The following is a 144179-nucleotide window of genomic DNA, read 5'->3' as shown; positions in this document are numbered from 1 at the left end:
AACTTGGATTTGTACTAGTTTGTTTGTGCTTAGAAATATATGGACCCAATATGTAGTTTAAAATCTAACAAATACGTTATTTGTTCTAGTAAATTTTATTGGTCTTTAATTGTGGCTCAATTGTGAACATAAATGGTTGGTAATTTTAGGAAAATTCATATAAAATACTAATATAATCATCATAAATACATTATGTCAAATTATGATGAAAATTTTTAGAAATATTTTAATCCATAATAATTGTTTAAACAACATAATGTATCTGAATTCGTAAATGATATCTAATCTAAGCATTTTTCTTAAGATTTTTTCCAGAATGTTAATATTAAGAAAATTTTTCAAATAGAAATATGAAAGAGTATAAGTATGCAAGTTATTGATCGCTTTTTTATACATAATGAATTAGATAAATGGGATAAAAAAGAAATCTTATTATTTCTACTTGTTAGTAACATTCATTTACTCAAAACTTTTGAGGATGTTTCCTGATGTGTTGTTTATGCTTAATATTTTTCGATTTTATTAAAAATCATATAAAAAACTTTTTAGATGTTCTAATAGAAAGGATTATTTTTTTTCCTCGGTGGTGTTAGCCTTGAATCCTTTTTTTTCTACTCTCTAACCGTAATTCCGTTATTATTATAGTCTTTTTAGTAAATAATACAAGAGAAAATAATAGAAGAAACTTTTTTGAATAATAATTAAAAAAATTCTTCATATTTTTAGAGATAGGAGACAAGATTTACATGGATATAGGTGATTTCATTATTCTTTTTCAATCGGGAGCTTTTTTATTTCTTAATAGGATTTTTATAACTCTCCACATGGATAGAAAAGACTATTTGAATGACGATTCGGTATATTAAAAACTTTAGTTTTCTTATAATGTGTTAATCTTATATAATTTGAACAACAACTCAATTTTATAAAATTAAAGTTTTTTTTTCTTACTTAAAAGATAATTATTTTTTTCATCCATACAAAAATAATTATCTTAAAATATATAAGTTTTCAAGAAACAAACTCAAACAAAAACTTATTCGATTATAATGTATTATACCAATAATTGTTATTAATATAATCAAATATTAAAATAACCTAATTTTTTCAGTTGATCCAAATACACCGTAATGAATAATAAATAAAAAAACAATTAAAGTTGGATTGGTAATAAATGTCCAAAGTGCTTCTACCTAAAAAACTCATACGATCTTATTTTTTTAAGGAATATTAGCAAAAAAATTTGACACTCTTTTTCTAATACTCTATTATCATTGCTTGAAATTTATAAAATATCATCAATTTGGATGGATTTCATTTCTAAATCGATATAGATAGATAGAGAGACCTCATTAAAAGAAACAAAATCTCACCAAAATTGTTAATTTTTTCAGCTAATGGTATAAGAGAAAATATTAAAAAGAGAGTGCGACTAACATTTATTTTAAAAGCAAAGTTTTATTTATTTATTTTAAGAAAAAGAGTACAATGGGTATTCCAATCCTGATACATATGTATTACAATTAATGCAAGACCAAAGGAACAAATAAAGATAAATTACATTATCAATACACTAATTAAAAAAGAACGGAGAGTATTGCTCATCTTAGTCTCATACCATGTCTACAAAACAACTTTTTTTATCAAGTCCAAAACACCATTAAAGTCAAAAGAAAACGCCTTGAAACACAATTTTGTTATGCATAATCAAAGTAGACCATACCACAACATGTCAAACAAAGCATAGCTTTTTACCTTCTTAGAAGAGAGATGAACTACATATAATGATGAGCAAAAATATTATCATTAGCAAAAATACCACAATTTCATTTATCAATATCCATTCAGAATTCATAAAACAAAGTTAATGTGTTCATGATCAATTTAATAAATGCATTAATTATCATTTTTATGGACGAATATCCAATTAATCCATTACAGTATTTTAAAAAATAAATATTTTTTAATTATTTCAAAATACCCCGTCTCATTTATCCACAAAAATCTTTTAAAATTATTTTTTATAACTTTTGTTTTTGTTTTATTCACTTAAATTATTATTTGTTTAATTATTTTAAAGATATTTCTAAAAGATAAACAGTTTTTTATATTTAAACTATTTTAGTCATAATTAAAATTAATATATATGGAACTATGCTAGAACTTTTAAGAAATTTTTAAAAAATACATGCTTGAATTATTTTGTGGAGCATTTTTTCTCATTTTTGTTTGCACCAACTAATCAATCGATCATAAGAAAATGCATAAGGGACATTTTCTTATGCATCATGAGAAAACCATTTTTTAATTATTTTTTTTACTATGCTAGAACTTTCTCTTATGCCACCCCTAATTTTTTATACATTTTTATTAAAAACAAATAGTTATTTTTTAAATTTAAAACTATTTTGAGTAAGTCATAAAATTAATATATTTGGAACTATGCTAGAACTTTTTAATAAATAAAAAAAATACACATGAAAAAATAAATATAGAAACCGAGTCTAATTTTATTCGAACTAATATATAAGTTATTGTTAGAACAAAGGAGAATGTGGATGGAAGTTTGAAAAAAAAAGAGAAAAAAAAAGGCTTCAAGTCCCACATCGCTCAGGATAAACACTTGAATAGCGTTTCACTTCCTATATATAGAAAGCTCCTTTCTTCTTTTTTCCTTGCCCCAGTTCAGAAGCATTTCCTCAACTTTTCTTTCTCCCTCCCATATTTCAGCCGATGCATTTCCGGCAAACTTCTCCCTCTTTCTTTTTGTCTCTCTAAAATTTTGGTTGGCTTTAAGAGTGATTTTTTAAACCATATTTTTTGGTTGGCTATAAGAGTGACTTTTTAAGTTATATTTTCAATTGGCTATAATAGTGACTTTTCAAGTCATATTTTTTAATTGGTTATTAGAGTGACTTTTCAAGTCATATTTTAGGTTGGCTGTTATAATGACTTTTCAAATCATTTTTTCGGGTGGCTTTAGAGTGACTTTTCAAGTCATACAAGAGGGTGTAATTCTAGAAAAGGTTCCCTCAGTGCAGTGGAAATCTTATACAGTGATCTCGGCTGTTTTATCCTGGGGATGTCGTGGTTGATAGTCTGCTGCTTGCACAATTTTTTGGCAGTGCCACGAAACGTCTTAAAGAAAGTGGCATTGTTCGTGACTTAGCCAGTAATTTTTTCGGTTTGCCATAAACTATTGTTACAACAATTTTAAGACGATTTTGGTTCTGCTATGGATACCGTAGATATTACTGGCTCGAACAACAATGACCTCAACAAACCTTTTAGGTTTGAAGGGTATCATTTCAAACGTTGGAAACAAAAGATGATGTTTTCTATGAAAAAAAGTTGCCTATGTTTTGAACATTAATATTCCAGTGATGCCTAAAGATGTTGAGAAGGAAGTGAAGGATAAAATGACTATGGAATTAGCTCTCTGTAATGAAAATGATTACCTATGCAAGAATTTCATTCTGAATGGGTTAGTTGATGATCTTTATGATTGTTATAGCCCATATAAGTCTGCCAAATTAGTTTGGCTGGCTTTGGAAAAGAAGTATGATAATGAGGAAGCTGAGACTAAAAAGTATGTTGTTAGTCGCTATCTCAAGTATCAAATGACTGATGATAAATTAGTAGAGTCTCAATCCCATGAGATATAGAAAATTGCTCATGATATCATATTAGAGGGTATGACATTGGATGAGCAATTTCAGGTTGCTGTCATCATAGACAAATTGCCTCCTGGCTGGAAGGATTTCAAAAACCTTCTCACACACAAGACCAAAGAATTCTCTTTGGAGTCTCTGATCACACGTCTACGCATTGAGGAAGAGGCACGCAGACAAGATCAGAAAGATGAAGTGTTGGTTGTGTCTCACAACAACACTAAAAGGAAGAACACAGGTGCAGTTCTGAAGCCTATTGGCAAAAACTTTAAGAATCAGAACCGCAATGTGAGCAATACCTCCAACCGCAACAAGAACCCCCCAAGGGTCCAACATGCTAGACAACATCCACCTGTCAAGAATAATCCTGGTGAGCCATTACTCTGCTACAATTGTGGCAAACCGGGACATATGGCACGTAAATGCAGAAATCCTTCAATGACAGGTGCTCCCCAGGCTAACATGACTTAAGAGCCATACATAACTGTGATAATAGAAATCAATATGATTGGAGGATCAGATGGATGGTGGGTAGACACTGGCGCCTCCCGCCATGTCTGCTATGATCGTGCTATGATTAAAACATACATGAATGTTGAAAATAAGAAAGTGTTGCTGGGTGATTCCCACACCACTATTGTTGCTGGAACTGGAGATGTTGAACTGAAGTTTACCTCTAGAAAGACTTTGATTCTCAAAGATGTGATGCATACTCCAGGGATGAGAAAGAATCTGGTTTCTGATTTTCTTTTAAATTAAGGAATAGTGGGGGTACTTCATCTAGTTATCTTCCTGCTATTAGTAGTGAAAATCTTGCACAACCAGAACCAGATATAGAGCCTCGAAGAGGTAAGAGAGCAAGAATTGCTAAAGAGTATGGGCCCGATTATATGACCTATACATTAGAGGAGGATCCATCAAACCTCTAAGAAGCTTTGTCTTCTTTGGATGCTGACTTGTGGCAAGAAGCCATTAATAATGAGATGGATTCTTTAGAATCTAACAAGACCTGACATTTAGTAGACTTGCCTCCTAGCTGCAAACCTATTAGATGTGAAATCATTGTTGTGTAACAACTTTGATATGAAAGACCTTGGAGAAGCAAGTGTAATCCTTGGTATTAAGATTACTAGGTCAAAAGAGGGAATTTCTCTGGATCAATCTCACTACATTGAGAAGATCTTAAAGAAATATGACTACTTTAATTGTAAACCTGCTAGTACACCATATGATCCAAGTGTAAAACTGTTTAAGAACACTGGTGAAGGTATACGACAAACTGAGTACGCGAGTATCATTGGCAGCCTTAGGTATGCCATTGATTGTACTAGACCCGACATAGCCTATGTTGTGGGATTATTATGCAGGTTTACCAGTAGACCTAGTATGGAGCATTGGCACGCTATTGAAATGGTAATGAGGTACCTTAAAAGAACCATAAACCTTGGATTACATTATAAAAGGTTTCCCGCTATACTTGAAGGGTACAGTGATGCAGATTGGAACACTCTTTCAAATGATTCCAAAGCAACCAGCGGCTATATATCTAGCATAGCTGGTGGGGTTGTTTCTTGGAAGTCAAAGAAACAGACTATCTTAGCTCAGTCCATTATGAAATCTGAGATGATAGCACTAGCAACTGCTAGTGAGGAAGCAAGTTGGCTGAGAAGCTTACTTGCAGAGATTCTGTTATGGGAAAGACCGATACCAGTTGTGTTGATCCATTGCGATAGTACCGCGGCTATTGCAAAAAAATTGAGAACCATTATTACAATGGTAAGAAACGACAGATACGCCGTAAGCACAACACTGTTAGAGAATTACTCTCAATAGGAGCTGTTAGAGTGGATCACGTACGCACTGATGATAATTTAGCAGATCCTTTGACGAAAGGATTAGCTAAAGAGAAAGTCCATAACACTTCTAAAAGAATGGGACTATTGCCCTTACTATGATGATCATTCATGATGGTAACCCGACCTAAATGACTGGAGATCCCAAGAACTAGGTTCAATGGGTAATAACAAGTTATGAAGTGATATGAGATGAATATGTTGTTATAAGTGAAAGCAGCATGATTCCTGAAGTAACAAGAGGATGAGTTATGAAAAAAAAATTCATAATTCTTAATGAGATCTATACTCTACGTTGAGTGGAGCACCTAGGCTACAGGAGTACTCTTGATAGACTCACCTATGTGAATGTTGAAGTGGGGGCCGCTTCATATGAAATTTTGGACAAAAATTTCTAGAACGTTTACTATACCGGGATAGACGTGCATGGCATTTAACGCACGGACTTTATAAAATACACATATGAAAAGGTTATGTGTGATTTGATGTCGGAGATAGAGTTCAAGACTTCGAGTCACTCTAGTAAAATCTGAATCTTACTCACTATGCAAAGGTTCAAGTTGTATGACACCTTTGTTTATGCACAATTTTATGAAATCCTCGAAAATCCTCTTTTCAAATTTCAAGTGAGGGATTGTTAGAACAAAGGAGAATGTGGATGAAAGTTTGAAAAAAAAAAAAAAGAGAAAGAAAAGGCTTCAAGTCTCACATCGCTTAGGATAAATACTTGAATAGTGTTTCACTTCCTATATATAGATAGCTCATTTCTTCTTTTTTCCTTGCCCCAGTTGAGAAGCATTTCCTCAACTTTTCTTTCTCCCTCCCATATTTCAGCCGATGCATTTCCGGCAAACTTCTCCTTCTTTCTTTCTGTCGTTCTAAAATTTTGGTTGGCTTTAAGAGTGACTTTTTAAGTCATATTTTTCGGTTGGCTATAAGAGTGACTTTTTAAGTCATATTTTCAGTTGGCTATAATAATGGCTTTTCAAGTCATATTTTTCGGTTGGCTATTAGAGTGACTTTTCAAGTCATATTTTCGGTTGGCTGTTAGAGTGACTTTTCAAGTCATATTTTCGGGTGGCTTTGGAGTGACTTTTCAAGTCATACAAGAGAGTGTAATTCTAGAAAAGGTTCCCTCAGTGCAGTGGAAATCTTATACAGTGATCTGGACTGTTTTATCCTGGAGACGTCGTGGTTGATAGTCTGCTTGCACAATTTTTTGGTAGTGCCACGAAACGTCTTAAAGAAAGCGACATTGTCCGTGACTCGGCTAGTAATTTTTTCGATTTGACATAAAATATTATTACAACAGTTATTGATTCAAACGTGACTAACGGATTAAATTTAAACACAAGGATCATAAGTGAATCTCAAGCTCATTCTCTTCAAAGAGAAAAAGGATCCAGTACTAAATATGTTGCTTTTGAATACTCCATTATTTTAAATAGTTTTTTAACATTTTTTTTCTTCTTCTTCTCATATCACATCATATATTTAATATACCTATAAAATTCACTCTTTTTTAATAGGTGTATAATAGTATTTTCGACATCTAAATATATTTATCCTTTCGAGCAATCGTACTTTTCTGGATTGATATAGTGGCATTCACCGAAGGCTTGCTTGTATGAACTCACTATTTTTTTCTATCTCCATTTATTAAGGCTCTTTCTTTTTTTTGGCCTTCTTTATTTTCGGGGCTTTTTTTTAACATATGAGAAAACTTCATTGATAAGAACATATGACTTGAAATCAAATGATTCAACATAAAATAAAATGATTAATGTGTTGAAAATAAAATTAAATCATTTGAGTTCGATCGTGAAAGAAAAATAATTTTTAACAAAAATTTGTTTACTTCTTAGCCAAATTCTATATTAGTTAAAATCTATTTTTTTCTAATAAACAGAAGGATGAAGAAAAAAAAATATGACTCAAGGCACAAGAGGCATTTGCTCAAAATGTTATACAATATCATAAGCTACCTTCTAAAAGGGTGTTGCTAGGTGCACCATAAGTATTTCTGGTGCATCCAGTATTTTTCTATTTTTCTAATTTTGCTCTGCCCTTTACTCGTAACTTTTACCGAAGAAATTCTTCCGTTGACTTTCAGGTTATTAGCACAACGTTTTAACCAACTGAGTTAATGAATCAATTATATTATAAAATAAATAATGTTGTTATACATAACACTAAAATTTATAATGTATATTTAATACGCAAGTAAATTTAAATAATAAATTTTATTATGATTAACTTTGATATAAATCATTCGAATTATTTAGTCTATATATTTTTTTTAAAATAAAAAATATTTACCATTACAAAGTTTAATATATATTAAATTTTCTAATAACAAATATTTTTTGTTACGTATAACAACATTATCTATTTTATAATATAATTAACTTATTAACTTAATTGATTAGAACGTTGTGTTAACAATCTAAAAATTACATTTCTTCTACGAGAATGAAGAGTAAAATTGGAAAAATAAGAATGGATGCATCTAGCAACCCCATCTAAATCCCATATGCGAGCCCATTGTGTCCAAAGCACGGTCCCTATGTTTGTGGCCATTTAATATATTTCTTTTGCTATTTTTTTCGTCTTAATTATTTGAACTTCACCGGTTAAAAACTACTAAAAATATAATTAATTGAATGGAACATTAGGGAACGTCTCTATGGATGGTTACTAATTAGTCTATTAATTAACACTTTAAAGTCAATTCCCAAATTCAAAATTAAGTACAATAAGACAAATATACACAACACATTAGAAAAATTCATAATATTCAAGTCACAACATCCCTCATAATATAAGCTTAGATGGTCATGATAAAAAGAAATTCAAACCCCAAACTAAGATCAATAAATACAAGCATAAAAGTATTTTAAGATGGCAGAAATAGAAAAGAAAACCACGTGTTTAGGTGACAATAATCTTGATCTTCAAAAATCCTAGCCCATGCATTTTAAACCTCCAAAAAATCAAGGCATCAAGTGCGCCATGATCAAGAGGTGAATGATGCTCCAAGAATCCCTTAGAATGGCCAAAGAAAGTGAAAAAATGTCAGGGTGAACTGACAGAAAATGAAAAATTGGTAATCATAAGGTGTTAGATACATTGTTTAGTAACAAATTAATTAACATGCTAAATGAAATAACATGTTAAAATTTTAGAGACATTGAGACAAAAAAATTTAAAGAGACTAATTTTAAATTTCCCATATTTCAGATGGAGTAAAAATATTTTTATCCAAAATTAAAAATATAAAAAAGGGTAGTTAATATATAGTAAGATTTAATTTGTTCTGGCTCCCAGAGTATTTTCTTTTAAGGTACGTGTATAACTAATGGTTAATCACATTACTTACAGCCCAGAATCTGTAGTAAATATTCACGCACCCTTTTAATTTCTTATATTAACCAGACTTAAAAGTTATGCCAGCTTAATGGTCTATAATTAAATTCATACAATAGTGGATAATCTTTTGTTAATGCAATAACTGAATAAATCACGGTTGGGGGTAGACAAGGTAACCGGACCGGGCGGGGTTAGGATGGATATTGCCTTCTAAGTCTCTCTAACCTCAATTTTTTAATATATACTGGTATTTGTATTCGATAACTTATAATTAACGAGTTAAAATTTGTTCATTATTTATTGGGTGTCCCGTTCCCAATTTAAATTTAAAAAAAAAATTATATTAAAAATTTGATTTAAAAATAATTAATTATTACATATTTATTTTTAAATATTTGTATTTGTAGAATATCTGCTTACAAAAATTATCAAGAAAATAATTTTAAATTATGTAAAATTTATAAAAAAAAAAAAATAACAAATAATTCATAAAATTTTAATAATTCATTGGAGTGAATACCAGAATGAATATAATATAAGAGGGATAATGATATTTCCTTTCTTGATCCCAATCCCAATTTAAAAAATTAAATAATTTTGGACAATATGACGGATATGGGTTTGATTGTTTGGGGAACACATACATTATACTCAAGTCAACAGTCATGAAATTGTTCCCAAAAGCTCATAAACCCAAATACCAAATACAAAATTAAAGAAGCTCGTAAGCAAATCCAAGAGACAAGATATTGATTAAAAGCACTCCCCAACGCCCACTGTGGCCAGAGATGCCGTTAGTGTAGTGAAGCTGAATGTTTTACATATCAGAAACCGAGAGCTCCACCTTTCGTTGCTGCCATGGCAATACGTTAGGGTACATAACAGAGCCCTCTTTGTTAGAGTGGTCAAGCCCTAGAAGATGCATCGCCGCACTCTCCAAGTCCAAAACTCCGTCCTCCCACGACAGGCTCTCGTTTTCACTCGGCAGCAACCATAACATGGCACCTTTGAGGCGTATGTCCCCTGTCGTGACATTAGAGCCAGGTTGCAGTATGATAAAGCTTAGGCTAAATACCTGGTCCCAAATATTGTTGAATATTCTGAACCCTTCCTTGATGTCGACATTGTCTTAGGTTGTCTCCGTAAGCCTCAAAACCCCTGTGGTGGCCTGCGCCCACCTCTTGAAGGCATCTCTGAAAATCTTTTTCATGTTGGGTTGGATATGGCTTGCCGGATCAAAACCGTAGGTGAGGTGGTTTCTCTCCGGGAACCACCGGTTCCTGGTTTTCGGCCATGACACGTTGCCGGTGAAGCCGTAGTCGAAATTCATGTCAGGGACGCCACATCGCGGCAGCGAGATTTGCTGAAACGTCTCGTCGTTTAGGTAGTCGGTAACTTCCAGATTGAAATATTGCTGGTAGCAGTTATTGTTTCCTCGTCCAAATAATCGTTGAATGGACCAGAGGATTGAAGGAAGCCGAAGTAAGAAAAGGCGGTGGTTCGTTTGTCTGTGTGGGAGAGAACTTATTGTCCATTGTTGAAGGAAGGACACAAGGAGCCGAAAGTGATTAATTTATCGACAAGGAGAATGAATAGGGATGCACAAAGGTATGCTCTCATCTTGATGGAAATGGGTATAATTTCTTGGTCTCCGAGAAAAATAACTGAGTCCAAGTATAAGAGTTGAGAAATAAATATATAGGATGCTTTGGGAGAGGAGGTTAGTTAAAGAATAGTAAAACCAAGTCCTAACTCCTAACCAAAGGTTTTATATAGAGTCAATCTAATTTGATAACAATAAATAAAATATGTTTTTCTATAAGGTCTTACAAACCAGTATTTTATAAGAATATTGGTTAAGGAAAAAAAAATATTTATCTAGAAGAATATAAAAATATGATTATGAATAACAATTTTTTATTTCACGATAAAAATATTTTTACTTTTAAGTTTTTTAATTAACATTCTAAGAATAATTGTTAGCATTATTTGTTTATGTTAGGTATTTTAAATCATATTTTTCTCTAGTTGAAAATATTCTTTCATGAAAAAGTATCTTTTGTTTGCCATTATATCTTTAAATTTTTCATTAATATTTTTTTCATACTGTCGAACATAAATATTTTTAAGAATTTCACATTATGTGTTATTATGCTCGATATTACTGCTAATAAAATAATTATATCTTTATTTAAAATTTATCTTCTTGTTCATATTGGAATTGTATATGACCATATATATCAGTATTTTATGTATCATTTATATGTGATTGTAAATATAAGAAATTTGTTAATTAGTGACAAATTTAGATGGGAGAGAAAGAAGAGAATTGAAGGGGCAAACAAGGAAAGATAAGAAGAAAAGGAATAAAAAATACAAGGAGAAAAGAAAAAAAAATTGAGCCATTAGATTGAAACTAAACTAATATACTAGTTTTAAAAAACTTTCTTACAGTGGAAAAGGTTTTTCTCTTTCCCACCTTAGACTCCTCAAGAAAGTAAAGGAACTTACACAAAACCGAGTTTATAGCTTTACCCACCACAATAATAATTACTGAAATCCCAACTCCCAAGTCGCCAAGGGTGCATTATGCATATAACTAAAGACCTCTCATAACATTATATAAATATATATTATTTTTCTATTTTTAAATAATAATCATCCTAAAAGATTAACTGTATATAATCATTTATTTATTTATATATTTTATTATTTATTATTAATATTAGAAGAGATATAAATAAAAAATAATTAAAATTAGAAAGCTCAAAATGATCTTTTATTTAATATTGGAGGTCGAAAGGCCTATAAGAAACAGCCACGTGAGAATAAACCGAAAAGTCACCACAGGTTGGGGAGCACATACAATAAACATTGAACAATCAGAAATATAAAAAGCTCATAATTCCAAAAGCAAGGTGGGACAGGAACGACTAATACAAAAGGAGCAATACGTAAGCAAATCCAAGAGAGAAAGTGGTAACTAAAAGCACATCCAAACCCCCACCGTGGCTTGCTGAGTCATGCGAGTTTGGCAGCAGAGAACATCCTAATCATGCTTACCAAACTGATGGTGAATGTTGGCCTTGTCAGAATTGGAAAGCTGCACCTTTCGTTGCTGTGATGACAATATGTAAGGATACATAACAGAGTCCTCTTTGTGAGAGTGATCAAGTCCAAGTAGATGCCCTATCTGGTGCATCGCCGCAGTCTCCAAGTCCAAAACTCCATCATCTTTAGACAGTGTGGCGTTTTCACTTGGAAGTAACCAGCCCATGTTACCGTTCAGAAGTACCACCCCTTTCTTACTAGAATCCGGTTGCAAAAATATAAGGCTGCCACCATACACTTCAATCCTCGAGTTAGTGAAGTTGTAGAACCCTACCTGGATGTCGGCGTTGTCGTAGGTTGTCTCCGTGAGACTCAAAGTCCCCGAGGCTTGGGCCCACCTCGCAAAGGAATCTCTGAACACCTTAGTCATGTTGTCTGGGATTTGGTTTTCGGGAAGAAAACCGTATGTGAGGTTTCTGTTTGGGAACCAGCGGTGTCCGGCTTTGGGATAGGAAATGTTGTCGTCGGTGAAGTTGTAGTCGAAGTTAACGTCGGGGACACCGCATCGTATGGACAACATTTGCTGAATAAGCTGTTTGTTCAGGCCGCCGGTAACTTGAAGATTGGAAAAATTCTGGTAGGTCTTAATGGCTGATATTATTTCCTGGTCGAAAGAATCGGTAAATGGCCCAGAGGATTCAATGTAGCCGTAGTCAGATAAGTAATCTTTGACGACGGACAGGCCCTTAATATTGATTTGCTTCGGTGGTGCATTTGGCGCTGGGGGATCGGACTTTAGTTGTACACGGTAGTCTGGCGGTGGGGGATCGGACTTTAGTTGTAAACGGTACATTGGCGGTGGGGGAGATTTAAATAGCGGGATTCTTGGGAGTTTCGGGTTTTTCGGGTTGAGAAACGGGATTTTCGGGATAAATAAATCTTGAGATAAGTCCTTAACTCCCTCATGTATCTTCTTCAAATATTCGACGCTCGGGAGCTTCTTTATATCTTTTGATTTGAGTTCTTCAGACTTAGGATTAAAAGAATTCTTTAATTTTGAAAAGAATTCTATAAACCTACTATTTGAAGCACTCGCCGAAATGGATTGGTGGAGAAGGATAAGGAATAATAGGAATATTGGACGTAGGTACGGTTTCATCTTAATGGGTATAATAATTTTCTTGATTCTCTAGAGCTGTATAATTGTGTGCGTCTAAATGTAAGAGCTGAGGAGTAATATATAGAGGAAGATGACTGAGGGTTGTTGTTGCGAATTCTACCCTAGAAGGGACTGAGTAAAATGTTATTTCATATAACGTTTAAGTTTATAATTTGTTAAATTTTTATTTTCACTATTTTACTAAAATTCTTTCTTTATATCTTTATTATATTAACGTCATTATGTTTGAACTAAAACAAAATAGAACAATTTACAAGGACTAAAACGCTATATTTTTTTATGCAGGATCAAAAAATAGGAATTAAGATAAAATGAGATAAATACATATTTTATCCTAAAATATAAAAAGTAAAATTATTTAAAAAATATATAATGAACATACTTCAAGTAATTATATATGTTTTTATATTATTTTATATTTATTGTTTAAAATTATTAAAAACTTAATATTTAACGTTCTCTATATATCTAATGTTATAATTTTAAAGAACAGTTTCATTTTCTTTTTTCACTTCTTAACCCTTATTTTAAGACCCAGATATCAATAAATTAAACCTGGATTGCGGATTGTCTTTATCAATATGTGGTTTGGAGTTTATATTTTTATGGTATATTTAATTAGATTGGAGGAAAATAAGGAAGGAAAGAAAATTTTAAAATTTAAATAGAAAAAAAACAAAAAAAAATAAATTTTTGTTTTTAGAAGTTAATTTATTCTTATATTTTCTTTTCAATAAAAAAATATTTGATAAGTTATGTTTTCTTTCTTCTTCTTTTTTCTACTTTCTTTTCCGTCAAACAAATCGTTAGGGAAATTAAAAGTAAAAATGAAACAGTTAAAATGGAAAGAGAGTTGATGACGTATAAACTGAGGCAAATAGCTGACGGCATAAGAGTGAGGTCTAAATTACATTATTAACTACGCCTACGGCCGTACAGTCTGAGTGTGGATTGGGTCATGATATCAGTTCATATTTCAACCTATCAGCTTTTTTCTTTAAGATATCCTGTCTTGTTGTTAATGTTAATGTTATTGTTTCCTACATTTAAATGATTTTAAAATTCTGTATATATTTTATTAAATAAAAAGAATCCTATTGGAAGAGAGTGTGTTTTTTTGTTTGGGTAGGCCTTATTTGAAAAAGAGTGACACGACAATGCTTTCATACTAGTAGCCAATTCTTCGTTGTTAATAGCTAAATTTTAAGGGAATAATTGAATAATTATAATGTATGAGTGGATTGTTAACTCATTAAAAAATGGATCAAATTTGATACTCAGAAATTTGAATGTTAAAGATTATGTTTGTATTTAAATAAATATAAATTCAAATTATTAATAAGAGATAAAAAATTTAAAATAACTAACAAAGAAAGATTGGAGATAAGATGAAGATTTAAAAAAAAAAGATAAGAGATTTAGAGATAATTATAAAAGATAGAAAATATAAAAGATTTAAATTAAAAATGATGAAGATAAAAAATAAAAAATAAAATAAGGAAATTAAAAGATAAGAAAGATAAAAGATAAAGATGAAGATAAAAAAGATAAATCTTTATTGAGTGCTAAATATAAATAGGTTGAGTACTTGGGTGCAAACACTTATTGAGTGATTTATTTTTGTAAGAAATTATGGGAAAAATATGTCTACCTCCAACCACGAATGTATTATATACGGATAAAATAATATTTACCATTTTATTAGAAGGCCTAAAGGTATGCTACTGCATGACGAGAACAAAAGTGATTCTGACTAGGTTTATACCATAAATGCTGATTATACTTTATTATATCTTAAATATTATATTAACTCTATAAAACCAGCAAGTTAACACATATTCGGTCCACCCGCAAGTTATACTTTCCAAAATCAATCATTGCTGTCTCAGTTTATTATATCTATAACACATACTCAAAGAAAACGGTTTTATTAGCCCAAACAAAAGGGATTTGGCTTCCCTTTCATGTTTTGGTTCCTTTAAAATCATATAATTTTTATATTTTTTAAAATTAAATATTATCATTAAATATTAACACAAAAATATTATAAAATCAGACATCAGGAAAAGTCAAATAAAAAAATAAAATATTTGTGTCTGAGTTTGGCGTGACTTCCAACATCATCAGTCATCACTCCCTCTTTCTTTGTCACTTTGACGCATCAATTTGGCTGGCATCACCAACGCAAACTAAATCAACTCACAACCCACAACTGCTTATTCTTTACCTTTTCACCAAAATATATCAATATACTATCACAATCATTGCGGGCACAATCCGGCAATTATAGCTTCTTTTTCTTAATTAGTATTGTTAATTCGTAAAACATCATATTCATGGTTTGAGCTTTATTCTTTCTTTTAAATAATCTTTAAAATAATACATTTTTATTTTAGCTTCTTAATACTTTATTAGTTCCATCGGATTAATATATATCATTTTTTTTTACGTGACACCTTTTCAACAATAGAGAGAAATTGAAAACAAAAACTTTAGTATATAATTGATCAAATATAAAAAAAATATTTAAAGACCTAAAAAACAAAAATCAATAGTTTATTAGATACATATAATAAATTTAAGCTCCATATATATATAAAATATTTTATATGAGATGATTCTCTCACGTGAGAAAGATAATTCTCATCGTTGAATTAAAATGAAAATATTTTAAATTCAAATTAAAATTTCTTTGATTATAAAATTTATATACAAAACAAAAAAATTAAATATTTTAAAAATTTAATCTACATTGAAGTTGAGATGATCATTTTTGTAATTAGGATGATAGTTGTGACAAAATCAACCATAAAACAGTGATATATTTGATGTTTGATTATTCTCATTCTCATATTTTTGTATAAGATAAATGATCCATCTCAATTATCAGATTAGAATAAAATATTTTATTAAGGCTTTTGCCGCCTCCCTCTTGGAAGAGAAAAACTGCATTCGACGACGGATAGATGGAGAGGAAGCTCGTGGAATTGAATGCAAGTGATATTGTTTGCAAGTTAACCCTCTTCTTCCTCTATATATTGCTATTTCTCAATTGTTAGAGCCTTAAAAATTAGGTTACTCTAAAACTACCATTAAAGCTAAAAAGAAGATAAAAGATAACAATCATATTTTTCATCGATAATAGTTTATAACAACAATGATCTTTAAATACAAAGATAACACCCAGTAGGACTGGACTGCCAAGGGATGTTCACATAGCTGGGCCAAATTAGGAAATAAGAATCATATTTTCAATTGTAAGAGGGTTAAAAGTTAATTAGGTTATTCTAAAACTGCATAAAACTACCATTAAAGCTAAGAAGATAAAATATAACATTCATATTTTTTATTTTTTATTGATAATTATTCATAATAGCAACAATAAATCATTTAGATTATTTTATGTTTGTTTAGTATTTAATATATTTTTATTATTTTTTAATAATATCAAATTCGAGATAAGAATGATGTATTACTATTATAACATTAGTAAGTTATCATTTTAAAATTTATGATTTATTATTTTAGTATTTTAAAATTTAAAATTTATTATTTTATTTTATTATATTGTTAAAATATTATAATATATATATATATATATATATATTATTTTTATATTAAATGGACTGTTATGAAATTTTATCACAAGTACTCTTGATTTTAATAATCTTGATACAAATTAATTAAAATAACATATCTTTCTTTATGAAAGTTTTAAAATTAATTAATTAATAGAAATATATTTTAATCGTGATTCATAAATATACTATTATACTTTTCATCCATTTGTTGATGATCTGTGGTGTCTCTTTTTGTAAACTTGCATATATAGCTAGTGGGGGACTGGTGGTTTTGTTTTGCTCGCTGCGTTTTGGGCTTGGAGTCATTTGCCACTTGCGGTTGATGGGGTCAGTTAGTAGTGCAGTGCTATACTATTTGTTTCGAATTGGTGATTCTTTTTTGTTTTTTATTCAATTTTTCTTCATCGACTGTTCTTTAATTGTCCTGCTAAACATGTGTTGTCACCCCATCAGTAGGTCCTACCACGATGTGTTGTCCTCGACATGAATTTCTAGTACAACGTCACTTACCTCAACAGTACCCTTATAATAAGCACAACATGCTGCCACATTATACTAATGGCAACTTTGGCCATGGTGGGATTTGGGGAATGCTTTTAGTTATCATTTTGTGTCTTGGATTTGCTTCTTTTGCATTAGACTATTAAGAACATCGATATCAACATGTTTGGATTTTATTTTGGTGTTTCAAACTCGGTTTGGAGCATAAACTCATTTTTATTTCACATGATATATTTAGTTATCTTTAAGAGTATGTTTACACACTTATCTTCGAAATCAAATTTCCAAAAAAGCAAGACCAAAGTCCTTCTTGAACTTATACAATAAAACTACTATAATATTAAAATCGTCAACTTTAATTCAAATATACACCAAGTCTAAGTCTTATGTTTCACTCAAGCTTGGATGTTATGGATTTTATTATTATAAACATACATCCTACTTAGAACTCATACTCTTTCATCTTATATTTTTTTAATATCTATATTTCTTATGATAGCACATCTCTCTTAATTCCCTCGCCCAATCCACACAAAAATGGATTGTACATTTATAAATTTACTCATTTAATTTGGAGCATCATTAGTTGTTGAATGTGTTGCCCCATCCATACGGTGCCTTTTCGTTTTAGTTGTGTGATTGTTTTTGGCATTTAGGCCTCCCGATATATATTACTTTTGGTTCTTTGTATTTTTTATTTTACTTTTAGGAATATTAAGTTTTAAAAAAAATATTTTCATCGTTTATATTTGATAAGTTATGTTTTCTTTTCAATAAAAAAAATATTTGATAAATTGTTTTCTTTTGGTTCTTTGGCATTTAATTTATTCTTATATTTTCTTTTCAATAAAAAAATATTTGATAAGTTATGTTTTCTTTCTTCTTCTTCTTTTTTCTACTTTCTTTTCCGTCCAACAAATCGTTAGGGAAATTAAAAGTAAAAATGAAACACTTAAAATGGAAAGAGAATTGATGACGTATAAGCTGAGGCAAATAGCTGACGACATAAGAGTGAGGTCTAAATTACATTATTAACTACGCGTATGGCGGTACAGTCTGAGTCTGGATTGGGTCATGATATGAGGTGATATTTCAACCTATCAGCTTTTTTCTTTAAGATATCCTATCTTGTTGTTAATGTTATTGTTTCCTACATTTAAATAATTTTAAAATTCTGTATATATTTTATTAAATAAAAAGAATCCTATTAAGAGATTGTGTTTTTTTGTTTGGGTAGGCCTTATTTGAAAAAGAGTGACACGACAATGCTTTCATACTAGTGGTCAATTCTTGGTTGTTAATAGCTAAATTTTAAGGGAATAATTGAATAATTATAGTGTATCATTAGAAAATGGATCAAATTGGGTACTGAGAAGTTTGAATGTTTGTACTTAAATAAATATAAATTCAAATTACAATTAAGAGATAGAAAATTTAAAATAACTAACAAAGAAACATCATAGATAAGATGAAGATTTAAAAGAAAAGATAAAAAATATAAAGATAAAAATAGAAGATAGAAAAGATAAAAGATTTAAATTAAAAATGATAAAGATAAAAAATAAAAGAACAAATAAGAAAATTAAAAGATAAGAAAGATAAAAGATGAAGATAAAGAAAGATAAATCCAGAGTGTGTGATGATATTGAGATCTAACTTGACTTGTTTGTCTAAGATGTGTTATTTTAAATTTTTCTCTATCAATTTGATGAATCTTTTTCCTATTACCACATCTGTTAGAATATTTGTTGTCCCTATCATGATGACAATTTATCTTACTTATCTATTTCTCAAATGTCTTTGTAAAGACTCAATAGATAAAATGCATAAAGTTCTATTTCTAGATATTTTCTTTGATGCATGGACACGATGAAATCATTATGTGTCTAGCAATAATTTTGTTAAGATACTCCATCCTTTTAGTTCGGTTAAAAATTATCCTTTTTCTAATAACTAATCTCTAAAATCAATGCATGTAAGACCTTTTTTATATTTTTTATTAAGGATTATCCTATGTCGAGCACCTAATCCATAAAGATAATGCAAGGATGAAAGATACATGAAATTAAAATAAAAAAGAATAACAAAAAAAAACACTTATTTGCATTGATAAATATGAAGCATATAATACATCTTTTGACTTTTTAGGTTTGTCAAGCCTTAACTAAGGGTTTGGCCACTCATAACAACAATGGACCTTCCTCTAGAAAAGGGGTATAAGAACTGAAGGAAGAGAAAAAATGGAAAAAGAACATAAAAAAAGAAAAGAATTTCCCCTGTTAGAGATAATGAGGCTTAGAATGTATTCATTAAAAAGAACTATAAGCCTTCAGTGTGGTGTTGTGTCTGTGTTCTCTTTAACTTACTATCTTTTTATAGATGCTGGAGTGTATTTAGGCTTATGTCAAAAATCTTAATTCCTTATTCATATTTTTTTTGGGAACTTTTTTTATTTTAATCATTCATTTTCATATCTACTAGTCATAAATAAATAAAAAATATTAATTTTTAATATTTAAGCCAAAAATAAATGTTATATAAATATTTTTATTATAAAAATAACTCATATTTATAAATTATTGTGGACTAAACATAGAAGATTATTTTTGTGAAATGTTTGGCTCTTAAAATGTACTAATGAATAAGATAATCTCAATTTGTAATATAGGACTCCAACTCTAATTAAACTAAGAATGAAACAACTCATAAAGAAACCTACTTTTACTTTTTTATATAAGGCTCTCAAAGTAGAATATGTGATAGTCACCACTCACCTTAGTTCATTAGATAATGAAGAAAATTCTTATTGCATCTTAACTATATCTTTATTCTCAGGATTACTAGCCATATCGATAGTGGCTTGTTCTCAGTATTTACTGTAATAGTCAACTTTTTTCATAAGAGTAAGGTATTATGGGATGTTCAGTGCGGTATTTAAGTGGCTTGGCTTTCCCTACTTAATTGATTGGCAGCTAAGTTTTAAGGGTGGGTTTCCCAAGTGCTTGGATATGACAGATTTTTTCTTTCATAGTTACTGTAATTATAATTATAGGATTTATTACAATTTATGATTTCATTTTTTTACTCACATTTTACTTGTCAAGAATGTACAAACACTTGTGAATATAAACGAGAAAAATAATCATTTCTCCTATCTTGACATGATATCAGACTCATCTAGGCTTTCACCAAGAGTGGGTGATAACTGCTAAGAGTGTGAAAATGGCATAAAGTCATATGCAGATGGCCAATCAAATATGACAAAAAAAAACATAGAAAACAAATGTGAGTCATAATTATTAGAAATGGTAAAGAAAACTCCATCTCCATTGAGTTCAAACGACAACCCAGACAATGTTGTCATCTAAGTTGAGCTATAAGGTGACGATTATGAAGAACGTTTATACAAATATTGCTCAATTTTGGGGATGGCTGCCTTGGCAAAAGATGCAGACAAAGCTAGGCCAAATTCTAGTTGATGCGTTGAACAATATTAAATGAAATAGTGCTAAAAGGATGATATAGCAGCACCCAGATCTATTCCAAAACAAAAACATATAAATTTCTTATTACAACTTAATAAAAAAAATCTCAAACAAAGTATTCCATAAAATTAACCTCCATTTTTTGTGAGATGTCTACTCCCCCCTCCCTCCCAGATTGTTCTTTCAAGAATAAGGGGAAGTCCATTTCACTTTCAATAAATAAAATAGTGACAAAGAAGATAAGGTTTTTACCTGTGTGAGGATGGGCGCACAACGTACGGGCGGGCCACACCACGGAGACAAACTTTCTATTGCCGCTGAGTACACAACCAGAGAGAGGGACGTCTCGAAGGACAGTGGGTGAAGGACAGTGCAAGAGTTAATAATGTACGCAATTGAGAGTGGGTGTGCTATAGAGGGAGACTTCGAGAGAGGGATAGTGGAGAGTTCGAGGGCACAATCGAGACTGGGTGAGCTAAAGAGGGAGAGTTCGAGGGAGGGACAACACTGTGATAGTTAGATGGGAGAATTGAAGCTAGGATTTCAGATTCAGGAATAAAAAATTAAGATGATTTTGTGTTAATGATCGTCGTCATTTTCATACTCTCTAATTATAACAATGTTACCCAATCAGATTCTAAGACGGCTCATGATAATTGTCTTAAAATACATGTCATTAAAAACAATTTTCTTGTCTTAATTACAAAAATATTATCATGTTATATTTAATATTTTAAGACAATTTAGTTTTAACCGTCAATTTAAAATATATATTTTTTCTAGTAGTGGAAGTCTGGAAAAATATTTGGGTACTAGACTGCACTTGGTAAAAGGATTGGGTACGTACTTTGTAATCAATATAAAAATAGAATTTGAAATTTAAATTATGAAAACTTTTTAAATTAATTTATGTGATAGAAAGTTATTTTAATTGTGATTTATACATATATTATTATATATAATATTTATTGAATAAATTTGAATAATAATATAAATATCTTAACTGAGTAACTAATTAAAGAAAATGTTACCAAATCAATTTGATACAAACACTTTAATGACATGAATTACAAAATGAAATAGATACTTTAAAGGAAATGTATAAAAATAATTCAATTTTTAAAAATATGGACAAATTTATTTTATAAATAAAATTATACGATTTATCATTTTATTAGAAAAGTCTGATCTATTACATCCAATGCAATATTAAAGTAAAGAAAAGCTCAAAGATCTTTTTTTTTTTTAAAAAAAAGGGGATACAATACATTTTATAAAATTTTATTTAATTTCATCTTATTTTATGTAACCTTCTCTGTTGTGATGTTGTTGCATGTCTTTTCAAAGAAATTTTCTTTTAGGTAACCTAAATAAATAAAATAAGGTATAGGGGTCTTCTTTGGTGATGAAACGAGTAGATGGGCACAAAATTGATTGCCAAATTGAATGAAGCCAGTGAATTGAAGCATGATATGTTGTGAAACTGTTGCACCTTTATGTGATCATCAAATAACATCTAGATCTTGATTTTGCCGTAAAACATTTAGGATATCCCAGGTGGGCATATTTTTACCTCATAAGCCTACATCTACAAGCACAAGGCTCTATTTTAATGTATTGAATGATTGCCTCACAATTGGCAATCGTAAATACTTATCGTATAACTAAAATTCTAAAATTTTATAACATAATTAATGCATAAATTTTGTACGTACAAACTAGCAACAACCATGCATGTTGGTATCGCTGGAATAGTCGTACAAGAAACACAAGTAGCAGTCATCACACACAGGGCAGGTCGGAGGAAGCATATCTTCGCCAATATTTTCCTACAAACAAGACGAAGAAGTGTAAAAGGGGCACGATGGTGGTCGGAGGAAGCATAAGTTGCCTGTAAAAGGGGCGGTGGCATGACCAGGGCAGGTCTAGGGAAGGGTAAGGGTTTGTGTTTGGCAACTATCAGATTTTTCCGATTAGGTTTAGCCTTAGTTCTCTATTTATCTTTGATTCATTATTTTTGTGTAAGTGTAAAGTGATTTCAGATTAAGTGGCTTATGTGGGTAGTCCGCAAACATGCTGATTAAATATTTTAAATAAAATATAAATAGTATGTTATTGAAAACAAAAATATGCTTATCTTGCGTTAATATAAAATTAAATATTTATATCAAATAGACAATAAACATAAAAAATCGTTAAAAATATTACAATTTAATTTTTTATTATAGTTGATTGACTCAACTAAACTAATCCCTTTTTAATTAATATAAATGATAAAAAAAATCAAAATTTAAATCAAATCAATCTAATCAAATATAACTAATGTAAATTTAATTTTACCTTAAATTTGATTTGATTCTTACCAACTCGTGAATATTCCTACCTGTAATTGTATCAGTTAGGATTAGAACTAGTGGGTCACATGCATGGGAAGCTACAAAGCTATTACGCGAGTAGAGAAGTTGGAATCGTCCTTGTTACTATTGCATCTTCTTGTATGCAGTAAGTGGCTGTGCATATATTAACATTCAACTTGTAATTGGATGTTTCCTTTTAGGCTTATATTAATGGCTATGTATCGTGATTGGTGGGATTCACAAGTACATGGTGCGAGTTTTATTGAGTTCTCGTTTTCCATGAGTAATAATTTATAAATTATTTTTTATTTTAAATATTGCATCCACACTTTTTTATTTTTTTCTTATATCATAAATTTTATCATTTTATGTATTTTTCATTTTTTTCTCAATCTAAATGTTAAATAGGATTTTGGATGTGTATCAAACATTTTTTTATCGGTGACAATTAATTAAGCTGTAAGTGGGTGGTGCATCCCTTGCAAGTTGCAACTTATTTTTTGCTGATAAAGTTGATACTGATGGCAGTACTACTTATAAACAATTGTTACTGATGCATCCCTTGCAAGTTGCAACATATTTTTTGTATTTTCCAATTCATAATTTATCACCCATAGCCATCTATTCGAAGGAATCTAGCATTTGAAACATATATGGATCTTCTTTGTGAAACTTTGTATAATTTTTGAACTTGACTTCTGCTATTATGCTTTTCGTTTCCCTTGACACTTAGTTTAGTTTTCGTCGATCTGATGGTTCAATTTTTTTTTCTTTTCTCCTTTTCTTTTATTCCTTTCTTCCTGTCTTTCCTTGTTTGCCCCACTTCTTTTCTTCCGCACAAAACACTCCTTCTCTCCACCGCAGACAACCAGTGGGCACCCGCCGGAGTTTTTTCTTCTTTCGCAGCACCGCTCAAATGACTCACACAGAAACACGAAAGAAAAAACACAACGCCGCAATCATTCCTCAATGAACCAATTGAATGTGATTAAGTGAATTTCCGTAAAGTAATGGAAACAAGGCTCCACTTGCTTCTTCTGTGGTAGAGTACCACCAAAGCAACTACAAGTGACGGTGCACTATGGTGGCGGATAGAAGGAGAGAGAAAGAAGATGGGAGAGAAAGAAGAGAATTGAAGGGGCAAACAAGGAAAGATAAGAAGAAAAGGAATAAAAAATACAAGGAGAAAAGAAAAAAAAAATGAGCCATTAGATTAAAATCGAAAGGCCTATAAGAAACAGGCACATGAATAAACCGAAAAGTCACCACGGGTTGGGGAACACATACAATAAACATTGAACAATCAGAAATATAAAAAGCTCATAAAAGTCCAAAAGCAAGGTGGGACAGGAGCAGCGACTAATACAAAAGGAGCAGTAAGTAAGCAAATCCAAGAGAGAAAGTAGTAACTAAAAGCACGTCCAAGCACCCACCGTGGCTTGCAGAGTTAGCAAACTGAAGGTGAATGTTGGCCTTGTCAGAATCGGAAAGCTGCACCTTTCGTTGCTGTGACTGTGATGACAATATGTAAGGATACATAACAGAGTCCTCTTTGGGAGAGTGATCAAGTCCAAGTAGATGCCCTATCTGGTGCATCGCCACAGTCTCCAAGTCCAAAACTCTATCATCTTTAGACAGTGAGGCGTTTTCACTTGGAAGTAACCAGCCCATGTTACCGTCCATAAGTACCACCCCTTTCTTACTAGAATCCGGTTGCAAAAATATAAGGCTGCCACCATACACCTGCACTTCAATGCTCAAGGCAGTGAAGTTGTAGAACCCTACCTGGATGTCGGCGTTGTCGTAGGTTGTCTCCGTGAGACTCAAAGTTCCCGAGGCTTGGGCCCACCGGGCAAAGGAATCTCTGAACACCTTAGTCATGTTGTCTGGGATTTGGTTTTTGGGAAGAAAACCGTATGTGAGGTTTCTGTTTGGGAACCAGCGGTGTCCGGCTTTGGGATAGGAAGTGTTGTCGTCGGTGAAGTTGTAGTCGATGTTAACGTCGGGGACACCGCATCGTAGGGACAACATTTGCTGCTTAAGCTGTTTGTTCGGAACGCCGGTAACTGGAAGATTGGAAAATTCCTGGTAGGTCTTAATGGCTGACATTGTTTCCTGGTCGAAAATATTGTTAAATGGCCCAGAGGATTCAATGTAGCCGTAGTCAGATAAGTAATACTTGACGACAGACAGGCCTTCAACTTCAATATTGATTTGCTTCGGTAGTGCGGGAGGGGACTCAAGCTCTTTTTTTAAATAGTCATTGATACTATCTATCGTCTCCTTCCCTACCTTTCCCCACTTCAAACTTTTCTCGCTAAAGGGCCACTTTTCAATGTTTAGCAATCCATTAAAAAAAGCACTCGCCGAAATGGATTGGTCGAGAAGGATAAGGAATAATAGGAATATTGAACGTAGGTACGGTTTCATCTTAAAGGGTATAATAATTTTCTTGATTCCCTAGAGCTGCATGATTGTGTGCGTCTAAATATAAGAGCTGAGGAGTAATATATAGAGGAAGATGAATGAGGGTCGTTGTTGCGAATTCCACGCTAGAAGGGACAGAGTAAGTTCATGAGTTTGATGTCCCTCGTGTGGAAACAATAGGGGTGGGTAAGTGGGCGGACTGCGTAAGGTTTGTCCGCATAAATTTGTATTCGCAGCGAATCGGATTAGTTTATTCGTTTCTTACAAGTCAGTTAGTGGGTTTAATTTTAAAAGAATTTTAATTTTAATAAAAAATAGAATACAATCAAATTAAGTTCAATACAAGTGTAAATAAAATCAATCTCAATAGTTAGTCGATTACATCAATAAAATAAATAATGTTTTAACAAAAGAAAATCCAAGCAATAAATCTAAAATATGAAATTTAAATATCTCCAACAAAATGATTCCACATTTGAAATAACTCTCATCTCCACATTTAAGAGTGCAACAATAATGAATTAACCTCAACAAAAATAGGATAAAAACAAATTCTAGAGAGAAGAGATGTATTTGTGTGGTGACGCAGTGGTGGGTCGAGGCTGTGTCGCTGTGATGTATCACGTGAGTGCGAGAGTGTGAGTCGCGAATGATAACTGTTAAATATGATGTGAGCTATTTTTTATAATAAAAATATATTGAAATATCTTTAAAAATATTTATTTAACAATTATTTTTAGCTTAAATGATAAGAATTGATATTTTTATTATGTATGACTTGCATATATGAAAATGATAAATTGAAAGAAAAAAGATCGAGAAAATATCAAAAACGAAGATTTTTAACATGTTATCGCTTATCTTTTTTATCTTAATCTTTTATTTTTCTTATTTTATCCTTTTTTATCTTTATCATCTTTTAATTTTAATTTTTTATTTTTATCTTTAAATCTTTATCTTATCTAATATATTTCTTTATATTTAATTTAACAGAAAAGTTTGAAGTGAAAAAGAGAATCATAACTAATGCGACTACGGGCAATCCATGGACCCTGCGAACCAGACCTGCATTGTCCGCGGGTTAAACGCAGCGGACCTAAAAATATGACACCATGAACCGTTTAAAAAAATTAGTCCGTAACTCGCGCGGACCCTGGGTCCCACGGGCCAGTAATATATCTTAAAAATTCTTAATTTTTTTTAGTACTAATATATCTTAAAAAATTTATTATAAAATTATATGAATAACTAAAATATTACATTCTTAAATGATAAATAATAACATTAAATTTTATAAATAAATAAAAGATTTCATTTTTAAATTTAATTTAAGGCTCTAAAGTTTTGAGTGTGATAGGGATAGTTAATCTTTAAATAAGAAACATATTCTACTCACTGATTCATGGGTGGCCATCTAGTTTCACTTCACGCATGGAGAGTAGGAGAGTGCTTTGGTGTACTGGAACTAGAGGAATCGGAGTCTTTTCCCGCTGCTGCTGGAGTTTTACATAGATCATTTTGATGTAGAAAATTTACTAGGCTGTGTAGCGTGGTTATCGGGGACAAGTTCATTCTTTTACTCCTTTGAATGAGAGTGAAAACAACAATAAAACAACTAAAATTTAAATTTTAGCTGTATAAAAAAAAAATTATTGGCTATTATAAAATAAAAAGACCATATAATATTGTTGTTCGATTTAACACATCTTTCTTTGTGAGAGTTTTAAAATTAATTAATTAATAGAAATTTATTTTAATCGTGATTCATAAATATATTATTATACTTTTCATCCATTTGTTGATAATCTGTGGATGACCGTAACCTGTGGTGTCTCTTATTGTAAACTGCATATATAGCTAGTGGGGGACTGGTGGTTTTGTTTTGCTCGCTGCGTTTTGGGCTTGGAGTCATTTTCCAGTTGCAGTTCGTGGGGACAACTTGTTGATAAAACTTCATGCACGTGACTGGTATGGGGTCAGTTAGTGGTGCTGTACTATACTATTTGTTTCGAATTGGTGATTCTTTTTCGTTTTTTATTCAATTTTTCCTTCATAGACTATTCTTTAATTGTCCTGTTAAAGATATGGGATTTGCCTTAATTGAATTTTGAGTTTAGAATAAGTTTTAGATAGAGTTTTATCATTGTTACAGATTTCATCTTTTATAGTTTGTTTTAGTAGTTAATTAATTTATATTTCGAATAGATATGATAGAAGATTAGGTTGTTTAGCAGATTCATTCAGATCGGTTGTAACTTATACATAGGCATTCTCATTTCATGAATTTTAATGGTTATTCTCTTCATTGTTAATCTCTCTCTCTCTTTTTTTTTACAAGTTTTTCCTATTTTTATATTTCTTTTTACAGAATATTTCCAACCGTATCTAGAGTTTGATTCTCACGGACTTGTGAGGAAAAACTTTATTGACCGCTAAATATAAAGAGGTTGGGTGCAAACACTTATTGAGTGATTTATTTTTGTAAGAAATTATGGGGAAAATATGTCTACCTCCAACCACGAATGTATTATATACGGATAAAATAATATTTACCATTTTATTAGAAGGCCTAAAGGTATGCTACTGCATGACGAAAACAAAAGTGATTCCGACTAGGTTTATACCATAAATGCTGATTATACTTTATTATATCTTAAATATTATATTAACTCTATAAAACCAGCAAGCTAACACATACTCGGTCCACCCGCAAGTTATAAATTCCAAAATCAAGCATTGCTGTCTCAGTTTATTATATCTATAACACATACTCAAAGAAAACGGTTTTATTAGCCCAAACAAAAGGGATTTGGCTTCCCTTTCATATGTTTGTTACTTTAAAATCATATAATTTTTATATTTTTTAAAATTAAATATTAAAAAAAACATCATAAAATCAGACAATAAAAAAGTCAAATAAAAAAAATAAAATATTTCTGTCTGAGTTTGGCGTGACTTCCAACATCATCACTGCCTCTTTCTTTGTCACTTTGACGCATCAATTTGGCTAGCATCACCAACACAAATTAAATCAACTCACAGCCACAACCCACAACTACTTATTCTTTACCTTTCCACCAAAATATATCAATATACTATCACAATCATTGCGGGCACAATTCGGCAATTATAACTTCTTTTTCTTAATTAGTATTGTTAATTCGTAAAACATCATATTCATGGTTTGAGCTTTATTCTTTCTTTTCAATAATCTTTAAAATAATACATTTTTATTTTAGCTTCTTAATATTTTATTAGTTCCATCGGATTAAGATATATCAATTTTTTTACGTGACACCTTTTCAACAATAGAGACAAATTGAAAATAAAAATTTTAGTATATAATTGATCAAATATAAAAAAAAATATTTAAGGACCTAAAAAACAAAAATCAATAGTTTATTAGATACATATAATAAATTTAAGCCCCATATATATATATAATATTTTACATGAGATGATTCTCTCACGTGAGAAAGATCATTCTCATTGTTGAATTAAAATACAAAATTAAAATTAAAATATTTTAAATTAAAATTAAAATTTCTTTGATTGTAAAATCTATATAAAAACAGAAAAATTAAATATTTTAAAATTTTAATCTACAGAGTTGAGATGATCATTTATGTAATTAGGATGATATTTGTGATAAAATCAACCATAAAACAGTGATAAAATGGAAAGAGAGTTGATGACGTATAAGCTGAGGCAAATAGCTGACGGCATAAGAGTGAGGTGTAAATTTCATTATTAACTACGCGTACGGCGGTACAGTCTGAGTGTGGATTGGGTCATGATATCAGTTCATATTTCAACCTATCAGCTCTTTTCTTTAAGATATCCTATCTTGTTATTAATGTTATTGTTTCCTACATTTAAATAATTTTAAAATTCTGTATATATTTTATTAAATAAAAAGAATCCTATTGGAAGAGAGTGTGTTTTTTTGTTTGGGTAGGCCTTATTTGAAAAAGAGTGACACGACAATGCTTTCATACTGGTGGCCAATTCTTCGTTGTTAATAGCTAAATTTTAAGGGAATAATTGAATAATTATAGTGTAGGAGTGGGTTGTTAACTCATTGGAAAATGGATGAAATTTATTATCAGAAGTTTGAATATTGAAGATTATATTTGTATTTTGATAAATATAAATTCAAATTATAAATAAGAGATAAAAAAATTTAAAATTACTAACAAAGAAAGATTAGAGATAAGATAAAAATTCAAAAGAAAAGATAAAAGATTTAGAGATAAAAATAGAAGATAAAAAAAATTAAAGATTTAAATTAAAAATGATGAAGATAAAAAATAACAGATAAAATAAGAAAATTAAAAGATAAGAAAGATAAACGATAAAGATGAAGATAAAGAAAGATAAATCTAGAGGTTATGATGATATTGAGACCTAACTTGTCTTATTTGTCTAAAATGTGTTATTTTTGATTTTTCTCTATTAATTTGATGAATCTTTTTCCTACTATTACCACATCTGGTAGAATAGTTGTCGTCCCTCGATGTATCATGATGACAAGTTTATATTACTTGTCTATCTCTCAAATATCTTTGTAAGACTCAACAGATAAAAGACATGAAGTTCTAATTCTAGATGTTTGCTTTGATGCATGGATATAATGAAATCACTCCATATCTAACAATAATTTTGTTAAGATACTCCATCCTTTTAGTTCTGCTAAAAATTATTCTTTTTCGAGTAACTAATTCCTAAAAATTATGCATGTAAGACTTTCGTTGTATTTTTATTAAGGACCATCTTCTGTTGAACACCTAATCCATAAAGATAATATAAGAATAAAAGATACATGAAATTGAAATAAGAAAGAATAATAGAAAAGAAAACGCTTATTTACATTGATAAATATGAAATATATAATACATTTTTTGATTTTTTAAGTTTGTTAAATCTTAACTAAAGATTTGACCACTCATAATCAGAATAGACTCTTCCTCATTTGATGCTTCACTGGTAGCATGAGTTTGTAAGATTTAAAATTTAGAAAAATCCATATGTATACTATTATGCACGATACACTCCCCTCATTAAATTTTTTAAAAAACCTATATGTATATTATCATGAACAATACACTCCCCATATGTATACTCTCATGCACGATACACTCCCGTTATTCTATCGTACACGATATTATGATACTTGTGCACATAAATTATCTTAAAAAATATACATTCAAATTTAATTTTAAAAAAATAATTTAGAATAAATATTTTTAAGTTAGTTTTAATATTTCAAAATAAAAAATAACACATTGTAAGAAATTTTCTAAAAAAATATACAAATTGTCATCGTAAATGGTTTAAAACCATCTTGGAAAATAAATATCTTGTAGGATGATAAATTTAAAGATAGTTAAAATAATGATAAAAAGTATTAAAGAATTATCTTTGAAAAACTTTTTTGTACGTAGTAGTATTTATTTTATGTATCTATTTCTTGTCTACTATAATTATATATTTTATTGTACAATTTTTTTTAAAAAGTATCATTTTTCTAGTATTTAAAATTTGATTTCAATTACTTACAAATAAATTTATATAATAATGAAAATCATTTGAACTTCAATCAGATGGATGAAAAACAAATTAAATTCTCTTACAGTCTTAGCCAACATTTAATTCTTTTTTTTACAATCTACTAATTTTATAAAAAGACCTTTTATTTCTTAATAAAAATCATTATTATTCTAAAGCTAGGGTCCATCGTAACTAGACAGAAACAATACATACTAAAGCCCGTCTCCGTGACAAACATAATGGTCTTAATTTATGTTATGCACATCCTAGCTCTTTTTAGTACTTGTTCTGTTTTGGATAAACTCGTTAGTTCTTGTTTAGTTCATATAAACTGTGGGTCTTATATTACATCCTTCACAAATCTACACAAATCAAGCTTCTTTTATCTCTATTTTTCACTTAATTTTTTGTGATATCTCCATTTCTCCACACATCTAATAAATAGATATAACACTCCATAGTAACATCAAAAGATAACTACTCATTCAAAAAAAACAAAAACTAAAGCCATGAAAGCAAATCCACCAGCCAAAGCAACTAGGTTTCACTTTGACTCCAACACACAACAGCCAAGCACGTCATCACTCCTACCATTACGTGAAGTAGTTGACCAAATTTTTATTTATATTATTTCACGTGATATATTTGGTGAATCCTCTGCATGTCATCGTACGACAACTCCGTCTTCTTTTCCGGCAACACGATCGGGTACATAACAGCTTCTTCCACAGAAGAATGCCCTAACCCTAGCAAGTGACCAATCATGTGCATCACCACAGATTCCAAGTCCACGTCACCCTCCTCGTTCTCACCACGCACCACCCACTCCTCCTCCGAGTCCAAATACACGCTCCCAACACCCAAACTATAGTTTCTATCGGCACCCCCCACCGTTCCACCTTTTCCATCCAACTCCAGAAACGTTATCCTAACATCCGATTCATTAAACGACGCCGTCTCCGTGAAGTTAACCAACGTAACCTTCGACCACCGGTCGAAGGCTTCTCGGAACAACACCTTGACGCTGTCAGAGACGTTGTTCTGAGGGTGAACAGCATAGCTCAGTACTTTCTTCCCTGCTTTCCACCACGGCGTAAACGGCGTCGTGTTGGAGTTGCCCATGTTCATCGTGGTGGTGCCGTTGATGATGTCGGGAACACCGCATCGTTGTTGTGATATGATGTTATATGTTTTCCTGTCTATTTGCCCAGTGACTTTGAGATTGAAATTTTTCTGGTACTTGATTATTGCGGATTGGAGATCGAGGGTGAATTCGTCACTGAAATTTGAATGTAACGTAGAGTTTAAGTATCCGAAGAGGTCTAAATATTGTTTCACATTAGACACCCCCTCGGCTATGTTTCCGAGCTTTAGTTCCTTGAACATATTGAAGAATGACTTCAATTTATTCAAGATGCTGGAAAAAAATTTACTTGTTCTGATAAGTCTAAGCCACGACGGGATTTGTCTGGCTATTACTCCAACGGCTGCTGGTACAAAAGATATTGATACAGATACGTCTACAAATAGAAAAGATAATGTTAAAAGGAAGAGAAAGCTTCTGAGTGCTCTTGATGTCATATTTGATTATGTAAGCTTTTTGTCTCTTGGGTGATGATTGTTTGGTCTGAGAGAAGATGTTAGCCAAGCCAGAATTTATAAGAACTCGGTGCTCGATCGGCGATTGGTGATAGTCACATACCCTGTGCTGCTGAGAAAGACATGCCTAGTAAAATATGAATGAACTTGTTTTGACTATATATATATAAATATATGTTGAAAGATTGGAAATGTTTTGAAATGACATATGTTGATAATTTAAGCGTACAACTGTCTAATTTTTATCACAAGTAAAATCGGATACTCAATCGATAACTTGAAAATATTAATAGATATCCATGAGAAGGTGTTCGCAGAAGGTAGTTTCAAAAGCCCAAGAGTTGACTTGTTAATTAAACAGGGTGCAAGAGTTTTTCGTTTTAATGAAGCAGGGTGCAATCACGAGGAAATATCATGATTGGTTTCTTCTTATGTCCTTATCAATTTTCATCAGATTAATTGTAAGTATTACTAAGGGAAAGTCTACGAAATTTTTTATCCATATTTTTTGTGCAAAAACGTCATGGTAACAAATAGTGAAGCTGGTTTAATTACGCATATCCACAGAAACTGTTGGAAATATTGGCTAAATAAAATACTATTTTGGCATAAAACATTGTAGACTTTGTAGTAACGTAATTACTTTTAAATTATTTTAAAAGATTTATGATTAAAATTTTATAGTTTAAATTTATAGCATGTGAATTCATAAGATTTGGAAGAATTTATTTTATAAGATTTAGAAGACTTTTATGAATTTATAAGATTTTAAGTAATTTTATAAACTTTTAAAAAATATTCAAAATTCTAATAGTCAATAAAAGAGATAAAAAATAAATGATAAGTTATGAATAAAAAAAGTAAAATAAATATAATTTTTTAATATTTTATTAATAACTAATTGATTCTAACTCCAAGTTCTCTTATAGCATTTTTTTACATATCATGTATTAACATGTTTCATTCTTGCTTTTGAGTATGAACAATAGGTTCAAAATTATTGAAGATGAAAAGATTTGTCTATCAATTCTATTGGGAATTTATCGAAACAAAATTCTTTGTGAAGAAGACTACAAATGTCTATACTGCCTTTAACAAAAGAAAGTAGTTGATAACGGATGAGAAAAAAAAAATGTCAACCAATTGAAAAAGAATGCAAGAAAGTATGCAAAACTTTCAAAAATTTTGATGACATTGTTGATGAGTTAGTTGAAAAAATATTTTTTCCTTCTAAGACCGATAGAGATATATAAATTAATGGTGGCAAAACTAATATTGCAACTTAATTTTCAAATGTATTTTTAATTTTAAAATAATTTGTAACCATACATGTATATTATATAAAGAAGCTAAAAATATAGTCTACCTTAAATAGATATTTGTTACTAAATGAGTGTGATATTTATATTTTATGTTTATCCCATGAAATCCCCCTAAAAAGTAATTTAAATTGAAATTTGTATACTTTTGAAAATCAAAATAATATGTATGAGTATTAAGAAAATCTTAATTAAATACTAATGAATTTTTTTGTTTTTCTTCAAAATTCTTAAAAGTTTTAATTGAATATTACATAATTTATTTCTATAATTTAAAAGTCTTGATTGAATATCATAAGACTTTTTTATATAAAAACTTTTAATTTTTTTTAAAATCCTAATAAAATACACCCTATAAATATTGGAACTCATTTAGAAAATAAAGATATTAAAATTAAAGAAAAAAGCTATTGAAATTGATTGAATAAGAATGCATGCAATCGTGATGTCGGAGTCGTTGAAGGTTGTCTCCGTCAGATGCAAATTGTCTCGGTCCACAGCATGAAGAAACCTCTTGATTAGTACGATTGGTTATCACACTGGGTTGAAAAGTCAGTGAGACCAAGTTAGGGTGTGTTGCATCATGATTGAACACCTCTAAGTTAAAATCCAAAAATTATTAGACGTGAGTCAGCATGATTGAACACCTATATGTAAATTTAGTTTTTTTTTTCTCTCTAAAAATTTATTATGTTTTTAAGTTATAAACGACTAGACTTAAATCATCGTGTTTTCTTATTCTTTTTACTAAATTCATCAATATAAATTTATTGAGACATAAATAACGTTTGATTGAAAGTATAGAGTCTAGAGAATGTTAAACTATTATCCTATTTATAAATATAATCTCAAAAATATCCTTAAATCAATTGAGATTTTGTCCGTCACATTTATTTATTCTTCATATTGATTCTCAATCAATTAAAGAAACTTTAGCGAAAAATATTTTTTAAATGTAATTAATAGAATTATATTATACTATTATTAACTAACTTTTTCAGTAAATGAAAAATTAGTCAACTTTACTTATATTTAAGATAAAAGAGACTATTATTTTGTAAAAAAAAAAATTCATTTTATAGAGTCAATCTAACTAGTGAAAAGTTGGTAATAGGACATCTTTAGAACACACAAGGAGGAAGCAAGAAATTACGGATCCAATTTTTCTCATTATATTTTTAATAAAATTAATAGATTAATATTTGTGAATAAAAAAGTCTCCTTAAAATATATTTTTATTAAAAAATATTTCCTTAATATATAATAAAATTATTTAGAATACAAAATATATATGATAATAATATTTTTCATTCAACTTATAAACATATATTTTTTTTATTCCAAATAATTTTATTATATATTAACAAAAATATTTTTTTAATAAAAATTTGTTTTAAAGAAAACAAATGTATTCATAAATATTACTTTGTTAATTTTATTAAAAATAATGGAAGAAATTTAGATCCATTTTGTTGGGACGTGCATGAGTGTTCTTTTGTTGCTGATGTTACACTTTGGATTTATGTAACTTTTGTTTTAACATCGTCCAATCAAAACTTTGAGTTGGGTTTTGAGTGGGCACATCTTGTACTTCAGTTCACGCCTGATTTCCTTATTAATGAACTTCTCACTGGATAATAATGTTGCCGCGGGAGCATGATGTGTTGCGATTATACTCTCCATATCTTTTAACATAGAAAAGGTGGAATTTGGAATTAACTGATCATTAGAAAATTCAAGAGATAATTAAACGTAGAAAGTTTCTTGTTTTTAAAATATCAAAGCCTTCAAAGGTGACATTAGGGCCCCCTCCTTACATATATATGATGTTTTGGAGCCCGCATTTGGCTGAGAATAATGTATGAAGCATTTCGAATTTGATTGGTGAGACGTATCATTTAGTATTTCTTATGATATATACTAATAGCGAAATGCATAATGAAAGAGACCTAGCTTGAATAGTTTTTTTTTTTTTTACTTGAATACTAATATGGATATTTGCATTTGATATAGTTATTTATGTTTCATATATAAATCAAAATCAGTCAACACTCAGATATTGTAAAGCTAATAATCAATACAAATAAATAATTGAAAATAATTTAGTCTCTTAATAAATAAAATTAGTGTTCAATAATATAGAAAGTTATTAAACAAAATAATCAAATACTTAAACCGAGATGAATGTTATTTACATATAGTACAGGTAAATAGATCCAAATTTAAAACATAAATGACTAAAATGTCTTTTTTAAAAAGATAAAGGACCACATTAAATCTTAAAAAATCAAATGTATGATTAGCCTATTTTTTAGTATAATATTATGAATTTTATCATTATCTATAATATTAATAAGTTTATAAAAAGGATTTTCATTTAATTATTGTTAATGACAATAAAAAAAAGTTTTGGGTTTATCATCATGTTAAGTTGTTCTGAAAATTAAGTTTTAAAGATGAAAAACGTCGGACCTATCTAGTTGATCCTTTTTATTGAAAATTCATTTATTGATTATTATTTTATTTTGATCAATTGTGAAATATTTTATTCTCTGATTTTTTTATGGATTATTTTAGAATTAGTACGTTTGTAACATAAATTTGGATTATGTATACAGATTTAAGATATTTTGATTTTTTTTTGTTTATTATTCCGTATTATATCAATTCATGTTTTATTTTCCTATTTTATTCTATTTCCCTTCTTTGTTAATTATATTCCTACACTCAAACAAAACCTCTTTCAACAAAAAATAATGCACAAGATCGTACACTGATAGTCTTGTAATTAAGCATCAGCCCAATGTTTTGAGTCCAACTCCAAATGCTCCAATATCTCATTGACCATATAATAATGAGCCCAATTCAAGAAGAAATCAGGGAATGAGACTTGTTATTCTTACTCCACTCTTTGTTATTCTCACCCCACATGTTATATGAATCTTTTTTTGCTCACCCACCAAATCTCTAGACCCCGCCCCATCAAGATGGAAGCAGTGCCACCACGCCCCAGAGACATGAGTGGTGTCAACCGGATAAATGTTGCAGACGCCGCCAAGCGTGGCCGGACCACATTCGGAATCTGTTGGTGCATCCTGAGCGAAGGAAGCAACGTTAGCGTTGGAAGGCTTGTCAATTTAAATCATGCTATCGAAGAGGCTCTTAGAACTTTAGATCTGCGACATGGATGAAGTTTTGGCCCGAAGCCCTTTAAAATTTCTCTTATCTCTTGATTTGTTGTTCTTGATTCCCCATGATCTAGTGTCTTTCTCAATTACTTAATCCAGCTTCTTTTTTTCTTACTCCTTTTGTTTTGTACTATGATAACTTGAACGATCAACTACTCAGCGATCAAACAGATTCGCCGACCTTAAATTGCGAAGGCAAATATTTGATAAACACCAATGTGTTATCCAACACCTAGAGAAAAGAAGAGAAAAAATATATATAATACAGGTTATGATATGATAAATAGAGAGAAGAGTGGAGTCTTTAAAATAATGAATGATTTGTGTATTATTAATTTAGGTGTCTAAATATCAGTTGTGTTTGTAATTGGATTTATGCAACAGATGTTAGTCTGATCAATCAATAAGCATTAATTACCTCCAATAGGTTTAATGCAACCTTACTTTACTAATATTGTAGCAGTTGTTAATTGAAGAGGTCCCGTTTAATTTTTATGGTAATGAATTGAAGAGGTCTAAGAGAGCTTTCTTTATTTTAAGAAATATTTTTTTAATTAGATAGGTATGTAAAAAGAAATAATTAGTTTCCGGCTACAGAAGAAAACAACAAAGAAAATGAGAATTTAATAAACAACAATGTTATTTAGTACAAAAGGATAAGCTCGAAAATGCACAAATTCAAATCTAATGGTAGAAACACACAACCATTCATAGATCAGGGGGTGATAGAATAAGGTTAGCTTCCGATATAAAATGCAATGCAGCATGTTAGATTCATTTACTTTGGTAGAATTATTTATGGAACAGTATATCATTATTCTGTAATCAACTATCACACAAAAAGAATGAAGAATTAATGCTGACGAATCATAGTACAAAAGTATACACGTGCGTATCTGTATAGAACTACCCAACAACCAAATAAACCGAAAACCCCGTCCAACCAAAAATCACACGTGCAATCCAAACACGAAGAAGAACAAAAGGAAGGTGAAAAGCACAGCGCCCGTGACTCCCACGTGCCTAACACCACCGTCGCTCGTGTCGCTCTGTCGCGAAGACGTAGCAGGAGTTCCCGTGAAGTTAGGGTTGGAACCGTAGAGAACCTGAATCCCTAGAATATCATCTTCATTGAGCTCCACCTTCCTTGTTCTCGCGGTTATCGTAGGGTACATAATAGCATCTTCGACGGAAGAGTGCCCTAACCCTAGCAAGTGCCCAATCTCATGCACCGCGACGGATTCAAGGTCCACCGCGTTCGACAGCGACGCCTTTGTCACGTCGCCGGAGGCCACCCAGTCCTCCGCCGAGTCGAGATGGAACCTCCCGTTCGTCGGCGAGAACGCGTGTGCCAACGTGCCCAACACGCCGTCGAAAGGCTCACCGTCCCCGTGGTCCCCACCGTAAAACCCTATTCTTATGTCCGCAGCCGCGTACGACGACGTTTCGCGGAAAGAAATTGTGGTCACCTCAGACCATCTGCTAAACGCGTTGCCAAACACGGTCTTACTCACGTCGTCGAGAGCGTTGTCCGGATCGAAGGCGTAGGTTAGTTCTTGCGTTCCCTCCGGCCACCGCGGCTGGCCGTCGAAGAATGAATAATGAGCCACCGAGTGAAACTTCGGTGAATCAGTGGTGTTTGACTTCCCGGAGTTCATTGTTGTGGTTCCGTTGATGATGTCAGCCACGCCACAGCGTGGCTTGACGATTTGATTCATCGTAGGGTCGTCAAGCTCGCCCGTGATGTTGAGGTTGAAGTTCTTCTGGTAGGCTTTGATGGCTGCCTCGAGCGCGTCGTCAAAGTCATCCGTGAAGTTGGATGACTTCGACAACGCTTTCGAGATATAGCCAAAATACTGAAAGTAGTTTTTCAGATTTGAAAGTCCGTTATATGTTTTTCCCGGGCGGCATCCGGTGAAGTTGCGATAAGCATTCCACGCGCCACCCGGTGGCGCGTGGGAGGAGTTCCAGGTTGGGATGGAAGACACGTTGGGAAATAAACGAGCTGAGACTGGTGAAGTGTTGAAGCTGAAGACAACTATTAACGTTGTGAAAGCGAAGAGGAGATAACGTTGTTGAGAAGTGCTCATCGTGTTTTATTAGGTTAATGAAAAAAATAGAATGAATGGAAGTAATCTTAAAAATTAGCGAAGAAGTGAGGGAAACATTTATTAGATACATACATATAGTATGATGATATGGTCGATGCGAAATTCTGAATCTAGAAGTATTCGCCGACCGAAGTTGTTTGATTCTGATGCGTTGAAAAAGTTCTGAGTTGTGTGAATGATTCCCGCGGAATGGTAAGCACATGGAAGAAGCCACCATTGAAAACGTCGTCGTAGGACCTAGTGGTGTTCGTTGAGGACAAGAAATGTAAGATTAATTAGTCGTAGTTGTTAGTATAAAATAAATGGGATTAATATATACTAGTACTAGTTTATTACTTGCAAGTTGCAAGGACTAACGTGTCCTGCTTGATATATATGTCTATATAACTATTGAATAACGAAAACAGGGAGGTGTTGTTTGTTTGTTTGACTTTGACAGATTCCCAATGTATTGGTTCAATTTGGAATTTTTTTTTTCCTAAAAAAAGTTAGAATAGTGCAAATTAATTAATGTTGGCGTAAGGGTAAAGGGTATAAAATACGCTCTAATTATAAAACGAAAGGAGAAAATAAAGATGAATAAGAAGAGATGAGAAGAATTTGTTGCCTCCATTATATTGGTTTTTTTCTTCAATATCATTTATGAATTAATTTATTTTAAAAGTTGAAATATGAAAAGTCTTTTAATTTTGAAATGGGTTAATTTAAATATGTCTTTCTAATTTGAATAGATATTTAAATTAGAATAACCTAGCTATTTTAGAAGAAAAATAATAATTTAATTCACATGTAATTTACCTCGAATATTCGGACTAAGCCATGTGTAGTTTAATTATTGACCTTGTTGTAGTTATTTTATTTAATTCAACTTATAGTTCAGTCTCTAGAAGATTTAGTTGAATACTTTTTCTTTTCATAAGTTTTAAAATTGGTTTATATATGTTTAGTGCATTTTTAAAAAATATTAATTTTCAATAGTCAATTATGAAGAAAATGAAAGAAAATATATGAAATTAATTGGCATAATAAGTCATAACGATAGAAGAAATTAGAAAACAATTAATAGCGATGAGGCAGCCACTAGACCAATCTTTGACTGCAGTTGCCGAGGCGTGGGCCCCGGTAGTTCTAGAAGCTAGCCATGGAATGTGATCTTTTGACGTCATCAGAATTTGGAAAATTTTCTAAGTCATATTTAAAATTTACCTCAAATGATCAGAAAAATGTAATTTGTCTTCTCCAAGTCATCATGGAGCTTTTTATACTGGGCCCCTTAATCTTGTTATGACAATCTGAAAATTAATTACTCCATCGAGCACCATGATTATCATCCCCAGAATTTACATAGTCTCTTCGTCTTTAAGTATGTAGCACTGAGAGGCGTAAATTACAATAGAGAATGGACCGACGATAAGGTATATAAAATGTTAAAATTATAATATTGACTTCACGATGGAAGAAAAGATGTAAAAGTTGAAGGGAGTAGGAGGAGAGAGGGATAGAAAAAATGAGAGGTGATGATGGATGAGATGTTTAAAATAAATGAATATTTATGTATTATACTCATAATTTAGAATACATAATATTGCTTACATATTTTGAAGATATATTTTTTTATTATTGGTTAAAATTTATTGAAGTTATAGAATTTTGAAAAAAAAATCATTAAATATAAATTGAAATCCCAAAAAAAAGTGATTTTCAATAAAACTTTAGCTAGTATTAGAGAGTCCATGCAACTAATATTAGTATTTTTTATAGTGTTAAAAGAAATTATTTTTTGAATATAACAATGTAAAATACTCATTGAGGATTATGCCATCCATATAGTGATTCTACTAATTAAATTGGAGTAAGATTCCTTACCGTGAAGGATATATATATATATATATATATATATATATATATATATATATATAAAATAAAAATTGAGTAGTTAGGCCATTGAATTAATTTTTTTGATCAATTAATGTTAATTGTTAAATCTTAATTTTCCACTAGTGAAAGATTTAATGTTTTGTTAGTTTATAAAATCTGTTATCTCTCTTTCGTCTCCTTCCATCCTTTATTCTTAAGTCAACCAAATAATGCCTGATACTAACAGTCATTGAATTATAGGACATATTAATTCAGAATTTAATGGTATAACTATGGCTAGCACAAGCATGTATAAAATTCATATATAAACAAGCATGGCTTAGTGGATCTATGGAAAAGTGTCTCTTTTTCTTTGTTGTTGTTGGGGTATTAAATTGGATGAAATTTTAATGATGTTTGAATAAATAAATAAAATTTTGTGTGTGTAATTTATATAATTTTAATTTCCTCTTTAATTCATGATACAATATATTTGTCCAAAACAAAATTGAAAAGCTACTGAAAGGTTAGTTGGTAACATGAAAACTAAAAAATATTAGGTTATCTTATTGAATTATTAGTATTTAGTAAAATTCTTTGTTGAATAAGTGTAAATATCGTAGGAAAACTGCGAGAAAAAAGTGTAAATATTGTAGGAAAACTGCGAGAAAAAAAAAAGTTTAAGTATTGTAGACCAAACAAACTCAAACTCACATTTTTCTGATTTTATTTTCTTTTTCAACCATTTTATTCAAAATTTCTTTCATAAATTTATTCTCCATTGTTCCCTCTACAATTAACATACATCCTTCATCTTATGGTGAATTTAATTTCATTAATATTAAAGGTAGAAAGTCATTGAATGATGTACATCATTTGATAAGTGATAACGGCATAAAACTTTGTTACATTAACAGTGTATTCAAATTAAATTATTGTTTTTAATACTTATCCTATATTAAACACTATTGTAATAATCGTAAATACATGAAAAATAATTATAAAAAAAAAACTGGTCTTGAAACTACGTACACCACAAAAATATATGCAGGACGTCATACACATTTTCCGTTTCCTACAAATAAAACAGGTTATTTTTCATCACATCTGGTCATTAAATATAAAATAATTGGTTTGGAACACTATAATAATAATAATAATAATAATAATAATAATAATAATAATAATAATAATAATAATATATTTAAATTAAAGTATACTCCATTTTACAATAATTTAATACTCCAAATAAATTAATATTTTTGTGATTCCTATCATTTGCTAAATTAGGTGGAATCATATACGTCGTCGTCATTTATTCAGCAATATATATATATATATATATATATATATATATATATATATATATATATATATATATATATAGACACACACACGACGTCATTTAAAAGGCCGAGAATTTCAAAGTTGTTTGCTTTAGTTTTTTTGGCTACAATTAAGCATCATGTCTTACGTTCGTTAGGAATTAGAAATCAGGAAGTTCGATGGGGATGCATTTTGTTAGTGCCAAATGGTCAAATTAGCACTTTGAAAACTTTATTTCTTATATAAAGAAGAAGCATGGTTTTTCCTCGGATTTAACATTATACATTAAGCAATCATTCATGACCCAGGACATTTTTTCTTTAATTATAATAAAAGTTCCAATTTTTAAAAGGGATCCTAATATCTCGATAAATTGGTCGATACATTTCGGTAGTGCCAAATGGTAGCAATTTGTTAACTTAATTTATTCTTTATATAAAGAAGAAGGATGGAATTTTTCCTCTGATTTAGAAATTAATTATCTTGGGATGCATTGAAATTCATGGTAAAAATGCATTAATAATAATTTCAAATAAAAACTTTTTACTTTGATTCTTTAATAATGTCATGTTACTTTCGCAATGTACAAAAAGAATAATATGGGGATAATAGATTAAAAAAACTCAACGTTATATTAAGAAATTAAAAAGGATTTTTATATCATAATTATATATTTAAATCTGTATGCTAAAATATTTAAATAAAAATAAAAAATAATAGAAATTCATCTAAAACTCAACCAATTCTGTTGAAGAATCTAACAATTATCATGCGCCACTGATGCATCTTAAGGCTTTACTATATATATATTGTATCAATTGGTTTACTGTTATTCATGCTGTTTGAGGAACATCTAGTTAGGTGCGATATCGATAGAAGTAATGAATCCCTAATATATATCATCTTGCTAATTCAATCTTATGTTGGCCTGTTTGATACGACGCCGTATCCCAGATCTTTCCCAATGAGAGAGAGCTCAACTTTGGAAGCACAATTTCAAGGATAACCTCAGCCATCTTCTAAGTTCAATTCTAACTTACAAAATGAAAATGCAAGAGTGCCTTTTATGGTTCATAAGTGGAAATGCAATGATACGATCAAGTGATAAGATTAAAAAGTTGAGAAAATGTTACGTCTTGGAACCAAGACAAACCGAGAGAGAGAGAGAACTAAGGGAGAACTTTTTTGCTATATTTTTCTGATATCCCTCGCAGCGCCATTTCTTACATATATATAGCTGCGATAGAGGGGACAAGTTCCGACAAGCAAAAACAGAAATGGAATAAAAAATATCCTAAAAGCAAATATCCTAACAATAAATATGTCTTTATCTCACTTCCTACGCATCTTCTAGAAGACACGATGCTATCTTATGATTTGTGCTTTTCCTACATACGGTGCATGTATGCATGATGCCAATTTCCTTGAGATATGCTGGTTTCGTGACCTTTCTCTTGGGCTTCTCTATTTGCACCCCTGCTTGCACCTTTGGTTCTTTCTCCTTGAGTATGCCTTAAGTAGAGAAGACGTTTTGCCAAGACTTGGGAGGTCAACATTGAACTCACAAAAAGAAATGTATTATTGGGAAGTTGCAAGTCTCTCACATAATTTACTCCTGATACTTTATGGCCAATGCATTGTTAGTTTTACCTACGGTCATTTTTCTTGTAGTAATGTGTTGTGTCCACTATTGATTATTGAAATTTCATGGAAGAAGCAACAAGTAATTGGAAGGAAAACTAACAATACTGGCACGTTTATGTATTTATTTATCAGCCAAAAGAAAATATATTAAATGAAACCCATATACAAAAAGAAAGCCAATATTAATGTCAGTATCCTACATCCATAAGAGAACCATTATAACAACTCTTTTCCTGCTGATAGCAACTATCTATCTATATAGTTGTATGGTTTCCTACCAAAAAGCTTTCTTCCTATAATTAATCCCTTCAAACACTCCATGGTATTCACTAACAGTTCATAATAAGAACAAATTGTTCATGCATCCTATTACACAACAAATTCCAAGATCAGAATTTATTCAACTCAAGGACACACTCAAAGTATGGGATCTCATGATTACAAACAACATATATTAATTAATTTATTATTTCTATATATTTTGCCACAATGACCAAACAGCACGCGAACCAAACAAAATACCAGCCCCTCTTCATGTTCTTTCCCTAAACCGCAGAGATTGACGCGTATATTGTATTATTGTAGGGTGCTTGCACTCTAGCTAGAATAACTTCAATCAATGATGCAAATGATGTTAAACGCTTATTGTTTGCAATTTCACGTTCAAAGTAAAAGTACATTCCGACCACCACCGGAAAATTGGCTGGAAGCATGCGCAATAGCTGGTGACCAAACCACATACAGTTCAAGTACATATATAGGCCAATGAAAAGACAAAAGAGGGAAAAAGCTAAATAGCTAGTGCGAAAGAATTGCACAAGTATAATGTGCATTTTACTGGAAATGAAATTTTAACCTAACCCACCATGTTTGGCAATTGACATTGCTTAAAACAACTCTTGCACAAAATAGTACGTGCATCATTGATTGGCTTAAAACAACACTTCATTATTTTTCGAACTTGCATCTTCCATGCCTAATAATAAGACTCCAAACGGAGACTAACGAAAATAATACGTTGAAAGATTTATTTTTCTCAATATTAAAATGAGTTGAATAATTAATTATTTAATTTAGGTATCACATTTGTATTGGATGATATAATTTGAGATAGACTTTGGGGAACCCTCATCTTCCTTTATATATTACTGCTCAACTCTTCTAAGTAGACTCAAGCTCTGAGAGACTAAAAGAAATAGCCGTTAACATGAAACCATACCTTATGCATTCCTTCTCCTTGTCGACCAATCCCTTTTGGCGAATTTCCGTTTCCATCCTTCTTCCACTGCCAAAGTGAGAAGGGCAAAATGGGGCAAGGCGTTCAAGCAAGGAATATGGGAGAATCACATGGACAATATCGAACAAAAGTTTCCCCTACAATTACATCCAAATTAACACACCACCGAAACAAATCAAAGGCCTATCTCTCATCAAAGAGTACTTTTCTGATTTCGGTTACCTTCAATCCTCTACGCCATTCAACATTTCTCTTGACGAGGAAACAATAACAGCCATCAAGACCTACCAGCAATATTTCAAACTGCAACCCACCGGCAACCTAAACAACGAGACCATTCAGCGACTCTCGTTACTCCGATGCGGTGTCCCCGACATTAACTTCAACGGCAACGTGTCATTCTCTTTTCGTTTTAGTTGTGTCGTTTTTTTAGTAGCCTTTGATCCTCCTCTGTATATATAAGAAAAGATTGTTGAATGTTAAGTTCTGATATAATCATGTTACATTAATTGGGTTTTAATCCGTTAGCAAAAGACTATGCATATATTGTTTGTCTAAGTTTATTATGCACCCTTATACTGGATAAAAGTCTTATAAGAAGAGGGATGTTATTTATAGTACAAATTAATATTTGCATGAAATGCTGTAAGCTTCTTTCTGCAAAGAATAATATATATTCACATACGAAACTCACAAATGCATTTGCTAATTGATATCATTTACTGTAATAAACATTGAAGTATTCCTTCAAATCATATACTTTATATATTTCTTAATTTATATGTATTTTAGTAAATGATATCAATATATGCATGTATAGATTAATTCGTGAGTTTCGTACTAAATATCACCAGGTATGGTGTACCAATATTAATCTTAATATTTAATATATAGATTGACAGTTTCTGGGACGTATAAAATTTGTTATTAACCACTACTTTCTCAAAATAACATAAAGGAGTTGATAGTCAGGCTACATCATCGAACGAGAGACTCATAAACCAGATTGGCTTAAGGACTACAACCAGTAATTAACCCTTTAATATCGGGGACATTTGTAATGTAATGATTCTTTTAATTCCAGAGGTTTCCTTTAGGACTTAGGAGTCAGGATGAGCGACACATCACAATGTATATGGTAGTCCTCAGTCCTATGAAACATAATAATAAATTAATAATCTCAAAAATAATAATCAGTATTTGTTTCATTCTTAATTCTCATAATTAAGTCCACAGTTAGTATTCATTACTTTTTAACTCTCTAAAGTCAAGAGTTAATATATTCACTGCTTCATTGTTTTAGAACTCAATCAGTATTCAATAAATCACTAAGACTATCTTACAATCCACAATTATTAGATTTAGTTAAAATCCATAACCAAAATAAAACTATTAGCTAGGGTTTTGAGTGAAAAAAGAGTGAGAGTTTTGATTTATTTTTTTATATACTTTTTATTACTCACAATCTTTCACATATACAATTGGATTATTGAGTTGGATTTAATCAAAGTTGAAACTCATGAACCTGTTATCTAATATAATTCTAATTCGATGCACTAAAAAGAATTCAAACTAATCTAAAAAATGTAATTAGATTGAACATATTCACATGTTGGATGCAACCCCCATTTAGGCTCATAGCGGACATATAAGCTACTGTAGTTAAGAATAATATAAATATGCAATGCATATATAAAATTTCTCTGATACGCCATTTTTGTGTGAACTTTTAATTTTTTTTCATTTATGATTTATTAATTAGTAAAATATTTAAGAAACTAAGTAGAGATAAGAAATGAAGGGTTTATAATTAGTGTTGTTTTAAACTCATAAATAGAAAGATAAATTTATATCAACGATATATTCTTGCAGGAGTGATCAATAAAGAGGAATTACTTATTCTTCATGTAAATATTAAACTGTTTATATATATTCTTGCAGGAGTGATCAATAAAGAGGAATTACTTATTCTTCATGTAAATATTAAACTGTTTATATATATAGAGAATATAGATCAGATAAAGGTAAATTTGTCCCATTTATTCATAATCATGCATCAGCCAATTAAGCATCTTAGGGCGTTGGCTATATATTATTTATTGTATGACCAATATGTTATATATATTCTTATTCATGCTCATTGAGGAGCATCTAGAGACCATAGAGGTGTCGAATCCCATTTATATCATCTTGCGCCAGATTGACCTTCCTAGTACGAGGTGGTAAATAAGCATACATGATGGCTCTCTGATCCGACGAGTGGTGTAACCCTAGCAAGTGTCCAATCTCGTGCACTGCTATGGATTCAAGGTCAACCGCACGCGCCACCGGCGATTGCGTGACGTCACCGGACGCCACCCAGTACTCGTCGGCGTCGAAGTGGCACCACCCGTTGGTGGGAGCGAATGCATGGGTCCACTCCCCAAGCGGCCCATCAAAAGGAAGCCCATCATTGTGGTCCCCACTAAGGAACGCAATCTTAATGTTTGCCGTTTGATACGATGATGATGCTATTTCGTAGAATGCAATGTTCACCACTTGCGTCCACCTGTTGAAGGCCCTTGCAAACAAGCTTTTGGCGGCGCTGTTGAGATTCAGCTCCGGGGAGAACGCGTACGTGAGTTGTCTTGTTCCCGCCGGCCACCGCGGCGCGCCGTTGAAGAAGGAGTAGTGGGAGACCGTGTGAATGTGAAGCTGAGTGTGTTGTGTCGTGGTGTTTGTATTGATTATGTCAGGAACGCCGCAGCGGGGCGTCGTGAGTTGTCGGAGAGTGTTGTTGTCGAGCTTGCCGGTGATGTCAAGGTTGTAGTTCTTTTGGAATGTTTTGATGGCGGATACGAGGGTGTCGTCGAATTTGTCGTCCAAAGGTGGTGCATTAGGGTTAGGGATGTAGCCAAGATGGTGGAAGTAGTTTTTGACGTTGGATAAGCCTTTGTAGTTGTGGCCACGGGTGTAAGTAGTGAATTCATCCCATGAGCCATGATTGGGAGTGGGAAATGATATAGCTGAAACTGAAGGGAATGAGGTGGCAAGAAAATGTACAATTGAAAGAGCAACCAAGAGACCTTGGTGGTTGAAGAGAGTCATGTTTGGATGTGGAGCTAGCCAGAGGAAAGAGTGTTATGAGAGAAAAGATGGATAAAATGGGGTGAGTTGTGAAGAACTAGCGGAAAATGAGGGAGTATTTATAAGAAGAAACCATAAGCAAAAAGGAATTAATATGGCTGAAGTTTGAATTATACTAGAGTAATGAATAGACGTTTGGAAAGAAATATCTTACTTTAATAATCCCATCTTAATATTTGTCTAAACTATGAATAAAGGAATCTGTGTGTGTGTGATTTTATAAAAACTAAAAAATATCTTCAAAAGAATTTACTTATATTGACTTTAATCCAAAATATTATTTTTTAGATTTGAACTTTTATTTTAAATCTTATTCTTTTTCATATTTTAAAACTGAGGATAAAAAAAATCCGAACATACTGGGTAGAAATACTAATAAATCACATAATATTATCTCAAACAAAATCCAGTATGTGATTTTGTATGAAACATGCATGTTAAGTTTACAATTTTAATTTAGAAATGGATAAAATGAATAATTCGAATAAATTGTAACATACTAATAACTAAGTATACTAAAAAGATATTACGTCAACGTATATTTTTTTAAAAGGATTACGTCACGTACATAACAAATTATAAATATTTTTTTTACATGGGAATTATAAATGTATTAAAATATTAATTTCTTTCATCGATTATTAAACTTATTTATTCATATCTATGCTAGTTAGAGATATTAACATGTATAATACAAAACAAAAAGTTCAGATATTTATCACATTAAATTAAGTTGTGCAAAAACAACGTCCAAGAGTAAGAATTGATTAATTTGTTACAAATTTCATCAATTGTTTGCTACAGTAGTGTTTATTTGTCCAGTAATTTGACGTGCAAAACAGGAAACTGTAGTGTTTCACATTCCTTCCCCAGTTAACACATGGTATAATTCATGGTTTTTTTCGGATATGATATATCTCATGTATAACATGTGCTATAATTCATGGTTGACTTTTGCTTTTATCCGATATATTAATGCGTGCAATACAAAAGGAATTGCGAGTTACACCCGGCTGTTTATAGGACAGATTTATCATAATATATTTTCAGTTGCCTCAATTTTAATAAGATTATTTATTTATATTTAAATTTGATCTTATCAAAATCTTATAATATATTAAATTCATTTAATTTGTAGACAATTTTAATATTAAGTATAACAAAATCATAACATTAAAAGAGAGTATATTATATCAAAATTAAAGATGGGGCCTTCCCATTATGTCAACGCGCGTTATGAATGCGAATAAATTATTGTTTAGGTAAGAGTGAATTTAGATGGGGCATCACCATGCATCCCATGGACCATGATTGTGGATGAAAGACACAGTGCAAGTGGAAAATGATCTAATTGAGACTCAAGGAAATAATCTACATAAGGGAGGAGGATTAGAACTCTTGCGGGTGAGTTTCTCACAAGTTAGATAGCTATTCTAATTTAACAATATAAAGGATATATATTATAACAAAACAAAAATAATTTAGACAAGTTAGAGATGAAAGAGCTAGTACCTTTTTTAGTTTGTGTAAATAGTTTTAATTATTTATATTGTAGTATCCAATAATTTGTAAAACATATATATATATATATATATATATAATTATAACTACACTATGTTTTAGTTATGTCAATTATATATTTAAGGTCAAACTATGAGAAGACTTTATGATTATTGATTAGTTCTATACTTTTATCTAAATGACCTACTGCTTATTAAAAGAAAATGTAAATGAATTTCTAGTAACTATTAAAAAATGAATTTATTAAATTATATAAAAAGTTAGAATAAATACTAAAACCCCTTAACCATAGCTTTACGAAAAAATAAAAAATGTGCCGCCCCTACAAAAGTGTGGTACCAATGGGTTGTATGGATGGAGATGCATGCGAATACAATGTTAACGCAAAAATTTTCATTATGTGAAAATACATGCATGTACATAAATTCACGCATGTTTATCACAAAAAGAAAAAAAAATCACGCATGTTTTCCCTAATTAACATTTTGTGGGGATTAAAATCTTTAATAAAAAACATAGAAATTTCTCAAACAAACCCAACATGTGATTTTAGCATGCATTGCTTGTGCAGTTTTAAGTTAGAAATAGGCAAAATGAATAATTCAGATAAATATTTTTTTATCCGTGCTCGGATAAATATTTATAGACTAATAACTAGTATCTTAGGGGGAAAAAATAACGTCTATATTAGTAAATTATAAATATTTTTTTGGTATATAAGAATTATAAATGTATTAGAATATTAAGTATTAATTTTCTCATCAACAATTAAAATTATTTATTGTATTTTTACCTACACTTACACGTACTTATTATACAAAATGAAAAGTACATATATCTAATGCATTAAATTGTGCACAAATAATGTACAAAATTAGGAATTAATTTGTTAGAAATTTCAACAATTGCGTGCTACAACATCCAGCTACTTTACGTACAAAAGAGGAAATTTTGGTGTTTTATGTTTCTTGCCAGCATGCGCTGTAATTCATGTATAACGTTGTATATTTCATTCAAAGCATTTCAAGACACGTAATTCATTTAGTTCTCAAAGCTTTGTTATTTTACACATTTCCCTCCTTTTTATAAGACGTGGTTCACTAATTTATGTTTATTAAGAAAAATAATTAATTTAAAAAATTAGAGTTAAATTTGTTTATAATTATAATATTTTTAAAATTTTATCTTTAAATAATTAATACATGGAAAGATAATAATATAAGTAAAATTTTAATTTTTAAAACTAAAATTTTCCATTTTCCAATCTTCACGAGAGAAAGAGATAATTCATAACATTTATTATTTATGAATTAAAATTATTAAAGGTATTTTGGTCAAAAAATAAGTAATGCAAGGGATAATTAAAAAAGTGTCTTGTAAAAATTGACAACAAATTTTAAAACAATTTCTTATAAAAAGTGACGGAAGGAGTATGTTTTACCAAATCATACGCGATAATCAAATTTTATTTCCAAAGAAAGAAAAAAGGTCTCTCCAAACTCCAATTCAGAACCAAGAGTTCAAACCATAATTAGAATTATCTTCACTGACATTTTCCTGCGTTGAGATAGTAGAACAACGTAGTTCATCACGAAACATAGGTAATTATCCTCCTACAATTGACATAATTTAAGTCTATAAAACATCACACCATCCCACCAATATAAATTTGTTATATACAATGTCCCTTAGTCAACTTGACAAGGCAAAGGCGAAGTTCCGTGGTGCACTTTCCACAATAGCAAACTATTAGGTACCTTGAGATCATGGATAACAGGCAAATCAGAAAATGGAAATGCCGGAGAAGAGACTAACATTTCAAGGGCCTGTCATAAGTGGGAGGAAGGGAAGGACAGTGCTCGTTCATATTGGCATAAGGATCCAAGGTGTTATAGCCAGGCAATTCCATCCTATATTCACCAAGAATCTGGCAGAATGGATGCCGATCGTTCTCATTGTTGCACCATCTTGGTAGACGTGTTTGGTTATCCTCAAAAATCCTAAGCATGTATGCATCACGAATCTGCAGATTACAACATAGAAACATAAGAAAAGGCAATTATAACGATCAGAGGTTGGTTATAAGCACTAAGGAAGCTTGGCTTACTGTGAATTCAGTTACTTGAATGGAGCTAGAAATAGGGCCGAATATTCCAGCCGCTTTATACATTGAAAGAATAAAGGCAACACATGTTGTTGATTTCCCATCACTGTATACCCATTCATCTTGTTCAGGAATGGTAAGTAATTGATCAAAAGCTATCCCACGCTTCTCAGTCTCAATTAGAATGTCATGCAAATCCAAATCCTGAAAGCACAAAAAAAAAAGAGATCTCAATAACAAAAAAATAACCAACAGGGCATGGTACACCAAAATATGCCCGATAAATGTATTCAATGGATTTTGTAATGACTAATGAGAAACTCGTTAAACATATGATGCCTGGTAAAAGCAATACAAGAACTTTGAAAATTGTATAAAAGCTAGACTAAGAAAAAAATTTACATTTGACTAAAGCACTTCCATTTTGAAACAAATTCAAGATTTTCACCTAGTCCTCAGACCAATTTTGCGTTGTAAAATGGAATATCTGTCTTGAATCTTTTGTAGTTTGTCTTGCCATAAATATTAAAAAGTACAGAATAGCACCAGAAATACTTGGTCATTAGAAAAGTACATGAGATGCCCACTTCTTGGCTTGACTGTGAAATGTTACCCATAAAAAGTAAAAGAAATCATAGGACAATATATTCATGTAAGCATGTCTATTGTAGACCAACATCAAGATATACCTCAGTCCCTAACCGCTTGTTCAGTGCTTCATTCCACATGTTTGCAGCATAAGCTGGCTGCATTCTTGTCCACATAGACATGACAGAAATTACCTGCACACAACATGCCATTCAGAAACAGAATTCCATTGCTCTTGGAACCAGAACCTACAATATTAATACGAGAAAACTATGAAGTAGATGTTTATTTTGTATTCGAGAACCAAAGGGCAAAGGGAGGGTAAGTTCAGCGTTACAGCTTCTCTTGTAACAGAAAGAGAGTAAGAATATATATCACCACCAAAGCAGCAAGAAAAACATCACCTAATACTTGAAGTCTAAATACTCCTTCCATTCCATGGTCATTCCATTCTCTGTCTCTTAACAATAAGTTGCTTCTTTAAGGCCTAAGTACTAAATTTTTCTTCCACGGACTGTGCAAACCCAGTCAAGATTCAAATTTTCTTCTTAAAAATCAGCTGGCACTTACCCCCTTGGTAAAATAACATAGTAGCCTCCTCATAATACAGCATATTCTAAATACAAACGCCTGTCCAATCACATATGTTAATGTTATACAAATAAGAAAAAGATTAATACCAAGTGAGCATCAAGAGGTGGAGGATAGTTGTCAGCTACTGTGTCAATCCAACTGAATATCATATTATGATAACCATATGGCTTGCCAGACATGCTCCGTGCATATTCCCATGCGGCAGTGGAGTTGAATCTTGCACGCAACTCTGGATGCAGGGGAAGCAAGGCTATCTGTGGGTTGGAATTATCTTTGAGAGCTAATGTCCACCATTCATGCCAGGGAATTACCACTATTATTTCTTCACCCTGCACAAAGACATACCATCAATATAACATAACCCTGTTTTATGTTAATATAATCAATAAAAACATAATGGAGGTTAATCACTATCCTCGGCAACTACAAATCATTTACAAAATTCATTATTCAACAGGATGACCATATGAAGTTATGAACATTAAAATGAAATTTGACAAGTCTATAATATGTACAAATGTGTGTGTGTGTGTGTGTGTTGTGCTGTACACAGACAAGGTAAAATCTTCCACATTTTATACCTTCTCATTCTCATGCCCAGATTCACCAACCCATAAATTTCCCATTTCATCCTTCAAGCAAACTGCTGTATGACCAGCAAATGCACCAGTTACCCACTTCTCTAGTGTCTCAAAACCTCCCCACCTACCACGGATCTTTGACACAGCTAAAAAATCTCCAGAATGAACATCTGCAGGATCAACAGTTGCACGCCAAGGCTGAATGCGCTTCTCAAATGTAGCTCCCATGTGTTTCTTTAGGAAATCTAAGTTGGCATTCTGACCCCATGCAGTGTTCGAGAATAGAGGCAAAACATCAACCAGAGAAAGGAGCGTTCCCAGCATCCCCGATGGCATGAGAAACACAGAAACCCCATGCCGCTTTACCTGATAATTTAGTGAGAATATTACCTTTCTGTAGTTGCTACTCCACATTAAAAAAAAGATTAAAACAGAACAGAAAACAACAAATAAAGAAAAGGGAAAATACATATTCCAACTCTGCAGGATCTTCCCATGAATCAAACTTCAAAGTATGTTCTCGCGCAGAGAAATAGTAATCCCATGTAATCCTATAAGGCGTTGCAAATACATACAGATCCATGCAGGTCCAACTGTGTGCAGCTTCTGTCTGTAAAAGGCCAATATTATAATTCACATTATAAAGGGGGAGCAGAAAGGGACAACCAAAGACAGATACTAAAATTTCTCATCAAGCAATCCAACCAAAAGCTGCTCTTAATACCCAATAGTACCAACCTATCAAGTATCAAACTTAGAAAGAGAGAGAAGAAAACAAATGTTTGCACCAAATTTACAGTTACACTAATAAGAATTCATCACAAGCACAGAGTAATAGCAGTTCAACTGATAATTGGATCCAAATCCATCCTATTCTTAACTACTATCCTGTCAACCATTCCGTCTCCTCTGTTGTGAGTGATACATTTTTCTACCAATTCGTTTCCCCTCTAAAGTTGCTCTATTTATTTTAGAGGATAAAGTAACTAATATCAGTCACTAGTCACTGATTAAAAAATAAATAAATAATCGACTATAAATGTTATGTGCATATGCATAAGAAATCATACGTGTGTTTGAATATGAACCATTGATTTTTGTCATCAATGACTAACGGTGTGTTTGGAAACCTATTTGATTAGCGTTAAATGACGATTTTACATTGAAGCAATGTGAGAGTTGGTTCAACGTTGAACTTGCATTTAGTTGGACGAAAGTAATATCCAAACACATACCAAGTTTATTTACTTTACCTTACTCATTTTAGAAATACTAAATCCTTTAACCAAAAACCGGAATTCTTGGTCCGTATGATAATTGACGTAAGACAATTTCACAAGGGACTGGGTTCGAATGCTGGTAACAACAAAAATATAAAAAAAAATAAAAAAAATAAAAATCCTTTAACCAAACACGGATCATACTATCAGTGAGTCAACCACGAGAAAGGAACAGAACAAAATAATGTTTCCCAGTTTTTGAAACAAATAAATGTAATCCGGACCCATAGTGTAACATTTTCCATTCACAGACAAACAAACACGTCTCACAGAGTTAGTCTCAATTCACAAACACCACAGTTAAACCAATCAACACATACACTTCACTTCACTAGACAAGTTCAATCACTACACGCAATGATCGAATCTAATTAAAAACGAGTAAAAAGTATAATCTCAATGAGATATATAAGGTTGGTGGCTAATTAAGAAAGAAGGGAAGGAGAAAAACGCCATGAGTTTGATTCCAATCACGCTAAAAAACTAACAAATTAATAATTAATATTTATCGATAAATAAATAAAATGTATAAAATAACTAGCTTAAAAGTCATAGTAAAATTGTTGACACGACAGTGCAAAGAAATTAAAGTGAAACCTTGAGACGGAGCACGGCACCGCCCAAGCCATCGGCGTCGTCGTGGCCGGGGGCGGTGAATTCGAGGGAGGCTTGATTATCGTAAAAGCATGCGGCTCTCCACTGAACGGAATCGTTATCGGGAGGGACGGCGGCGACGAAGGAAGGGAGCAAGTCGACGGCGCTGTGGAGGTTGTTGAGGAGCGGCCAGGAGATTCCGTGGGGGAGAACGGGGAGAACATCGTTGACTCGGAAGGGGACCTTGAGCGCGTGTGCGGAACCTAGGAAGAGAATGATGAGGAGCGCGTGGAGGGAAGAGGGAGACATGAAGTTTGAAGTGGGAGAGTGGTGGTGGTGGTGGTAGTTAGTAATTAGAGGATTATACAGGGGAATATCTGGCTAGTTACGTATTCAAATGGAACTGATTCATTAATTCAACCGCCGATGCCTTGCATTGCAGTTGCACCACCAGTTCTCTTGTTGTACAACTACAACTATCACTTGCATTCCAACTCATTAAAGAAAGAAAGAAAAAATCATAATAATCTATAACAATGATAAAGACAATTAGTTATTTTTATTTTTATTTTTTTCTCTTTTATCTTTTAATTAAATATTATTCTTCATTTTTTTTTTCTAGATCATAGATAAGATATCTCCTAATCTAATCAACTAAATCAAAGACTAATTTTATACACATAATCAAAGCAAGGGAGGAAGAGTGACAATGATGAAACCTTGTACCACTGCGTCAAACGTATGAAATTATTCCCCGTCATTTGTGTCAAAAATAAAATGAATCCTTTTTCTTAATTATAAAAAATATAAATTAATGTATTAACTATTTAAAAAATGGCAAAAAATAATTATAATCTCAAAAATTATGTTTATGATAAAAAAAAATATATTTTATGAACACAAAAATATCATTTTAACAATTCCACCAACTACAAAGTCATTTTAAAATATCTGAAAAAAATGTAAATTATAATTTAAATATTTATTATTATTGTAATCTACGTCTAACATTTTAAAAAAATTCCTTGTATTGCATGGATAAAAAATGACTAGCTTACCAATATAATAAAATATTAATGTTGTTCTGCATATGAAACAGGGAAAAAACATTAAAGTAATATCCTCATTTAATATTTAAGATTTTGAATTTCTCTTTGTCATATATTTGTCAAGATTTATATTCAATATTACGCATTAAATACCTTTGATTAAATAAATATAAAATATTTTAATAAATTAAAAAATAATGAATTTGCTAATAAGTTGACTGAGTAAAATGTAAGAACTTAAAATAAAATGTAAAAAATTATTAATTAATCTTGTCTTTCTTATAAAATATTTTATTATTAATTAGTTAATTTTTTAGACATCCAATTAAATTATCATTTGGTTTCCTAAAGTTACTATGAAAATTACTAGTTTTAAATATAAAATATAATTTATATATTCAAAATACTTTTAATTATAAATTATAATTTTTAACTATAATAAATTTTATAATTTAAAATATTTATTTAGTGTAACCACAAGTTAAAATACTAGTTATATTAATTTGATGGAAATTTTTTTAATTTATAGTTATGAGTTATGCACTTGATTAATTTGTTAATAATATCAAATGTTGTAATCGATAAATATTTAATGCTTGAAACATAAAACAACAAACATTTCAAATTTTAACCCATATATAAACATTTCAGTAAAAAAACATATATATAAACATATTATTCATTTCAGTAAAAAAAACTATTTTGTTCATTTTTTTTTCAAGTCAACCTATGTAATTGATGAACTTTGTGATGAGAAATTACTAAACAAAATCCCAGCAGGTCAAAAATATGCATGTCTCGTTCAAAATTGGAACAAAATCCTTTTTCCTTTTCAAGTGTTGAAAGACAAATTTAATAAATTTTCAATATTTGACCAAAAACACATCATCCCACAAAAAAGGTCAATGACATTTGCAAACACCCACCCCCTCACACCTATTTAATCACTCTCTCATACTGACATTGTACACACATAATCATTGTCTCTCATTTCATAGGCAATTTTTTTTCTTCTGGCTTTCTCCTTTCCTTTGTTTCATGTTTTAACTTTTTTTTTCCATGAAATTCAAATATCATGATGGTCAAAACCAAAGGATTTCATTACCAACACTGTGTCCTCTTTTCACTGTTGCTTACGAATCCAGATATCCCTAGAACTTCATTACAAGGTAACACTCATTATTCTTCATGCTCTTTTCAAGATACTAGTTTGTTTTGTTGTTTATAAAAACAAAAGTTTTGTCCCATGAGTTTATTTTATTCACTATTCATTTTGTAGGATTTGTATTTGCGCCAAATAGTTTTCCTAACAATGTTTTTACACCTAGAGTTTTCCCAATATCAATGCCCATCATGAAATTCCATTCAATAATAAAAATAAATAAAAGATTTTAAAGAAGTATATTAGTAGCATTTCTCAAAAAGTTAAATACTTTTAATTTACCTGTTATAAGAAGTCTCACAAAAAATTTGACTGAGAATCTAGTGTGTTGGGTCAACAGAAGAAGGATCTTTTGATACTTCAAATCAAATCGACCATCTACCAATTAAACTACAATATCCGAGGCATGAGCATTATTAAGCAGAGTGAAATGTTTAGTCTGATTTAAGCGGCTGTAGCACGGGTTGCAAATGACCCAACACACAAAGGTCTGTATTAGTTCAGTGAAACATATTTGCAAAGCTTGCTATTGTTATTTACCAACTATTTCTTTCATTCGTATTTGATAAAGCAACAATTTGCTTTTGATATAATTAGCTTAGTTGTTCTGGATTATATAGTGGCTCAAGATATTATGAGTATTCTCGTTACATCCAAAAAGATAACAATTCGAGTAGCAGGGAAGTAACAGCACGCTATCTTCCACGGCCATGGGCTGCCTGAAAGGATTTAACTGAACCTGCATAGTAGTGCAATGGATAATTAAAAGATTATGTTAATGAAAAAAAATTAAAAATAATCATTTGGTCCTTATAAATGACACTCATTTAGGAATCAGTTCTTATATGGAAAAACAAACTTAAGTTTTAATCCCCCTCTACACCTTTAGTACAACTTTAAGAAACAACAGTAACAACAGAAACCAATGTGTTCTGGTAAGGGTGTACAGACTAAAACTTGGGTTTCTTTCATACAGGAATAGATTCCTAAATGATTATTCTGACTTCAAAAGAATTATTTTGCAAGACAAGACAGCAAAGAACGAATATAAAGCTTACAAGCAATTTAAGAGGTCGTCCAGTTACAGTCTTAATGCAACTGGCAGCAAGATGACAAGCTTCTTCACAATAATCAGTAAAAACAACTGGGACATCAATCTTTTTAATTAACTCCTGAAATTTTGATAAACAAAGAAATTGAACAAAACATGCCGTCAATGTGTCTTACTGTTTTCATTTTTTTAAAAGGCAGTAATAAACTAAACTAAAAATATAGGATAAGCTCAAGGTAAGAGACGTACAATACTTGGTAACCAACTGGAATAAGCAGCAATGCCACCATTTGGAGCAATTATTAGCCGAGGAAAGGAATCCTGTGAGTGGAAAATAATGGTTTTGGACGATTAGACAGACAAATTTAAATCAAGCAAGATTACGTTATATGGCATCAACGTCCTAGGAACAAGTACTCAACATTTGAATCTGTATATCAAGTCCTTTCAGATGTTGTTACACAATACCTTAACAATATCTCTATATCGGTCATGATAGAATCCTTGCCAAAGTTGCAATGTCAAAGCAGAAGTGATACCAGATTGTGTTTCTAAGAACGTATCTGTACTTCCTATTTTGCATTCACATTCGTCTTCATTGCAACAAGGATACTTAGAAATGTGAATCTTCTCACCATCCCTGTTTTTGGGAGGCAAGAAGGACAAGTAATTAGAACAAACAGTGACCAGTATCAGATGATAATTCAATGACTTATGAAAATGCATCAGACCTTTGAGGAGGAATTGCAGGTCCAACAAGTTCTATATGAATTCGTACACCAGGGAAGAGTGCCAGTAATTCTCCAAACACAGCAAGTTGTAGCAGCTCTTTCTCAGGTCCTTCCATATAAAATTTCATTAAGCCAAAGTTATATGCAAGTAATCATACAATTTTATTCAGTAAGTAAATACATGTACAAGCCATTTTAAACAAAGCATTTATATTTTTCAAAAGTAAACATTTTATTTATGCAGTAAAAGGTAATAACTGATAAAGATGAGAAAAAGACAGTTTCATAACTAATCTTGAGTAGCATGATGAAGTTTAAACATAAACTTTTAACAACACAAAGAGAAACCTGAAAAGTTCATTTCATCTTTTTTTTTACAAAAACAAAAGAAAAAAGTCTTATAAAAGCCAAAGTTTAAGGTTGGTTGATTGGTGAATTTGTTACTTATACTTTTACATTTTTAGTGGAATTATAAATCACACATGCATTATTTCTAATAACCAAGCAGAAGCAGCAAATATGGTCATAAGTCATAATAAAATATACCATAAGACAACACTTGATTTTTTGAACTAATATAGCAGCAATGTGAAATAAACTTGGAAACATCTATAATAGCTAATTTGAGGGCATTTAACCCAAAGCCACCAATAAAATATTAGTTTTGTACCTACACCTACACACACTATGGCAAAAAAAGTAAGATAGTTCTAAAACAAGTCATGTACATATGGGTATTTATCAAGTAAAAGTGCAACATCTCAACTTAAAGCTAATGCAATTTTCAAGGGAAAGCCCCCAGTGCAACCAAGTTTTTCAAATTTGAGCAATTTTCTTAAAGTAAATCATACGTTTTTTCCTTTTTTTTGGAAATAAAATAAAGCAATGTTAAAACTACAATTGAATAACAAACTCCATTGTTGCATCTTTTTGTTTGAGTAGCTTCTTTGAAAGTAACATACACCATGGTAGCATCTTTTTCTTCAATTGCTTTTTTGAAAGTTTAACAGAATATAAATATCCCTTGGACCGCAGATACGCCTGCATATGTATATGTATGAAATGATTAAGTGTTTTAGAGACTAATTACACAATTAAGGCCATTCCTAACATATAGCATAAAAGAGAGCTAATGAAAAATACTTTAAACTTGAAATTAAAATGCTTAGAGAAAATTTATAGGTGATATACCAAGGTAATGTACGTACAACTTACCAATGATTTCAGGATTCAAGGCGGTAACTCCAACAAGTCGAGCAGCATGATATATTGTAAGTGGCTGAAATGGAGGAAATCATTTAATCCTAAAAGAAATAATATAATTTAAAAAATAAGACTTAAATATGTTTTTAATCCTTCAAATTTGGGTAATTGTTTTTTTAGTCCTTCAAAAAATTATTTTTGTTAGTCCCTCAAATTTCCGAAAAGCTACTTTTAATTCCTCTTTGTTCATTGTGTTCATAGTTTCATACTTTGTGGTGGTTTTTAACCACCAAAATATATTTTTTAAATTTAGTTTTTTAAAAAACGATTTCTTGTGATTTTAAACGGCCAAAATATTTTACTTATATGATTTGGTGACTGTTTTTTACATACTCTGATGATTTTAAAGAAGAAAAATAAAAACATGAATATAGAATTGTTGTGATTTTTTTACATATTCCGGTGATTTTAAACTATCATAAATCATTTTTAAGAAATTAAATTAAAAAAAAGCATTTGACGGAATAAAATCATGTTACATCATTAACACAAAGGATGAGAGGAACACAAAGGATGAGAGGGACTAAAAATAGATTTTGTAAGGACTAAAAAAACAATTACTCAAATTTAAAGGACTAAAAACATATTTAATCCAAAAAATAATAACAAATATCTGTACCATCGTGTCTATGCTTATGATTGTGTTAGAGGCAGAAAATTTAGTGGCAGTTTCTTTTCTATCATAATGACTAACCAGAAAAAATCCATTCCCCTGGAGATTTTACAGGTGAAAGCAGAGATTTTATTTTGGTAAGTGTGGGTGGGGGGACATAAGCCCCTACCCCCTCCTTGCATTTTAACAGCAAACAAAATAAAAGAGCCAACTGCACACATCATCATCACTGTAGTTTCCAAACAAAATGAGATAACAAATTTATTGTTGGCAAACAAAGTTGAAAACTTGAAATGAGAATAAAAATATAGAATTTCACAGAGCTAATTATGACAAAAAATTACACAATCATACCGATTGAAGAAGCAAAGCAACAAGCGAGTCTAGTGGGATGCATCTCCACTTATAGTAGTCTCTCCAACTATGCAACTGCTCTGAATCTGATACCGGAGAGCTAGGCCCTGACCATTTATATGTTGCATTTTATTCTAAATCTAATAATAAATAGGAAGGGAAGTTGAAGAAGAAGCCTGAGAAATAAAGTTACCACAACAGGGACATAAATTACTAGGGAGATCCCAACCATTGTTTAACCTGCAAAAAATAAATTTCCAAAGCTTAAGTTTGCTCTAAACTTATAAACTAGCTGAAAAGGTTGTAAGTTGTAACTGCACAATAATCATTAGATGTATTATATATGGCTTAATCACTGGATTTTTCAAAAAGGAACTCATCACTGATATTTCAGAAAATGAAGGAAATATGAAGAAACCCTAAACAATCAAATGAAGCAGAGGATGCCCCACAACCGCATTCATGCATCCACATTCCCACTTGATGAAGACCTCTCTTGCTCAAAAATGAACACCTAGTTTCCTGCTTCACACAAAGCTGTTAAAATTACACGAGCATCGATTAAAACATAAAAAATTAAAAATAAATTTCTATTTTTTGGAAAAGTAGCAGTAAGAAGGAAGAAGAACAGTGATCACCTGAAACGTGGCTTCGCGAGAGAAAGTGAAGGGAAAATCGTTGAGGACTTCAACACTTTTCAATTGCTGTTGCAAACTATCACACTCGTGTTTGTGACGATTCCAGTGTGCAATCTAAGGGAGAAAAAAGCGCGAAGCGATGAAGCTATGTAACGCAAATTACAACCTAATACAATGCATAAGCAAAAGCAGTTGATGCAAAACCTGGTGAGAGAGAGAGCAATAAGCAACGGCTTCGCAGCGAGCGCAGAGTCTTGTGGCGGCGCCGCCGCACCGTCCTCCGCTCCCCTTCGCCGCGCACTACATCCCGTTCTTCTTTCCGACCACCGCACGCTATTATGTTGCTGCGCGGTAGCCAGGCCTACCACGGCCCATTCACTATCATTCTTTCTATGCACAAAAAAAAAAAAAAAGAAAAAAGAAAAAGCAACCCACATATGCAAGACGTTTTTTAGGGGAAATTGCTATCTACATTCCCATTTTACTGAGCACACTCCCATTTTCCCTTTTTATATTTTAATTGTCCATTATACCCTTTTTTATTAAAGAGATACCCCTTGAAACCTTTTTTCTTTTCCAGAAATATTTTTTTTCAGAATAACATGTATCTATTCTAAAAATGTATTTCCAAAACTATGATACATAATTCTGGAATAGATACATGTTATTTCAGAAAAGATGTTTTCGATATTAAAAAATAAACACTTATCTTACACCTATATGTTTGTTAGCCTATCTTTCATTATATCATCAGTAATCTTTAAATTTATCTAAAATTTTATTTTCATCATAAATTTCTTGTTTTCTAAACCCTAATTTTGTACCTCATGCATATTCATATTATATATATATATATATATATATATATATATATATATATATATATATATATATATATATATATATATATATATATATATATTACATGCAACATTATGTATTTTTATTTATGTTATATTGTATTTCAAGGTATGTCTCATCTTTATGGATATATCAATGAAAACATATAGAACCTATTGAATAACTTTTATTCCTCTCTTTTTCTAACTTCTTTTTCATGTACTCTCCATTTCTATCCTTAATTGTCTTTCTAAGACCAATTAAATTTTAAAATGAAGCACGCATTTTTTTGACATTTCAAGTTTTTCTTTTAAAGTTTCTCTTTTAGCAGAACCGAAAAAGGGTTCTACTCTTTTCCTTAATAGAAAAAATATTTTACGTACATGTATATATTTCTGCTTTATTTTAACTTTCAACAAGTTCCTGCCCATCATATCATTGCTTTATAAAACACAACACTTTAACCATTCCATTTCGAAAGGTCATTAAGGCGACCCATTAATATTCATATAATCCTAGTAAACATTGGTATTCCTACAATATTATAGCATATCCTTGAACTCCACCTTCAGCGTCGCGTATCTCTTTAATGTTTGAAAAGATGAAGGATGCTACCAACTTTCCTTCTTTGATTTCTTATTCTGTTTGACGTTCCAAGAAAAAAAAAATGCTTTGTGCTTTGATTACCTGTTTGCTAAAGTGAGATCCAAAGTTCCTATGATATTGCCATGGTACAAGCAAATAAAAAAGATACCCCAAAATCACACTCAATATTGAGAAAAAGAGATGCCAAATCTTATGCGATCAAATAAAAATACCAACTCTTCGGTGGGTTCTTTTTCTCTCTCCCCTTTAAACCCTTTACAAAAGGTAGCTGCTATTTGTTTGTTATTATTATATAAAGAGTCCTTGATTCTATTGAATATTTGAACCTCGAATTATATTGATCGGATCTCATCCAAACAGTTTGTTCAGTTGGTCGGGCATAATATGCATTCCATGTAGTGAATGAATAAATATAATATACAAAATGAGCTTATGATATTGATACCTATTAGCCAATTAACCCCAACCTCAGCATTCAGCTGCAAACCCCTCTCACAAAATTAAGTTCCCAAGGGTCAAAAGCAGATAAACTTGACCTATTCAACTGTGCGGTGTGTTGAAGTCACTGGCCCACAACTATGCAAGGATGGATGGAAATAAAATTATAAAAAGAGGGGGCCATAAATTTTTGGGGAAATCTTAGATTCTGTTTGTGTTTGACCAATAACAAAGCGGACCAAAGTATAATTAAATTAAATTTTTATCACTATGCATCAATGTTAGTTCTTTTGACTTATGTGTATAAATCTTGTTTGGAAAGGTTAAACCAAGTAGCTATGATTTGGTGGGTACCATGAAAACACAGTTAGGCTTGCTCTAATTTGTAGTATATCTATTTCTAATGTCTATCATAATAGGAGAGAGAGATGATCTTGGTCCAGTGCATTAAGCTAGTATCTAAATAATTTCGGTGTAACTTTCCAGGAAGAAAAAAAGGTGTAAAGGTAGATGGCTGTTGAGATTGCTAAGTTTGAAGAACCTATAGGGCATCATTTCATTATAGATTTGGAGTCACCAATAGTTCAGAATTTGGCCGATTTCTTCAAATTTGTAGCTCTTTCAAAATCTATTTTGACCTTTTTGATAATATTAAAAAAAAAGGATTTGATAAGTATCATCGCATACTAGAAAATGGCATGTAAACTAACTCATGGCATGATTTTAGTCGGTGCTAGTTTATTAGAAAATTTGGTGATTGGTTTCCATCTTGAATATTCCTGAACCTCAATTGTTAATAAGTAAAATTTTATTTTCTTAATAAAATAATTTAAAACTGAAGTGAAATTGTATTTGATGCTTCTTGATTTCAACGAAACTTCATTACTATTTTTTATGAAAAGTCTAGGTTAGCTGAATTTTATTAGCATTTATATAGTTTTCTATTATTAGCTAAAATAGTAAAGTGGTAATTAAGGTTATTTTTTTTGGGTGAATGAGATTTGAAGTCTGGTAGATAAAAAAAACTACTCTTATTTCTATGGCTCTTAATATTTGTGCTATTCTCTCCCCAAAATTGTTTTAAGTCTTTTTTTTCTCTGTAAGTTTGTTTAAGACAAAATCTATTAGGTTGTCTCGGTCACCACTGAAATATTTACATCAAATATAGAATTAAAAAACAATAAAATATGTTCATTATTTCTACTCTTGCTTTAAGTAATAGTGTTTGATAAAATAAAATAAATTGAGATAATTTTTTAATTAAGGTAAAATATAAAAGTGTGATCTTATCTTATTTTATTTTGGATCGATTTGTTTAAAATTATTTATTATTCAAATAAATATTTATTTTAACAAAATTAACATTTTTATATATTTTTTAATGTATTTGTCTAAATTAAATCAATATAAAAAAAACTTATTCTTTTAAGTTTAAATAAATTCATTATTCAGATTATTTTTTTCTCTTACACGTCTCCCAAACAAAAGATAAATATATATTCATAATTTTATCTACCATTCTCTTAATTTTTCACCTACCAAACAAACAAGGAGTTGGTAAATTAAAGAAAAGTTAGACTATGGCTTAATGACTAGACAATAGGGACACCTGATGAATGAAAGTACAGTAACAGTGAGAAATTCTCTCCTTGGTCCTCTTCCTCTACGCGTCTAGGTTCAAAATTGAAATGTTCTATTTGCAAAATCGGGTCCTCACTGTCTCTTTGCCTTGAATGGCGGATTCGCAGCAGTGATATTGATCTGACTACGAGATATTATTTTATTATTAAAAAAATCAATCTTGGGAACACACAAACTCCAGGAAAATACTACTATTTGCACATCCTACCAGCTGATTGATTTGATCTGCCACTGCCTCAATCTCAAGGCTTTCAGGTTTCAATTACTATAATTTCCCAAAAGAAATCCATTATTGTAGTTGTGTAATTTGATTTACATGGTAATACATGTCACTGATTATCATATAGAAAAGATGGAATTTCCATTATCTTAAACTTTGTTATTTTCTCGACTTTTTGAAAATTAAAATCACTCCATGTCCTTTGACCCTACGCGTCACTGATCTTTTCATCTTATGATTATGAATTAGAGATACTCAAGCTCCATTATTAATCAAATAAAATGAATTATTAGCATGCATAAAATATAACTGATCATTTTAATTTTTGAGCTGGCATTGTTTCCAGTCTTTGACCAATCTTCATCAATTATTCTCCATAGAGAAAAAATTCTTTAAATTATCAGTTCCTCAATAAACACAAGCTTAAAATTAAAATTAAAATTCAAAGAGTTGCAACAAAAATCAATTCAAATCAGAACGAATTTTCACTTCCTTGATAATGTAATCTCCAACATCAGCATATCTTATACATTGTAAACAGCAACATTTTACCACCAAAGGCGCATTGACATGGACATAAAAATCAAAACAAAAGAAATAAAATAATCCACACGAGGCAGCACGTGTGTGATATCGCTCCCAACAAGATTAGCATAGATACTCTACACCCATAAATACTCTCTAATTTATTTATTACATCCCCTCGTAAAAGAAAGATGCACACACAAAATCAGAAAATCTTGGTAGCATTAGTTACAAAGTTCTATTTTTTTCTCGAATTACCAAACAAGCAACTGTGAAAAACGACGTCGTGAAGGCGGTTTTTATTCTTTGACTTTGTGTCTCCGGTTCGGGAATTTGACGGCGCGGTTTGGTTCGGCATTGACCCGGGTCAACCCTGCCCACTCCCCCGGCACTGCGACGTCGTTCGCAAACTCCGAACATTGACCAAAATCTCGCGAAATATCGTAGACGTGTCATTAATGCCTTACTTAGTAGCATAGTTTAGGGGATCAGAAAAAATGTATATCGAGATCACGCACCAAAGTGGATTTCAGAATCTCAGTGCCATCTTCCAAAAAACATAAATAAAAAGAGAAGATTTTAAGATTTGATCTTTCCAAAAGAGACTTTATTATATTTTTTTAATGGAGGAATATGTTAAATTTATTAAATGAGAGATTAATGTTAATAATCCAAGAATAAATAGTGAGTAATTATCACTAACCCAATAAAATAAATATGATTCACTCATTAAATAAATAGCTTATCTATGTATACAGTTCAACCTTACACAATTATACAAACTCTTTAGCTTAATTTTTTTATTATTAAGAAAAAAATAAAAAATAAAAAAGAGCGGTGACAGATGGATATAAAACAACAACGACAACAACATCAACATAACATGTCACATTACTACATTACATTAACATTTATATCATCACATCGTATTTAAGATTTGCCCACCCACGTTAAGGAATCCTCTTTTCTTTTCCTCTTTCTTTCTTTCTCTTGATCTTTCATTTTTTTTCCCTCTTCCCTTTTTTCGATGGACACGGACAGCTTCGTTTCCTTCGATCATGTTTCGCCGGAGGATTCCCACGAGGTTCATGTCTTGGCCGTTGATGACAGCCTCGTCGATCGAAAGGTCATTGAACGCTTGCTTAAAATCTCAGCTTGTAAAGGTAAGTGAACATGTGCTTTAAGTCTTTAACAAAACGATATACACAGAGTTGTTTTTTTTTTTTCATTTTATTTTTTATTTGTTACTCTTTTATAAATGTTTGGGATTTGTTTGGTTAAGGATTTTTTGTTTTGTTTGCTTGGATGGGAAAATTGCAGTTACTGCTGTGGATAGTGGAATCAGAGCACTGCAGTTTCTGGGGCTGGACGAGCAGAGAAGGACCTCTGAATCTGATGGTTTTGTCGTATGTATCACAAGAATTTTCATTTCATTTTAAGAATTTTCATTTCATTTTATTTTCCAGAGCTTATTTTTCTGCTCTGTGTTTTTGTTTTTCTACTTATATAGCCGGATTTGAAGGTGGATCTAATTATCACTGACTACTGCATGCCCGAAATGACCGGTTACGAGTTGCTCAAGAAAATCAAGGTTAATTAATAATTAAATATTCGAATCAAAATAAAACCTTCATTTTTCCGCGTTATTTATATAATATAATGTTTAAATAAAAACTTAAAAAGTTTTAATTTGATGCAGGAATCGACCATGTTCAGAGAAATTCCAGTAGTGATCATGTCTTCCGAAAACATTTTGCCGCGCATAGACAGGTATTAATGTATTTTCATTATTTCTATTTTCTAACACATGGCTACATTAAATTTTTATTTTGTAATACTAAGTTAATGAACATATATTAAAATTTGTGACAACTATTTGAAAACATGTAGATGTTTGGAAGAAGGTGCAGAGGATTTCATAGTAAAGCCAGTGAAATTATCTGATGTAAAACGGTTAAAGGGTTACATGACACCCAAAGAGGTTATTAAGATGAGAAGCCAAGAAGACAGAAGAAGTGATGGCTATGTTAACGGTGGTGATGGTGGTGTTCTGGAGATAAACAACAAAAGAAAGCTGGAAGAGCAAGACACCTCTGACGTGTCATTATCACCACCGTCAACTTCTACCCTTTCATCATCACCGTCCGTTTCCTCACCATCACCGTCATCTTCTCCTACTTCTTCAGCCAGCGTGCTTGCCTCTCCAATCAGACGGCTTAAAATGACCAGCACCGATTGACTCTCTGTTATGTCATCCACAGCAGCATTTCTCTTTTTGCTCTTAAGAATATTTACTACTATTATTATTGTTTTTCTCCTTCGGGGTTCGAATTGCAATTTCCCGTTGCGTGTAACGGTTTTTTGTTGCATTGCCCCGCTCTTATCTTTTGCTAATTTATTTTGTTTGTTTGCTAAAGTTAATGAAGCATATTATTATTATGTGGCAAAAAAAAGTTATTGAGATTGCAACATTTTCTTTTAACAAGACATTGGTATGAAACTGATATCTTATCACTAATCTTTATTAAAAATTATGAAGACACAAGAGATGAATAATTTCTTTTTAAGAAGATCTATTTTGTATTTAATTTACATAATTAATAAATACAAGTCGCTATCACATATGAATATTGATGTTGGTATTGAAACATATTATATTATATTAGTATTGTAATGTATTTTGTTTTTAGGAGAAAGGGTAAGGATAAATTAAAAAGATTGTGCCCTTTTATAAGAAAGTGTAATGAAGGCCACGAAATAAAATAATAGTATTTGGTGTGGACATTGAATTTGGGATTGGAAATGATGTGAAACAGATGGAATATAAGTTTTGCAAGATCTTGTCTGGTGTAAAGAATAAAAAAAGAAAGAAAGAAAGAAGGAATGGGGATGTGAATTGGACATGTTGGAAGTGTTCCCTTAACACGAAGAGGGTGGGAAGGTGTCGTGGGGGTCTTGAAACTGCTGTACTTGTCTGATTGTCTCTAATGGAGGAGGTTTCGCTGCAATTTATAAACCCCTTCTTTCTGCAATATCAGAAAAACATTGCCTGTGTCATGTGAAAGAGGAACCAGAATATTTGGTTGTTGATACTGGACCATAGTGATCCGCATGTGCCCTGTGTTCAGTTTGGCTTTTTTCATCTTTTTTCTATCTTTTCTTCACTGGTAGTCCCTTTTGGACAGAACATTACATTGACTGGCACAGGGTTCATTTGTTGTGGTTAGACTTAAAAGAGGTAACCGTACTGATCAAAATCATAAGACTTCCAACATTTATTTGATTATGTGATGCCGACTACACGAATCACTTGAAAGTTTAAACCATTTAACTCGATCAAGGTTTTTAAATTGTGATAGCAATTTTGTTGTGCTTCTTGATACTGCAGGGAATTGTAGACAAATGTGATTGATGTGGTCACAATTGCGGTCACATCACAAACATTTGAAAAACCTTGATGTTAAGCCAAAATTAAGATCGCACAGACCATTTTTAAAAACCATGGATTCAATTAAAGACTAAAGTTTGAGATTGAGATGTCATTTATCATGAGATCTGGCTTTAACAACTTTTTCACATGTCCTTCATAATTAATCTTCCAGCAAGTGATCCATGTGTTTTATCGATAAGTTTTGCATTAACTGCAAGAAGCCTATTATAACTCTCCTCTATTGGAGGTTGATCCATGTGTTATATCACCATATCAGTCAATTTTACATTAACTGCTTGAAGCCTAATACAACTCTCTTCCTTTATTCATATCAGCTTCTTCTTTTTTACGAAAAAGAAAAGTCCCTTTTTATTCGAGGTTGGGATTGACTATAATGTCATAAGTGTAGTTATAAAAATTCCAATAATTGCATAAAAAATTACTGAACTAATGTGGCACCCCATATGCTCAGTTGTTAATTTTGCTGGTTTGGCCACCTTTCCTTTTGTGTTGTAAGCATAACTGGAAGCAAACTCCAACTACCAATAGCCTAATTTGTCTTGGATTTCTCTTACTTGCAAACAGGACAATCACGCTTTCCAAAGCAATTGTTTCAAAGAAAATATCAAGGATTGAGTAAAACAATGTTTTCCTAATCGCATCTTACAATTGATGTGGTTGTAAAAATTTTGCTCAAACTAAATTCACCACTAAATGGATGAAATGCTTTTGAAGGTACTTTATACCAGCTTCAATGAGTTTTTTCTTTGGATATGTTAGAACTCTGAAAAAATATATACATTAAAAATTTTTTTGATCTTGTAAATGCAATTAAGTATATAAGAGTATCATTGCATAATTCTCTTATTAGAGGATAAAGATAACTAATGAATGATTAAATTGAACTACTAGGATTGACCTAATGATGAAGAATTTGATGATGGATGTAATATGTATGAGATTATATGTTCGAACCTCTATATAAATTTTATATAAAAAAAAAATTATGTGTAAGTTCTAGTTTTATCAAAGGTTTCAAATTCAAATATCTAGAAATGTAATTGTATTAAAATCTTAGAAAAAAAAGTTTTATTATTTATAATGATATTTTTTTCTTAATATTATAATGATCATATTTAACTCTATCTAAACTAGTTACATTACAATATGTTATTCGAATACAGTAAAAAAAAAATAGAAACGATATAAAAAAAAGAGAGATACATGTGAAGTAATTCAATACTTACAAGTTGGGCCTATCTAATTAACCATGAATGGTTTTATTGGGGGTTCATAAAACCCAAATTGCAGGGCATAATAGAAGAAAGATGCAGACAAACTTTCCACTAGCCACCAATATTGTATCTGTCGGATGGCCCCATAATCCAGTGCCCTTTAAATGATCATTGTGCAAAGTTTGGTTTTAATTATGTCCCTCATGTTTGGCTAAATTGTGATACGTAAAATCAGCTTCCTTTTGTTTGATTCTGTCACTATGCGATATCTCACATCTGGGCCTTGTGAAATTTGTTGTTATCTTTGCAGACAAAAAATTCATCATCGATGACATATAGATTCATATCTAAAGCATTTTTTGTTACCTAATTGGGCTAGATTTAGATGCTTAAACGGAAATAGTTCCAGTTGCCTAATTAAGAAATTCCATCACATGCACTCAGCATTCAACAATAATTCTGCATGGCTAAAGGGATTATGGATTTTTCTGGTGGAGTTATATTAGAGATAAAATACACCAAAAGTTGTCGTATTTTGTATATCATCAAATTTTAAATTCATTAGAACTTTTGCTTGGTATATAAATACATAAAATATAATGACTTTGTGAAACAATTTTTTGTTCATATAATAACTCAATAATATCCTTAGTCAATGCTTAACGTTTTCAAAACTATTTATAGTTTATAGTGTGTCAAATACTAATTAAGTTCAAACTGTTTCAGCGGTTGAAGGACTTTAATATTTAAGGGTTTGAATTCATAATAAAATGTGTGGGGAGTACTTTAATACACCATATAAAAATAAATCTCATACCTAAAGAATGAAATAAAAATTAATTTTTTCTATCCGTGAGCATTAACGCTGATTACCACACTTATATACCCTACTTGACGAATTGAGTTAAAATTCCTTAATAAAAAAAAACTCTTTATAGAAAAAAACAATTATAATTTAAGATATGATGCGCAAAATAAGTATTTTTTTACTGAAATGTATGATGAAATGATTATCTAATTAATGGCAGAGTAACGCTTGGCTTTCAAATTGAGAAACACCTCCAATTAAAATATAAAAAAAGATGATATGCATGAAGCATTAGAAGGCCAGCATTTAACTGATACACGATTTTATAATTTTTTAATGGGAGCCAAAATAGAGTTAACACATATATTAACATCTTTTTAATTTTAAAGAATAATACAAATTACTCATAAAAAATTTAGATTATAACGTTTACAAAAAAATAATTTTTTTTCTATTAGTGTCCGAGAGTCTTCCCGAAACGGTGACTTAAATGGCAAGTAGAATTTTAGTTAAAAAAAATTATATATCAGTTCTTTTTTTTTTTTAGGTAACTTCTATATATCAGTTATACATTAGTTACGTTGTAAATCCTTTTGTTATCTTTTTCGATTTTTACTGATGAAAAAAATATATTAACAAGGAGAATTATAAAAAAAATAGGTATAATCTATATTTATTAAATTTGTCCAGGTAATTATCAGTCACGTACATTTATTTCCTGTCCAATTTCATTTTTTTAAGATTTGTTATGATTCTGCACATGTATAGATTGTTGGCATCGTTAATTATGAAATATTATACTAGTATATGCTTATTTATTTTATAATTGGCATTTGAAATTTTGATATAAAAAAAATAATTTTATTTATGTTTAAATTATAAAATTACTTGAAAGAATATATGATTTTTAAAATCGTTTTTTAATATTTAAAAACACAATAGTTTATTTGGGTTTTCTGTATATAATATTCTTCGGTATCACAGCCACACATAAGTTTTTTTAAAAAAAAACTTGGGGAACCAAAAGGTAAAGATTTTGAGATCCTTTTAAAAGACTGATTTGTCCAGTCAAATTATGTGAGACTTCACTAATTACAAGAGAGACGACTCCATTAACTTTTATTAAACCTCATTAATAATTCACTGTTTCCATTACACTATCCTTCCTTTCTCTGTGTTACTAAATAATTAATATAAGTGTGTGTTTGAACATATACAAGGATAAAATCACGGTAAACTTAGAAATGACATATAAGCTACGAATTGTAGCTTCTTTTTTTTTCTTGTGTGTGTGAGAGAGAGAATAAGGGATAAGGGATTTATTAACAACCAAAATCTATGAGGGAAAGAAACATTGGAACAATTTGCCAATAAAGCATTGCAAATAAAATCAAGGGTAAAAAAAGAACGATAAGACACCGAAAGGGTGAAGCTGAATTTAGCAAGCTTATCAACAGTTTGATCTACTTTCTTTATGGTCATGATATACCACGTACTGAACTTGAGTAGGAGTAGTGGATCTCTCATCTCTTGATCTGGATGTCTTGGAAATACACCTTTCTTGAGAAGGTTAATTGCTGCTAGGTGATCGGACTCAACAATACTAAGATGGTAATCTTGTTCCTTTACAAGATGCATGGTAAAGTTTTATTAAAAACAACTATAACGTACTTGTAATAGTACTAGCTTATACTTCGACACGCATAAGATTACAACACAACGCAAAACTAAGTACTCCAATAAGTAGACCGAAAAAAGCAAATCGAGGTAAGCATAACTCATTACCAACAATTATTATTTAGTTAGAGTCTGGTTTCTAACACATACATCTCGCTAATTGAGAACCCAACTAAATATTAGAAATTGAATTAAACATAAAAATCTTCAATGAAAGTTGAATCCCTTAGTCAATCCACTCGTGTCTTGTGTTTGGGGAATATATAAATATAAATCAATCTACAGTTAACAGTCATAGCCATTAATAATATTTTGGTCAGTGCTGTATTAACTAGGTGACCGGGATATGATGATGCTGGAGAGAGATTGGTGGGGATGCAGCAACCATAATGGCAAAATTGAAGCAAGTTTTGTGCGTGGAATTAGCCAAAGTCACACCACTCAGCCACCTACTTGTAACAATAGCACGACCAATTATTGGGATTCGATTTTTTTTTTAAGTACTTAAAGAATAAAGTTATAACAATTATTAACCAAATATTTCATCCTATTTCATCTTGATTTTAAATACTTGATTTTATCTTTTCTTTTAGGTATGTTTAGTTTCAAATTATGTTACCAATTCTAAATATTTCATTTAAGTATTAATTGTTTTTAAAAAAAATAGTATTTTATAAAAATGGATTACAAGTGTTTTTCTTAATTAAATTAATTTGAAATAATTTGTGTGTGGAATTGACAACACAATAAAAAGGCTTGGAAAGAATTTTAAACAAAAAATAATATAAAATTAACTAAGAACATATGCAAAAAAAAAATATTTTTTATAAATTAATGAAAAAATAAATAAAAAATTTAAAACAAATAAAAAACATAAAAAAAAAAACAAAAAATTAGTTAAGAAAATGATTCTTGGGAATAAATTTCATAACTGTGATTTCCCGGGGACCAATTTCTTAATTACGTAAAAAAATGTAGGAGAAAAATCAGTTTAGGAAAACCAATTTCTCACTTACTACATTACAATAATTTATATAATTTAGATAAATACTTTTCTATGTATTATTTAAGTAAATAATTTATTTATTTAATTATTTTGGTAAAAAAAGTCCATTGTTTTCCATGCTCTTCCTTTTAGCTTCAATTATATAGATATTAATTATAGAATATAACTCTAACTTCATCTGAATTATGAACTAAAAACTAGCAAATTGAACGATAAGTCTCCTTTAAGAGTTGTTAAAGTACCAAACCCATTTTCTGACTAAAAGATATTTAGTTAGGCAGGCATCATAACTAAACTTCCCTATTGATTTGTCCAAACTTTTAGGTCGCCTCCCAAAGTTATAGTACTATATACATACTGTATTCATAAAATTCAAAGACACTTTCCCCCATATTTAACAAACTCGATAATTTATTTATTTTTTGGTTGAAAACTGGAATTAATCTATGGCCATAGATATTAGTGAGGGAAGTTTTTCTTTTTTCACCACCATTAATTTGGGTTTCCAGTCTCCATTCTGTGACCTCGTCTGAATTTTAACTTGTGTAAATCAGATTGAAGTTCATTCATAATTATATATCGAACACATAATTGAAATTGTGTCGCACTTTCACCCTAAGGCTCAATGTGTAAAAACTAAAAAGTAAACGATTCTTTGTAAACTAATTAAGACAAAACTAGAAAAGTGGTACGTTGATTGTTGAGGGAAATTTAAAGCCTTATGCATTATTTTCGTTTTAGGTAGTTTTGGCCTTTTGGGGTCATCATCTAGATTCTAGAATAAAATTACCTTTTAAAAAAAATTGCCTGATACATTATTTGTAATTGTAGGACACTTTCACCCTGCAACTCAATTTGTATAAAAATAAAAATCTCGTTGTAATTGTAAACTAATCAAATCAAGATGCAAAACTAAAATATTAGTTGAGGAAAACCTATATTAATTTCCTTTTTCTCTTTTCGGTGGTTTGGAGGTCATCATCTAGAATAAAAATAATCAAAAATTGTCCTTCTCCATTCTCAAGTCAAATTATACAAAGTTGCTAAAATTCATGATCTGAATGAAAATGAAAAATTATGACGAGTCTTCTAATATTAATTGGGAATCATAAAGGTAGAATAAAATGCAAATATTATTTCATATATAGGAATTCTTTTTACTTGTTTATATGCAACATATTCTTTAACATATTCACTTATGAGAAATTTTAAGTCACTCAAGAGGTTTATATTGAGTATCTCGTCTTAAAGGAACTAAAGTTTAAACTTTAGATTTATCTAAAAAAAATATATTCATTAATTTTTATAAGGAAAAAAGGTCATACATGTTGAAAAAAGATCACATATTTTGACAAAAAGACCTAATATATATATCTCATTTAAAATATAAAAAACCTTTTAAAAATTATTTTAGGTGTCACTTATTGTTGGGTCCATACTTGGACTAAGATACATCAAACTTGCAAGCTTTGGAAACCACGATAATGATGGTGACAATAATAATAATAAGAATCACAACTGTGACGAAAATGATAATAATAGTGATGAGAGCAACAACACCAATGGTGGTGAAGGTGACTGAGGCGGTAGCGGTGATATTGGCAATAGTCATAATTATAGTGTGAAGAAGAATAAAAATCACATGACACAAATATATCTTATTATCCATAGTTAGATTTTACAACAATGAATGAATCACTTGTAGTGGGTCAGTAGTTGAATCACAAAAATCAATATAAGCAACCAAAAATATAAGTAGATGTATTAACTGTATCATAAGTTTAACAATTAATCATGATAGTTTGGTGATAAGTTGATCCACTAAATCAATTTTAGGTCATTAGTTTAATCTTTGAGTGTACTATATTTTTTCATTAAATTTTGCATTTTTCAAAAAATATTATTGACTTTGGTTCAACAAAACTAGTTCATTTGTTTAATCGAACTAAGTCATTGATTTAACCATAGAACCACTAAGGTTAAATTTTGTCACACTAGACCAGACCAAGTTAATTGCATAGACAATCTAATAGGCAATTTGACTTAGTCAAAGCTCCAATTTGTGGTCTAAATAAAATTTATGGAATAAGTATATACCCCTCTCCTCTTTGTCATACTTAATAAATATAAGAGTAAATAGACATTTTAGTTCCTAACTTTTGACCTCTCTTACAAATTAGTCCCTATCTAATGTAAAATATAATCTCTATCTTTGCATAAATTTTATAAAATAATATTTGTTATTAAATTTAAAAGTAACACCGTTAGTGAAATGTATTATTGATAATTTTAGTGTCACATAAACTATGTGACAAATTATTTGTCTTTCAAAAAATGTCCTCTGCATGTCACTTACCCAAACGGCCAGCAGAAACACCTCCTTCAAATTCCTTTCGAAAATGACCCTGAGCATGCTGAATCCTCTCATCCTTGAATAGAACAGGAAGCAAATTATTAGTCCTATTGTTTTGAAGATGAAATTTAATCAAGAGGACATTGATTAAAGCAAAAATTGCATTAGCTAAAAAAAAAACTAGGAATGAAACAACATCACGACAGGCACCATGAAGCCCAGCAACAAGAATTCAACAGTTATCACTATTTATATCATTCAATTGGCAGGTAATATTCTTCTCCCAGAACAAACTGTAAATGATTCATTGTATGCATTAGCAGTTTTCTAGGATTGATTACCTTTGTTTGTCAGTTACCAATACATTATTTTTCAAAATCTTTACGATTATAGTGCTGAATTTCTTTTCCAACACCGAAACATAAGTTTGTTTAATCATAAAAATTTCAGCAACTGCTCAATTCCCTATATTCCCCCAGGAACAAAACACATTGATGAATTGAAAATTCATGCTTAGTGACATGATAGCATCATTGTGGGACTAAATGATTTTCACTTGTTTGTCCTATTTGCGTGCAAAATCAGAGTAGAGAAACCAAACCAGAAAAACATTGAACTTGTTTATGATTTGAAGTAAACCCTTACAATGTAAGAGAGAGAATCAAGGTCAATGTTGTCGTCGTCATCATCATCCTTATAACAGAAGAAAGTCTCTCCTTCCTCGAACTCAGTATTGGCTTGCATCTCGAACACCACAAAATTAACCCCAAAATCTCAAACCCCAGAACCCGAAAAGTAGCCCCTTCAAACTGGAACCTTCCCTAAAGTCCACCATCACTTCAACCCAACCACACAAAAAAGTTGGCGAAAAAAAATCAATTTTTTAGACATAACACATTTTTTAGAATGTAATAACTATAGTATATGTTTATTCAACATACAGTTTTCATACATACATACATATATATATATATATATATATATATATATATATATTATACAAAAATATTATTTATTTTTATTTATATTATGGTTTAAAAAATTAGCTTATAAAACATAATTCCAAAATAAAAATTCCAAATATATTAATATAATATTAAAAAGATTATAAATGTAGAAAAAAATATAGTAATTCCAAATATGTTTATTAGTTAACTATATAATTTTTTACACTAAAAATACATTCCTAATAAACTATTTATTATTAAATTTAACAAATGTAATGTATGTTTTAATAAATTTTTATTTTTTTATATACTCAATGACTTTACTACATATATATTCAATAAATACACAATTTAATGTTATTGGATATTCAATTTTATCAATAATATATTAAATGTGATATTTATTAAATATAATAAATGTAATATATGTTTTAATACATTACCTTTTTACTATTTTTATTGTTTGGAAAATTATTTGATAAAACATATTTTGAAATAAAAAATTTGAAATCTAACATATATATATATATATATATATATATATATATATATATATAATATGATTTATATCTTAAATTTTATCATTAATAATTTTATTGCATATAATATTTAATAAATATATAATATTTGATTTTATTATACTATTAATTTTTTTAGAATATATTAATTACGATACATACTAATTATGACATTTATTAAATAATATATTTATTAAAATTAAATAAAATGTAATTAGTATAAAATTTATTAACCCTTAACATATATACATTAAAAAATATTTTTTATATAAATTTATAAACATATATAGTGATGTATTTATTATTTTTATACTTAATAATTTACTACATATTAGTAAATATAGTATTTAATTGTATATATTAAGAAGTCAATTTTACTTGTAATAGAGTATTGGTTATGATACTTAATAAACGTAATATATATTTTTTTTGACAGAAATATAATTACGATTTTTCATTCATAATCAATTGAACAATGCATGATGGAGCATTGCTAATATATTTATAAAATTTAATAGATGCTATATATGTATTTTAAACGAACATATATATACATTAAAAACTTTATTATTTTTAAAATAATTGCTTTATAAAATATGTTTAATAGTAAAAAATTAACAAAATATTTAACAAATTACTTCAATTAGCTATGATATTTAATATATTTCATTTTTCAATCATAATTTCATTAAATATATTTGACCATTCATTTTATTAATATTAACAAAAAATACACATACTATTTTTAAAAAAATACTCACTTTATTCCTATTTATAATATAAATGATTTTTTTTAAGACTCAATCTATAACATTCCATATATTAATTATTTTTAGACTAGAAATATTCATGATTAAAATAAAAGAAAAAATGTATTAACAAATAACTAGAAGAGAAAAAAAAAATATTAATAACAATAATAATTTAAAAATATATATATAAATTTAAGATATATTTATTATTATTGACTAAATTAACTATTTTCATTCATCATGATAATTAAGAATCTGAATATTATAAACAGGAAAGGAGTGAGGGAGTAGAGAAAGAAGCTAGGTCCATAAGGGATGCCATCATATTTGCATTGTCCAACCACTTCACCATATTTTTAGGCCACTTCAATACTGAATAGTGAATACAGAATATTCAGTATGGGGTTGGCCTTAGAAAGACCATTAAGTCAAACAAGATCGGTGAGCCTCTTGAGTCAACCATTCCTTTGCTAAAAGTTTTACAATGGAATTGGTATCCATTTCGTTTCTTCTTATTTTAAGCCTTTAAAATCAATAGTATATCAACTCACATTTTAAGAAGTAGTATTTCCTAATCACATTTGTACATAAAAGCTAAGTCAAATTTTCGATATTAATGTACGACAAATTTATGCCATTTGAAAAAACCTTTGAATCATGATTGTACCACTTCAAACCTGTACCTTAATAAGCATGTTTGACTTTATATAGCAGTTTCCACATTTCCAAGGGTGACCAAATCTTTAATGAAAGTGCCAAATGACAAAACCATCCCCTAAAAACCTGCACAATTTATTTAATTCAAGAGGGTCATGTTGGCTATTGCCATGAGAAAATTGAATACACCTGGGAAGGCTAATAATATTTTTTACTGCTTACTTCTATTGAAATATTCAGCGAGCAAAACCAATAGCACAAGACAAAGGACAAAACTTGCAATGAACATCAGACAGAAAAATTACAATAACATTTCTTGTATCGGAAAAATCATTGTAGTTGTAATCTTTGTTCCTCAGCATTCATGTATTTGAACATGATGCTTCTTCTTCTTGTGATCCTTTTTGTTTTACAAGGTTTTCCAATACCAACATGCTATTGCCAGACCAATACTCCTCAGAACATTGAAACATTTTATCCAATTCAAACACCCAAACCACCCCTCCTAATCCAACCTCCTGAGGCACAACCAAAGCCACAAGCATCACCACCATCACCAAGACCAGTGGCTGCATCAAAAACCTCTTCATCAAGCAGTAAGATCGGAACAGCGGTGGCTGCAACAGCAGCAGGTACTCTAGTTGTTTCTGGTTTGATTTTCTTCTTGGTTCAAAGGTGCTTCAGAGCAAGGAAGAGAAAGGAGGCCAAAAACAACACTGCTTCCGCTGTGGATAGGCGCGTTGTGCCTCAGGTAGACGTGTTCAAGAGAATGGAAGGGAACGTCAAGGGACTAATTGTTGATGATGATGGTTTGGATGTGGTTTACTGGAGAAAACTCGAAGGTAAGAAATTACCTGACAAGGATTTCCAAAGGGAGGTTTTGGATAGCACCGAAGACAAAATAGAAGATGATCATGAGGGGAACAATGGGAAAAGATCTGAGTCCATTCAAGAAACTCTTCTGCTTAGAGACAGATCTTCAGCATCTCACATGAATATATTTCTTCCAGAACAGTCATATACAATCATGAGAATTCCACCTCCTGCTCCTCCTCCCAGTGTTCCTTCATCAATTGGAGGCTCTTCTACTCAACTATCTTCTCCACCCTTTACCCCTTCATCACCAAAACCACTCAACACTTTTTTCTCATCAATTCCAAACACGTCAAGTCCTGCACCACCAATTCCGCCTCCAACAATACCTGATAGAAATAATCAAGCACCAGCACCACCTCCTCCTCCACCACCAATCCCGGGTATAAAAAGCTCAGCACTGCCTCTGCCTCCTCCTCCACCAATCCCAGTTAAAAAGAGCTCAACGCCTCCACCACCTCCTCCACCAATTCCTCCTAGAAAGAGTCCAGCACCACCTCCTCCTCCACCAAAGGCACATGGTTTGAAGTCATCATCAAAACCACCACCTACCCCTATTGAAAGAACACCAAGTACCACAAGTAAAGAAGGCAACACTTCACCTGAGGTAAAACTGAAGCCATTACATTGGGATAAGGTGACTACCAACCTTGATCACTCTATGGTATGGGACAAAATGGACCGAGGTTCTTTCAGGTAATTCTAATACACTAGATTTTCTAAATATCTAAATTTTGATTCCTACATTTTAGCATTAGCTGATGACTTCTTAAACATCAGGGTTGATGATGATCTTATGGAAGCTCTTTTCGGGTTAGTGGCTGCCAACCGAAATGACAGTACCCCAAAAGTAAATAATTCAATGAGTCCTAGCAGGGATGCTTTGGCTCCATCAGTGAATACCTTCATTCTTGACCCCAGAAAATCACAAAACATTGCTATTGTTTTGAAGTCTCTGGCGGTCTCGCGCAAAGAAATTATTGAAGCACTCATTGATGGTCAAGGCCTTAATGCAGACACCATCGAAAAGCTTGGTAGAGTAGCCCCAACAGAAGAAGAGCAAACACTTATAGTTGCATATGAAGGAAACCCTTCAAAACTTGCTGCAGCTGAATCTTTCCTACATCACATCCTCAGAGCAGTTCCTTCGGCATTTAAGCGCTTGAATGCTTTGTTATTCAGGTTGAATTATGATTCTGAGATTGTAGAAATCAAGGAGTTTCTGCAGACACTTGCACTGGGGTGCAAGGAGCTTCGAAACCAAGGAATGTTTGTGAAGCTTCTTGAAGCAGTGCTTAAGGCCGGAAATCGCATGAATGCAGGCACTCAAAGGGGCAATGCTCAAGCTTTCAACTTGGTTTCTCTCAGAAAGCTCTCTGATGTCAAGAGTACTGATGGAAAAACCACATTGCTTCGCTTTGTGGTTGAAGAAGTAGTTCGTGCGGAAGGAAAACGCGCTGTTCTTAACCGCAATCACAGTTTGAGCCGTAGTAGCAGTAGGAACAGCAACAGCAGTGTGGACTCTCAAAACTCTGCTGTTTCAAATGAACAAAGGCAAAGGGAATACATAACACTAGGATTGCCAGTTGTAGGAGGGATCAGTTCCGAGTTTTCCAACTTAAGGAAAGCTGCGGTTACAGATTACAAAAGTTTTGTTGGTTCAATCTCATCACTCTCAGCTAGGATTGTTGAGATTAGAGAACTTGTTTCCCAGTGTGGAAATGACAAAGGAGGCAACTTTGTGAGAGAAATGAACAATTTTCTTGAAAATGCTGAGGAGGAACTTAGATTAGTGAGGGAGGAGCAAACAAGGGTAATGCAGCTTGTCAAAAGAACAACAGATTATTATCAAGGAGGATCTTCAAAAGAGAGTGCAGAAAACCCTCTTTATCTATTTGTCATAGTTAAGGATTTTCTGGGAATGGTTGATCAAGCATGCATTGAGATTGCTCGTAACATGCAGAAGAGAAAGACAAAGACATCTTTGTAATAGTCTGCAGAGGTTCCAGCACAATGGACTTTGGAGATTTAACATAGCAGATCATCGAAGTCAAGGATTGGCCTAACTCATTCAACTTTTTTCTATTGGACCATTTGCATATTGGAGCTGAAGTGCTAAAAGTCAGAGTTCAAAATGAAAACATTACTTGCTTTGTTCCATTCAAGATATGAATGACATAGGTCCCAATTTGTGGTGGCTCATAAGAGAGGACCTTGTGCTGTTAAGTGCCAACCATTGGAGGTTTAGAAATACTGTGAAAGCAGTGTGTGCTTTTGCATTGATATGGGTCAGCTTGTGTCTGGCAAATTCAGAAGCTAAAACCATTCTTGAAACGCTAACATTTTTTCAAATTTTAACCTCTAAAATGTACGTGTCACATGTACAGAGAAATATTGTTCTTGAGCATTTTCAAATCTCGTGTATATATAGATCTTAGATTCTTCTGTCATCAGCCAGAAAAGTCCATAACATGTTCCGTTTCTTTTCATTTTCTACTGTATTTGCAAGTTCAATGAAAGGATGTTCTTTTAATTAGATCTAATGCATTGAACTAATAGAACAGAGTTGAAAGGATGGACCACAGGAACTCATGACATCAATGATTTTCTTTTAACTCAACTCATCAAGACAATGAATCAGATTTGCTTCTGCAAAATACACGACAAATTTGACATTACTATCTTAGATGCATAGCTCTCAGTTTGCATCAGAAAACATTCATAAATTAACTTCCTACTGACAATTATTTCTGCAAGTTTCTTTTAGCAAGTTTCCTCTTTGTTATAAAGGTTGTGTGATTTTAACTTTTCAGTGACAACTGTACCCTCCTTCTTATACATGCATTTTGGGTGCATGCAAAAGTATTATTAGACAACTACATTAACAGTTTCTTTTTCCTTTATATTCAACTACAAAATATAGGGGTAAAAAAGCAAGGACATTAAGAAAAACAAAAGGAAAAAGGAGAGCCTATGCCTATCTGTACAATTGTTCAAATACTCAATATGCTAGCATAAGAGTTTTTCCGTTAGTGTATATTGCAGAGAACATATGTCAAACTTGATACTGAAATTAATCTGCATTGTGTAACCCACTTAATTAGTCTTGTTCTTTGATTCTGAAAATTCTTCAATCATGTTTCCCAATGTAACAAAGTCTTGCATCTTTGCATGTGAATGGAGAGATGGGTGAGTTGAACTCTTAGAGATACATCATACATGGTCTACAACACGTTAAAAACCATATCAATCACCCATAGGACAGGTAGAGAAGAAAAATAATGCAACCAATTACAAGAGATATATGCACATTTTACATCACATACATTATACATTATTATTTTCTAACCAACATATTGCCTAAAGGGGGGTGCGAGGAAGAAAATTATCATCAACCAATGATGCACTCTCCTTCCTTCTACTCCTCACAATGTTTATAAGATCCTATATTTGACTAGAAGATTGCTCCGCTGTTGCTTACTGAACAAGAATATCATAGCGTTGAAGGTTGAACTGTTTCCATAAACATTTCCTCTGAGCATTCAGATCTACCTAACAGACTGGTGTTTATCCTCTTTTCTCCTTCTTCTCTCTTTACCTTTATCACTTGTGAGGCCACCAAGGGTTTTAAGTTTTAGCATCACCCTGCATGAGTAGAAATGACACAATAACAGTTAATGGAATAGGCTTTCCTTTAATCACATCTTTTGCGTTACCCCACCCCTTGGTACATATTGATGTGTATAAATAATTGATATAGCACATTAGTGGTATTTATAGAGCTCTCAATATTCTAAAAGTAAGGTGCACTATATATCATCATTGCAAAAAAATTCTAAAGTAATATACAAATCATGCCTCAGAGCTCATCTAATGGAATATAATCTGATCCTAAAAAATAAAAGGGAATATAATCTGGAAAGTTAATGAATGTCTGTAAGGAAAAAAAAAACAGAAGCCAACTTCAACAGCTAGAGTTTGTGTGTGTTGAATTTAGGAAACCTAAGGACATTATTTATATGGCTCGATGAGAAATAGTAGAGGTTAATTACTGACAAGATATACCAGCAAACATTGATAACATACATTCTTAATGGCACCGTAATCCTATAAATGTTGTTAGAATGTATCATATAAACAAGAACTTTTATTGTTATCTCTAGTATGACCCACCAACCACTATGCTCATTTAGCAGAAAACAGGTTTATTCTTACAGCAAAACAAAACAACTAGCAAAAAACAGGTTTGTCAATCACCAGACTCCAGTTATAAGTTGAGGAACACGAGTTTTAGCTTCAATTAAAAGTTAAGTTTTATTATTTTAGTCATTGCACATGTGTCTCTAGAAACAGAATGCGATCTATAATAGTTGTTTTTCATATTGCTTTATAGCATTAAATATAAAGAAAAGAAATAGTCAGCTGTTACCACAGAGTGAAAGAGAAGGTAAGAAAGAGTCAGCAAGCAAACATTAACTAGTACAATTTATGTAGGGTACATATATCAGATGAAATGCATAGCATGTACCTTTTCTGAACGACTTTTTACTACTTTTTGACCACGGTAAAAAGCTGGTGAGGGTGTGCCTTTGGCATTATGCTTTAGCCTTTTCATCTCTGCCTCTTTTTCCTCCTGTGTTGAGCCATACAGTGTTCAGAAAAGCCATTTATGCTTATTATATAGATGAAAATAGCAATGTCCATCTAATAACCCAATATTTCCCATTCTACATATTAGTACCATCAGTGCTACACATTGTTTAACACATTCTTTATTATTGGTTAAATTTTATTAAAAATTATAAATTCATGAGTGAAGTTTATTAAATAAGAAGTGAGACCCATATTTTTTTGTAATGTTCAATAAATTTCAGTTAATAATAGAGAATGTGTTCAAAAGAGTGTGTTGCTGACATTTTTCTTAATATCATTATACATGCTATTTTTAAACAATAATCTCTAATACACTAAATATATGCTGACACACTTGAGTGAAGCCATAGGCAGGATCAGGATGGAATGTAGAAAATGCTAGTCATTTCTAGAGAAACATTTTGGAATATGGAAGAGTACCTTTACCGTCAATTTTAATTGAAGACGCGTTCTTTCCACCCCTTTTGCGTTAGATTTTTCTTCAATTTTTCTTGAAGACTGATTAAGAAACAAAAGGTGAGAAAGCATAATTTAGTCAGTTAAACTCTAATAGTCTAATGAATATTCTTTGTATTACAGGCACTAAAATGCAATAGGCAAACATCAAGAGTCAGTCCAACCTCTTTCCCTTTCTCTGCTCTAATGTCAGGTTTTGGGCCCAAAGTAGTTCGTAGAGCATTTCCACTTTTATCCACATTCTCAACCTTAGTTGGCCTATTCAAAAATAACTTCTAGAGGGTCATATACAGAAAATTTCAACTTAAGGAGAAATTTCAATTAAAATTACAAGAGATGCTGTTAGAAAAAATCGCAAGTTATAAAGTATATTTGAATCACTTTTTATAACAATAACTTCCTACATTTCCTCCTCTATTCTACGTTTATCTATAGTTTCCTTGGTTAGAATTCTCCCAAAGAAAGCTACCAACAAAAACATGATCTCATCAGATGGTAAATTGGTAATCTTAATACAATGAAAGACATAAAGAGAAAAGGACTATGAAAACTACATAAAGGAAATGAAACTTGTGTAATGAAAACACATTATCAGTGCAGATTAAAAAATTTACCGTCCATTTTCTTTCCTCAAAGTTGTAGATGTTGGAACCTTTGGCACAGTCCCCCTTGAAGGAACCTGCCCAGGAAATTAAGAGGAAAACATTTTTTAATTAATCTGATTTTGTACAGTTTAAGTATAACCATTTATACTGTATTAAAAAAACATTTGTCAACAATGAACAGTTGTCCATGAAGATTTTCCAATTACCTGCTTCTTTGTCAAAGATTTGTCTTCAACAGAAGTTTTTGGTTGGTTGAAACTGTTATGGAATGTCTTAAATGCTCGTTTGACTATGTCCTTATCCCCCATTCTCTCCATAATTAAAGATCTCCTCATGGTACTTTGACGAGCTGGATCAGGATTACTTGGAGCCAAGCTCAAAGACATGTGCAAAGGTTTGTTAGCAAATTTTCTGCTCTCCCCGCTAGAAATAATTTGCCTCCTAGACAAAGATGGAGAACTAATTCTCTTTATAGTTGAAGAAGCAGGTGACACTGTTTTGGTAGGAGTTGTTAATGCAGGCTTTGAACTTGGTGCTGAAATTGGGGATGCCTTAGAAGTAAGTAGCATTGATTTTTTCTTAGTCTTGGCTGCATTGCTACCCTTACTGACAGACTTAACCTGTCCAAAATAGATGATGAGAAGTTAAAAACCAGGGTAACCAAATAGCCAACCTTTAAGAAAGAACATGAATTTGATGGATGTATGAACTAAAACCAAACCTTAGATTCCTTTGGATGATCCAATTTCACATCTTTTACTTCAACTTCTAAAGCCTTTCCTGTCTCCTTGTACACAACATGTGAAATTTCCTTCACATCTTCAGCTTCAATGTTCGGACTTTCCTCTTGTTTCTTGCATACATCTTCAGCTTCACCTATCTGGTAGGAACTATGTGATCTACTTTCCAGTTCCTTGATCTCCACCTCAAACGATGAACTTTGGTAATCCTTGTTCTCGACCTCAACTGACGAACTTTGGTAATCTCTTGAAACTGCAACTTCCTCCACAGATTCATTAACATGAGTCCTATGGATCTCACAAACAGAACTGGCTTCTTGCTCAACCCCTTCATTGGAACCTTGAGTGTTGTTGGATACATCATGTTCTGCACCAGTGTTACCACTTAGATCTATTCCACTATGATCTTGTGATCCGAAAGAATCTTGCTCCCTTTGCTTCTCCTGAGCCAGCAATTCGGCTTTCCGGGCGGCAACCTTCTTGTAATGTGCTTCAAAGTAGGCTTTCTTCTGTGCCACTGATCCAGGTGTGGCACACTTCTCAACCTCTTCCAAGTACTTGTTTGGAGAGAAAGAGGACCATCTCTCCCAAGACAAGGAATCGTTCTCAAATCTACCAAAAGAAACCGACACTTGCAAAGCAGGATTGGAAGCAGCACCACCCTCTCCCATCTGCTTCAACATCATGGGAAAAAAAACAAAAAACTTGTATTCATAATTGAAGACAACCAACACAAGGACAACTCACAAACAACACCAAAAAGAGCACAGGATTTTAACAGTCACAAATTGGGGTGTGATCCAATCCAAGTCCAACAACCATAGAGTAAGACAGATTTGCAAGGAACAAATAATAATTGTAATGAAAAAAGAAATCAATTTCTAATATGAAAGAACCTTAATGAAAAATGGGGTTTACCTTCTTATCTTCAAACACTGTTGCATCCACAAGAAATTCACCCATGAAAGTAAAAATTACTACTTAGCCACAGCCCCAAAGACACACAGAAGCTATGCACAGTAAGGCCTGTAAAGAAGCAATTGGGGAATAAGCATTCCTGGATATCTCACCGAAAAGACCAGGAGTAAGAATGCTCACAATGGGACAAAAAGAAAGAGTCTTAAAAATAATTTGCAGCAAATCATGAGTAAGGGAATAGCAGGGACATGTGCATGTGGATTTTGGAGTGAGAAAATATCAGAAGATGAGAAATACTCTTTCTTTTTTTTCCTCTGCATTAATTTCTACTTCACTTTTCTACAGTAACGACGTCCTTTGTCTGCTTGTGGTACTTAAGGAAACTCCTAAGAAGAAAAATTCAATCATAAACAATCCAAATATCCCCTCAAAAGCATAGAACTAGAGCAAATTGCAAAGTTACTTCAGAGTACTCTAGATCACATAATGTGATTGCATTCCTAAAAGAAGATTTAACTTTTAATGGTAATAAGTACCACCTCTTTCCAGAGAGGGCCAATGTTGAATCAGTTTTGATTGGACTTCAGTTCAGGGGTCATAACCAAAGGACATAGAATGATGATGGGAAAAAAACCTTGTACAATGTAAAATAAAAAATTAAAAGGGGAACAAAAAGATTACTATACTATACCCTTTTTAACAAATAATTACACAGATAAATGAGATTAGCTGTCTCAAGTTATAGAGCTTCAATAAAATAAAGTAGCCATGCATTTAACATTGAATAAATAGCAATGTGTAACTCAGTTTTCAAACACACGTCAGTTAAGTTTGTGGGAAAACTTGTGTTCCATTATTGTAGAATATATACTTGAAAAAAGACAAGTATAATTAAATTCTGAACTAAAACTTAATTTTATAATGGATCTGAAAAATCTAAAAACTTGTGGAAATACTGAGATCCTATCGAGAAGCTAAATAAACTTATTACATTGATTTAAAAAAATATTGAATAATAAATAAAGATCACAAGTCACCACCTTAAATTTTTCCATCAATTAAACTATTGAATATCTCTATACTATATGGTTCAAAGAAAGAGACCCAATAACCCCAAGGCGATGATAATTAGATCAGATCAAGTGATAAACCATGCAATGCAAGGCAAGGAAGGAAGGCCCACATGAACAAAAACTGAACACTTGCGCGGCGTGTGGAAAGGTTGCATGTGACGGGTCTCAATATTTATTATTATATGTCATTTGGGTCACATGTGGACCATGATTGAATTGGCTGAACTAAAATTTATTGCTATATCATATCATATAATATAAAGTGTGATAGTCCTTAGTCCCTACTACCTCAAATAAGAACAAAAAACGATGCCGTATTAGTCCCTACTACCTCAAACGACAGCGTTTTAAGTTATAGAGTGCTGGTCTATATATAAATGAGCCCGAGCCCAATTAAAGAATGAGATTAGCAACATTGAACTTGGCCTGAGAATGCTAAGCATGCACCATGTTAATTAATCACAACTCATTTTCAGTCAAATAGAACGTAGACATCACCCCTTTTGTGTGGCTTAATATGACTTGATCACATTTACTTTAAGCTTTGCCTTTGTCCCTCCCTTATCCTATGCTCTTAAGCTACTCAATCACCTCACCCCACAATACACATGAAAGTTAAACAAATATCAACATCCACCACCTGCTCTTATTTCCTCGTGTGCTAGTATATATACGATTTGGTTTATGCTGTTAGAATCCACTCTACAACATAGGACATAAAATATTATTGTCCTTTGACTTGTTTCTTCAATTATAGCCAAAAATGAGAACCCATTTTCACTCTCTCCCATTATTTTTTTGGTTCACTCTATCCCTTATATTGGGTCAAACCCGACCCGACCCTGACCCACTTCAAGATTATTGTGTTGCAGATAGCAAAAGTAATTTTTTCATTAATGGGGTACCTTGCATTAACCCAGATAAAGTTTCCTCATCCCATTTTGTCACATCTGCTTTATCAAAAACTGGCAACACTAGTAACCAATTTGGCTTCAGTGTCACAGCCACCACCACTGCTAATCTTCCTGGGCTTAACACCTTGGGCCTGGTACTGGTCCGGGTCGATATAGCGGGCAACGGGATAGTGCCACCTCACTCGCATCCGAGGGCCTCGGAAGTTACCACTTGCCTAAAGGGCCTGCTTCTTGTGGGCTTTGTTGACACAAGTAACCGTGTCTTTACCCAGAACTTGAGGCCTGGTGAGTCATTTGTGTTCCCAAAGGGCCTGGTCCACTTCTTGTTCAATAGTGATTCAAGGGAACCAGCAATAGCCATATCTGGTCTCAATAGCCAGAACCCAGGAGCACAAATTGCATCACTTGCAACATTTGCTAGCAAGCCTCCTATTCCTGATGACATTCTTAAGAAAGCTTTCCAAATTTCCAAAGGAGAAGTGGAAACTATTCGTAGAAACCTTGGAGGATGATTAATTGACTATGCAGTTGATGGAAGTGATCCAATTATGGTTACCATTTTACCAATATACTTAATTTCTTATTGCATTTTGATTGGGATCCTAGGTGGGAACCTGGAATTAGATTGGCGTATTTAACATGTCAGATTGCGTATTTATTAAAAATGAAAAGAAAGAGACATACAAACCGTCATGTCACATTACAATGTTTAATAATCAAATTAAAAATCTGATGGTTGATCTGAGTCATGCATTGAATATTATTGTGGAGTCAAGTATGCTTTGCTTGTCCTTTTTTCCCTCTTTGATTGGATTGTTCAGCTTTCTTATTTTTAATTTGTTGACACAACTTAAATAGCTGGCACTTTCTTGTAAGGACAATGAAAAAGTGAATGTCTAGTGAATTTGAATGTCTATAAACTGTACCTATTATGAAATCTTCCATAGCAAAAGTTATTTCTCTGTTTATACAACTGCAATGACTACTTTACATTTGTTCCTCAAATGTTCTTTTGATGCCATTTTTTATGCAGACATGACCCAAATAATGCCATTGGCAATTGCCAACTTGTTTTGTACTAAGAATTTTAATGTTTATTCCTCCAAGGCTCCAACACTATCTCTTTGGACAACTAGTGCTTTTAACTTGACATTTTTCTTATTATCTCAAAAAGAATTAAAAAAAACATATTAGGTATTACGATTTTAATGGAGGAAATTCATGGTTCTAAAACATTGAAAAAAAAATAAAAGTGAAATGTCCTGTCACCTGTGTAAATTCGAAAGTCTATCAAGCAAAAGTTTTTATTTTGTAAACTGTTTAATGTTTATACAATTATACCACTGCAATAACTATTTTAATTTATGTTCCCCAATCATTGTTTAATAGAACTATTTTTTTTTGTTGAAAACAAGCTGTAAATAATGTAATTGCAAATTGCCAGCATGTTTTGCTACAAATTATATTATCCTAATTTCCCCTGTAGTTTAATATTCCGTAAGCATACATTAAAAATATATATATATTCCGTAAGGAAACGCAAAATTTCATTTGAAACTGACATTATAACGGTACACCTCATCTAGTCAACTTTTGTAAACCAGCATAGCAAGTCATGACTTCATGTTATACACATGGCACTCAAGTCATCTCCACACAAATGACTCACAAGAAGGGATATAAAAAAATTAGCATACTTTTAAACCAATAATTCAGCATATTATTATTATTATTCTTATTCTTTATACAAGTTCCTATCAATGCCTTCCTTGGATTCTCATGGAAGTCTTCAGAGTTTAGAAGAGTCCGTGGCATGACGCTTGTGAAGAAAATTGCTAGCAAAGATAAAATTTGCAATGATTTATCCTTACGTGAAGAACTTTCCAAATAACATGAGCTGTGTGGGGTCTAAAGTTGTCTATAAGTGAAATTTACGATCACTTTGGTTAGGCATTTCAGTTTCCTGAAGGCAAAGGAAACAACCGTGAGGGAACCTACTAGCACTTGCACTAACCATTCATATGCACTTTATTTCTTCCTTTAGCCTTAAAATCACTGTGATTCCGTGATCAATTCTCAATCATAGCATGACAAGTGTGCCATCACATGTACCTTGACCTTAAGTTACCAATTTCTTTTTTAACCCTTTTTTTTCAAAAAGGTGATATACATCAAACAAAAATTAAACATTTAGTCCCCTTTAACTTGTCTCATTTTAAATTTTACTTTGTATATAAAAATTATAAAGTTTAATTCCTGAACAGTTTTTCGTGGCAATTTATTAAAAAAAGTTACAGTGATTTTGCCCTGCTAAAAAAACTCTATATTTAAATTGAAGACCATTTATAAGAACCAAATAAATCGTTTTCTTTCTGTTAAAACAAACAAAGACCTCTCACTTCATCATTCAATGTCTAATGGTGACCTCAGTACATCATTTGAAGGAGCAATAGTCACTGGTAAGAAAGGAAACAAAGGGATGATAGAAACCTAATCCAAATAAAAACAATTGAACAACTGTCTGTTATTCTGCACTTTGTTTGTTGCCACATTACAACCAATGGTCCCATACAAAAGAAACTCAACCCAACCCACCAAAATCGTTCCAAGAGATGGAACCCCCCAGCAGCAGAGAAAAAAAGAATCCTAATTTCATATTCTGTAAATCACAAGAATTTAGACACCTTAACAAAAAAAACAATCTACAGAAAGAATAATGAAGAACCCCAATTATATCTCTCTTCTACCCAATTTGTACTGTACACTGCTAGCAAATAATCTCCGAACAACAAATGTACCAAAGAATCACCACCACCACCACCATCATCATCATCATCATAACAAGTCATGAGCATAACCAACCAAAATAGAAGAAGAGAACCCCCAATTCTGATCTCTAACACTATCCTTCACTTGTTTATACAAATCATAAGGCTCCCAAAGACGATCCAAGGGACAAGGTTTCTTCTCATCAAGCCTAACCCAAGGTTTCCCTTTTCCACTCCAATGAAGCAAACTCACAGGACCAGGATGCAAAGACCTACACACCCCATTCACATTATCCCCACCAAGCCCATGCTGGTTCCACCTATGATCAATCGCTTCAACATTCCCACCAAACACAAGCAAAAACGGTGGCAAAGAACCCAATTCATAAATCCTCTTCTTCCTCTGCAGCTCCATCCAATTCTCAATCTTTCTCTTATAGTTCCCTTCTCTCCACTTCGCCAAATCCATCACCATCACCCCAGTGTTGAAATAACAAGGCTCGCGCGTATTGAACACGCGCGAGAGTAAAGGGTCGTTCCAGAACTCGTCGGTGAAGTACTTCGTGAAGTTCGCGTGACAGTACTCTGGCGCGGCGATCACGCGTCCGTGCGTGATCGCTGCTCGCCAGAGCTTGCCGACGTCGTCGACCACGACGACGTCGGAATCGAGGTAGATCACGCGGGACACGCAAGTGTCCAGCATGTCGCCGAGGTAGTTGCGCGCGTAGTTCAAGGGGTTTTCTAGAGCTTGTCGGATTGAAGAAGAGATTAGGTTTATTACAGTGTCTTCTCTAAAGATGTAAACTTTGAAGTTCAGGGAAGGAAAAATGGAGCGGACGAGTCGGGTTAAGACCCGTGGGCTTGCCGGGTCGAACTCGGCGGCGATGAAGTGGAAGAACACGTTTTCCGGGCACGAGGAGTGGCGGAGGACGGAGTGCACTGCGGCGATGGAGCCGCGGAGGTAGCCAGAGTCGAGGGTCATGGCGATGTGGACCAGAGAAGGGTCGCATGAAGGAAGAAAATTTCGGGTTGACGAAACGGGGCAACCCGCCCCGTTTCGATACTCCGGCGCCTCGGTGTAGTGGAAGAACGCGCCGTCGTCTGCGGTGGTTGGGAAAGAGCGGATTCCGAGGCAGAGCAATGGTGGGAAGAAGAAGCAGAGAATGAGGGAGGAAACGACGGCGCTTTGACGGAGGAGAAGCATTTGGAGGAATGGGTCGGTGGCAAAATCGGTTCTTGGTGGAAGGAAACAAAAGGGGTGCTGTTGTTGTTGGGTGCTAGAAGGAAAAAAATGGCATTTTCTTTTCTTGTTTTGGTTTCTTGGCTATTTTTTGCGTTTTGAAAACTTTCTTTCTTTCTATTTTTGTATTGATGGTGCGGTTCAAAGATAAATCGGTTTTGGGTTTTGGGTTTCTCTGGAACCAGGGTGGAGGAGAGGGAAGTTCCAGAGCGAGAAAGAGAGAGAGTTGGAGTTCTGAGAAAGAGAAATCTATGACTGACTTATACTAGATTCATTATATTATTTTCATTCATTCATTCATCACTGTCTTTATCTGTCTCTGATTTTTTTCTTTTTCTTTTCTCTCTCAAAAAAAGGGAAGGGGACCTATCATGTTTTAACACATTGGCTGCTGCTGTTAAGCAAGGAATTTTGTTTTCTTTTCTTTTTTCTCTTTCTTTTACTTTTCCTTTTGCCATCTGTTTCATTATTGATGATGATTATTTATTTATTTATTTATTTCCTTTTAAACGATTTTGGAAAATATTATCATTCGAATGCGTAACTTGCATGGATATGTGATTCACGCGTCTGAAAACGCTCTTACGCGCTCCCTATTAACTGCGTTAATCAATACTCATGTAGTATGTTTACTACAGTATTTTGTAGTAGTATATTGAATTGATTTTGTAAAAACAATAATTAATAGTAATTAAGAAAATTTAAAGAGAATGGGGTATTGGTCGTGCAGGGAAAAAGAGTTACAACTTTCCATCCACGAGATACAACTATAAGACCACAAGGACAGGTGGATTTGTAATAAGCAGCTACCTGCCAAATATTGTTGCTGTCATAAGCTGTATGATTTCCAATTGAATTCAGCACTTACTTACTATTGCATCAAAAGTAATACATGAATGAATTTTGGTACTAGAAGATATAAATGCCTTATGCTAAAAATATTCATCCAAATGGTAAGTTCTTAAAATTGTCGGTTGAATTTGCTCTCTCTCTGTACTGTTATAGTGCTGTACCGACTGGTTTTTCTTACTGCAACTATACCAATATGATAGTATTTGCTTATATCCAAACTCGTGGTATTCATTTGATAACAAAAAATATGTTTTAAGGAAAAGCATGGAATGTCCATTGCTGTCAAGTAGTAAATTTTTAAGTGTGTTGTTGCGACTTACGATACATAGTAGGTTACTACAAAAAAATCTTTTTCATTTTTATTAATTATTTAAAAAATTGTTTGATGCCTTAAAAATATAAAGATGCTATTAAATGTTGGTATATGTTAATCTTTTTAATATATTAATAAACGCATTACCATGTACTATATATTTGTGTCTATATTGATGCCATACATTGATAAAATACTTGTGTACATGTCAATTAATTAATTTAAAAATAAAATAGATATCCAATAAAAATGTATATTAATATTTAGTATATTTAAAATATAATATTTAAAATTAGGAGATTAATTTTTTTAAAAAAATATTGAGATGCACTTTTCTCTAATTTCTAATACAACTCTAATAAGTATAATATTTAATAAAAAATCTATTTATTAATTCTTTAATTAGTGATAGTATTTTAAGAGTATTTTCTTTTTGTCTGAACCTTCTAGGTCATTAGGGGAAAGGGTCCTTAGCTAATTGGAAGTTTGGTCACGAGCTGAATAAAATCTAATTATTAATTATTTTTATCAATAATCAATCAAACTCAAATAATACATAAAAGATTTAACCTTAATTTTAATATATTAATCATTTGTATCCAATATTTTTAGATTAGGATTTAACCTTAATTTTAATATATTAATTATTTGTGTTCAATATTTTTAGATTATTAGTTAGCAAGAAACTTCAAATATTAGAAAGTGAATACCTAAATTGCCTATTTTAACGGTATTTGTCATTAACAAAATCTAAGTTAAACTAATTATGATTGGTTATGAATTGTGATATAGATTTGCGAGGTACTAATGTGAATTTTTTTTAATATTATATTAAATATTTAAATTATTAGAACCGTACAAGTCAGTCACGTTGAATAATTTACTTTCATAATTATATGCTATTCTTTTAATATTTAATAGAAAAGATATAAATAGTTATAAAAAAAAGCTCAATAAACAAGTATTTTATCTTGCATATAAATGTGTTAGATTTGAATAAAATTTTATTTGAATTTCTTAAACAAGGTGTGAGATCTGAGTCTCAAGATAGTTGCAAAAATTATATTATTTCAATAATATATTATATGTACAATTGATTATTTTTTAATAATCAATTACAGATAAAAATTATGTGATTGGGATTAAAAAAAGATTTTATTAAAAATGATTAGTTACATTTTTTTTACACTCTATACTAATATTATGATGACAAAAAACAAATATTATTTTCTCTCAAATATATGTAAAAAATAATAATAATTTATGCTTATTAGAAAAACTGATTAACATTATTTAATTGTGTCGATCAATTTCATTTAAAGATAAACTTTTTTTCTAAATTATCTTTTCTTAAAATTTGTTATAAAAAATAAAAGAGTTATTAAAAACAAATTTTCGAATAAATGAAGAAATATTTTAAAAATAATTTCATTAAGTAAGACAAGGATGATTTAGATTTGTTTAAATTTAAGATAAGGAGTATCAAGATGGGAGGAAGTTTTACTATCTTGCAAGTATAATACTTAATATATTTTCATATTGTTCACTTCTTGTTTTTAATGAATATAGTATTGATTAGAGCAATTACTGTAGTTCACTACAAGACTAGTACTGTGACAGCTAGCTATGAGCATGCACAGCCCATCTGAGTAAATTGAAATTGAAATTGTAGCCATTGGAAATGGTGTGGATGGGTTGCCTATTTATGAACATAAATGATGTTTGACCACTTCACCCATGCAAGATGCAACTCAGTGTTTCATTCATCAGAATATTTAAGAGGTCAATTCATGGGAAAATGGAAAGTCTTCTCTTCAATTCTACAAGGTCATGATTATGATCAACATGAACCCTCAAAAATGCATTGACGCATTACATTACAAATTACTACTGTTATAAATGTACGGACTAGCAATATTTTATCTAGTCATTAATTTCTTTTTTCTAACTCAAAAGTTTAGATAGTCAGATTTGGGAGATTAATCAAATTAGAACAAGCCTTAACATACTTATAAATTATTCATTAACAAAATTTTTACATGACAACAAAAATTAAATTCATATTTTTTTAAATATAAATTTGTTTCTTATCAATTGAACTTAATTCATACTGGTAATAAAATGTTAATATAATTTTTTCCTTCCATTCAACAATAACGGTAAAATAAAAAATTATTATTATTATTATTATTATTATTATTATTATTATTTTAATATAATATTAATTATTTTTTATTTATATCTCTTATAATATTAATAATAAATATGAAGAATCCAAAAATCTGGTTGTATATGTGAAAAAAAAGTAAATTAAAAATATTTATAAAAGAAAGTATACTAAAAAATAAGTTTTTAAGTTAATATTTGTTTAAAATTTTTCTAGTAATAGATGATATTTCTAATTTTATTCATAAAATTAATAATAATTATTGTATAAATTTATTATTTATTAACTATTTAAATAATTATGTAAAAAAAATTGATCCGCTTTCGATACACTAGTGTATCCGTCCCAATGATGGACAAATAAAACTAAAGATGAATGAATGATGATAAATAAAACTAAAGATGAATGAATGATAATAAGGGTATTTTTAAAATTTTTTTCATCTATTTATTATTTGTTTTCATGATAGAACCTATGACAAAAATTATAATGGATGAAAAAATACATATTATCACTATCTATTATTTTTTCTACTATTTTTTATGGGTTATTATTATTATATATTTATATTTTCTTGCATACTAGCTTAATTCTTTGCCTTGTACGATAATAAATTTACATTTTATAAATTATAGGAGTCACTTTTTATATTATTTGAATTTTTAATTATATAGTTTAAATTTAAATCTACTTTTATATAAACACATGCTTCAGAAAATTATTATTATTAGAAGTATTATTTTAGGTAGAATATCTTTCACTTTAGTAATGTTTTACATGTTCTTTTTTATTTTCTTTTTTAGAAAAAATTATTTTAATTCATTTTATTAGAAATGTATTGGACAATCAATTAAGATTCCATTAGAAATAAAATATGAAATATATCATATCAATTTACACATTTCTTATATCTATTATATATAATTCAAAAAAAATAAATATTAAATGTACATTAATTAAATTATTTGAAAGAAATAAATAAATATATATATATACATATAATAGATAATAGATACAGAAACTTAATACATCTTCCAAAAATATTGCTCGATTATTCTTATTTTTCTTTATTTTTTTTATCATAAATTATATTATATCTATATTTTTTTCCTGTTTTTCCACACATACTTCCCATTTTTAGGATTTGTATCCTGCAATCTTATTTTACTTTCTTTCTATCACATTATATTATATATTGTATTAACATCTTCTTCTTGTCTTACTTTTTATGGTAACTATTAAATATATTTTATATATTTAACTTTGAAAATAATTAATAACATAAAGAAATTTATTAGTTTAAATCGAAACTCATTTTACAACTTGTAAAAACTATAAAAAAAATACCAAAATTAAAGATTATTTAAAAAGAATAATTTCAAATTCTTTGAAAATATCTTTTATTATTTTTTTATATAATAAGTATTAAATGTAATTTATACTTTTAATAAGATATGGCATTCATTTAATATTTTTATAAAATTGTATGGTAAAAAGAACTGGCAGAAGATCTGTAAAAAACTAACACCACTTACTCCTAAAGAAAAATAACTCACCTAAACATAACAATATTGAGGATTAAAAGAAGAAAAAAAATGAAAACCAAACATGCACCCCCAACAACCGCAGAGCACTAGAGAAGAGAGAGGTGTCTAGATAAGCAATAGAAATGATATTATTCAATGTCCATGATCATGATAGGTAAGAGACACTATATATACACAAACATTTTCACTGGCGTGGCTTCCAGCACCACCAACGTCAAAAAAACCAGTCACAGGTCACATAATAATTTCGCAAATCAAAAGAAAATCCAAACACAATAATACAGAAATAGTACTATTTACATTTTTTCCTTCCCCCTTTCTTTGCCCTCCCTTTCAAACAACAACAAAAATATTTTATAATTTTTTGGAAGGTAAGTACTGTTTTGTGTTTAAAATTTGTGAGATTTTAGTTAAAACATCCATTTGAATTATTAATAATGTTTTACATTCATTTGAATATTTTAAGATAAGTTAATAAGTTAATATTTTATTGAGATATTAATCTCTTTCTGTATTCATTATCAACATAATCTTTTCTTATATTATCAACTAATAAAAATTGTGTTAGACATTTCTCTTAAAGTAATTTTTAAAAAAATTAGTTTAACATATATATATTAATTTTTTTATAGAAACATATATATTAACCCTATGATTTGATGACCAAAATTTATTTTACATTTTTAGAGTATAAACAAATTTTTAATATTTTTATTTGAAAATAGATCTCTAGAATGTTCGCTAACCTTAAAAGGTTTTAATGCAATATTCTCCCAATTCAGATCTATCTAAGCTTTCAATTTTTTGTTTAAGTAAAAAAGACGATGAAAAAAGGTAAATAAAATATTGAAAATAAATACATTTGAAATTAAAAATGAATAATTAATAATATAAATTTAAATAGATGAAATTATTTAATGTGATAATAATATTATTAATAATAAAAAATAATTTATTTTAAACTAACATAGAAATATAAAAATCAATGAAAAATTAGTATAATAAATACTAAAAACTTAAAAAGTAACAATAAACATCTTTTAAAGAATATAAAGATATTTTGGATAACTTTAGACGAATGAAAGTGTTAATCATAAATAACTATCTCAGTTCTCATCAACATAAAGAAAGCCCCCTCCATCCATAAGCATTAAGCAGCATAGGAATTGAGTGTAAATCTATAAATAACACTAAATTAAACAGAATGCACTGAAAAATAAATTATGAAATATGAAGAATAATATTTTATTTTTTATTATATATTTTTAATAATTTATTGATAATTTAAATAAAAATAAACAAATCTAATATCTTATCTTGTAATAAGTAGGAAAACTATTATAATATATTTTAGAAATATCTAAAATGAATTTGAATTACTTTTTTTTATAAAAGTTCTTATTCTTTGCGTCCATCACCGATATATTATGTAAACAGTTAAAATGAAGACAATGCTTGGCTGGCAGAACCCCACTGGCCAAAGTGGCTGCAACCCCATGTGAGCACGTGCGTCCCCACTTTCAATTTCAAACTATTAATATTAATTGTCTAATTCATTTTCTTCTTCTTATATCTTTGCCTATATTTCTGTTTCATTCTATTTAAGTTTTTTGTTTTCCCCTCAATATTTCTTTCTACCAAGTCCCTTTCCGTACGGTTACGTGTTACATATTTCATTTTATTTTTTTTAGAGAAAACGTATTTCATTTTAATTATAACTTCAAGTATTTAGTTTCAAGACAAAAATTGAGTTTTCGAGTCTATTTTGGGTCTGCCATATAAAAAAAAAGACATTTCATTATTTCTCTGAAGATTACAAATTTAGAATTATAAATTGAATTGTTGATGTTTAACAACACCTAACTAGTATGTGTTGGGTCATTGAATAAAAACTATGATTGTTATTGATTGATTATATATTTACAATTTGTATTACAAATAATTAATCAATAATTCAAAATGATTACGTTAGCCTTTTTTCAAGGCAAGTTTTTTTTTATATTTAAAGATTTATTAATCTCTAAGACTTTGAGCCTTTCTTCATCAATGAATTGATAATTTATATTACTCAACAAGCTAAATAACAAGAATGCATGAAAATATGTATAAAGGTTGAGTGGTGTTGTATACGTGCTTCACATGCAAAAATACTTATTTTATCTTTGTTTGGTGAAACTTTGACACGAAACATCAACAATGATGGAATTGTACGTAGTCTAATATCTTGGTATATTATATAATACAAATTATTTTTACAGAAACCTCATAAAAATTTAATTCTTATCTTTTCATTTTATTCTCTCTCATATTCTACTTCTACGCCTGTTCCATAAATTAATCAATGTCCTACTGAAGATTTTGGGAGGTCCTGTACGTACCCATTTCTACTACATTGTTTTGCACAAAAATGTTAGAGAAAATCAAATAGCCAATAGATGCAATCAAACACAAAAAATTGTCATGCCTAAAGAAAAACAAAATTTATAATTATTTTTTTTTAATTATATAATCTTTATTTTAACAAAAATGACAAATTATGTGACATTTATGAATGAGAAAAAACGAAAAGAATGAGCTGATTGAATAAAAACGGGACTCAGGAAATGAGAGGGAAAAAAAACCGTGCTCCTTACAATTTCACAAAACTGCTGGATGTTGATAAAAATATTGAAGATCAAAAGGTAAGAGTTAACATAAAGATCAATACTAACTTGACCAATTGATGCAAAGAAAGCGAAAATTTTCTAGATGGCTTATTTGATTACAAGAAACATTGATAACACATTTTCTAATATTTTTTAATTATAGTGAAATTTGTTGAAGATCATAAAAAATTATGGGTATCACTTTTTATTAATGGTTTTATAATTTTGAATAAATTGTAATTGATAATATAAGAATTAGACTCCTAAGATTCTATTAATGGTTTTCATTTTATTATTAATTTTATATTATTTTTTAAAATATTTTTAATCAAATTTAAAATAATATAAAAAAATACACACATTATATTTTTTTATTATGTTAATTAGTGTAATAGTCACACTTCACTTTCTTCCAAAGCGCCAAAAAGAGTGAACAATGAAATGCAACAACTTAGGCAAATCTAATAATATATATATATATATATATATATATATATATATATATATATATATATATATAATATTTTTTAATTTTATATAGTAAATGTAAGAATCATGTCAATTGATATGGTATATTTTTCAATTCTAGATATTTATTGAATATCATTTATTATATATTTATTTATAATTTTAAAAAAATTAAATTCATCACAATTTATTTTAACATTTAAAACAAATATAAAATGACAATTAATTTAAATCATAATTAATTGATTTATTAAATATATTTAGTTTCAAAATTTATTTAATAAAAAATATACTACCATTTTTTGTAGTTTAATTAAATCAATTTTTTTTTATCATTCTACTTGTGGTTTTTCTCCTTTTTTATTTTTCAGTTTTAATTACTTTCCAACAAAAAATTATCTATGAAAAATTTGACAGGATTATATAAACAATTAAGAAAATTACCATGAGTATATATTTGGTTTAATTAAATCATAAATCTAATATGAGTTTTTATCTTGTATAATACCTTAATTAATTTATTAATTTTTCTGGAATAGCTTTTATAATTACAATAATCAACTATCATGTGATCAAAATAATAAATAAAATATTTTATTTATTAATTGTGATATATTTTAAAATGTTAAAACTACTACCATTTTTATAGGTCAATTAAATCAAACAATTTTTCTTATCATTCTACTTTGATTTTTTTCCTTTTTTATTTTTCAGTTTTAATTACTTTCCAACAAAAATTTATCTATAGAAAATTTGACAGAATTGTATAAACAATTAAAAAATTACCATGAGTGTATATTTGATTTAATTAAATCCTTAAATATTATATGAATTTTTATTTTATATAATTCCTTAATTAATTTATTAGTATTTTTGAAATAGTTTTTAAAATTACGATAATTAATTATCATGTGATCAAAATAATAAATAAAATATTTTATTTATTGATTGTAATATATTTAAAATGTTAAAATTATGCAATTAATTACAAGTGTAAAATATAAAAAAACCATATAAATATATTTTGTTAACAAGACTCCAAGTTATATCGTAATTAAACAATTTCACTCAATTTTTGTTATCTAAAAAAAATAATGAATTAAATTAATTTTTTTAAATAATAACACTTTCAATAATGGAACATGCAAGACATTAATGAAGTGAGGAGTATCTTATCTAAGGCAACCCTCTCAATAATAATAATTTTATGAAGTATGTGTGTATATAAAAATATATTTAAATATTGGCATATCTACTAACATATATTTATTAACATTTAAACTAAATAATTAATAATATATTAAAATTAAAATAATAAAAAATACTTTTATAAATTATAAAATATGAATTTAATACCGTGCATACGGACACGAGTAACTATATAAACTAATTTTATTTTAAGTGATTGAGGACTCAACCAATAAGCAAGGAAATATGCCTTTTGAATCACAATTATCTTTAGTCAGGATTTTTCTATTGTAAGAAAGCCTTCATTGTTTTCATATAAACAAAATGAATTTCGTTTTAAACTTTACAACATATTTCTTATTTTTTTTAAAATGGATTATTTGCTCACAATTGAATGGCAGCACAAATGTTTTCATAGGAAATTAGTGATGGAATAGTTTATATGTAATTTTTTAAATATCCATCTCTAAAATCTAGTGACTCCAAAGTTAATGAGAAGAAATCTATTTTTGGCATTAAATTTGCTAACTAGTTCATTATTTTATAATAAAAAAACATAAACTAAAATAACCCAAATATAATCGAGTTAATTCGATCCACTTATTTCTAAATTTTTGCCAACCATCAAACTGGCTTAAAAGAGAAAGTTTTCTAATTAATATAGACTATTTTTATTTGTAAGATTTTAATAAGTTTGTAAGTTAGTTTTGGAATAACAATGGGCACAGGAACAACAGAGAGAATAAGACATCTAACAAAATTAACAATTCTGTCACAAAAAATGAAACCTGCTCACAAACATTCAACTGGCCTGTGACAGTTTTCAAGTTTCAGCGCACCCCCAAGTTGATGTTAAAAATAGCATCAAATGAAATTACAACTATAGTACTCTAGTTTTTAATTACTAATTCTGTTTTCAAAATATTGTTCATGCTCAGCTACCATGCTATGTTATGGTATAAAGTGGAAAAGCAAAGCTTATAGTATAATACTATAGATTGAGGTGATTAATTACACATCGTAAAATGGGATTGGGTGGGGTTTGAAATCTGGACGAAACACAAGTTGATGTAAAATAATGTCACTAATAATTATTGATTAAGATAAGTTTACTCTTCCTAGTGCCTTGTTTGGCAATCACTGAAATGTACCTTATAAAATAAGCCAAGGTCTTGTAAAGTTCGAACAGGGTGATCTTGTAGTTCAATTCAAGAAAATGGATTCTCTTCCTTCCACAATTGGCTCTTCACGAAACAGAACAAATTCACCCACTCTGCACACAAAATATATTATTGTGTTAGTATATATAAAAAAAAAAGGTTGAAAACTGTGGCCAATATAAATGCACGTGTGCGTTGAGATGGCAAGTTAATAATTCAACATAATTGACATTTTTTAAGTGGCAGGTTACGAGGGATTTATTTGTTTATTCCATTTTAAAAGGCAATTTTCTTTTTTCTGTGCCTAATGTCACCTCCGTAGGGTGGTATCTGTAAAAGAACAGAAGCCCAATACATATATTCGGTAGGAAAAACAGAGTACATTTTTTTTATAGTTTTAAATAAATGTATCATTTTCTTAAAAAAAATAAAAAAATAAATGTATCATGCTATTACTTATAAATACATATGCTAATATTAATTTAAAACATTAAGTTAGTATATAAACAAATATTGAATTTTAATATTAAAAGAACAACTTAATTATTGCATTTACTAAATAAAATAGTTTTAATATTATGCTATGAGATATAATACACATATAATAATTTATACAACCAATAATTTATACAACCAGTGATACACTTTAGAAAAATAAATGAAACATTTGCTAATAGGAATCTTTTTTGTAATAATTTTAAAATTTATTGACTACTCTTAATCGAATTTCAATATGAAAAGGGCAAGTTACATTGATCATATTTAAAATTTGATATTTTTATTTTATTTCTTTCAATAAAATTAAGCTTAATTTTCAAGTATTGTATTTGAAAATTTATTATATTTGAATTATTATAAAATCAAATAAATTCAAGTTAAATTTAAAACTTTAATAAATGAAATTCTATTTATTTCCAATTTTTAAAGTTGAAACTTTAAGCTTATGATGTGTTATTGGCTTAAAAAAAACAAATCACAATGAGTTATTAAATTTTATAAATTGAATAAATATAATTAGGTTTAAATATTTGAAAATACTGTAAAAGAAAAAAGAAACCTGAATATATATTAGTATCATATCAGTAGATGTTTTTCAATAAACTAAAATTGTCTAAATTGCATAAAACTACAAACTTTAACCTATTATTATCCCTCTGACGTCAAATAAAAGATTTATATTAATTTTTTTAGTCATTTAACTTATGATGTAAATAATTGTCTCACTATTGTTTTTATTATTTTATCACTTATATTATCGAATTATATATAGTTAAAAAATCAGAAAGAGAAAGTACTTTCTGTGTAATGTGTCTAATCATAACCTGTGTAAAAATAATTTTGAGGGTGCATTGGATACTCTGAGCGTTGGTACACATAGTTAATGGTGCGTCCAGAGTCATCTACGGTGGTTTTGTCCTCATCCGAACTTAATATAATATTCTGCCACGTGGCATAACCTATGCAACCACATCATGGAACATGGACCCCACCTTTCTTGCTTTACATCAGCGGTGGCCCACGTCACTGAGAAGTGGGACCCACAAAATCACAATAAAATAATCAGAAGATTCGGACACATTGTAATGTCCAGCAATCATCAATCACTGATCAAAACATGCATCCGACGGCTACAACTCACCCGTAAAATACAGCAGGATTCATCATTTGCCACCTCCATGCATGTGATACACTATCACCACCCAACTTTTTCTATGCAAAATTTGTTGATTGTTGAGGTATGCTAATATAGTACACAGTATAAAATATTTGGTATAGATTTTGAGTACATGTATGACATTAATATACTGTTTTTAAAGAGTACATACCTCATGTTTTATAAACAAATGTATAAAAACTGTTGTACTTAACATATTCAAATTAAAATTCATGAATGAAACAAGAATGTGCATTGCTTATGGACTATCTGTGCAAAATGTTGCAAGTGGCTGCATTATTTTGCATACCATTTGAGTTTCATACTTAAAAAGCTGATCAACGTGTCCTGGAGGGTAAAAAACCAAGAAAGAAAAGAACAAAAGTAGCTGTGTACTTCACTTTATTCGAAAGTGTTTGTAACAAGTAAGGATTATTTTTTTATGACAATATTTTTAAAATTATATTGATAAGAAATCAGAATTATAATTTAGTTTATTATTTTTTATATTAAATTGTAGGTAGTTAAGTAGGATCACATTCAAATAGGGGATGCTATCATTTCATGATCCATGATTGATGAGTCCATTGAGTCAATCAGTTTAATTTTTTTGGAAAAAAAAAAATACTATCTCCAATAAATAAATGAATGGTTTTTTTCCTAATTACACCCTATCTCTATTTATAAAAGATATAATCAATAATTTTTTTAGGATATTAGTTAAGAAGATAAAATGAGAAATATTTTTTATTAGAATGTGTAAAATTATGTTATCCATATTTTTTTTTACATTTTTTATAATTTTTATAATAAATATTTTTTTCTTTTAATGTTTTAACCAACCGTTAAAAGACATTGATTAACAAGAACTTATAAAAAATATTGTATAAACTCATTATTAAATTTATTAACTATTTTTTATGCCTATCATTGATTATAAAATCTACAAATGAGACAAAAAAATCCATTTGTTTTTTTTAGCAAATTGATCACATTAACCATTAGGGTTCAAACTTAAGATCTATGCACTCTATGTCACAAAAATATATTTTTTAAATTATTTAATTATATGAATATTTCCAAAATAAAATTTAAAATTATAATAATATCAGTTGAAACTAATTAACTTAATTATCTTTATTAGTGTTAATGAATAAATTATTTATTTTAAAAAAAAATTAAAACATTAAAATTAATCAACTTAACTATTTTTATTTAGTATTGTCAAGTGACAAGTTGTTTTAAGTAATTATTGACAAGTTACAAATTGTTCAACTATTTAATTATTTATAATTGAATAACCAGAAAGTACTTTATGTGTAACTATTTTCATTACTTTTTGAGTTAGTTAGACGTGTTTCTTTTTTAGAGAGATGTATATGCTAATCTAATATAATGAAACACAAACTAAATCTACAATGATTCTTGTGTTATTCTCTATATAGCAACTCTAACATATGGTTCTAACAAAGTGACAAATGGTTCAAGTGCCATATACCAACTCTAACAAAGTGGTATTCTTTCTATATATATATATTAGACTTTTTTTATTAATTCATGAAAATTAAGAAAGTAAATTAATTTATTTAGTGACTTTAAATTTGTTAGTAATTTATATTATTTTTTTTAAAAATCACTCTTAAAATTATTAGGACATATCATCTCAATTTTTCCATATAAAATTATCGAGACCTATCATGTTACTCTTTTCATTTTTCTCAATTCTCATGAAAAAAGGGAAAAAAAGTTTGTCTTAGTTTACATATTTATGGTTTACTGACCAGACACAAATGTAAAGTGATTAAAGATATTTTAGTAAATAAATAATTAATATTTTCTTAAAAGATTCTTCTAAAAAAGAATAAAAAAATTCTCAAAAAAATCCTTTATATTCGATAATGGTAGTAAATAAAAAGTACATGCATTATTAACTTCACTTTCTTCTTTTTGACGCATTAAAATTAAGGTCACGTTTAATATAAGAATTATTTTAATCTCAATTATATTATTTTTTATAATAAGATTCTCATGAATAATTGATTTTGGAAATTTTATAAAATATGTTTATCATTTTTAACTTTCTTATAAATAATATATATACTCAATTCTTAAAAAAATATAATAAATTAATATAAGGAAGTTCTATATTATCCTATAATGATAAATAAGTTTTATTTTTACTAGTTCATAGATTAATATCCCCTTTGTCAAAAAAAAAAATATTAATATCCCCAAAACCTCTTATTTCTATTTCTCTTTCTTTAATTAATGATCTTCAGCTACTTTTCTATTTCATTACTATGGACGTTTAATGTTTGTCATCCATCCTTCATACAGTTGTCTTGTGTCATTAATCTTTCACCCTGATTTCAGTGGTTCCTCTTAGAGGTTAGATGATCCTAATTGGAATGTCGAATACATTTAATAAAACTCAATAAACTCAAACTTTTACATTTTTTAATAAAACAATAATCCTAACGAATTTCATGCTCTTACAACTTTCTTTCCTTGAAAAAAGAAATTCAACTTTCTTATGGCGTATCAAGACAAAAAAATAAAAAACCAAAAAACTTGTCTAATTGATGCTAAAATCATGGTTACCCGTATTAAAATGCATTTTAAAATACAACTCAACTGTATTAGGCGCCGATGGAAAAAGTTCAACTGTATTACGTAAATTTTATTGTTTCTAAAGTTAATTGTGAGGTGAGTAAAATTTATTATAACAAATAAATATATGTTAGTGATTTATTATTTTGTTTATGAATAAAAAATCATTAATTAAATTTTTATTAATTCATTTTTATTTTTCACTTCATTTAATATGAGTATTCCATGTCAATACATCAAAATTAATATTTAATCTTAGATGGTTAATTGATGAAAAAACTAAAATTACTTATTCTAAATACTAGGGAGATTAAATGTTTTATCTAGAAATAGAAGAATCAAAATTGTATTTGAAATTACAGGAGAATCAAAATTATAATTTAATCTAAAATGTATTATTATTAATAAAAAATTATAAAGAGAAAGTTTAAATGAATTTAATACCAATACACTGACATTGAAAAATAATTTTATTATCATTCAATTATAAATCATCGTTTAAGTTACTTGAAAATAATTATTTTAAAAGTCTATAAATTTATCATATATAATAAATTGGGATAGGATAATTTTATAAATATTTATAGTGTCAAGTGTCACGACATAACTTTTTTTTTTCAATTTAAATTATAAGAAAATATTTAAAAAATCATAAGTATGCGACACAATTTACTGTATTGTAAAATGCTGCATTTTGCAGTGTTTTAACAGAACCAAAAATAAATTTCCTATTTGGGATAGAGTTATAGAATTGATCATCAGTTATCGGATGCAAGGTTCATTCCGCTTAAAAATAAAAGGAGTTAAATCCTTTCCATTATTAAAAAAAAATAGACATCTTTATTTTTACTCTCTTTCACATTACAAATCAAAGACTAAGATACTTTCCTCACGAGGTGACTGTTACGCTTACATGATACATCCCATCCCATGTATTTCTTCTAGTGTTCTCTTTTTTTTTTCTTTCAATTTTTACATTCAATGATAATTATTTCAAAAATTCTCATTTTGACCCTATTTAAGCAACATGTCAAAAATATAAGATATCTATTTTAGACTTTCCACCAGCCTATTCTTTAATATATATCTATATAGATTTTTGAACTGTTTGACGTGTCTAAAATATTCTGAACTACATATCTTCAGTAGTGCACAATGTATTCCTCAAATTTGCAGAACACCCCAGTTGCATCAATCACAATGATGCTTTGGCTGTTAGATCCGCAAATATTACATGACAAAAAAATAACAAACCCCGCCCCATTGCTAACCAAGCATATGAATAAATTCACACTATACACGCGGGCAGAAACTCAACGAATAGGGGAGAGAGATGACCCTCTGTAGAACCTTTTATTCTTCACTATTTTGAAGAGTCTGCTACGACAAGGTGGCAAGATATTCAAAGGACAAAGTTCTGAATTATGGTAAAGTAGCTCTCACTTCTTTCCTATCAGCACCAAATGTCTGCAATACAAAAAACCACCATTCCGCCAATCATAAGTGCAAAGCATACCAACTACTAAGTAATGCTATGCTAATTAATAGACACCACAGGCCACCCACCATTGTGGGGAGGGGTAGATGTCATAGTATGTAACTATGCACTGCTATCAATTATTAGTTGATTGAATGTAAGCGTAGTTGCATCTTGTTCATGTAATCTTAAAAAAACAATGATCCTGTCATTTCCTCCAAAATTGATATTTGAACTGTGTATATACTGAATCAAACTACTCAACTATATATCCATTCTCCTATAAATTCTGAAGCACGTATGGTTTGGATGAAATCAATACCTCAACTCCGTAACCTTTAACATAGACATTGGTAAATAGATCAGATGGATCTGGCATTGGACTCTCCTGGAAAATAGAAATGAACGCAAAACTCCGATTGTAAACGATATTCAGTCATTACAGGATATGCAAATGTAAGGTATACAAACACAAGTTTTAAGGTAAGAGTAAAAACAGAAAAAAAAAAAAGGTATGTTTTTCACCTTTGCTTTAGCAATGGCTTCGTCAACTTCTTTTCTGACTTCTTTCTCAATGTCCTAAAATAAGGAAATGAAATTAACATTTTTGGCTAGCATTGCATCAAATTCAACTGTAGCATAATAAACACAAGCATGAAGAAGACACTAGCACAATAAGCCAGAAACTGCTCAAACTTCAAACAGATATTCCTAAAACCCCATAAGCAGAAAAAATGGTAAAATATAAACAAAAATGTGAGAAAAAACCATGAGATATTATTTGCGATCCACAGAATAGGCCATTTCATCTCACACAATAAAACTCAATACAACATTAGCTACCATAACATAGAACTGCTGATCGATAAGATACCCTATTTGGATTTTGGACTATAATTCCATAACAATCACTTAACTATAGTGAGTATAGTCAAGATCTTTGGATGCGAAATATAAGCTGATTTGTAAGAATTTTCAAGATAAATCAGATGCCTTTCATCATAATACTAAAGAAAGAAGTTTCTATCATAGATTGTCTTCAGGGAAAAAAACAGTGAATTTGGCCACACAGATATCAAGATGAAAATCATAGTATATTATGCATAACCAATTGAAAAATATCACGTTTCACAATTCAAGGAATCTAATGAATTCCAATTCATTTAATCACCTTTAGCTCCTTTTCAGCAGCAATATCATGAGACAATACCAGCTTTCTTACTCTCTCAATTGGATCACGCTCCTACAATTATATCAGCCAAGAAAAAAATATTAAAACAAATTTCTCAAAAAAGTAAACTAATAAGAAATTGTATGCTGGGGACTAGTGTGACAAACCTGTCTCACACCAGAAATTTCATCACGTGTCCGGTATGTGCTGCCAGGATCAGACATAGAGTGTCCATGGTATCTGTAAGTGTCCATTTCAAGAATCTGGACAGAATAATCAATAAGATAGAGAAATCAATCAAATCTAACAGAGAATAAACTATGATAATTCAATCAAAACTACACAAATGACAGCTATGATAAAATAAAAAGTATCAAAATACAATTAAAAAGTAAACCATAATTTTAAGTAGTTTTTATCCTGCATAATTTAAAGTAGTTTTTATCCTGCACTACCTATTGCATCTGATGGAAGGACAAACAAAATATGCCAAAAGTAAACCATAATTTTAAGAATGTAAAGTATCAAATAATAAATCATATGCTCAACTCATTGCAAACAAAATCATATGTGATTTATTAGCACATTAATAGCACCCAGATCCTAAGGCTAAAACTGATTTAATAATCAACAAAATTGCCACAGTTGATCTCTGTTGATGTTATGTCAAGCTTTAGTAGATGAATAGACATCCAATTGCCAATAACTAATTTTTAGAAGAGAAATTCAAGTATACATAACAGTAAAAAAAATCAACTCACAAGGGGTCCATTCTTCAAAGCATGTTCCTTTGCAAATTTGCAAGCTTGTTTAACAGCAAGAACATCCATACCATCAACCTGTACAAAGTATAAATATTCATTTGAAAATTAAAAAAGATTGTTCAAAAAGACTACTTACTATGTATATTTAATTAACCTGTGTATAGATATGCAGACAGGTATGCATACAACTGCATACCAACACTCATTAAAATATACACCTAAACAATGGTAGAAAACTCCAACTAATAAAGACAACATATAGCCAACATAATCCTACATATTTAGCCATCAAAACATGAAAACAGGAATAAAGCCCAAGGAGGAGGCTATAAAAGGAGAGTCCACAGAAGCATCAACATCCAATGCAAAAACAAAAAACACATACATCCCTCAGAAATTAAAACCTCATTCAGATCCTTATAAGAGATCTGGCAAGATCTAATGATCCTAATTTAAAAAATAGAAAACAACATTAAAAGCAGCAGTGGCCTTAAATATGATTGAAATAAACAAACAAAAAGAGAGAACTTAATAATATAACTGTACATTCATCATCCATCTACATTTTCAAAGAACTCATATCCCTAGGTAACCTAAATTAGGCGATATGGATACAAATATACAACCTTGAAACATCACCACCTTACAGCATATTAAATTAGGCAACACACATTTGACCAAAGCTTTTTCCATAATAGTACATATAATAAATCTTTATAATACTATGCCTTACAAAGCAAACAAAATCCATTATTTCCATCAACATAAAACATAAGTGCATGTTTGGTTGGGATTGTTTTTGGACAAACAATTGCTTATTTTTCAAAAAATTCATTCAGAAAATGGCAAACATAAGCAATTATCTCTCCAAAATAAGCTGAATCAAACATGCACTAAACCCTTTAACCGGAGCACTGAATGCAATCATCCATCCCCCCTCCCCTCCCTGCTATCTTCATTCATAAGACCTCCAAAAGGCATTTTGCCATATTGGCCACTTAACTAAATCCCCTCAGCAATCAACCAAAGTGGGAGTGCAGACAAACTAACACACAACCATCCCTTCCAACTGAGATATTACATAGTCCATTACCTTCAAGAGAAATGCTAACAACATACTCTCATTCTATAACACACTCTCAACTATTGACTGAAATTTGTTGAAAATTACAAAATTACATGTGCCTCACTGAACCCCACCTATGACTTTATACTTTTCAATAAATTTCAACCAGTAAAAGAGAAAGTATTAAGAGGAGTGTGTTGGTAACACACTAACACTCCTCTTAACTGTCAAAGTAGACAGGCACTTCTTTCCTCAACTAACAAGAACAACACTAGCCAGCCATATATGGGCCTGTTTACATACAAGTCAGAAGTGGTGTTGAGAGCTTCTCCACTGAAAATATAGAGCTTTTTCCAATAGAGAAGCTCTCATAAGCTCTTAGTACGCATCTCCGGCGAGCGTCACACTGGTTTCCATTGTCACTGCAAGCCTTCGTTGGCTGCCGCCAAACCATGTTTATCTTGCGCAACCACACGACTCTAACCACCTTTATTTTCTACCAGGTTGACCACATTTGTAACAAGCTTGGTTCATATCACACATGCTCCAGCTTGAGGGAGAGTGTTAAAGATATGATTTGATCAAAAGCACTTCTATCCTTGTATCCAAACAGGCCCATAGACTCTGTACTATTAACTAGACATACTTCACACAGGTCCCATTAAAAACATGCACCCCACTACGAAACACGTTAAATCCACCGATTAACAGATAAACCATTACAACAAATCGAATCATTAACCAAACACACTAAACTCACCTTCAAGCCAGGCACGTAATCCCCACGCTTATAATAAGCAGGACTCTTGGCAGCTCTCCACTCCGCAGTCCCCATCCCATCTACATTAACCAATCCAATACTCAAACTTCAAAAAAAAAAAAAAACAAAATTCAAAAACAAGTAAACAACACAACCCTTCACTCTAGGAGATATAAGGTTGGTCTAGTGTGGAAGGAAGAGGGAAAGGGGGAAAGTTCATGGGTTCGAATCCCCCAACTAACAATACTAGCAACTAACATTTGCCGGAAAAAAAAAAAAAACAACCCTTCACTGACTTACAGTGATTATTCTCGCAGACCAAAATAGCAGGAAGATCCCAAAGCGCGGCGATATTAAGCGCCTCAAAGAGCTGTCCCTGATTGGCAGCGCCATCTCCATACATAGCAAAAGTGACACTCTCGTCCTTAGAATACTTCTGAGCAAACGCCAACCCACACCCCAACGGAACCTGCGCCCCAACAATCCCATGCCCACCATAAAACCCACTCTCCTTCTTATAAAAATGCATGGACCCGCCCTTCCCCTTCGAGCATCCTTCCTTGCGGCCCATGAGCTCGGCGAAGACCTCCAGGAGCGTGCCACCGCGGCCGACGAAGATGCAATGGTCGCGGTAGGCGGTGATGATGGAGTCCTTTTTAGTGATGGCGGCCTCCATGCCGACGGCGACGGCCTCCTGGCCGTCGTAGAGGTGGCAGAAGCCGCGGATGAGCTTGGCCTTGTAGAGGGAGTCAGCGGCGATCTCCATGCGCCGCATCAGGGCCATGTCGCGGAAGAAGGTGAGGAGCTCCGAGGAGGAGGTCGCGACCGCGCGTGACGGGGGGTCGCAGTTGTGCGCGGTGAAGGGGACAGAGGTCTCGATTGTTAAGGGGGTGTCCGAGGTGGAGATCGAACGGGAGGAGGCGGCGGAGGCGGCGGCGGCGGAGAAGGGTTTTGTGAGAGTGGATCCGATGCTGCGGTGGGACAAACGTGATAGAGCCATGGTGATCTGTTGTTACAGTATGGAATTTTTTCAAAGGTTAAATGGGAATGAGGTTATGAGTTGTGAGGGAAACAATTGAGCAATGAACAGAGAAGGGGTAGGTGATGTATGTAGCAGCTGAAAGCAGAAAAAAAAAAGTGTGGGGAGGAGTGAGTTAATTGATTCGAGAGAGAGAAAGTACTTTGGCACTTCGGTCTTGCTTTGAGTATGGGACGAATCACGGTCACGTTCGTGTCACAATTTGATTCGCTGCTCTACAACACTGCTGTCTTCTACAGTGGTACTGTACTTGATTGAAAATTTACACTAAATATGTTTTAAATAATTTACGTATTTAATATACAGATATTAAAGTCTCTCTTTCATGTTTAATCTTGTTATGTTATGGGGTGGGGACTCCGGAGAGTTATTGGATTTATTTGGTTTGATGTTAGGTTAAGTAAATACACATTTTCATGCTTGTTTTATAAAAAATAAAATTCAGAATTTTTTATTTAACTATAGTTTGAAAATTTTTCAACGGTAAATTTAATATGCATTGATATTTTTTTAAGGAAGTGTTTAAAAAGAGTGAAATAAAATAAAATACAAATACTACCTACATGAATATGAGTTAACAAATCAGCATTAAATACGAAAATGAACCCGTAGTTTTAAATAAAATATAATATTAAAACACTTTTTTGTCAATCAATAGTAAAACATTGAAACAAAAAGTTTAATGCAATAAGGGAGTACTGGAGTAGTTTGCCAAATATACTTTTGGTGTGTTTGGTAGAAGAAGAAAAAAATTCATGTCTAAAAACTGCAATTCCTAAAAATCATGAACCATGGGCATCATAAGAAGATTTATATAAGTTTTATGAAAGTGATTCAGAAACTTTAATTATTTAACATATTAAATGATTCAGAAAGAACAATATGATATTTTTATCATAATAAAAAAAAATCATTTGAAAAAGTTAAATTCTCACTCTCATGATTTTTGTTGTGCATGGAAAGCATAACCAAAACAAATTCTAGAAAAACATTGTTTCATAGTAATGTTATTTCTTAAAAAATATAAAACATGAAAAACATTCTCGATTTCAAATTCACGTGAAACTAAATATCTCCCTTGTACCAAACACTCCTTTAGAGCAATTGATGTGATAATTCTTATATATGAACATTTGCTTACATAAGTGATTGATTATTACCACATGTTTAGATTTAGATTATTTTCGTTGAAAGCTAACCCACATCTAAGTAGAAGCAACAGTAGTTTGTGTTTTTTTTTTTCCTCATTGATGCGGTTTTGTAGATATATTGATATATTTACGTAGTCAATTAATAGACTAAATAAGAATTTCCGTGAAAAAACTAAATTGTCAACTATTTATATACATTCAGGAACCAAACTAGCCATTTATTCATAAGTTTTACTTAATTATTTTATCTACAATCAATTTACTATTATCTTTATTTTATATATTTAACATAAAATTAAAATACTTATTATGAATTCTTTTGCGGTGGTCGATAAATGTGATTTACTTTATTAAATAATTTACAGTATAAGAACAGAAGAATACACATGCCATACAAGTAAATCACAACTTAATATTTTAATTCAAATTTTAAAGAATCAATATAATACAAACAAATATATATATATATATATATATATATATATATATATATATATATATATATATATACATTTAATTTATTGAAAATTGTAAATTGACAAATATGTTTTAACAGCAATGATTTTATCATGCCAATAAGAATTAGCCCAAGTGACAATTGACTAGCTTGGGTTCAATTTACACTGAATTGGAGTAATTTTCTTTCTCCTAAATTTTTGTTAATAATAATATAACGATGATAATAATATCATAAAAACATGGTTGAAAATTAATGAATACAAAATCTAGAGACGATCGCTCAACAGAGGCAAAGAGATTACCCGACAAGTTCAACAATGGATCAATATCTGGCAATTTTGGAATCTGAACTAACAGATCAATGGTCCGTCGAAGGAGACGAGCTAAATCACCATCATCCATTGCACAACCCAGAAGCCCAGGCCTCAACCTTACCACAAAACTGGCTATCCAAACAGCAAGAGATTGTCACCTCATGTTTATCCTGCATTGCCAATAAGGCATTTCTTTGCTCATCCAATAACGTTATGAATTTGGTTACAGTTGCAGAAGGCTTATAAATGTAACTGTTATTTTTCCCAGGTCGCACTTTGATACCCGCAGACACCAAACTTGCACACACTGCAGCAAGTTGTGCAGGTTTTAGTTCTAGTAAAATTTTACTGCAAAGAACCATTGCAAGCCATAGCTCATTTTCTCCTCGAATTGCAGCAGCGGTCTTCCAAGGTTTTCCCTGTGGAAGGTTTCATGTTATCTGATTCATTTGACCTATGAATGGCTTTCACACCAGCAAGAAGATTCAAAACCATTCCATATGAAGCAGTAAACTGTGACACTAGAGGCTCTAGTCCAGCAAACAATACTTTGCAGCCCTCTTCAGCACCTTCATTAGGAGTTTGGATGAGAACTACATGACCAATTTCATCAATGCCTCTGCGTCCAGCACGCCCAGCCATCTGAAGCAGTTCATTTGAGCTCAATGTTATACGTCCACTATCACTTCTTTTGCAGAGGGATGAAATAACAGCTGTTCTAGCAGGCATATTGATTCCAGCAGCCAGGGTTTCTGTAGCAAAAACAACTTTGACAAGTCCTCTTTGAAACAACTCTTCTATGAATGCCTTCCACAAAGGTAGACATCCAGCATGATGGGCAGCAACCCCTTGCAAAAGCCCTCTCACAGCTGATTCTCTGACAGCATCAGGATACAGCTTGCGGAACCTTTTGAAGGCTAGTTCAACCTCACTTGTTTCACACTCATCTAAAAGTTTGCAATTTTCAAGATATAGCACAGCTGCATCACAACCCTTCCTGCTAAAAATAAACCAAATAGCTGGCAGCATATCCCTGGACTGAAGTTGCCATAATGTATCAATTACTCCATATAAGAATGTATGCCCATATTATAAATAGAAGATCCACGAGTCTTATTTTTTTCAACTAAATATGAGTTTGGTTTTAGCCCAAATGTGTGTCACAAACCAGACTGCATATTCAATATTCATAGTGATTATTAGATATATAAATAGTAGCCAAAATCTCCCCACTTAATCCTCAAGATTTTATGTTGTGAAAGATAGGGAACAGGAAAGTATGATTATCATAGAGTACAAGTATGAAGAAAATAGATTCAGAGGCCCTACTTGTGAATGACGAATTGCATTTATGTTATTCTTTGAAAGAGAACGTTGTTCAAACATGTTATCATCACTATCATAGCCTGAGTGAGTTCCTCGTTTCTGGGAATTCCTTTTTCTTGACCAATCATCCTTGTAAGGTTTAGCTGCTGCAGCTTGAAGTTGTAAATAATTGAGTGACAGCTTCCTGCTTTAAATAAATGAAGAAACTAAGTTTCCATTTTTATTTTATTCAGTAATAAAATAATGACAATCTTCAATATTTAGTGCTTTAATATAATAAATAATCCATAGTAGTTTATTGCTATGTCTATTATATCCCAATAATGATATCGCCACATTTTCTTTTGGAAAGAAGACTTGGTACTTGTATATTCACCATGCCACACCTATTCATCAATTGCATATAAAATATAAAATTATTATAAATTACTAAATCAATATCAACATCACCACTAGCATCAATTATGCCACCAAAGCTATTCCTGTAGCTGCCACCACCACCAGAAACATTCTTATCTGACACAATTCTATAAGAGCAACATTGATGCTACAACAGTCACTACCACAGTCACACAACATTGCTTGATCAATCACTAGTTAACAGCACTACTACTAACCTAAATTGGACCCATTGGTAACCATTTATGAAAATAATCTCGTCTCATGGATATCATCCCTTGTCTTATTAATAGACCAAAGTCTAATCAATTTACTCGGTCAGCAGTTTCTTATAAATAAAAAAAAACTGGGTCAGCAATTATGATTGAAGCACTCTATGCAACACTGCAATTCAGAGCAGCCAAATCCATGCTAATCCAATCCTCTCACCATTCTTCATTGCTGCAAGTACTAACAATGGTAACCATCAGCCCCATCTATTGACTATTAGTATCATAGTGAACCAGGAAATGTTTGGGTTACAAAGAATAGTCACCCATTTTGAACAGCAAACTTTCACATATCATATGATCAGCACCCACAATTCAATCATCTAAATTTCAGTGTTGAATATTTAGTATAATCAAATAACCAGATATCCTCTGCCCTTCTCAGTTCCCATATGTTAGGGGAGTATTAAGCAGCAACAATTAAATATAAAAAATTACAAAAGAAAAAAAAGGAATTCCTCCAGGCAAGGATGCTATATTGCTATTGCTATCAAACTTAATCCTCATCAATAACAATGTGATTCTTTTTGCAGCAAAGATTGTTTTCTTAGTACCAACCAATAGTAGGTCCAATACGAACACTACCACATCCACACCTAAAAGACACAAAATATTCCTAGACACCACCTTCAAACAAGTTTGACAATTAGGCCATTAGCAATTCCAATTACCATGGATGGTGTGATGTGAAAACAAATAGGGAAGTTCTTCAACAATAAATAAGGCTTTCACTGATATACATGTTTAACAAGTAACAACTAACAACTAAACTGATTAAATGCAATACGGATCCTAGATAGCACCTGTTCATGTGTGTTCCCTTCTCGTTAAGAAGTGGTGATAAGGAATTCTTCAGAGAGAAATGCCAAGTCAACGGAACAGGGCGTTTTGATGATGTTACCAATTCTGTTTCACCGTGAATCTAAAAAAAAAAAAACATTTTGCAGAGGTAACAAAGAGAATTAGCCGAGGTAGATGACCAAATAAAATGAAAGAAAGCTACATTCAATTTGCTATTTGAATTCTTTTACTAGATACATTTCCACCAGTCAGTAAAGATGCAATAATACTGAACCCAGTACTAGTGGTACACTTAAATTACATAAAATGAACCAGAATCAGAGAAGTCCTTATCAAGGAAGGTAATTGATAGTGGTATAAAACCTGCCCAGCCACCATTTTACACTTACATTGTAACTGATTTCTCTTTTGATCTATTGCTTGTCTTACTGTTATATATGTTTTTCTTGTTCACAAGAAATACTATAAATTCCATGAGGAAGGGACAGGGGGACTAAATTAACCAATGAAGTTTAATGTTGGTTCATTTTACAAGAGCAGAAAGCCAGCACAGTGCATTCTACAACTTTAATAGACATCACCAGCACAATCTGAGTATCTGACCAATCCACCCAGCCAACTCATCTGGATTTGCAACAGTTGCTGACAGGCAAATAAGTTTAACTTCTTTAGGGCAATAAATAACCTGCAGAAATAGTCCAATATGCATGAACAAATAGGAAAAGTTGAGCAAGCTAAGTAACATGCAAAGACAATAAATCATGCTTACAATCTCCTCCCAGACTGTACCGTGAGATATGTCACTAAGGTAATGAACTTCATCCAAAACAATCACATCAACATTTACTAGTCCACTTCCAGAAGAAACATTACCAACACTGCATGAAAAGCAGCAGTCAATAAGTACTCACATTTGCAACCGTTGATTTAAATGACAAAATAAAAATTCAGAAGAGAAGATGTCATTACTTTAGACAAGGTATTGACAACAAAATAGAGGAGATAGGATTAAATAATAAATTTGACAATAATACAACTTCAGATGGGAACAAATAACAATGACAGCAATATTGTCATAATCAAATTATTAAACGCAACATTAGGAGTTTAGGAGTGTGTTTGAATTTTGAAAAGTATTTGTAGGAATATTAAAATCTAACAAATTCCTGACTCTAGTATTCTAGGGATGTCAATTGGAAATGTAATAAGATAACTTAAAACAAACACCACCTAAGATAACAATCACCGGAACTGGATACTAAATTTCTCCCAGCTCAAGACACCATATTCAGCAATTATTTCTAACTCCATGTGTAACTCGACCTTCTCAACTTCTTATTATTGCACAGCAGCTTTCCGCGCGATTTTATTTTCTTTCTGAATGATCTCTAAACATCCAAAATCGGATGAGGCCAAATGAGTTGATTAATATTTGACTTAAATGGATTTTTTTGTCCTTTTACTCGTGATATTTCTCAAATTTCGTCTATTATGCTTTTCTTTTTGTTTTATAAAATTGATGCTGGTGCAATTTAGATTTATTAACATCTAGAGGTATCTTAATGTAGATGTGTCAACAAAATTAAATTTGATTTATAACAAATAAACTCATATTTCATAAAGACGTGAATTTAATTTTTTTGATGATCTAAGGATCTCATTAGTGGATAATCGATAAACATTCCTTAAGTCTATTCCAACTTTATTGAATCTTCACGAGGTCAACCTAAACTTTTCATTGAAAAAAAACTCAATATAAATGTGCTAACATAGAATATGTTTGTATAACCCTTTGTATTCAGTTTGCAATAAACCTTTGCATTCGTCTCAAAATCTCAGAATTCGCGAGGGAACAAGTTGAACAAACAACAAACATGCACATAAACTATGTTTAAGTAAACGTTAGCCAGCTCCAAAATTACATTTGCGGAAGGACCCATGCCTTGCTTCTGCGTTAGGGGTGCTGTAGCAATTGGGACAGGTTTTCAAACAAACATGGCAGCGTGATGGAATGTTGCATTAACATATTTTAATGTTTCTATAAATTATTGGATGTCAAGTTAATTGATAAATCAAAACTTTATAAGTAAAATAGTAGATCAAATTTGAAAGGAAAAAAAGAAGAAGAATATAACTACTATAATAAAAGTACTAGTTGTTCGGTTTCTGTGTATTTTGAGCCAAGGTGCTTGTTCATTTAACCGTGAAAAATAACAAGGTGGGCCTCTGCCATAGTGGTGTAGCTTTGTGGGAGTCTTGAGCCGTGCAGCACAGCAGCCGTTAACTTGTTTATAGTTTTGACTTTTGAGTTCTGTTTTCTCATGAATTTTTGTAAGCTGGCGTTAATTATATCATACGGTAATTTGGAAGAGACAGACATGATTTCCTTATATCTGTACATCCGAATTATATTTCAATTTTTTTTATCCCTCTAAAAAGCAACAAAAATACAATTTCTGTGTTTCATGATAAAGTATACAACAAAATCGTATTATTGTTTATTTCTTTGTTTGTAGGTTTTTAAATAAACAATGAACAAAATCGTATTATTGTTTATTTCTTTGTTTGTAGGTTTTTAAATAAACAATGAAAGCTATGATTTTATTGTATAATTATACAACAAAATCATATTTTTGTTGTTTGTTTTTGTTCGCACCCCAGGTAAACAAAAGAAACACGATTTCATTATACAATTATCCAACGGAATCATGTTTTTTTTTTTTTTCTTTGGAAGGATATCATTTTTTTGGAAAAAAATATCAATCCCTTGATATGGCCAATAACAACCTCCACTTTACAATGAACAATTCTACCGTGAACCCATGTTCTAAATGGTCCACCGATGGACTACAAATTTGAGACTGAATAGTGCCAAAAAGTATAAAGAAAAATTCTACAAACCACCGGTGAACAGTGCCACAAGTACAATGGACGATTCTACCGTGAACCCGTTAGATTATTCATTATACAGTAAGTTCATCATACAATCCATTTTAGCCCCCTCCCAAAAAAAGAAATAAGAATATATAATTGTGAGATAAAATAGTTGATGCAAGAGGGGTAAAACATTATACAAATGTTTTAAGAAAAATAATATATAAATAATATAATTCTTTCTTTGCACCATCACACACCCAAGCAATGATTGCTACTATAATTTATTTCCTTTGGCGAGCAGCAATCATTCAAAGTGTTAAATTAACTTGTATAAACTTCCAACTTTTCAACTCATAGCTAGTTTTACCAAATATATTGTATTCCTTCTTGTCATATAAGCTACCAACATTAACATGCCCAAATATAGTATTGTTTAAAAAATATAAACTATTTTAGTCAAAGGATGTGTGTGAGAGAGAGAAGAACAAAGGATGTGGGCAGACTCTCAGTCTACATACTTTGTATTTGAAACGGCAGCCTAATTGCAGCCACCGAATGTTCCCATGATCAATAAACCTCAATATTTGTAGCAGACTAGCAGCTAAAGTTAAAAGGGGAAAATAAAAACTAAATAACAAAAATATGGATGAATGAAATAAAGAGTCCTTTAGTTACATCACAAATTACCTCTATTTATTTACATTATTGTGAGCCATCGTTAGCCATCAAATTACAGTATACAACAATCTCCTCCTCTCTACGCCGCGCCAGCCACCCATTCCGTAAGATTTATTAGGTTGCTCAAAGAAAAATTTGCAAAAATAATTTCAGAAAAACATACCTTGATCAACAACTTCTTGGATAGGATGCTGTTTTCATCCAGCGCCTCTGCCAATGTTTACATTTGACAAATGTTACTGAAAAGGACAACCAAACAATAATTGTTAATCAGATTTTGTTCAATATAAACTCATACTAACTAGAAAAAAAAAGGACAAATTTTAGCTTCATTTTTATCTAATATTGGTATAGCAGTAAAGAGAAAATTAATTATAATTGATCTCTGATGAGAGTAAGTGCTCTGCCTCTGTTTGAAAGTATGATGTCAAGCCCTAATAACATTTATCAATATCAAGAATTTTGCATACCATGCCCAGCTCAAAATGGACATTTTCATGTAATGGAAAACAAATTGCGGAATCGTTGTACTCTGCTTGAACTCTTTGGAGACTGTGCCTGTTCATGGGCGCCTGAACTCTTTGGATGCAAAACTCTTTTTTTCCTTCTTATCCGAAACAAAAAGTCTTCGGTATCTAAAACATATGAGACCTAACAACAGGTACCAAGAAGAAAAATGTAAGACTGGAAATTCAGAAACACAATCTAACAGGCATCATACTATACTCAAATGCAGGAATCAGTGAAATGAGCAAAATCAACCATTTAGGCTTGCGGGAACAATGACACATTTTGACAAACTAAGCAGAAGTATAAAATCTTATTATATTAATACCTTAGATGAACTGCAAGCTATCTTACACTCCAGACCATTAATAATTTGTAGTCCTTCCATAGCCTGGCTTGAAAATTCATCATTACCAGCATATCTACGTTTATTCCTGAAAATATGAATAAAATAAATAAACATTAGTATGCAATAGCGCTAATAATTTATAATTCTACTGCCTAATCAAATACCTCTTCAAGAAAATTCCTGACTTCTCTTTTTTGTCAGGGACGACAGATAGGAAGTCATTGTGTAGATAGGTTGAAAAATTAGGGTCCATTGACACAGCAGTCACTTCAGGTTTATCATGTCCAGAGTCCATCAGTTGAATAGACAGTTTCATTGGTCCAGGTGACTGCAATGGAACAAACTAGATTACAATTACAGAACGTGTAACTAAATAAAACTTAATTCAGGAGCAGACCAAAGTAGACTAGAAAGTAAAATAAAAGCTTACATATTCAATACGATATATGTTCTCATCATGGAGAAGAACACGGGCATTTTCATGATAAACCATGTCAACAAATTTTCCGGGTTTTCTCGATTTCTCATATGCATATAGTTGTAAAAGCTTGGTATCCATCTCATCAGCGGCAACAGCTTGAAGCTAAAATAAAATAAAGAGATATTTTAATGGTAGGAAAGATATTATGGTATGCAAAAGACAGAAAGAGGAACTTATGTATTTGACCTGTTTAACAAGTTTATATATCAACTTGTCTAATGTGAATAAGACATATGATTGAATTCCAATTATAGCTCGACAATCATCCTCAAATTTTGTATTATCAGAAGAACCATCCAGCAAACTGTAAAGGGCATTCATGAACCTGTAGCATAAAGGAGATCCCTCAGTCTTGTATAAATCTTCACACATATTCAAATTTGTTTTTGTAATATAATACATTTCCTAGGAATATCACCTGTCATATTGATCGGTGGAGCTTGTATCACTTGAAGCCTTCCATTTCCTATCGGCGGATGATGAGTTAATCTTTGCTGATTGTATCCTCTCATACAATGTCTGTCAGATTAATAGAAAGAAATATTACTAAATGAATATATAATAAACTCAAAAATATATATTTTGTCTACCACCATACATATATTCACACACACACGAGATTGTCACCCATCCAACTTTTCAAAACCTACATAAAAGGTTCCTCACTGCCTCAAATTTCAAATAGTACAAACAACTCCCTCTCCTAAAAGAACCATCTGCTCAGAGTCAAACTTTTAGGGATGAATCTCTTGGTAAAACATATCCAGTCTCTTATCACTGGCAAGAATTAAACCAAAAATAAAAAAACAGAAGCAAAAAACCAAGCGAGAAGAATAGTTTAGACATTATATTTCAGACAAATCATTTTTATTTTCTTTTGTGAACAATAGAATAAATAAGAGTACTAATGCTAGATAAAAATTTAACTCTGACGTTTGTACAATTGAAATTGCAGAGATCATCAGTACAGGTTATGAAAACCAGAGGGGAGGGGGTGGGGGGGATGTGTGAATAGATATTTCTGTACCTGATGAAGTCTAAGCAGCACATAAATGGAATCGTTTCCATAGAAAACTCGTGAATTCATGTCCTTCTCATGTAACATTGGAGGAACATGCTTTGCTAGAGGCTTCACAGTTAGTAGAAAGCGTTCAGAATATGGCAATGGCATTCCATCACCTTCAACATCATGAGCATCAGCTATTCCTTCGGCTTCACCTTCACTCTCAGCCTTGTTATCATGTTCCCCATCCTCATGCTCTTCTCGAGAACACTCCTCAGCATCAGCTGACTCACTTCCAGAAACATCAACATTTTCAGATGCATTTTCGCTGTCCTCTGATGACCTGTGAGGGCTTTCTTCACCTTCATCATCAGCATCAGCATCGTTTTCTCCTCTAGTTTCACCACAAACTTCTTCCCCGTGTCTATTTTGGTATTGCCGACTCACACCACCATCCTTTCCTTTATGCACTGCATCCAAACCATTACCTCCATAAACTTCAGAGTTATCTTCTTCAAAGTCTCCATTAGGAGATAACTCACCCTCTTCTCTTTCACTTTTGAAGGCTCGAACTGATTCCTCTTGGTACCGGTGAACTTTGGTGCCTCCGGTGATGGCCCCATTTGTGGATGTACCCAGTCTTGTAGAATCACCACCCTAAGCGATGATAAAGAAACAAAAACTCACCATATTATTCAGAATGATGCCTGGGTCTAGCAAAATTCAGTACGTTTCTAATAATGATGCCACAGAATTACTAGTTTTAACTTTTAAAATGGCAAAGCACATTAATATTTAGTCAACACTTTTGATTATGTTATAATGCTGAAAATATTTGAAGAATAATGATATTCATGAATATCGCAAGGATGGTGATCACTTATAGTCCCTTAAACACAGGTAAAAAAGAAACAGTGTTCTTCATACTGTTTTGAAAAGCTAACAACTTATGGCTTAGCATTCTAATCTTAGTAATTATATTACAATATGAGGATCAATTCATTGTAGAACGATCATTCATTAACCATATACTGATATACATGTTACAAGATGTATTGATCATGAACATACTTTTACCACAATCAGCTGGACCAAAATCAAGGAGACAAAATAGCACCTAATAAAAATCTGGTTTGCAATATAATAGTTCAAGATTTCTAAAGTCAATTCGCATTGATGTTAAGGACAGTGAGAAATGTCAATCATAGAATGCTTACAAGCAAAAACAGAACTTGATCCATAAAAAGCTACCATATAGCCTTTATAATTCACATGATATATTTTTTATTATACCACACATGCTGTCATTTTTTTAAGAACTAAAGACAGGCATACTCAATGTAATTATATGATATCAAAAAACAAGAAAGTGCAGTGTCATTGGTGTTTCACTTGCATTAGAAAGTATTTTAATAATTTTTTCAGAAGGTGGCATGGCATCAATTGGTTTACTGACAGTGCAAAAAAAAAGCCTTCATAAAGACAGCAAATCATGGAGAGCAAGCCCTAGCACAACAGTAAAGACGTAAAGTTGTGCCTTGGTTGGTCATGGGTTCAAATCCGGAAACAGCCTCTTTGCACATGCAAGGGGAAGGATGCGTACAATGACCCTCCCCCATACCTTCACGAAGCAAGGAGCTTCTGGCACCGGGGTATGTTAGTTTATTGACAGCAAATCAAAACTTATCCTCAAGATGAATCTAGAACAAGCATAATTTAAATTGAGACTGATATAAGCTGCACCCAGAGTTAATTCATACCTCTGATGACGGTATATCAAGTCCTCCCTCAACAGAAGCATTACCAGGTCTAGTTGGAGTGGCAGTGAGTCCTTGAACAAAGAAATGTATCAGTTCCATACATTCTCAGAAAGCAACAGTTTAAGATATAGGACAAATTAATGACAGTATTTTAAATGAATGGTAGGGTAAGCATCAAGAAGTATCATCATTGTTTAAGTTACTAACCTGACAAATTATCTATGTTTGTCCTTCCATTGCTTTGCTCCATTCCAGATGCTGGTGAGACATTAGCATTCACTAACCGTTCACTGGACTGGTCTTGCTTATTGTTAAATCCTGATGGTCCATCAGGTGTGAATGCAATACGATTCATTTTACCATGCTGTGTATTGCTGCCCAAAGTTTCAGTTTTACGCAATGCACAGTCATCAAGATACCTATCCTCTCTAACCCCACCATTTGACTGCCATGCTTTATTAGAAGTTGATTGATCTAATGGCATACAATCATCCCCATTTCTGGAAACATTTATATGCTTTGGATTCATTATGATAGCACCCACAACAGGGCTACAGTCACTTTCAGCAACAGTTGCAGTGCCATTTTTGACATGATTATTCTTAGCCTTGACAACATCTTCTGTATCCTCTGCACCCTGGGGCCGACAAGGAACACAAAGCATGGGTTCTAAAAATGTTGTCCAAACCTTCATAACTTTATCCACGTGTTCGGTTGTGCAAATTTCTCCACTGGAATATTTTATGAGCTGATATAAATCTTCATGAATATCTGGATCAGAATACTTAAACTCCAAGTTTGGAAGAATTGGCCGTCTATTTCCAGCAGCAATAGCAAGAAGAACATCATCTTCCTTGCGTTTCTTTTCACTGATTTCTTTGATTTCTGCCAGCAAGGCTGTAAAAAGTTTCATAAAAGAAAGATTTCAGTGTCAGGAAAATGGAAAGAATTATTGTATCATGATCACCAACATATGCCAAAAATTGTGCTGTATTCAAATCATATCCCACTGATTTTGTTATGCATAGTGTCTAGACTTTAGAGAAACAACGGTGTTGTGGTCAATATAAAATGAAGCAAAAAAATCAAGCCAAATGCACTGAGAAACACTAGGAAGGTGCCAGAAAATGTCAGAAATGGCTGGAGACAGCGCCAGAGAATAGTGGGTCACGTTTCAAAGACACAAGAGCACACAGTTGTTTTAGAATAGGGTTTCAATTACAAACCCCAAATAAGAGAAGCGAACCCACAAAATTGTCCCCCCAAATAAACCTTAAACGACAAAGTATTGTGGGGGTAAACGGGTTTTCAACCATTAATCAAACTTGTCTTGCTAATGCCACAAATAGCCGTTAATATGGCCATGATTTGTGCGACTCCAGGCACAACAGCAAGCAGTAACATGATGGGCTTAGAGTGGCCCATAGCCACAATGCGACAGCGCTACAGTGCGATTGACAACTCTGGTTTAAGTATATCAATATAATGATGATGATATCTCACATGATTAAAAAATTTACAACCTTAAAAGAATACTCTGATTCAAACAATAAAAGCTTCAAGAATTCAATGCTATTGAAATGAGGTAAGTGTGTCCCCCAAAATAAACCTTAAACGACGCAGTATTGTGGAGGTAAACAGGGGTTTTCAACCATTCATCAAAGTTGTGCCTGCTAATGCCCTAAATAGCCGCAAAAATGGCCATGTTTTGTGCCATTCCAGGCTCGACAGCAAGCACTGACATGATGGTCTTTAACAAAGTGACCATAGCCACAACGCAACAGCACTATAGCGTGCGATTGACAACTCTGGTTTAGGTATATCAATAAAACGATGATGATACCTTACATGATTAAATTTTTGCAGCCTTAAAAGAATAGTCTGATCCAAACATTAAAAACTCCGAGAATTCAACATTATTGAAATGAAAAGTTATTTATTACCTTTGGTGCTCAAGCTTTTTGTATCCTGTTGCTTAAAGTAGAAGCTACGGTGATCAAGAGATTTGTGATAGTTCTTAGCATATATTTCACCCCAAACTTTACTAAAATCAGCACGGCACCTTGCCCACTCTTCTTGTTTCTGCTTCAAGCGTGTTAATATCACTGGCAAAGCTAGAGGTGCATTCTTCCTTAACACTTCCATCACATCAAGCCCATGGTCACCGTATAACCGTTCAATACACCTAAGATTTATAGCTAAAGTAACACACAGAGAAAGTCACATCAGAATATGGAAAACTTCAAGAAATTAAGTTGCACTGCATATCCGCTTTCAGAAATTCCACTGGTCAATTGAAAAGACTATACCTGTTAAGTGCTCCTCAATACGAATTAGGCTGTCTCCTTTAATTATATTACTATTGATCTTGTCTAACAGCTCTTCTACTCGTTTGGTTGTCACATTTACAGACTCTAACAACATGTCAAGTTCAAACCTGCCAGCCCAGTTAACATAATATCAGCAAGTGCCAGTGATAGACAACTTACGGAAATCATGTCTTAATCAACCCAATCAGAGACAGATCCAGAAGTCTACTAAAGGGGGGGCTAAATTTTTTTTTCTTTTGTAATTTTTTAAATTTCTAACTCATAATATGTAATATTTTTTTAAAAAGAAAAATATTAACTATTTTTACACATAAAATTGAAACTATTTTTTATTTTAAATGATAATAATTTTAACCATAATCATAATAACAACAAACACATAACTAGTTTTATACAATTTTACACTAGCTATCATCTTAATCATTTTCATAATAACAACAAACAAGACTAAATTTACAATTTTACACTTACCAACTAAAAAATACATATACACGTATACATAAGAAATACCAAGAGGGGGGCTAGGACCCCTGTCTGCCCCCCCCTCTACATCCGTCACTGAACCCAATGATGGCAAAAACAAAAACTGGAAAAATTTGGCAACTGTGACAATGATCATCAATAAAAGATAAATCAACAAAACAATTAGTTTAAAATGTACTTAAACGTCAACAGCAAGCTCTGACCTGTCATCTTCACATCTAAACAAGCTCTCTTCATACTGATTTTTGCGCATATGTTTGAAGGAATAATCCTCACTTCCTGAAGTGACAGACACCCAGTGATCATTCAACACTCCGGCACCAAGTTCTGTTTTCTGGCTAGCTACAGGTATTGGGTACTGCATAAGCACAAGATAATACACACGCAGAAAACAATCAGCAAGAGAATATCAGAGGTTCCATTAGAAAAATAAAAAAAATACAAAGACACAAAACAAAAAATCAAATATACATTTTTCGGTAAGAGGCGGTAACTAGGAGTGCACTGGTCGCAGTTAGAAAGGTCCAGCTCATTTATAGGTTTGGATAAATACTTTTCCTTGCTGGGATATAGAGACATCTTAGAACCTAAAACATCCTTGTTGGCAATCACAGTAGATTTGTCCCTTTCTCGGAATTCACGGTCCCTTTCTTTCATCCCATCATCCCTATAACGGTCTCTATCTCTATCTCGATCCCGATCTCTATCCCCGTCGTCAACCTTTATTTGTTTCAGTCCATGTCCATCATTCCATAAGGACTCTGGTAAACACAAGAAAAATTTAGGATGAGACGATAAAACTGAAAATGTTCACGTGAACCCAGATCACTTTACATAAAAAAAAAGGAGTATCTATCAGAAGATAACGGTAAAACATCTTACTTTTATTCATAACACCAGCAAGGAATCCACCATCTGCATCATAGGACCTGATTAGAAATAAATTACAAAATTTAACTTCATAGAAAGTAATAATTAGTTTGAATGTTACCATTCTTTTCAGATTGAAGCAAAAATTCATTAAACCCCTCCATAAGATCTGGATATTTTCCCAGTAAATCGCCCACCTGGAAGAATAAGCGACCAAGAGTCTATCATATTGCATTGCATGACTTGTAAAAGGACTATACTTCAACGGAAATATATTACAATATGAAATATAGTAAAAGCAGTTAAGGCTGGTCCTTAGAATGATCAAGAGAAAAATTCAGTTATCTTCAAGCTTTTAACATCATATTCTATTTATACAAGTTTTCAGGAGAGAGGAATGACCTTCTAGAAAGATATCAATCAACTGTTCTATTACTTATAGTTTTTGATGAGCAAATTCAGTTAAAACAAAGTTTAGCAGATTGAAGTTGAAGTAAGCTTCAGCATTGACAATAGATCTACTTTAATGCTCCAAATTCGTTTTGTTATATTTCAATATAGACAAGTTTAGAAGTGAGAAGATGGGTTTAGAAGGAACAGTCCACCAGCTTTGTCAAGAATAAATGGACAAAAACTGAAACCACACACAAAGCAATTGATCACTTCAGAAATAACATAAACTCATTTAAGTCCTTTCATTCAATAGCTACTCCAACATTCCATTCAAATGGTCTTCCGTCAATGTATTGTCTTAGTAGTACTTAAATTATTTGCACGGAAATTGATTATTCCTTCAATTTATTGAATGTCTATTCTCATCACAGGACTTCATTATTCCTTGAAATTTGTCTGCTGGCACACTCACAGCCCCCATAGGACTATGCTGGCCCAAACCAAATTTTGCCTGGCCCAACTTCAGTCTCAAAATTGACAGTTCACAATACAACACTTAAATAAATTCTCAAGTTTATGCAACAATAATATAATCTAATTTGTCTTCCTTCCATAGTTCACCATCACAGTTTATGAGGAAATTAAGGTCAATCAATGTTCATTGCCAGCCAAACCAACATAGATTGACAAATTAAAGTCACCCATCTTGACAGAATCTAACACTAAAATCAGTGAAGTGTCTTATAAAAATTAATATGCAAACCATACCAATGACTGCAACTCATGTCGGGTAATTATTTCCCTGCTGTAGATATGTAAGCACTTCAAAAATTCCTGGTAGTCATCAGGATTTCGTAATTTTTCTTTGACATTTTCGCAGAAAGCAAATTCTTGACTGTACATACCTGAAATGACAAAATTAGAAGTTGATATCTTTTAGTATTTTTTCCATTTATTTATTTCTTTCCTGAGTAAACATCAAAGCATACGTTCCATAATTTGTGCATTTTACATCATAGGTTAGTTAAGAAAGGTAAAAAAAATATACAAAAATAAGTTGTCGATTCAAGATCAAAAGTAATGATGGCATACTCACTTTTCAGAGAATTTTTATCATCACAAGTGGATGGCATAGGAGGCGCACCAAAATTTTCATCTGCATCAAGAAATGGTTCAGCTCCAGAGTCTTCAACCTTACGATTCCGTTTGTGAGAGAATCGCTCCCTATCTCGAGCCCCATCATGCTCAAAATCTCTATCATCCCTTTCACGATCTCTCTTGTCTCTATCTTCTCTACGTTCCTTTTCCTTCTCCACACGTCTCCTCTCCTTTTCTATCCTTAACAGACCTCTGTCGTTATCTGGGTCAGGACGATCAACACTGGGGTCATGATCACCATGTGAAACAATGGTCCTTTCTCGCTGACATGCAGATGAGTAGAATGTTAGCTTCATGAGCAACTATAAAACTCATAGGGACAAAGCAACAGAGTTCAACAAAGACAAAAGGGAGGCCCTTGAGGCTCTACAGGGTTTTAATTTCTCAGGGCAAAAATCATCAAAGACATACTAGGCATAACATTTTCAGTAAAAAATAAATGATTTAGATGTTCAATTTACAAACCCTAGCAGCTGACAAGAGTCCCAAACATCAACAATTGTTAATTTTTTACATCATAACACTTCTACCCATTTTAACATTAGATGGCTGGCATTTTTGGTTTATTTTTAGCTATCAGTAATATGTTAAAGGTGTGCCTCACTAGAACCATAAATGCGCTAGAGGCAAGCACCTCAATGAAGGGGCAGCACTTCAACAAGTAAGAGGTGCTGACCCCTTCTAGCACCTCACCTTAGCTCCTTAGGTATGCCTCAACAGCAAAGAGGGACATAAGAATTGGAGATAAACCTTTTCAACGTGCAATTGTCGTATTGTTGGCATTGCAGAGCTCCTATCACGAAGCATAGAATTCCGAGCAGAAACAAAATGAGTAGAGGCAGCTGCAGAAGCATCTGGAAGAAAATGAGTAAACTCATCAAGAAGATCAGGGTGGTCCTGGAAAATAGCAGCAACCTGAAGAAGTCCAATATACGATTAAGATGAGCATCAAAAGAGATACTATTACCAGAGGAAATAAAGGAAAGAAAAAGGATAATGGCCAATTATAGCATGATAACACATAACACAGACATACACACATACCTCCTGGTAGACCTCAGTAATAGATTTGTTTTCCTTTCTGTACATATTCAATATGTCAAGAAATGATTTGTACACATGATCATCACCTTGAAAACGAGTCTGCATGAAAAGGATCCATCAGACTCAAAAGCAAAACTATCCATTGGTTGAAAAAAATCTGTATAGTTAGAACTCATCAGACTCAACAATGCTCTTACCTTTATCTTGTTCACAAAATTTATAGCCTCTTCAAATTCAACAGGTTTCTTTGGGGCAAGTTGTTCATCCTCTGATGGAAGTGTGATTTCGTAACCCTTAGGCAAGAAGGTGTTAAATCCCAATATAAGATCTCTATGGCCTTTAAACAGTTCCTTCACTCTTGCAATGACACCCGCAGTATCAATTCTACAATGCACCAAAAGGAAACACAACTCAATTTCCACTAACAAAAACAAGATCCCCTTTCGCAACATAATACACAAAATAATGAACAAATAATTGAGCGGGAGGGTGGACAAAGAATACGTTACAACATGATCAAACCTTTGAGCCTTGAAATCTTTCATAACCTCCAAAAAGTCATCATACTTGTCCCTCTTATCTTGAAATATATCCTTTACTGCCTTGAGATATGCTAGGGCATCATTAGTTGTCAGTTTCTGAGCACCTCCGTTCATTATCTGCGGTTGCCCAGACCTTCATTCCAAAAATTTCATAAAATATTCAGTGCACAAATATAACCTAAAAATCAACTCATGATGAGAACGATTCAAACATTATCCAGATAAGAAGCATCCGATCTCATTTCACAGTCAAAAAATCCAACAAAAACAAAAACTTAGACGCTTCACTAAAGCCTATACCTATAAAAACAAATTACAGAGCAAAACAACTATAGAAACTCCTTCGATTTCACATAAGCACACGGAAACACAAAATTTCACCGCACCGAGAAATCAAATAGCCTAATCACTCGATTGAAGATGGAAAAGTTTGATCAAGCAGAAAATACATAAAAATCAAAACACGAGCACAGTGTAATTAAATTGAAGATGACAAAGCACCAAAAAAAAAACACAAACTTACGCTTCTCCTCGTGAAGACACCACGGGCCGTTTGAGTTGAGAACAACTCGTGAAAACTTCATCTCTGGACCTCTTCATCTCAAACCACAAAAAGCAGAGAAGCAACACTCTCTCTCTATCTTCAACAACAAATCATGCTTCCAAACTCCGAAAGAATTCAAAATCCTCAAACTTCAGGCTTCTCATTCGAGCAAGAGCAAGAGCAACGAGCACAGTTCAGATCTAACCGCGAGGAATCAACGCGAAGCGCGAATCCTAACCCCTGCCTCCGCGAAAAGGATCACCTCGGAGGAGCCAAATCCTGAAACAACAGAAAAGAGAATCGCAAGCGAAATTCGCATTATTACTTCAATGTAAAGCAACGTCAGGAAACATTAGAACGAAGGAAGAAGAAGAAGAAGAAGAAGAAGAAGAAGAAGAAAATTTACAGAGTGATCGCAGAGTCTCTGAACTTAGAAGAAATATAGAGAAAGAAATAAATATTAAGAGATAAAAATGCTTCGTGTGACAAAGTTATTTTCTTTCTTTCTCGAGCCTTTGTGATTCTTCAGAAAGCGTCAACGTTGAAGTGCTGAAGAGAACACAAAGGTTTTCTCCACAGAGAAGTTTCTTTTTCTTTTTCTTTTTTTTTGCTCTCTCTCTCGGTTTGAATTGCAAAGAGATTATTAGCTTTTCTTTTCTTTTCTCTTTGATTTTCTGGGCAAACAGAACGAGAGAGAAAGAAAGAGACAATGAAAGAAATAAAAAGAGAGAAGGAGAGAGTTAAAACGTTGTGCATATAATAATAAGAACGAGAAAAAAAAAAATGAGGGTGGTGGCGTGGCGGTAGTAAAATTTGACCTTTGTTTCCCGGTCACGCTAGTGTTCACCGTTTATAAGCGGTTAGTCCTTCCCCCTAAACACGTTTTCTGAAATGAAATTAGGGCAAATCGAGAGATTCTAGCGTGAGGGTGTAGTAATTTTTAAGAAGGGCAAATATGAAAATCATGCAGCGGTGTTTTGGGGATTTTGGTGATGATAATAGGGTTTGATTTTTTTTTTTATATATATCTCTTTTTTTTGTTTGTTTGGTATGAGTTTATGAGTAGTAGTTGTTGGTGAATAGAATGTATTGCAAGACTTGTTCTAAGTGATACATGATGATGAAATTAGGTCTAACAGATAGTGAGAGAATGGGTAAAACTCTTTTATAGTGTTTTTTATTTCCGCTTCTTCTTAAATGGGGATTCGTTATTACCCTTATGCTAATAGATTTGTTTCATTTTTTTGTTTGGGTTAGATATTTCGAATTTACTAATATTGAGGTGAAAAATCTTGGTCCTATATTATAGTTCAATAGTTTCACTTTGTGGTCTAGAGATTGTGTTTGGCCGTTAAGGGAGTTGTAATATAGGGCCTCGAGGTATGAATTATTGGCAAATAATACTCTACGTTGAAGCCGTGACTTAGATGATACTATCCTCAAATCAAATCTAAAAAAATGATACTATCCTAATTAAAAAGGGAAATTTTTTATCTCATAATAAATACCATATTATGATTTTTTAATGTAATATTAATTATTCTTTTTTATCAATACTTTTAATAAATATTATTTTAAATTTTTAATTTATTAGTTTATATATATATATATAAAATAATTTAGAATGATACTTATTTATTTTGGGATGGAGAGAGTGGTACTTTCTTCTTGTTGTATGTTAAAGAAGTGGTATAATTATAAAGTTTTGTTAACTTGAATATTGAAAATGGGTTTCAAACCCAATTCAACCCCTTAAATATCCAAGGCCCACCTACTAGTTATGGCATAACATAAGGAGAACTGGAAAAGTGTTTATTGTTAAATAGTAGTTTACTTTAATTGCAATGATTCGTTTGTGGCATGAACTGAACAGATCTTAGGTTTATAACCAGTTCACTTGTTAAAGAAGGCAAGAGGTGCTTTGTTTCAAAGGACAAGGCATATCAAGGAAACAGTGCTCATTTATGTTGTTTTATTAATGATGCTGAAACAACTTGACTGTTTAACAGACACTAAAAATGCTTCATTTATTATGTAATTAATTTAATGACCAATAATTAATTTTTAATAACATGCATATATACATTCAAGACTATTGAAATTAGGCAACACACTTGTAGTTTTCTTGCTAACCCTATCCATTACTGAACGTCTTGGAACCTCCTCCTCATAGATGTGGACAGATTCGAAAACAATTAGATTTTTTTTATGCCTAGTGTAATTGGAGGTAATATATATATATATATATATATATATATATATATATATATATATATATATATATATATATGTATATATATATATCGTCGAAATAAAATAAAAAATTGCCAGAATGGAAGATTAGTGGATACTTAAATAATTATTTTTGTCGTTCTAAAGAATATTTATCTTTTGGAGTGAATCGAATAACACGGTAATTTTTCGATCCTTTTATATCATTGATTAAACTATAAATAAAACAGCACATGATTAATTACTAATTTACAAAATAGCAACACAAAAGAAAATAACAATAAAGGCCTATATTTATAAATTATAATATCATTAAGAGTTAGTTCAAGTGGCAGCTAATTTTTTACAATTCACTTAATCAAAGAGTTGTTTAAATTTTACTAAAAAAAACAGAGACATGCACTCGTTTATAGTACAAATTATAACTATTTAGGAGACATGATTTTTTTAGAGAAGATTTAGTAGACACTATTTGAAACGTGGGAAAATGGCATAAGATTTGAATTCCTAAATATCTGCTTCGATAATATCGCAAGAAAACAAACTCTTGAACCTAAACCTAAACTAGCGTAATTATTATTATTGTGCACGAGTAAGTTTATAACCTACATATTTTATATAGGTTAGTATTTTTATATAAGTTTTTAATATATTTATTTATTATTTTAATTTTAAAAATATTTGTTAATAAATATTAAATAAATAGTTATAAAACTGATATGTGTCGATGACATATAATGTTAATTTATTTTTATAGAAACAAATAATGTTAAATTTAAAACTTGTGTAAAATATAATACACATGGCAAATAATCTTTTAAGATTTTTATTAAAAATATATATATGTCTAACAATATTGTTGAATTTCTAGTCCATATGTGTGTGTGTGCGTTGCTTTTTCTCACTGTTAGGCAGATATTGACTTTGAGTAATTGATTCAATTGCTCAAAGAGTATCTTTTTTATATATTTAATTTTGTGTTTAATTGCGTGATTTACGATTAATGAACTTTGTATATACTATTGCCATGATTTGTAAAATCTGCCCGTAAGGTTTAAAAGGTTGTAATTGCTTTGGATTAAGTTCTAGTTATGAGGATTAAATTACATGATTGAATAATATGTGTAACAAAAGTTGGTGATCTGAAAATGGGTATGTTGGGATAATTTGTGAATATGTTGCATTGTAATCTAATGGTATTTATCCTACTATCGTCCTGACTATTTTATTTTAAAGCTGTGTTCGTTTTTGTAGGAAAGAGAGCATGAAAAAGTTACAGCAGCGATGAAAAGGAAAGAAATGAACACGAGAGTTTTACGAGTCTAGTTTTCTTTACAAAATTGAGATGAAAGGCAAAGAAAAAATATAATAAAAATGCATGAAGTCGAGTATTTTTTAAATTCAATGTAATCACACCAAAATAGAGGGATGATACGACAGGTAGTCATGAGAAGATATGTTACAAGTCTCATATCGAATAAACATAATGTTACGACAGTTAGTAATGAGAAGATATGTTATAAGTCTCATATCAAATAAACATAATCTCATAATAAATCGTATAAGTGAAAAACAATCTTTATCTTATAAGTTAATGTTGTATAGCTGAGTTAAAGTCTGAAATACTTTCTAATGTGATAGGCACACTCATAGAAACTGATTTTTCATAACACAGTCACAAGTTAAAAAAATATTAAAAGAAAAAGAAAAATACTAACACAGGGTAGTTTGGACATTTGTGTCATTTTTAGTGATTTTTTTACTGTTCCTGTTTGAGTTGCAAATTTGAATGATGACTAATTACTCTAGACTACCTTGTTTTGTGTAGATGAATAGATGTACGTACTGTATTTTGTTTCTCGTTATAGATAGATTTTCCCATGCTTCTAATAGACCACTTCATTTGCATGTCTAGAGAATTAATTATAAATACGCTGAGATGAGTATGTAGATGGATCAAAATTCTGAAATTTGGTTTTCTAGCTATAATGGAATTTGATTTGAGGCAATCATGGTAGTTACGTAATTATGGAAAAATCTTTTTTTTTTTTTAATTTTCTACTTTTGAGAAATTTTCACTTAAATTACTTTGCTAATGTTTTCAATTGCTTTCAAGTTAAGGTATGGTATTTGTGTATGGCTTTTGGTTTTAGTAAATCCTAAACTAAGTTTTTCTAATAACATTCACTCATATTTTTTTCATTCACAAATATTAATTATTAGTTTATTATTTTTTAAAGCTGAAGTAATCATTTACTCATTATATATATACATACATATATATATATATATATATATAAACTTATCTTAATATTACCTCATATTAAACACTTTACTTTTTCTACCCTTAAATTGATATTAATTTAGTTTCTATTTTATTTTTTAAATTTATTCGAAAAATGTTAGTTTGTTCGATTTTTTAATTTATAGGATCCATCATTTTACATGTATAGCCATAAATAAAATACAATTAATTTAATAGTTAATAAAACATGTTAATATTCTTAAATGTACTCCCACGTTGAAAGAAGCATACTAATAGTTTTACGCGTAGTTTAAGTATATAATATAAATTTAATAAACTATATATATTAATATTTTTTATCAATGACTTTTGAACAAAATAACAATTTAAAATTATTAAATTTTATTTAAATTATTTATTTCTTATCTACTATTGTACAATAATATAAAAGTTTATACATTTTGTTTTTTCTATTTATTAAATTTTTTGCAAAAGAGAGGGAGAACAAAATTTTTATTTGTAATAAAAGTTATCGAATTTCATAATTTTATAAAATATTTTTTTGTTTATTTTTATAAACATTTAACTATCTGCTTTTTTAAAAAAGAAAATTCTTCTCTTCCTTTTCTTTCTAAAATTCAACTATCAAAACACACCTTTAAAATTTGATCTTCATGAAAAAAGCTACACGATTGTCCAATTAATTGAGTTTATATTCCTTGCAGTTTCTGATCTCATCCAGACAAGAGAGACATTGATCTCTAATTCATCTAACAAAAAAAATGGGGATCTGTTTTTTTTTCTCTGCACTTTCCAATATTGCTTTCGGGATGATTATTCAATTCGGGAAGACAATATGAACTTTTGTTAAAGATCTGGAACACAATATAAACTTTTTCATGGGCCTCTGTGTGTGTGCCCCATTCATTATAAAATAATTGATATGGAGTACCAAAAAAGGCTTTTGCTATATCCATCTTCCCTTTTTGATAAGTACACTCCCACTTGTTTTCTTCCCTTATATATACCCATTAATAATAACATTGATATATAACTATTATTCCAAAACGTCTTTTCTGAAAATGTTTTGTTTTGAACATTTCAAAAATTACTTTCTAGAACACAATTTTATTTTTGGTTAAATTACTCATTTGGTCCCTATAGTTTCATGATTATTACTTTTTTAGTCTTTATAGTTTGAAAGTGGTCTTTTTAGTCCCTATAGTTTACATTTTAATTCTCTTTAAGTCTCTTTAGTTTTAAAAGTGGTCTTTTTAGTCCCTATAATTTCATGATTATTACTTTTTTAATCCCTATAGTTTTCAAATTACAGGAACTAAAAGAAAATTAAAATATAAACTATAAGAACTAAAAATAACACTTTTAAACTTCAGGAACTAAAAGAGAATTAAAATGTAAAGTATAAAAACTAAAAAGACCACTTTCAAACTATAGAGACTAAAAATGTAAGAACTATAAAACTATAGGGACCACATGAGTAATTTAACCTTTATTTTTTAACATTCCAAAGGTATTTTCCAAAACACAAAAAAGTATTACGGAAAGTACTTTTCAAAATGTTTAGAAAACCTTGTGAAAATATTCAAGCAGAACATTGGGACCATTGGAAACCCACAAAGAAAATATTGTACAATAATGAAGAAATTGAATTGGAGAAAACATACGATTGATACATGTCCTTCAATCTAGACAGCTCTGAGATGTATTCTACTGCGAGAAGTTGGACAAAATTAAGATTCAATTGAACGTTGGTGCATATGTAAAATGAAAGACATCAATAGTATTGTGTAAGTGAACAAAATAAAACAAAAAACGAAAGTAGTTGGGAGCATAAAAGTATTACATTGGAGTTTGGAGGATGAAAAAACCCTAGCATTGGAGTAAGAAATCAAACAAGGAGGAACAAAGTAAGATCAAAATAAGAGATTGAAAGGGGATGAACGGAGTGAGAAAGAGGAACAAATGCGATGAATGAGAGGGAAATATGATATTGTTATGAAAGAGGGAGTGTATGTGCGCTGAAAAAGGGAGTGTGTGAGGGAGAAAAGAAGGTTTGAGAGGGAAAATTTACTTAAGTAATTTGAATTTAATAAAAGGAGAAGTCAAGTGTACTAAAAAATAAAGGGAGTGAATATAGAAAAAGCCCAAAATAAAAAATCCAAATTCCAATGTCCAAAACACATATATATGTTGCTTATAAAAAAATATACACACGGTTGTTTCGATAAACTCATAATGTTTGAAGAAGAAAAAAACAGTTAAAATCAAATTATATACTCAACTTTTATAGAAGAAATTTTATTTAACTTTTTCAAAAGGTAAAGTACATAAGTTAAAATATTTAAGTTATGCAAAAAAAAAAAAACTCAACTTATTTATTTTCCTAATTTTTTCTCTTATAAGTATTTTCATAAAACTCTATCAAAACAAAACTTTATCAAAACAGGGTCACGTGCATTTCCTAGTTTAGTAGGAAAGGCAAACCGTTCTAGACATGCAAATCTGTTATATTTTTATATTTTAGAAAGTGTTTTTAAGTGTTAAAAAGCTTTAGTTTTGATACAGTATTAGTGTAAAAGTTTTATACTGTTAATTAATTTGAAAACTAACAGGATCGTGCTCTGCTCAGGGCAAGAGAGAGGATAATAATGGGTAATATTTATATCGGGTAGATGACTATTTTGTTTTCTAAATATGTAAATTAAAGATAATTTAGTTTAAAAAAAAACAAAAAATTCGATTTAGTTCTGTGTAAAAAATAATAATAATTTTGTTAAGTTTGTAGGATCATTTTATTATAATATTTTGATGACTAATTTAATAATAAATTATATTTTTATGATCAATTTCATACTATGTTAAAAAAATTAGAAATTAATTTATCATTAAGTTATATATAAAACATAATTATCATACTTTTTACATATTTAGAGATTAATTAATGTTTTTTTTTTATGTTTTTTCAAGCAATAAATTGTTATCGATTTACGCATAGTTATATACTATAGATTAACAAATTTTAAATATAAGATTCTATAATTAAATGAGAATATTATTCACCTACTAATTATATTCTTCTAATAATTTCGAGTTATATAAACGAAATAATTGATAAAATGATAGATCATGCTATCTTTTCATAAAAAATACGCTATCTCTTATCTAGATTAATTATCATTGTATTTTTTTTAATGATTAAAACAATAATAAAGTATTTTTGTGCTGACTATCGCATTGCCAATGATTTTTAGGTCGTCTTCCTCTCATATACAGCTTTACGAGTAGTATTATAGTATGACAGATCACAGATAAATCTGCTTATCTCATATTTGATGTTTTTTTTTTCAAACTGAATTTAAATTTTAAAAAATATTCCAGCTTAAAGACAAAGACAAAAACCAGCCTATGATTTATTGTGCAGCTTCCATGTGGAATTATGAAGATTAGCTGATTAATAATATAACGTAATATATCAAGTGCTAACTAATTATTCAGTATCACAGACCAAGGACAACCACCTCTGAGATCCAAAGATGCAAGTGATACACAAATTTCGGAATTTTTCTCAAGTTAAGCCCGATTACGGTAAGAAGGGATAAAATTAGAGAGCTTTAGTTGGGAGAATTGAGGGGAATAACAGATTTACACCGATAAATCATGAACAATCACACATAAAAAAAATTATATCACATTTTAACTTAAAATCTTAAAACTTAAATTTATGAGTCTTTTTCCTTACTCGTATGGTGTTCAACTTTATTCTTTTTAATTGATTGTAAGATTTCACTTCATATTTAAACTCTAATAAAATTTATAATATAAAAAAATGAGATTTATATTAATGATTGATAAACAATTAGATAAGTTAATTTGCCAACATGTTTTTTTGGAAACAGAGGTTGGAGTTACCGAAAGGATAACCCAAAACACGAGCAATGCCAACTTTTAGTTCATGAAAAGTAAGTCGTTTATTTTATGTCTTTTATTTATTAAAATGTAATATATGTGATTCTTATTTTCATGAATCAGAAACAAAAAAGTGACAAATTTTAGGGAAGAACGAGAACCAATCTGACCCATTCTCATAAATGAAAGATAGTTTGTTTTTGAAACACTAAAAAAATATTATCATATTTACAAAAATTAAAAACATATTTAATTCAAAAGAATCAGGAAAAAAGGACAAAACTCGCGTTGATTCTTAACACAGTGAGGATTTCAGTTCATTAATTTCAGGATCACTTTTCAAAATATTTTGTTCAGTTTATTAAAAACCAACCAAAAACTCCCTTTTCTAGTTGAAAACAAGCTTAGCTGTAGCCTACAGTTACATGACTTGTTAAGCATCCCGAATGAACCCCACTTCCTAATGTTTTGTATTTTTTTCACCCAAGTTCTTATCATATGGAAGCGATTTGTGATATCCGTACACCATATAGAGGTTTTTGGCTTCTAAGGGAAATATGATTATATGAATTAAACATATATACCAGAGGCAAAATGGATTATCATATTTTATAACAACAATAGTGCTGATTATACAATTATTGAAGTTTCATTATGATATTTATTGACAATGTGACGGATTGAACAACTAGCGTGAAACGCACACAT

At 31.2% G+C, this 144179-nt stretch overlaps 13 protein-coding genes and 3 pseudogenes across 21 annotated transcripts; 3 read left to right on the top strand and 13 right to left on the bottom strand.

The window, feature by feature from the left end:
• Nucleotides 1–9411: 9411 nt before the first annotated feature.
• Nucleotides 9412–10513, bottom strand: LOC114369466 (annotated as a pseudogene).
• Nucleotides 10514–11644: 1131 nt separating this feature from the next.
• Nucleotides 11645–13150, bottom strand: LOC114379748 (metalloendoproteinase 5-MMP-like). Its single transcript, XM_028338444.1, has one exon. The coding sequence runs from the start codon at nt 13101–13103 to the stop codon at nt 11943–11945; it is 1161 nt and encodes a 386-aa protein (XP_028194245.1). The 5' UTR covers nt 13104–13150; the 3' UTR covers nt 11645–11942.
• An 11088-nt stretch (nt 13151–24238) lies between these two features.
• On the bottom strand, nt 24239–25621 carry LOC114379753 (metalloendoproteinase 5-MMP-like). Its single transcript, XM_028338456.1, has one exon. The coding sequence runs from the start codon at nt 25476–25478 to the stop codon at nt 24408–24410; it is 1071 nt and encodes a 356-aa protein (XP_028194257.1). The 5' UTR covers nt 25479–25621; the 3' UTR covers nt 24239–24407.
• A 5767-nt stretch (nt 25622–31388) lies between these two features.
• LOC114370385 (metalloendoproteinase 5-MMP-like) lies at nt 31389–32626 on the bottom strand. The gene has a single exon (XM_028327716.1). The coding sequence runs from the start codon at nt 32604–32606 to the stop codon at nt 31653–31655; it is 954 nt and encodes a 317-aa protein (XP_028183517.1). The 5' UTR covers nt 32607–32626; the 3' UTR covers nt 31389–31652.
• A 5252-nt stretch (nt 32627–37878) lies between these two features.
• LOC114379718 (metalloendoproteinase 3-MMP-like) lies at nt 37879–39420 on the bottom strand. The gene has a single exon (XM_028338411.1). It carries the CDS (start codon nt 39219–39221, stop codon nt 38082–38084), a length of 1140 nt encoding a protein of 379 aa, XP_028194212.1. The 5' UTR covers nt 39222–39420; the 3' UTR covers nt 37879–38081.
• Nucleotides 39421–47383: 7963 nt separating this feature from the next.
• Nucleotides 47384–48443, bottom strand: LOC114370377 (metalloendoproteinase 1-like). Its single transcript, XM_028327703.1, has one exon. It carries the CDS (start codon nt 48391–48393, stop codon nt 47458–47460), a length of 936 nt encoding a protein of 311 aa, XP_028183504.1. The 5' UTR covers nt 48394–48443; the 3' UTR covers nt 47384–47457.
• Nucleotides 48444–51401: 2958 nt separating this feature from the next.
• Nucleotides 51402–56189, bottom strand: LOC114379711. Its single transcript, XM_028338400.1, has 7 exons — nt 55698–56189; nt 54290–54430; nt 53821–54186; nt 53326–53568; nt 52747–52839; nt 52061–52261; nt 51402–51976 (listed from the first exon to the last, which is right to left on the bottom strand). Exons 1-7 carry the CDS (start codon nt 56001–56003, stop codon nt 51764–51766), a joined length of 1563 nt encoding a protein of 520 aa, XP_028194201.1. The 5' UTR covers nt 56004–56189; the 3' UTR covers nt 51402–51763.
• Nucleotides 56190–58404: 2215 nt separating this feature from the next.
• On the bottom strand, nt 58405–62861 carry LOC114379702 (annotated as a pseudogene).
• Nucleotides 62862–67852: 4991 nt separating this feature from the next.
• LOC114379693 (two-component response regulator ARR5-like) lies at nt 67853–69278 on the top strand. The gene is made up of 5 exons (XM_028338383.1): nt 67853–67988; nt 68146–68231; nt 68336–68416; nt 68525–68595; nt 68716–69278. Exons 1-5 carry the CDS (start codon nt 67853–67855, stop codon nt 69062–69064), a joined length of 723 nt encoding a protein of 240 aa, XP_028194184.1. The 3' UTR covers nt 69065–69278.
• Nucleotides 69279–80410: 11132 nt separating this feature from the next.
• LOC114379636 (formin-like protein 8) lies at nt 80411–83624 on the top strand. Its single transcript, XM_028338326.1, has 2 exons — nt 80411–81777; nt 81862–83624. The coding sequence occupies exons 1-2, from the start codon at nt 80573–80575 to the stop codon at nt 83069–83071; spliced, it is 2415 nt and encodes an 804-aa protein (XP_028194127.1). The 5' UTR covers nt 80411–80572; the 3' UTR covers nt 83072–83624.
• Nucleotides 83625–84169: 545 nt separating this feature from the next.
• On the bottom strand, nt 84170–89133 carry LOC114379646 (protein WVD2-like 7). 7 transcript variants are annotated; one of them, XM_028338352.1, is made up of 10 exons: nt 88993–89133; nt 88751–88839; nt 88454–88561; nt 87517–88209; nt 87002–87415; nt 86805–86869; nt 86355–86448; nt 86155–86232; nt 85610–85714; nt 84170–84726 (listed from the first exon to the last, which is right to left on the bottom strand). In XM_028338352.1, exons 3-10 carry the CDS (start codon nt 88496–88498, stop codon nt 84709–84711), a joined length of 1512 nt encoding a protein of 503 aa, XP_028194153.1. In that variant the 5' UTR covers nt 88499–88561; nt 88751–88839; nt 88993–89133; the 3' UTR covers nt 84170–84708. The 7 variants fall into 7 exon arrangements, with proteins under 7 accessions (XP_028194153.1, XP_028194145.1, XP_028194171.1 ...); XM_028338344.1 differs by having other exon boundaries at nt 88751–89133; XM_028338370.1 differs by having other exon boundaries at nt 87517–88206; nt 88751–89128.
• A 1085-nt stretch (nt 89134–90218) lies between these two features.
• LOC114379625 (germin-like protein subfamily 1 member 1) lies at nt 90219–91028 on the top strand. The gene has a single exon (XM_028338314.1). It carries the CDS (start codon nt 90290–90292, stop codon nt 90950–90952), a length of 663 nt encoding a protein of 220 aa, XP_028194115.1. The 5' UTR covers nt 90219–90289; the 3' UTR covers nt 90953–91028.
• Nucleotides 91029–92934: 1906 nt separating this feature from the next.
• Nucleotides 92935–94726, bottom strand: LOC114379615 (probable galacturonosyltransferase-like 9). Its single transcript, XM_028338305.1, has one exon. The coding sequence runs from the start codon at nt 94410–94412 to the stop codon at nt 93276–93278; it is 1137 nt and encodes a 378-aa protein (XP_028194106.1). The 5' UTR covers nt 94413–94726; the 3' UTR covers nt 92935–93275.
• Nucleotides 94727–110122: 15396 nt separating this feature from the next.
• On the bottom strand, nt 110123–115484 carry LOC114379606 (pyruvate dehydrogenase E1 component subunit alpha-1, mitochondrial). Its single transcript, XM_028338296.1, has 8 exons — nt 114591–115484; nt 114291–114370; nt 112462–112539; nt 111868–111963; nt 111701–111772; nt 111055–111108; nt 110852–110917; nt 110123–110519 (listed from the first exon to the last, which is right to left on the bottom strand). The coding sequence occupies exons 1-8, from the start codon at nt 115288–115290 to the stop codon at nt 110475–110477; spliced, it is 1191 nt and encodes a 396-aa protein (XP_028194097.1). The 5' UTR covers nt 115291–115484; the 3' UTR covers nt 110123–110474.
• A 1543-nt stretch (nt 115485–117027) lies between these two features.
• LOC114369456 lies at nt 117028–121359 on the bottom strand (annotated as a pseudogene).
• Nucleotides 121360–123415: 2056 nt separating this feature from the next.
• On the bottom strand, nt 123416–135790 carry LOC114379590 (paired amphipathic helix protein Sin3-like 4). Of its 3 annotated transcripts, none has more exons than XR_003659539.1 (25): nt 135474–135790; nt 135047–135346; nt 134504–134656; nt 134179–134365; nt 133982–134080; nt 133688–133852; nt 132876–133200; nt 132548–132684; nt 131508–131583; nt 131399–131431; nt 130988–131277; nt 130720–130874; nt 130013–130140; nt 129647–129901; nt 127911–128600; nt 127704–127774; nt 125968–126600; nt 125359–125459; nt 125127–125265; nt 124890–125042; nt 124624–124787; nt 124439–124544; nt 124074–124254; nt 123767–123842; nt 123416–123682 (listed from the first exon to the last, which is right to left on the bottom strand). XR_003659539.1 is itself a non-coding variant. In XM_028338286.1 (25 exons), exons 2-24 carry the CDS (start codon nt 135121–135123, stop codon nt 124099–124101), a joined length of 4221 nt encoding a protein of 1406 aa, XP_028194087.1. In that variant the 5' UTR covers nt 135124–135346; nt 135474–135790; the 3' UTR covers nt 123418–123842; nt 124074–124098. The 3 variants fall into 3 exon arrangements, 2 of the variants coding, with proteins under 2 accessions (XP_028194087.1, XP_028194078.1); XM_028338286.1 differs by having other exon boundaries at nt 123418–123842; nt 125968–126413; nt 126486–126600; XM_028338277.1 differs by having other exon boundaries at nt 123418–123842.
• Nucleotides 135791–144179: the final 8389 nt, after the last annotated feature.

This window comes from Glycine soja, chromosome 2, assembly GCF_004193775.1.
Source record: "Glycine soja cultivar W05 chromosome 2, ASM419377v2, whole genome shotgun sequence".
In the NCBI taxonomy this organism is placed as follows: Eukaryota; Viridiplantae; Streptophyta; class Magnoliopsida; order Fabales; family Fabaceae; genus Glycine; species Glycine soja.
This window is presented reverse-complemented; position numbering and strand designations above follow the sequence as displayed.

Bases quoted from the DNA above. Each gene is read 5' to 3' on its own strand.
- LOC114379711 (XM_028338400.1), bottom strand. From the start codon at position 56,003: ATGTCTCCCTCTTCCCTCCACGCGCTCCTCATCATTCTCTTCCTAGGT. The intron at 54,187-54,289 runs GTATTTTCCCTT...CTAAATTATCAG, and splicing joins ATCCTGCAGAGTTGGAATAT to GTAAAGCGGCATGGGGTTTC. The intron at 52,840-53,325 runs GTATTAATCTTT...TGTTGTGTGCAG, and splicing joins CACCTCTTGATGCTCACTTG to GTAATTTCTGTCATGTCTAT.
- LOC114379606 (XM_028338296.1), bottom strand. From the start codon at position 115,290: ATGGCTCTATCACGTTTGTCCCACCGCAGCATCGGATCCACTCTCACA. The intron at 114,371-114,590 runs GTAAGTCAGTGA...TGGTTAATGTAG, and splicing joins GGTCTGCGAGAATAATCACT to ATGGGATGGGGACTGCGGAG. The intron at 110,520-110,851 runs GTATTGATTTCA...TTTGTATTGCAG, and splicing joins TTAAAGGTTACGGAGTTGAG to ACATTTGGTGCTGATAGGAA.
- LOC114379693 (XM_028338383.1), top strand. From the start codon at position 67,853: ATGGACACGGACAGCTTCGTTTCCTTCGATCATGTTTCGCCGGAGGAT. The intron at 67,989-68,145 runs GTAAGTGAACAT...GGAAAATTGCAG, and splicing joins TAAAATCTCAGCTTGTAAAG to TTACTGCTGTGGATAGTGGA. The intron at 68,232-68,335 runs GTATGTATCACA...CTACTTATATAG, and splicing joins CTGAATCTGATGGTTTTGTC to CCGGATTTGAAGGTGGATCT.
- LOC114379718 (XM_028338411.1), bottom strand. From the start codon at position 39,221: ATGAGCACTTCTCAACAACGTTATCTCCTCTTCGCTTTCACAACGTTA.
- LOC114379625 (XM_028338314.1), top strand. From the start codon at position 90,290: ATGAGAACCCATTTTCACTCTCTCCCATTATTTTTTTGGTTCACTCTA.
- LOC114379636 (XM_028338326.1), top strand. From the start codon at position 80,573: ATGTATTTGAACATGATGCTTCTTCTTCTTGTGATCCTTTTTGTTTTA. The intron at 81,778-81,861 runs GTAATTCTAATA...CTTAAACATCAG, and splicing joins ATGGACCGAGGTTCTTTCAG to GGTTGATGATGATCTTATGG.
- LOC114379646 (XM_028338344.1), bottom strand. From the start codon at position 88,498: ATGGGTGAATTTCTTGTGGATGCAACAGTGTTTGAAGATAAGAAG. The intron at 87,416-87,516 runs GTTTGGTTTTAG...TATTTTGGACAG, and splicing joins ATCATCCAAAGGAATCTAAG to GTTAAGTCTGTCAGTAAGGG. The intron at 86,449-86,804 runs GTAAATTTTTTA...ATTTTTGAATAG, and splicing joins TTGAGGAAAGAAAATGGACG to GCCAACTAAGGTTGAGAATG.
- LOC114379748 (XM_028338444.1), bottom strand. From the start codon at position 13,103: ATGAAACCGTACCTACGTCCAATATTCCTATTATTCCTTATCCTTCTC.
- LOC114370385 (XM_028327716.1), bottom strand. From the start codon at position 32,606: ATGACATCAAGAGCACTCAGAAGCTTTCTCTTCCTTTTAACATTATCT.
- LOC114370377 (XM_028327703.1), bottom strand. From the start codon at position 48,393: ATGACTCTCTTCAACCACCAAGGTCTCTTGGTTGCTCTTTCAATTGTA.
- LOC114379615 (XM_028338305.1), bottom strand. From the start codon at position 94,412: ATGCTTCTCCTCCGTCAAAGCGCCGTCGTTTCCTCCCTCATTCTCTGC.
- LOC114379753 (XM_028338456.1), bottom strand. From the start codon at position 25,478: ATGAAACCGTACCTACGTTCAATATTCCTATTATTCCTTATCCTTCTC.
- LOC114379590 (XM_028338277.1), bottom strand. From the start codon at position 135,123: ATGAAGAGGTCCAGAGATGAAGTTTTCACGAGTTGTTCTCAACTCAAA. The intron at 131,584-132,547 runs GTATGGTTTGCA...TTATTCTTCCAG, and splicing joins GACATGAGTTGCAGTCATTG to GTGGGCGATTTACTGGGAAA. The intron at 125,043-125,126 runs GTCAAATACATA...ATTTTATTTTAG, and splicing joins TATATAAACTTGTTAAACAG to CTTCAAGCTGTTGCCGCTGA.